At 34.6% G+C, this 144,179-nt stretch overlaps 3 long non-coding RNA genes across 3 annotated transcripts, besides 1 other annotated feature; all 3 read left to right on the forward strand.

Annotated features, from left to right (window-relative positions):
* Positions 1-7,568: 7,568 nt before the first annotated feature.
* LOC105375472 (uncharacterized) lies at positions 7,569-32,648 on the forward strand. Its single transcript, XR_001745344.2, has 4 exons — positions 7,569-26,941; positions 27,829-27,936; positions 28,982-29,051; positions 32,360-32,648. It is a non-coding gene; the product is annotated as an uncharacterized LOC105375472 (long non-coding RNA).
* Positions 42,814-43,014: a silencer, noted in NCBI's record as "peak6699 fragment used in MPRA reporter construct". NCBI's record gives its function as "represses an SCP1 promoter by STARR-seq MPRAs in K562 erythroleukemia cells {active_cell/tissue: K562}" and the evidence as "EXISTENCE:reporter gene assay evidence [ECO:0000049][PMID:32103011]".
* LOC107986747 (uncharacterized) lies at positions 45,657-53,910 on the forward strand. The gene is made up of 3 exons (XR_001745029.2): positions 45,657-45,700; positions 47,952-48,088; positions 53,508-53,910. It is a non-coding gene; the product is annotated as an uncharacterized LOC107986747 (long non-coding RNA).
* A 981-nt stretch (positions 53,911-54,891) lies between these two features.
* LOC105375473 (uncharacterized) lies at positions 54,892-121,118 on the forward strand. Its single transcript, XR_927909.2, has 10 exons — positions 54,892-55,035; positions 56,474-56,593; positions 57,521-57,577; positions 64,125-64,179; positions 65,690-65,739; positions 82,941-83,040; positions 84,091-84,311; positions 85,008-85,093; positions 97,515-97,598; positions 121,063-121,118. It is a non-coding gene; the product is annotated as an uncharacterized LOC105375473 (long non-coding RNA).
* Positions 121,119-144,179: the final 23,061 nt, after the last annotated feature.

Below are 144,179 nucleotides of genomic sequence, written 5' to 3' on the forward strand. Positions count from 1 at the left end.
CATCTTATTCCAGTAAAATCTGTTTTGTCTACAATGAAAATCTGTTTTCTGAAGCCACCTTCATCAATGATCTAAGCTTGATCATCTGGATAACATGCTGCTCCTTCTACATTAGCACTTGCTGCTTCACCTTGTACTTTTATGCTGTGGAGATAACTTCTCTCCTTAAATCTCATGAATCACCTCTGCTAGCTTCTATCTTTTCTTTTGGAGCTTCCTCATCCCTCTCAGCCTTCATAGAACTGAAAAGAGTTAGGGCCTTTCTATGGATTAGATTTTGGCTTAAGGAAATGTGGCTGGTTTGATCTTCTACCCGGACTTACTGAAATTTTCTTCCTATCATCAATAAGGCTGTTTTGACTTCTTATCATTATATGTTCACAGGAGTAGCACTTTAAATTTTCTTCAATAAGTTTTTATTTTCATTGATGTCTTGGCTATTTAGCGCAAGAGGCCTAACTCTCAGCCTGTCTTGGCTTTCAACATGCTTTCCTGACCAAGCTTTATCATTTACAGCTTTTGATTTAAATTGAGAAACGTGCAACTTCTCCTTTCACTTGAACACTCAGAAGCCATGATAGAGTTATTCATTGGCCTAATTCTGATATTGTTGTCCCTAAGAGAATAGGGAGGCTCTGGGAGAGGGAGAGAGATGGGGAATGGCCAGTCAATTGAGCAGTCAGAACCACACAACATTTATTGATTTTGTTCTCTGTCTTATATGGGTGTAGTTTGTGGTGTCCAAAACAACTAAAATAGTACCATCAAAGATCACTGATTACAGGTCACCATAACAGATATAATAAAACTGAAAAAGTTGGAAATACTGCACGTATTACCGAAATGTGAGCCAGAGACATGAAGTGAGCACGTGCTGTTGGAAAAATTGCTCCAAAGACTTGCTTTACACAAGGTTCCCACAAATGTTCAATTTGTAAAAAGTGCAGTATCATGAATCACAACAGAGAGTGATAAAGTGAGGTATGCCTGTATTTTCATTTACATTTTAAATTTATATAATTTACTTATAATTAACTTTCTGATGCTTTTTATTTCTTTATCCCTTTTCATAGATTCATAATTCCACATAGTATCATTTACCTTCTGCCTGACAAAATTACTTAAGGACATGAACTCATCCTTTTTTATGGCTGCATAGTATTCCATGGTGTATATGTGCCACATTTTCTTAATCCAGTCTATCATTGATGGACATTTGGGTTGGTTCCAAGTCTTTGCTATTGTGAATAGTGCCACAGTAAAAATTACCATCCTCTTAAATAACAGAAATTTTCTCCCTTATTCAGATGTCTGAAATCAGTATCGCTGGGGTCTGGGGCCAAAATAGAGGTGTTGGCGGGGCCCCACTCCCTCTAGAGACTTCAGGAGATAATTAATTCCTTGACTATTTCTATTTCTTTTAGATTTTTGGTGGCCGAGAGGAGGGCAGGGTCTTGCTTTGCCAACCAGGCTGGAGTGCAGATCACAGCTCATTGCAGCCGTGACTTACTGGGCTGAAGTGATCTTCCCACCTCAGCCTCTGTAGTAACCGTAAAAACTGGAGTGAACATGTGTTTCATTTCTGTTATTGGTAATTTCCTTTCTCTTTTTCCATGATTTGTCTGACTAGAAGTTTATCGCTTTTATTGATATACTCAAATAACTAGATTTGGTTCCACTGATTTTTTTCTATTCATTTTCTGTTTTCTATTTCATCAATTTGTATTTTAATGTTTATTATTCTACATCTTCTGTTTAATTTGGGTCCACTTTGCTCTTTCTTTTTATTTCTCCTTCTTTTTTTAAATGCCTAAATGTGTCATGGAAGCTGAACTTTTCTTTTTAATACAGCTGTTTATTACATTTTATTCCCCAAATGTACTTTAGCCACATCATCAAAATTTTGAGTTCTTTTGCTTTCATTTTCATTCACCTGAAAACACTTTGATTTCCCTTTTGATTTCTTCTTTGACCCATGGGTTATTTAAAAACTTATACTTTTGTTTATAAATATTTGAAAAATGTATTAGTTTCCTAGAGTTGCCATAAAAATATACCACAAACTGGTCAGTTTAAAACCAAAGAAATTTATTTTCTTACTGTTATGAAGGCTAGAAGTCTGAAATCAAAGTGTCAGCAGAACTTTGCTCTCTCTTTAAGACTTTGAAAAAGAATGATTTCTTGCCGACATCTGGCTTCTAATGGTGGCTAGCAGGTCTTGGAATTCCTTGGTTAAATCACTCCGATCTCTCTGCCATCACATGCTGTTCTGTGGGTGTGTCTATGTGTCTTTTCTCCTCTTATGAGGACACAAGTCATAAAGAATTAAGGGCCCACCCTACTCCAATATGACCTCATCTTTACTTAACTAGTTATATCTGCAAAAACCCTGTTTCCAAATAAGGTCAAATTTTGAGGTTCTGGGAAGGATGGGAATTTTAGTTGACACTATTCAACCCATTATAGGGAAAATTCCACATTTTTTTTTGTTTCTAATTTTCTAATCTTTCTGGTTTCTAATTAACTTCCGTTGTGGTCAGATTACTTACGTATTATGTGAGACTTGTTTTGTGGAGCATATTATGCTATCTTGGCAAATGTCTACATCGATTGGAAAATAATGTATATTCTAGTGTTTCTGTATGGAGTTTCTAATGACTATCATTTTGGTCAAGTTGGTTGATAGTTTTATTCAAGGTCTCTGTATACTTATTAATTTTCTATTTTTTCTATTTCCTACTGAAAGAGAAACTTAGAAAAATCTAAAAATAAAGTCATCAACTTGTTTATTTCTTCTTCAAGTCCTATCAATTTTCCTTCAAATATATTTAGGTTCTGCTGTTAAGTTCATAAACATTTAAAATTGTTACATCTTCTGGATGAGATAACTTTTTGTTATTATAAAATGACCTGTCTTTGTACCTGGTAATATTTTCTGCTTTTAAATCTGCTTTATACAAAACTAATTCCCGATTTTTGGGGATCAGTGAAAGGAAATGGTGATTCAAAATGAAATTGACAGTAGTAAGATGTAAAATACAAACTGTCATTAAAACAATCAAGAAAAATTTAATTTTAATGAATTTCGGCCTTTTTATTCACTTCCAATTTAATTATTTTGGGGAATACTAATATTTATTAGAACTTTAAGGATATCATAATACAGTATCTCTTATGTCCACAAGTGTTTTAATTAATTTGTAAATGAATATAACTAATAAACCATTATTTGTACAAATTTGTAAAAAGTACCTTATGTATACGTAAGAAAGGTTCTGATTGAATTAGAATCAACCTCAATACAGATTGTTGATTTTTATACAGTGTGCAATTCAATTCAAATTTACTACACACACACACACACACACACACTCAACTTTATTTGTATCCCAAAATGTGTGAAAGTATAATCTATGGCTGCTTTTTTACTGCAACGAAAGAATTGAGTGCTTCTACTTGGGCTGGTATGGGGTTACAGGCATGAGCCACCGTGCCTGGCCTCATTTCCCCTTTTATATGAGCCCAACTTTGAGTTTATAGAAGAGTCTCTTATAGAGGGGTAGGTTCCAGTGTCTCACATTCTGTGTCCCCCCACCTTTTTTTAAATCTATTTTTATTTAGTAGGCCAGGAAACTATTATTTCCTCTAGGGTGAGAAAACTAGTTATGACTGATAACTATGGCTGTTGCAAACTGATGGGCAACCTTCAATATCCATTTCCCCCTTCCTTTATTAGGAAATTTTTAAAATTTTAATTGGGAAACTTGCCACTATGAAAAAAATGCCAATTATATTTCTTAGCCTCCTTCGAAGTTAGATATGGCCATGTTACCAAGTTATGACCAAATATATATACGTGCATGTGATATTAACAACTTATAGGTTATGACATTAAATGCAATGGCTTGCCCTTAATAAAGTATAATTTTCAGAAAGATAAAATATTATGGCACTGAAGCAAATAGAAAAAGAGTATGTGTCAAAGATATTATTTAACATAATAATTAACAAGGGAATAAGCAAGATGTTATGACAGGTTAAAAGACCATCTGAAAATCAAGAATATTATAGGCAATTTGACAAAAAAATATCTAAATAAGATGATTGAGTTACATATAAAACAGGATAGTGGCTAACAGGGTCATAACATTAACAAATTAGCAAGCATCTTCACTAAGACTGAGACTGTTAATTAATAACAGTGAGGTTAACTAAGTACATTATCCAGTGCTTGTGTGGACTTTGCTTCCCTAAGACATTGAAAAGATTTACCATCCATTTTTTTCTTTGTTCCTAAGGTTTAGGTAATTTTTCTGTCACATTCCAGGTTTTTTTTTTCATGGAATGTTAATTATTGCCAGGAGCTGAAGTAAACATCCTAATTCTAAAAATGGTCTTATAAATGAAAGGGAAACATGTTTAGGAGGGTCATGGGTACCTAAGAGCAACAAAGACATTGACTTTTCTTGAGAAGACTCTGGATTTTATGTAGATAGGGCAGCTTTCTTGATAAAATGTTCTGGGTTCTTTATAGCTAAGTCTTTATCCTAACTAACATAATTTTCTCCCAAAAGTTGGTCACTAAAATAAAAACTAATTTTTTTTAACAGTTGACTGGAATGCACTGAGGAAGCATATATTGTGTACTAGGAAATTTGCGAATCCTGTTAATCCATAGCTAGGTATAACTGCTGCTTGCGATATATCGGAATCCAGGCCACAAGCTGACTGAATTTACAAGTGCTTTCAGAATTAATATTGGTTTGTGTCAGTTTCTTCTCTCACCAAAGACCTATAGGTGGGAGAAGAAATCAAGCCGTACTTGCATATGTTGAAAGCAGAGAAGGAAGAGAGTACAGCTTTGCTAAGGGAGACTCTTGATGCCTGTAGCCTGCCCTCTAGATTGAGGGATAAAACCATAATTGGAAGCCTGTCAGAGGTCAAAACAATGAGTGATTCTGTACCTTCAAATTAAACCAGTGACATCAGGAAGCTCTGAAAGAGTGAAGACTGATTATGTCCAAGCCTCTGTACTCGACTAGACCACAACCTCAGATTATTATATGAGAATGGCATACATTTTTGCCTTGTTTATACCACTGTGTTTTGGGGTATATTTTTAAGAGATAATCCTAAACCTGCTTAAATAATACAAGTATTGTTTCAAATATAGTGTGCATTCCTCTAGTCCTTCAGGTTCTTAGCTTTTTATATTCAAAAGTTTGGACTCCCCCAAATCAAAAACTTTGATGTCCTAGATAAAAAAATTCTTTAGTTTTGCTGTCTTCCTCAGGCAATGAATGCTGCCGATTCTTTGAAGAAAGGGCAAAGAGTGTTAGGAAACTGTGTTCATATATGCATGTCTGCATCAACAAATAGCCCCAGATATTATTCTGCCATAGAAAAAACTCTTTTCATCTTGTTTACTTCAATCCTGAGAGAAATGTACATTATTGTTTCATCTCTCTCCCTCAAGATTGCTATATCACAAATGGAATATTACTTTTAACTGCTTTATTTGCTTTTAAGATATCCCAAGCATACCCCTCGTTGGCTCAGTTACTCTCAAATTTTATTACATTGCTCTGTAATTTCAAATTCTCATTCTTTGCAAACTATTTCAAATCTTTTTCAATGTCTTTAAAAATCCCAAACACTCCCTCTTTTTTCATGTGTACCTCATGGAGAACATTTAAGTATATTAGCTACAACACTATTAAATCCTTAATATCACATTTATAATCCAACCATCTTTGACACATCTTTAACATCAGCCATTCTTTTTAGATTGGTTTCATCAGTGACGGTATGGCTCCCCTTAACTAAAGCAAAATAATCTCCCGTGCTTTAAATACTTTTTAAAGTGGGAGTTTCCTCGCACTTTTTTTCTGAGCATTATCAGTTATTCCTTCTTTCTTCTCTATAACCACTAGTTGTTTTTAACTGGATTAATTGTATGACTATTATAAACATGACTGAAAAAAAATTCCTCCCTTAACACCATGTATTCCTCCACCACTTGACTTACCTCTTGTCTTCCATCCACAGCCCAGCTTCTCAAAACATATTTTTTTATAACCACAGGATTAATTTGTTCACTTGGCACACACTTGTCATCCCCATATTTCTCAAAACAGGGGTTCCATGTTGTCAAAGCTCATGTGTATTTTCAGTCCTCATCTTCCTTCTTTATTCCTAAAACACTCTCATTGGCTTGTGTGATTATGCTTTCTGTTGTTATTTTCCCCTGGGCATTGCTCCTTCTCATTCTCCTTTCCTGGTTTCTCTTCATTTCCATGTACAAGGAATAGGGGGTTTCCTTAAAGTGCTGATACCCTCTCTCTACTGACTCCCAGGGCATTATATATCACCATAGTCTAAATTCTGCTATTGAGCATTAATTGATTGCCCAGACCTCTCCTGTGAGCTTGTGTCTAACTGCCTTCCTAAGACAGCAACTAGGAGGCCTTATGGACAACTGAAATTTGACATGTTTAAGATTAAACATATGATGTTTCCCAACAATACCTCTTGCCATGTCCTATCAACTTTAACTTAAATATCTTTCAAATATTTCAGCTTCTTTCCATCTGCACTGCCACCACTTTAAGCTACAATCATACCCCACCTAATCTAGAGCAGTAGACCCTCGGTAACTTTTCCCTCAGACATGTTGGAGACCCCTGGAATTTGCATTCTGCGGTAAAGGCATATTTTAAAAAGCAGACATCTACTTATGTTTCCTGGCATAAACATTTAGATGACTTACCTTTACACATGGGATACAGACTTAACTATAAGCATGTCCTATAGTCTGGCATGAAGGGGTCCCAACACTTTTCCATGGGCCTATGCTACCCTTTGATGTCTGTTCTGTTATCCTCAACTTCTTTTATTTCTTCAACTGTGCCATGCTTTTTTTCTACCACACAGTCTTTGCATATGTTCCTTTTCTCTAGGTTTTTCTCCAACTCTTTGCACAGGAACCCCCTACACATTTTTCCATGATACTTCCCAGGGTTTTTTGTATATCTATGAGCGATATTTACTCATTCAAGTCTAGTTTAGGTATTATAGTATAGATAAACTTGCATATGATGTGGTTCCTTCTCACTAGAGTTTACATTCTGCTTCAGACAGATGAAGTAAAATACCAATACACAAAATGACAACATAGTATCCATATATCAATGCAATTATATTTAAAAAGAACACATGCATTTAACATCTTCTGTGTATGAAGGATTGTAAGAGGTCTTGTCATGTGTTTTGTACTACAGAAGCTCTCAGTTTATCATAGTTAACAGGCCGGGTGTCAGGGCTCACACCTCTAATCCTCATACCTATAATACCAGCCCTTTAGGCAGCCAAGGTGGGAGGCTCGCTTGAGCTCAGGCGTTTGAGCCCAGCTGGAGCAGTATAATGAGACCCCATCTCTACAAAAAATAAAAAATTAGTCTGGTGTGGTGATGCAGGCCTGTAGTCCCAGCTACTTGAAAGGCTAAGGTGAGAGAATTACTTGAGCCCGGGAGGTTGAGGTTGCAGTGAGCTGTTATCATGACACTGTACTCCAGCCTTGTTAACAGAGGAAGCCACTGTCTCAAACAAACAAACAAAGTATTATAGTTAACAGCTTATTATAGAAACTGTATAAAAAGAAGCTTATTTTGATAGAAAGATGATGCAAAAGATTATAATAGTTTATGTATTATAATGAGGGATATAGCAGTGTTACACAAGAGAAATAAAAGAGAATACATATTATGAGTTCAGTTGTGGGCAAAAATAATATAAAGAACTTTAATGGAAAAAGACTTTAACTGGGGCTTTACCATTTAAGAATGGTGGGTAGAATTTGGATATATAAAGATGTTTCTACCATGAACAAATAATATTTATAGAGAGACAAAGATAAAAAAGGTCCAGTCTTTTTTAGGATGCAAAAGGTGATCATTTTGATTATTGCAAAGGAATCATGTAAATAAGATAGACGGTAAGAATAAACAGTTAAATTTGGGTCATATTTTTGAATTTCCTAGTAAAATATTAAAGAGATGGTAGTTCTAGCTTCTCTCACAAATACAAAATATGTGTCTGTAAAAAAAAATTCTATTTTAATGACCTTTTCAGGTTAAAATCATACAAAAGAGACAATGTGGGAGATGGAGCAGATTTACCTAAATAAATTATGTTATTATGACATTCTGTATCCTTATCATGTTACATGTATTACATTAGACTACCTGTTTTAATGGCTTAAGTCATGGTTTATTTTCCCAGACTGTCATATATCAAACACTTAGAAAATGTTTAATTAATAAATAAATATTTCTGGCTTTGGAATATAAAGTTGATTACAATATGGGTTTTGAATCTTATAAGTAAGCTTACATTAAAACAAATTATCAGTGTTAACTGGAACTTTGTTTTGGGAGTATCAAACAAGTTTTTAAAATCATTTATCTGGGATGATAATATGGTTTAGCTGTGTCCCCACCCAAATCTCATCTTGAATTGTAACTCCCATGTGTTGTGGAAAGGACCTAGTGGGAGGTGATTGAACTATGGGGACAGGCCTTTCTTGAGCTGTTCTTGTGATAGTGAATGAGTCTCATGAGATCTGATGGTTTTAAAAATGGGAGTTTCCCTGCACAAGCTCTCTCTTTGCCTGCCGCCATCCATGTTAAGAGGTGACTTGCTCTGCCTTACCTTCCACTGTGATTGTGAGGCCTCCCCAACCATGTGGAACTGTAAGTCGATTAAACCTCTTTGTTTTGTAAATTGCCCAGTCTTGGATATGTCTTTATCAGCAGCATGAAAACAGACTAGTACAGATGAATAGCATTATCTTAAAGAAAAATGTTTAAAAAATGATAAAACCCATCCCATAAATCTATTAAATTCTAGGAGTTTCTGAAGGTAGCTTGGCAAGCCTGTGAGGCAATATCTATGTTCATATCTGTCTGCATCATCAAGTGTCCAGCTAAGTTATTTTTTAATTTAAATGTTTTTTTTCATGGAAATACAAAACAATATGTGCTTCTTTCACAACTGGGGTTTGGAAACAGCCAAATGATCCGGACTGAAGGTCAGGCCTGGTTATCTATGCAGGTATTCAGGGTTAAATGCAGGTGTGCCTACGGAAGGAGTAAAAGCAGTGACAGATAGCCTGGATGTCGGTGATCTAGGAGAGGAATGTAATTCCAGAAAAGAATGAACCTAACAGAAAAGCAATTAAACAGGGATGGAATAATAATTAAAATGCAGTTATCATAAACCATAATGGTAGTATAATACCAACGTATCAGTATAGACAGGAGAAAGGCAGGTAAGCCTTTAGAAGTTAATGCGTCAGAAAATGTCAGATTAGTGGCATCTGAAATTATGCCAACAGGTTTGAGAAAACCCTCGAGGTGTGACCATAGTCCAAATACTGGGTTAGAGAATTACTCAGGTTGAGTATCTTTCATTGATCTTAACTGTGGTGAGTATTGGTCCCATAACATGGGTTGAGTGAGCTTCCAGGATGGCCTAACGTTGATTGATCTAATGAAACAGTCAAAGAGGGATAATAATATACTGAATCTACCTTGACGTGCCTTCTCAAAGTCACCATTGTAAACATCAGTTATTCTACTTTGCTGTATGTGATGTTCAGTAATTACTTTGTGACGTGTTAGTGTCCCATGCCCTTCAGTCTGGAGAACAGAGCCCATACTATGTAGTAAAATGGAGAGCATGTAAATCTCAGAACTAGTTAGCCTGTAGGAAGAACTAAAAAGCCACACAGGGGCCATGAAGCAATCCAAAGAATAGCAACAGGAAGATGTTACTATCTTCCCTTGGGCTATAAGGATCAAAGAAAGATACTTTTACCAGGGCTCACAGCCATGAAGGCAGATGCTGTCCAGGGAGATGTAGAGACATGGAAAAGACATAGCTAAGAACACAAATGGTATTCCACACCAGTAGTACCCAATGAGCTATAAGGGACATCCCTGCTCTGAGCTTGATCTCTTATTAAAATACATTTATTAAAGTATGAAATTTAAACTATATATTTTTTAGTTTCTTTGAGGTACTATGCTTATACCTTCTAAAATATAATGGGTATGAAGTGCAAAATCGTAATTATTTTTTGTTGTGAAAACAAGACTCCAAGTATACAATGGATAAATTACTCCATTTAAATTTAACATTGACTAAACATGTTAGTCAATTATATCTATCTGTGTCAGAATAAAAAATCAGTCAGTTTGTCATTATGTTTATCAAAACCAATAATTTGTTTAAAATGTGAACTTGTGGAAGGTCATCAAGACAAGGTAAATTAAACAGAAAAACATAATATCTTTTTCTCTTTAGCCTTTGAAACTTCTTGCCCAATACGTTTTAAGCAATTTACCATTTGACAGATTTCAGGTTTGATGGATTTTATTTATAATTTTACTGGACAGGGTGAGAAAAGAAACTGCTTTTAAAAAAAGGCCAGAATATAGAGAAATTTATTTGTCCCACTGTTAAAGAGCTTTACAAGGGAAATTTTTCATTTCAGTGTTTGAAAATCTTATTGGGTTTCTTACTTTAGATAATTACTTCTTCAAATAAATTTTGCCCACTAATTTCCTCTGGGACTTAACTTGCCCACTTGTCATTCAGTATATTCCTAGAGAGTAACTTGTTTTGTGTTTTCTGAAATCCATTCCAATTGTTAATTCTGATGTGAAATCAAGATAGCTCTCCTTTGAGATTTCAATTTATTTAAATTTCTTTTACTAAAATTTTCTCTCTTTATATAGGCTGGCCACATTTTTCAAATATTTGTCTTCTAAATTACTGTATTAACTTTCTACCTTTTAAAATCTATTATAAAAACAGTATCTTTTGTATTTTTCCAGGAAGAAATTATTATTTTTTAATACATTTTACTTCATTTCTCAATGGCTTTTTTTCTCCAGCATGTCTTAGAGAGTTTTAGGCTATTTCTCCATGTGTAGCTGAAGAATACTTACCTTATTTTAAAGATTCAGAAACAACACTAGACTCTATAATAAAAGAAATGATTTATCACTCCCTGTCCAGGAAACATCATTATTTTATTTTTCTGGCTTTTGTATCTTGTGAAAAGATAACAACTTTAAGTTGGTTTGGTAATGATGCATATATCGTATTTTTTTTCTCCCTATGACACATTAGACTGAAGATGATATGACTTTGACACTCATTCAGCTGAATTTCATCTGAAATGCTTTCCACAACTGAACAATATCAAGCATTTGGCTCATTTCCTGATATCATTAAACAGCAAACTCATTGCCGACTACATTTAACTCATTTTGTTGATTTTCTTTTGTAAAGACATATAGATTCAGGTTATTTTAAGCTGGATTTCCTTTCTTGTGTATTTTTCTTTCCAGAGGTACTGAATTTTGCTCACTTGAGAAACACATGCATCTGTGTGTTCATGTGCGTGCACATAAACACACAGACACATACAAACAAGTAAGCCCTGATATCTCATACAATTTTGAGACGTAGAATTCTTTTCAATTGAATTCCATTTTAGTGGCCAGCTAATTAAATGCTACTATCTGCTATTTCAGGTTTAAGAGCTTTTAAAAAAAATCAGAAGAATCATATTTTTCAAACGATATCTGATACAGAAGTTTGATGTAAGGAATGAGAATATTTTGATTTAAAAGTGAGTGTAGGGCCAAAACTCCACATTGTTGTACTTTCCATTCTATGCAGAAGCCTCTGAAGATTGTATAATACAAGGAAGTATTTTTCCTGGCAGTCCTTTCTAAGTGAAACAATTCTGAGTGTGATTGGTGGGAATACATTCTACATGTTTAGAATTCACCTATAATAGGAAATGAGGAACTTCTCATGGGTTATCAGTGTTACATTAGCTTATTTTGGCATTTTTCATTTATCAGCTCTGTCAGGAATGTTTCCTATCTATTTCTCTGTTCTTAATTTTCCCTTAGACCTTACCCACTAGCTCAACCAGAAAACTGATCCACAGAGCTAGACACCCTATGAGTGGAGTCACTGCTTCCCCTTTGTCCATTCTCTGTCATATGAAGTAGGCTTCATACAGACAAACATACAGGGTTGTTTTATCCACTAGGTAGAAAAGAGTCAGGGATCAATAATCCCAGATTAGAAAGGTGAGGATAGGAATGACCCAGCCTATCCTTATTTTAGGGATTCAGACAGGGATATCCAGATGTATTGTCATGGTGTCATATTTATGAATGGATTCTTCTTCTAGAAAACATAATGCAGGCTTGCTCTCAGCACTATAATATTTGACAGAGGAAAATAAAAATTGGAGGAAGTAGGCATGATATTTATGTAAATTATATAAATTCTTGTGTTACCTCCTATCCTTATTTCCTGCCTTCCCACAGCCCAGAATATTTCAGCAAGATGTCTAATGGTGACTGACATTTATTTCCATACGTATTAAATTTTAATACAAGTTCACTTAATCATGCAAACTATGTCTTCAGTCTCTTATTATCCCTCTTGTTTTACTGAATCGCCAGTAAAATGGATTGCTTGATCAGCTGAAAAGCAGGGGGTACAAAATAAAATAACATTTTATTTTATAGGCCTCTAACAGAGTTTGAGGCATTTGTCTCACTTGCCAGCTATGCAAATCCATGTTGAGAATAAGCATTCGTTCTGGTCAAGATCCACCAGTATCTACTTGAAGCTATGGTTAATGGGCCTAAAATATATATTTAATAGCTGTGTGCTGGCCTTAATTCTCTTGGTCCACAGCCCATAGTTACCTTTAATCTCTGATGCTCTGTTAAAAAACAGAAACATTTGATAGTCACATTTCAAGGTTCTAAATGGAATAATAAGATAAGGCTCATATCACTATTCCTGCTAAAACCATGTAACTGCATAAAAATAAGAAAAAATTTTACAAATTCAAATTGAGGACGTTTTACAAAATAGCTGGCCAGTGACCTTCAAAAGTGTCAAGGTCCTTGTAATGGACTGAAAATTTGTGTCCTTCCCCTCCAAATTTATATATCGAAGCCCTCCCCACCAGTGTAAGTTATTGGGAGATGGGGCCTTTGTGAGGAAATTAGGTTTAGATGAGGTCATGAGGGCATAATCCCCGAATGGAGTTAGTGTCCTTCATTTTTTTTTTTTTTTTTTGAGATGGAGTCTCACTCTGTCGCCTCGGCTGGAGTGCAGTGGAGCAATTTCGGTTCACTGCAACCTCCGCCTCCTGAGTTCAAGCGATTCTCCTGCCTCATCCTCCTGAGTAGTTGGGACTACAGGTGCGTGCCACCACGCCCAGCTAGTTTTTGTATTTTTAGTAGAGACAGGGTTTCACCATGTTGGCCACGATAGTCTCAATCTCTTGACCTCATGATCTGCACTCCTTGGCCTCCCAAAGTGCGAGATTACAGGTGTGAGCCACTATGCCTGGCCTAGTGTCCTTCTAAGAAGAGGAAAAGAGATTACAGCTCTCCCTCTTCACCATGTAATGACACAGTGAGGAGACAGGCAGCGGCAAGCCAGAAGGAGAGCTCTTACTAGGAACCAAATTGCCTGGCACCTTGATCTTGGACTTCCTAGCCTCCAGAACTGAGAGGTAAGTGTCAATTGGTTAAGCTATCCAGTCTATGGTATTTTGTTTTATCAGCCTGAGCAGACTTCACACAGCCCTGAAAGCAAAAGAAGACTGAAGAACTGTCAAATATTAGAAAAGACAAAGGAGACAGGACAACTAAATTCAACAGGGGTTTGGAGAGTCAATCCTGTCTGAGGAGGAACAGTCATATGCAGGCCAAGTGCAAGATGTTGAATGATGTCATCAATGAGTTAATATTACTGTATTGATGCTATTTTCCTTGTTTACAAAAATTGTTTTATGTTTGCCTAAAATAGGAAACAGCTAAAAAGGAGAGGAGAATATACTGGAATGTACTGTGGAAACTCACAGAACTAAAAGTATTAGGGAAGTTGAGGATGGGTTATGAAAACTCTCTTTAATGTATCTATAATTTTTCTGTAAAAAATTATCTCAAAGTAACAGGCTGAAACAAAGAATGAATGGGTAAGACTTCCACATTTAAATAGGAAAAAAATTAATTTTAAATGAAAAAACTTCTGCTGGCATCATTACCATTTAACATTATTTCAAAAGCTGTAAATAATGCAATTTAGACAGAAAAACGAAGAGGCCTAACTATTAGCACAAAAAAAACTTACAAATTTTACAAGTGATATAGTCACATATTTTGCATGCTTTAAAAAGTCAACTGAAAACTGCTAAAATTATATGTATCATATAAGCAATAATATACCTAGTTATAGGAGGAACACACTCATGTAGGCTCAAGTAGAGCATGCAACAAATACATTAGAGTAGTATTCTCATATAGTTTGTATTAGGTTGGTGCAAAAGCAATTGCTGTTTTTGCCATTACATTTAAATTGCAAAAACCTCAATTACATTTGCACCAACCTAATAGATTGGCACTTTTTGTTGTAACAAGCCATAAGTGCTGGCATGTGACCGTGACCCTGGCTTAATGAAACTAAGGGTTCTGTTCCTAATATATGGCAAACACACACACACACACACACACACACACACACACACACACACACACAGAGAGAGAGAGAGAGAGAGAGAGAGAGAGAGAGAGAACAACATAAACCAGATAAGGATCAGAGCTTGAAATGAAGCCAGTTCTATGAATCCCAAGTCTTTTTATCTAGGGCTTTAAAGAGAATATAAACTTTTCCTCCTCCAAAATTGCATAGATTACACAATAGGTGCTTGAATATGGTAGTCGTAGTGGCAGGGGATGGAGCCTATGCCTGGAGTCACAACTACAGGCTCCCATTTACCAAGATTAATCTAACTACTGTTACTGCCAAATATCTAACCTGACATCAATAGAAATCAATGATAAGTTGCTGATATAACATTATTAACAAGAGAAACAAACCACATAGTAGCAAATTGGTACTATATCCTTTCTACTCTACACAAGGTAGTAATTAATTCATTCTGACAATAACCAACTCTTTTCACTGCATGTCTTTGCATTTCCTGTGCATAGGGCACATGCACATGAACTCACAAAATGTTCGATCCACCAACACAGCACAATATATTAAAATACACCACATCTTAATAGCACAGAAGTTGCAGAAATTAATGCATGAGAATGGGATGTGTTGGTCCTATCATATACCATATATGGAATCACCCAGAAATTAGCAGCATACAGCAATAAAGCAGTGGAAGAACAGCCTGACGAAGTTGCAGTGCAGGTGCCAGTTTTGAGATGATGCCCATGAAGATGAGTTGTCATCTGACATGAAACCACTCTAAATTAATAACCATTATACAGTCTGCAAGCTCATTGTATAAAATATAGCAAGGGTTAGAAACAGATATGGCTCCCATTACCCTCACCCAATGACCCCCATGGGGAATTTTTCCCTCAACTTGAGTCTCTGTTGATTTAATGGTTCTCTTTCCAGAAAAGAGAACACTTCTACCAGAGGAAACAAAAGTCAGTAAACTTTAAGCTAAATCTGCTGCCCAGGAACTTTTGTTTTCTCTCTACAAAAAGTCATCAGGTAAAAAGTAGACTACCTATTCTAGCAAGGGCAATTGGACCTGATCTGCAGGTTGAGATAGAACGGCTGTTATGTAATGAGATAAGCAGGTATTTGTTTGGTACTCAGATGTGTCACCTGTCCAACTCTTAGATTTTTCTTGTACAGTTTTAAGTAATTTTTGTTGAATTGTGTTGAATTTATAGACCAAATTGGGGAGAATTGATATGGTATACATCTCTGTCTACGGAGGTCTTTGATTTCTTTCATCAGAATTTGTAACATTCAGCATAAATATCATGCACATATTTTGTTTAGGTTTATACCTAAATGCCCCATTTTGGGGGGGTGTTATAAGTAGTATTTGTGTTTGATTTCAAATTTCACTGTGAGCATTTCTCATATATAGGAATATAATTGACTTACTGTGTATTGGTCTTGAATACTCTGACCTTGGTAAATTATTTATTACGTTCATCCTGTTTGGTGTCCTCTCACATTATTGGATTTGGGGTTTAGCGTCTGCCACTAATTTTGAAAAAAATAATGTTTGCTTTCGTGATCATTTATTCAAGTATTTCTTCTTCCACTTTCTCCCTTTATTTTCCTGCTGAATTACAATTTTGATTATGTTATGTCATTCCATATTGTCTACAGGCAATTCTTGGAAGTGTGATTACTGTGTTTGTACTTTTTTTTCTATTTACCACTACTTTTCTCAGCATTCTTCATTTCTGTTATAATGTTTTTGACTTCTAGCATTTTCATTAATTCTTTTTTATAATTTTCATCTCTCTCCTGAAATTATCTTTCTGATCTTGTGTGCTGTGAATGTTTTCCAATAGAAACTTTAACATGTCATTCATAGTTATGTGAAACTTCTTGTGGATAATTCATATGCCTGGGTCACATCCAAATTGAGTTCTAGTAATTTCTTTGTTCTTTTCAGACTCTGTTGTTTACTTACCTTTCAGTATGCCTAATAAATGCTTGTTAAAAGCCAGATGTGTTGTATAGGACAATAGATTTAAGTAATTTTTATTCTTAAAGATTAGCATAACTTCTCTTGTCCTAGGTGTTAATATTTTAAATATTTTTAATACTACATCTATCTATCTATCTATCTATCTATCTATCTATCTATCTATCTATCTATCTATCTATCACATTTATTAACTGATCAGTACCTGTTTGCCCTGTACTGTCCTTGGGAATAAGTTAGGATTATTGAACATATCCCCTGAATATAAAAGAAGTTACACACACAAGATCTTACTCAAGGAGCTCCCATTCTGTTTAGAGAAACAGACCTGAATGAAATAATTTCAGAATATTTACAAAATGTTCTTCCACTATCTTTATGTAAATAACAAATTCTGAAGAGAAAACCATATAAGTGAGCTGGAATAGTGAGAAATGTCCTCACCTTTAGAATACATAGCCACCAGAATCAGGGGATAGGTTTCTATTAGGTGGGGAGATCTAGAACTTCAAGCCTGTATTTCTGCTTTGTGAATTTTAGGCTGTTGGGATTGTCAGACTCACAGATCTCATTCATATTAGGGCACTAGAGCCTAGAATGTGTTTCTAAAAACCACATTTCTTAAACATCACTCAGTTTATAAAAATTATTTTTAAGGTTCCATATGCTAACTGCTGAATCCTTTGACATGGACTTTGAATACTCCCTATAAAGAAATTTGCCACATTCAAAAGTGGATATGTAATTAAGATATTTCAAATGCTAACTACTTGTGCAGTTAAAATTAATTTTGTTATAAAAATTATCAAAAATTTGAAAATTTCAGCTAAAGGTGAATGGCACGTTCTTTCAATGTCATATATGTATGAAGGCCATCCAAGTATTTATCAAGGGCAGAAGCTGACAAATATTTTCTGTAAAGAGCCAAATAGCAAGTTCCTTTCCCAATAAAACTTTATTTGTTATAGTAAAACAGAAATCAGGCTGGTTTCAGCCTGAAGCTTGTATTTACTCACTCTTGATCCAGGCATGGGCACTTTTGTGTCTTACTATTTAACATTGATTAAATTTCCCAGAATTTTGATGTTACATGTTAACTTTTAGAGGTTGTCTGGTATAGATGAAAATAATTTATTTCCAGTATAAATAATAACTCCCCAAAATACAATTTATTACACTGCAGGAAATTAACCAGTTGTGTATATAATACAATATATACCAAGCTTCCCAAATATATTATTATCCAACAATTTATATGGAATATTTCAAAATAACCACAGACAAAACAAATAGCATGCAAATTAAAAGAGTGTGATACTCTAAATCAAGGAATTATTGATATCTGGTTTACTATTCCCTAGCAGCCAAAATAAAACATTTATTTCATCTTGATTTCTCTTCCAAGGTTAATTGTATTACTGACTTGTGCTTTGATTTTGATGAAGGAAGTTTGATATGCACCTCTCCAAAACTGTTCAAACAATCCATGTATCAGATAGAAAAGCAACTGAGAGTTGAGTGTTGTTGTAGGGAATAGTGGAAAACCTTTCATAATCAAAGACAGAAATTTATCTCTGTCTCTGTCTCTTTCATACACACACACACACACACACACAGAGAAATATACACAAAAATCACATAGAAAAATGTGCATTTTATCAATAGTTTACTAATGTGAACTTTTCCTCCAACTCTCACGATTTAAATATGAATAGAAGCCAACACTTGAATAATATCAACTACCCATGGCATCACTAAATGCTGCTAAAATGTTATTTCTTTGATTGCTAAAGAAATTAATGACCACCTTGAGTTGTATTTTAATAGCTGGCATGTATTTAATAGCCTAAGAAATAATACTATAACTGACACTAATTTCTATTGTTACATTTATTGCAAGGCTAAAAATAATGTTGCTAAGCAACAATTTAAAATAAAAGAAACTAAAATGTATTTTCCATTCTAAAAACATGAACAACTTGGCTATACTAAAAACTTTTCATTAATTTAATTGACCAGTTTTGTAACTGATAACTGGAAGTCATGATAGATTTCATTCAAATCCAAGATTACCTGGACTGTTTTCAAATCATTTTTATAGAAAAAACAATAGTACAATAGTTTAAATATATATAATTGTATTTGTTTATTCATTACTCCTCTGAGTGAACATTAGTATTCTACAGAGCTCTGGAGCAATATTGAGTAGTGGTCATGGAGATATTTCAGCTCTACTTTCTTCTTTAAAGACTATGCCTTTGTGCACAGCTCCCTTTCCTGAGGGACAAGGTGATGTTGGCAGAGCAGCAGACATGGAAATCATGTTGCAGTAACACAGAAAATGAAGGAGTTCTTTGGGGAGAGACTGAAAGAAAACGTTGGGCTTAATTACAGTTGAGTTAGATACAACAAGGGAGAGGAAGGTTAAAATAAATATTTGGTATTGATTCATGGGTCATTATGAACATTTCAATACCTTTCAATGATACAAAATTATAGTTTTACATAAAGAACATTGCACATAAGAAATTAGTGTCCACAAAGCAATCCAGACAGAAATCAATATGTTTAAAGGTATGTTGAAAATAGAATACTTATACCCATGAAAACAAAACAAAACAAAAACAAAAACAAAATAATCAGACTCTTGTATTTTGTATAAAGATTTCAAAACATGGGAGAAATAGATTGTTATTACTGCAAATAGCAAACCTTATATTACATTTCTATGTAGGTAAGTTAAATGTTTAGAAAAATGCTCATGGAATTGATTATGTTAATAAGGGAACATCTTAAGACTAATTCAAAAAATTTGGGAATGCACAGGAAATTGAACACACGACAGTGCTGAGAAAAGAGCCCAGAATAGAAAGTAGTATGACCTTAGGAAGTCATGTGAGCACTATGCTCCTTAGTTTGGTTCTCTGAAAAACAAAGAAGTTGATTAAAGTAGTCATTGGTATGTTTTTTTTTTTTTCCATCTTCCACCCTTTACTCCATGCCAATCACTATCGCTTAAATCAGTCTTAAAATAGGCTGTCATACACTGCCATAGTTGCTTTAATGATTTAATTTTAATTTAATAATTTAATTTTTGCAGTTAAAAAATATATTGTATTATATCTGTCTGATGATACCGCAACATATTGCATTGTATCTCTCTCTTCCTGTATGTCTTAAAAAATTTTGTTAAACATAAGAAAAGTTAAACCTAAGAAGAAATATCCTCTCCATAAGTAATATTTTGTTTCCTGTTCTAAAAGCAAAGTAAAATACAATTTTAATGAAAAATTTCCAGCACCAACAATTAGAGAAAATATCTGTTTCCAACATTCATAATAGCAAACCTTAAGATATTTCCTTCAGATCAAAATGTTTAAAGATGAATTCCAGTTTAAAGCCCTTAACCTATGAACCTACTATTTCCCACCCTGTGAGGCATCTTTCATTAGAGAAAGCCATTATCCCAAAATTGGAGTGTATCCTCTGCCTCTATGCTTGTTACTCTCCTATGCTGAGTTTTAACACAAATTTTATTATGGGCTTTTTGAATTATTTTAAAACTTAATGTAACTGTCATTATGCTATATCATTCTTCAACTTGATACTTTTAAGTCACATTTTTGCAATGAATCTATGGTAAAACATATAACTTCTAAAATGACCATATAGTTCATTACAATTTCTTATGTAAATATAATATGTTATACTTCCTTGTGTAAATATAGTACATTATATTTCCTTGTCTAAATATAGCACACTTTTCCCATTTGTTACCTATTGTTTCCATTTCATTTAGCATTGATGACATTCATGAACAATTGTTTTCAGAAATTATGAACCAATGTAAAACCATGTATATTTATAGAATTCGCTACACTAATAACATAATAATCAAAGGACCATGTCTTTCCTCAGTTCTTCTAGGTATCGATAAATTGCTTTCCAAAACTGCTGGACTAATGAACACTTCCCACATTTGTGTATGAAACTCTCTGTTTCTCTACAATATACTAACCATTTAGTATTGATTTTTCACTGATTTCATTAAGTGTCACTAAATGTCAATAGATGTGCAATAGTATGATTTGTTCTTAATTTGTATTTACCTGGTTACTAGAGAGTTTGAGCTTCATCCTTAAATATTTCATGAGGTCCACCAAACAATTCTTAAAGATGAAATACTATCAATATTTCCATTCAAGTTAGCAATAAAAAGAAATGCAAATGCTCCTTTACTTATGAGTGGATTGCATTCTGATAAACTCATTGTAAGCTGAAAATATTTTGAACTGAAAATGCATTTAATACATCTAACTTCCCAAACATCATAACCTAGCTCATCTTAAACATCTTCAGAATACTTACATTAGTCTCCAGTCAAGCAAAAATCATCCAATACAAAGCCTATTATATGAGAAATTGCTGAATATTTCATGTAATTTATTGAATAGTGTACTAAAAATAAAAAACAGAATGGTTCTATGGGTACTTGAAGTAACAGTAACAAAGTAACAGATTTAATATTGCTTAGTAATAGATAAAATTGCTATGTGATTTTATACCTAGAAAATTCAACAAATATGAGTATTGTTGCTTATAATATGTAAAAACACATTTTAAAGATATGGTGACTAAAAGGTATTTTTAGTGAAAGCATAGCCAGATAATTATAGACCTATGATGATAGCAGACTTTAGTGTGTATACATTTGACATTTAAAATCATTGAAATATGATTCACTATTCACAAAATAATAATGAACCAATTTGCTCATCCAACTGAAAAACAAAAATAAAACTATAATTTTCTTTCACTACAAAAAAACCGCATTCATTAAATTTCCAAGTAAAAATTTACACACAGACAAAAAACTGAATTAAAACACAGTTATGATTTATATTATTTTTTAAACAATAAAAAATAAAATTCAGAGAGCTTGAAACAAATGTTTTCAGGTCATCTCTAAATATTTTAACAATGTACAGGAAAAAACTAAGAGAAATGTTTGAAACATATCATTATAAAATGATTAATGTACACAGAAAAAAGAACTACCACAAGCAAGACAATAGATTATTAAGTAGAGGAATTGCACAAGCAATTCACAGAAGAAGTAACTCAAATGGCCTATGAGCATATGAACAATGCCAAATACCTTTAGTAATCAGTAAAATGAAATTAAAATAACCAAAATATCTAATAGTTTGCCCACCATGTTATCACTCTTCATTTGTTAATATTACATTTAACAGTATGTGGGGAAAATTATACTTTCATAAAGTTCTATTAATATGTTGTGGAGGACAATTTGAGAGCCCTCAGAACTTAAATGTAAATATTCAAAATTCAACAGTTTGATTTCCTATGGAAATATATTTACATTTAGACAAAAAGATATGTAGAAATGTTTAATTGCATCTTTTACTGTAATAATAAACTATTGGATATTAATGTAATTTTATTAATAGAAAAATGGTTAAGTGATTTATGGCACATCCAATTCAAGCAGATGTTAAATGTGATATAGCTGTTAAGCATATTAATCTTTATTGTAGTGACCAAAAAATATGTTGAAAACACTCGTACTGAATAAAACAAATATAATGAGTAACAGTGGCTTTTTCTGAGAAAAGGACTGGAATTATGAATAATGCTTGGTGAGAGAGATTTTGAACATTCTACTCTGTACACTCAATTTTTAGAATAACTTTTAATCTACCTTTGTATTACAATACATGTACATTAAAATAGTCAGTTTCAAAAGATATATCTGAAACTATTCATGAACATTTAGATAAAGTTAATATTATCTTGCAACTCTGATCTTGTGTATATTATCTGATAATATTATTCATGCAACCTGTAGGAATCAAAAATTCAACCCTGATAACTTTTGACTCATTAATTTTAACTTTTTATTTTGAGATATTGTAGATACATAAGCAGTTATAAGAAATAATACAGATAGAACTCATATGTCCTTCACCCCCAATGGTAATATTTGCTTAGCAATTGACTCATTAAATTTTATATGAAAAAAATGCTTAGTGCATTTCTTTACAGGAAAAATACATTTTCAATTACTTTCTCAACTTATAAAATGACTTTGGATTAAAAATAGAGGTACATAGATTTATGTCTTAGCTTTTGGTAAGGATTTTTATATGTATTCAAATATTGCAGGAAGATATTATATGAAACCAATTTTCTTTAATTCAATAGTTACCAAAATTTCAATTGTGCACCACTATTAATAAAAAATATATAAAATGCATATATGTGCTAGAGTACTAACAATAGTTAAATTACAGACATAAAATAGAAAAATGAGATGAAAAATACATTAACATATTTGGCAAATACTGTTTATTGTACCTAAATATGATATGAATTTTATTAAAAGTATTATTTTACGCTTTTTTAATATGCTTAATTATATTTGAAAATCTTGTTTTATTCTTTTGAAATAAAGCAGTTCAAACATGCATACCTGTTAGAATTGGAAAAGGAAAAAGTGTCTCCACAAAACAAAAGCACCTTATTTCTGTGTTTTTGAATGTGTGTACATGTGAGTACTTAATTATCATCACAAAAAGATGGAGGTTGAAGACAAAAAAAAAGAAGAGCAAATTGATAGAATGAAGTCCCAGAGGATGTAGAAGAAAGAAGGGTTCTGATGCATGATTCTTGGCTAGGAGGAGCACTGCTTCACCTGAAAGAGAAGAAAGGGGATTTTGAAAGACAGGTAGATGTAGATGTTGTGACTACTTCACTTTAGACAAAGTTTCTCATCTTACTTGAGAAAAAAACAAATGCTGGCTTTCATCAGATTTAAGCAGAAAAAGGGGAGTCCACTGAATCTATAGTTTATCCATTTTTTGCAACAGAAATTTAATTTATAAAGTTTTAATAGGCCAGATGTTTATGGCTTATTGTATTATAATTGTTTATTGGTTCCAGCTCTTGTAAGCACGGTTACTTGATGAGACCGAGATCTTCATAATCTATATTCTAACGAACTATGTGCTAACAACACTGATGTCTAAACAGAACTGGAAGTTTAACATTACAAGATGAAGATTTCACATATTCTTTTTTTTCTTTTTTTTTGGTCTGCTTATATACTCCTGTTTGCTTCATTCGTCACAAGTTAGATTCTTTGAAGGCACGTGTTGAAAGATGTTTATTATGAACCAAAACCTGTGAAGGGAAGAGGAGGAAGCAGGATTGTGCAGAGAAAGAAGTTCAAGAGTTGTGCAGGCTCAGCAAACCTCAATCAACTTAGTGGGAAGCTCAAAAGTGAGATTTCTCATCCCAGAGTCCTGGTTTGGTTGGGATGGCCAGGCCTTTATATCCCTGCTTCATTTAGTCACTCCATGTAAGCTGCCCTGGGAAGGACGTGACTTCTGCCAATGCTGTAGCTGAGGAAGCCCTTAAGGAAGTAGCTACAGAGCTCTGTGATTCTATCTTTAGAGCATAGACAGAGCATATCCACCAATTGTTGACCTATGAAGTGTTATATATATATTGAATATGCCTAGTCAGGCTACATCAATTACATTCCCTAGCTAAATATTAGAACTTTATTTTGCTATCGTTTGCACATCGTGTCCTCCTCACCACCCCGTCTCCTACCTTTCAGTGCCAAAACCAAAATATGCCAAATTATTCCCTAAATCACATCAGGGCATTTGACTCTCAAAATTCAAGAAAAGGACATACAGTCTTCTCTTTACATCTGAGATTGCCGCATCCATGGATTCTGCCAATTGCTGATCAAAAATATTTTGGAAAAAAATTTTACAAAATTCCAAAAAACAGAACTTGAATTTGCTGTGTGCTGAGTATGACATTGAATTCATGTGATGAAGCAATGTTGGGCATTGCATTAGCAGTTATAAGTAACCTAGTGATGATCTGAAGTATTCAGGAGGATGTGTATAGGTCATATGCAAGCACGACACCATTTTATAAAAGGGACTTGAGCATCCAGAAATGTTGGTATCTGCAGGGGTTCTGGAACGAATCTCTCATGGATACTGAGAGACAACTGTATTCTCATGACACAGAGGTAACTTTGGACTCAGCGATTAAGTGATGAGTCAGACATATTAACAAACCTGGACAGAAAACATAAAAGCAGGACACCATATGGACCTATAGAATCAGGCACTCTTAGGGTCAACAGGGCAGATGTGTGTCAAAACATACAAACAAAAAGTTCCTCAGTTTGATTGGAATGACTAAGAAACCCCTATTCCATAATAAGCTGTATATAAGTTATGAAGAAGTAAGTTCTGAAAGTGTAATTAAGCATGGAGATTTGGGACAGCTGATAAAACAGAACAACCTGATGGAGGTTAGTACAGTTGCCTTGACCTCTTTCCTGGTGGCACTTTTGGAAGGAGATGATTTTGCCTCCCATATGCCATAAAAAAGCGCATATAGCATAAAAATATAATATAGAAGTGAGAGTAATATGTACAAAGGAATCCAATCTGTGCCAGACATGAAGTAACTTGACCAGGAAAATGTCAGAAACAAGACTGGGATGTAAAAGGTGAGTAAAGCTCTCAGGATAAGGATTTGTATCTATGCTCACCTTGGTTCTCTCTTGCACATATCAGGGCATCAATAAATATTTATGAGAAGGAGTTACAAGGAAGTAGAACAGGTAACTAAGTTCATGAAGAAGTGGAGGTAGCACTGACTGCAGGTACGTGGCAGCACCCATCTGCTGTACCGATGCCTGATGGTGGATTGGACAGAAAACGTGGGAGGCAAAAGTCATCTCCTTCCAAAAGTGCCTCCGGGAAAGAGGCCAAGGCAACTTTGCCAGGACTACTCCTAACCTCCATCAGCAGGCTCACCAGCACATTGAGTTTCCTAGTTTAACAAGAAAGCATCTGCAAATGTGTAGCGAGATGATTGAACTACATTTTATGATTTAAAATAAACATTGAATATTTCTAATAAAAAATGAATTTATATAATGTCTGTTATGCAACCTTGGCCAATTGTGTTTACTACACGTTTCCTTAAACATGCCAGAACAGAAATATTTTCTGTAAACACTTAATTACAGAATATTTTTGAATTGACCCGAATTTTCAGTAAATTAAATGTGAGTAATCTATGCAATTTTTAAGATTCAAATGTTTTATTTAGCTCTAATTATTTAGGCAGAATAAACTTGAAAGTAACAATTTAATACATTAATTTTCTATTTCAGATTATAAATTCCTTGCTTACTCATAGCAAAAAATTTGAAACATAATTATGTAATAATTGCCTTAAATTTGTTCTTTATTTTTCCTGTGTCATCAGAGACTTGATGTTATTATGGCATTCTGTAACTAAAGTTAAATATTTTACTTTAACAGAAAACTCATGTTAATCCTCTTTTCCCAAAACATCTTTCCATAAACACAAATTTTCTTCCCTTCCTCTTGTTTTGTCCTTTTCTTCTCTCAGATTCTGTTTTTCTCTCTCTCTTATACAAACACACACAGCTCACACACACACAAAGTCATTTTGTTACTATATAGTAGATGGAGTACTCATTTTAATTCCAGGGCATAGCCTATTGTATTAGTCAGGGTTTTCTAAAGGTGCAGAAGTAATAGGATAGATGTGTATATGAAGGGGAGTTTATAAAGGAGTGCTGACTCACACAATCCAAGGTGAAGTCCCACAATAGACCACCTGCAAGCTGAGGAGCAAGAAAGCCAGTCCAAGTCCAAAAAACTCAAAAGTAGGGAAGCCAACAGTGCAGCCTTCAGTTTGTGGCTGAAGGCTTGAAAGCTCCTGGCAAACCACTGGTGTAAGTCCAAGAATCCAAAAGCTGAAGAACCTGGAGTCTGATGTTTGAGGGCGGGAAGCATCCAGCATGGGAGAAAGGTAAAAGCCTGAAGACTCAGAAACTCAAGTCCTTCCACATTCTTCTGCCTGCTTTATTCTAGCCACACTGGCAGCTGATTAGATGGTGCCCACCCAGATTGAAGGTGGGTCTGCCTCTCCTAGTCCACTGACTCAAATGTTAATCTCCTTTGGCAACACCCTCATAGACACACCCAGGAACAATATTTTGCATCCTTCAATCCAATCAAGTTGACAACTCAATATTAACCATCACACCTATTAATAACACTGGGTGCATGTATCAGGCAGCACCATGTTAACTAAAGGCTTTGCTTTAATCCCATAAAGTCCTCACAGTAATTCCAGGAGCAAACATTATTGTTCTTTTTTCACAGATGAGGAAAATAAAGCCCAGAGTGTTCCAGTGATGGGCCTCGATTCACTCAGCTTCAAGTCGGCCAGACTCCAATGCGCAGGCTCAATCAGGTGCATGTACTGTTTTCTTGTCTATGAAATACTGAATATTTTTAGAAGAAGGGAGGAAATAGAGACAATACTTCTGCCTTGTGGCCTGGTGGTGTACACACCTACCTCTCCATTGTAGAGTCTGCTCAATTCTGCCTAATACCCAACAGTGCATAAGAAATGACCAGGGATGAACTCAACAAACATCAAAGTTTTCAGGTAGTGACACCTAGTCAATACAACATGACATTTTGGGGAGAATTCATTGTAAGATGAGATGGGATAAGGTAAAAACATAAAATTAAGGTAAAAACATAAAAGTTAACAAAATTATAAAAGAAAACGGGACATTTTATTTAAAAAAGAAAATGCTAAAAATATTGATTTCTGTCTTACCTTTGCTAAAATGTCTATAAATTGTTTATCTTGAATATAAGAATGAAGGATTCTGAACTAAGGCAAGATTATTAACATGATTTTTCATACCAGAAAATAAAGCATTTTCTTAAATCAAGAAGAATACTATATTTTAGAAATATAAATAACACTTGCCAAAGGATATTCATATTCTGCGCTTTTTTTAACAGTCTGAATTTAGTTAGTTGAATCTCTCTAGCCTTATCTATAAAATGGGGATAATAGTTAGAGTCTTACTAAGGGTAGGGGCAAATTAAATGAGATAATATATGAAAGAACTCAGCACTACACAAGTCACTGGTACCATTTATTGGTATATACTATAAATGATATATAGTATTTGTAGAATTTATTATAAATTACAGAATTAAGTTTTGGGTTTAGTTCTAATTACATATAGATGTAACCCTAAATTACATTCCAGATTTCTGCCAACATAAATGTACAAAACTGTTGCAATTATTTTGATATATAATCTATTTCTACCCTAGTCAGACTTGGTATTTGTCTTTCTGGATCATGCTGGGGTATGATTCTCATTGCGGACAGAATAACAACAAGAAGACCTTGAGAATAAGCATCAATTTGTGAGCCCCAAGGTGAGGTTATAGTATAGGATCTTCCAGTAGGGAAAGACTGGTCTCAGAAACAAAAGAGGAGACTACTTCCACTGGCAAGGGAGGTTCGGGGTGACTTGGGGTTGAAGATTCTCAGCTTCATTTGTATCCAATCCAATGAAATCTTTTCAATTATGAGGATCCCATTCTTTCCCAAACAATATCCTAACGTTTACATGAGAGAATTGATGAGGCTGCAAATTTGACTTCTGTTATACTTTTGCAACCCACTCAATTAAAATTTATGTCTGATTTTAATTAAGACCAGGCCTGTAGCTATAAAGAATAAGGGTTTATTTTAGGACTGTTATAGAATTTCTACAGTTATCTGACTCTAATTTGAGCTGTGACAGGGCTGAGCTTGTTTTGTTTCTGTAAATAACCCAGTGCACCCCTTGGAGTCATCCTGACTACAGTTAACAGTTGAGAGAAGCAGTCGCTTGGTGCCCCAAGGAACTTGATTCATCAACATAAAACAGAGGCAGTAATGAGATTAATCATGATGGCACTACATGTTGTGGATTAGCTCCATCCATTTGCCACTTGTAAGGAGCTCAGTACTGTGTTCTCTACTAGAGACATAACCAAGCCAATTTCAAACTTCCGTCTTTGAAGGTTTCTATTTTTGAGTCCTCGCTCCTGGTACCAATATCTTTTTCAGCCAGGGAGGTCCAATAAGGAGATATACACCACATCAGTTATTTTAACAGAAAGAATTTAACATAAAGAATTGTTAACTACAGCTTGAAAAAATAAAAAAGGCTAAAGCAACCACCAAAGTAACACATAGGTAATAACAGCAAGAAGTATTCGACAACCTTAGGGCTTAGTGACAAAAGGAAGAGTTTAAAATTATTAAAACTTAGAAGCATGAATGAGTCTCTCCATCTATGAAATTCATGTATCTGAGGAAGAGATACTGGCTGGGTTTAGCTGGGGTCTCTGAGGGAATGTCATGAGCCTTATTTTAGGAGTATTAGAAAAACTGCAAACCACTATCAAATGCTGCCACTGAAACTATTTCCAGGGCGAAGAAGCTTTCCTGAAGCAACAACAGGAACAGGAAGCAAAAAGGATTTGAAATGAAATAGCAAGGGGTATGTATCTTTTTGATTCTTCCAGCCTTTTGGTCTCTTTTTAAATATTCCTTGTTGTCAGAATCTAATAGGGAGCTAATTGGCAAAGCAAGAGTATGGTTTGCCAAGTCCTAGCCCTAGTATCGCAGAACAGATGATGAGTTTGGATCTAGGAAAATAACTGGTAAAGGGAATTTGAATTTCAGTGTAAAAAATGAGATATATATTTTATATACAAGAAAGAATGAATATATCTTTCGCTTCTGATTTGTTAAATTAGTTGTATGGTTTACAAAGTTTTAGAACATTGTAATTTGAGTTCTGAAAGAGAAATTATTATTTGTAAAACAGGTAATTTATTTCACAATGTGGGAAATTGTATATGGAAAGCTTCAGCATAAATATATAACCATGGCAGTGGGTTACAATATGAACTCCCTTTCTGAGACAATATGAGAAGAGGGTATAATACTTTAAGAAGAGTATTCTCACACAGAGTAAAGATTAAACAAGAATGCATAAGAAGTCTCCTTATGTCTTCTCTCTACTTCACACATTCATTCTACATGGTATTTTTATTTTTCAAATCTTCCTAAAACATTTTAATTTTCCTCTGTTGTGGGGGGAGTCATATGTTTTCTTTTTCTTCTTGTATCAAGTAAAATCTTCTCTAGTTTACTTATAAGGAAATGAATGATTTAACCCTTCCATATCTATTTCAGACACTTCCACTCTTAGCTCTGCTTTCCTTCTAATAGAATAAAAACTACGATGGAGTCATTATTCTCACTGCCCTTGTTTTCATTTCCTTTTGTTTCTTTTAGATTCCTGATGCATGGAATAACACCTTCTATTACTAGTCTTATGCAGATATTATGTACTTTTGAAGGCCCAGCCCGAATTTTTTTTGGGTGACCTGATTATCCATTATGTATTTGATAGTCATACATAGCAGAGTGTAATATTGGGATAATAAATTGTTTTTGTTTTCAATATGTTACCTTTGCCCCAATTCAAACTTTTTCTAGTTTCTTAGTATTTGCTGGCCCCAGATAAAATATTAGATGACACTATCTCTCCAGGCTCTTGCTAAAAGCCTGAACTCATTGTGGGTTACCGAAGGGTGGGCTGGATGAGCTGGATGAGCCGATTGATAGGACTCTGAGGAGAGAGCAAGACTTAGAGGAGGAGGGTAAATGAGAGCACTACAGAAGCTAAACCACAGGACAAGAGTGCCTCATATTTTCATGTGTCCTGTGCTTGGGGGGATGGCACCGAAGCAGCAAAGCCATTTGCTGAGAGATTACTTCACACAGTCCTGGTGATAGAACCTGGGCTTTGTGGATAAAGCAAGGGAGTCAAGCCAAGCTTTCCTTGTAACAAGTGACAGGGAAAGAAGAACAAGGTATAACACACACGCTTCTGATGTATTCTTCTCTTTAGTATTAGGAACTGGATTGAATAAGTGAATTGATACTTCAGACATCTTCCACTCCTTAAATTGAGACACTGGAATACTATTTATATACCATTTTTGTTTCTTTAAATTTTTTTATTTATTTATAGATGTCATACAATGAGAGAAATGTTTATAGGTTATGTTTGGCTATATTTTCGGGTGCATGATGCAATAATAATCTCCTTAGGTCCTAATTTCTGATGCTTCTCTAATATTTTGTTAAACTTTGTGGGAGGATATGGGAGGATGGATAATTTGCTATGTATTTAGTGTGAACATAATAATTGTAATTGGAGAAAATTCATTTTATTGCTATCATTTTTGATTTGATTCTGGAAAATAGCATTTTGCTTTTTATTTGGCAAATAAAATCTTTTATGAATTTTTAATGAGATACATATGGAAGTAGTTCATCAAAGGTTTATTTCTCTATGGCCATATTTGATGTAAAATACAAATGCCAAAATGTCATTTACAGAGCTTTTGTTCAAGAACAGGAATAAACTGACAGACTTTCAGCCACACAAACGAAGTGCATTTTTATTGGCTGCATTTCAGATAATGGCAAGGTTATAACACTGTTGACAGAGATTTTTCACCCATCTGTTAAAACTGCTTCATGCTGCTGAGTATTAATAAGCAAGTCTTTTAACGTAACAACACCAAACATTAAAACATTTCACCTTGTGCTTCATTTTTGCCATTATTCTTATATGAACATAATTTTTACATGTAAAATCATTACTCCTTTACTGTTTGATAGGCTTTACCCCGAAATTGAGTAATTATCAACTACAATCATTAGAATTCATATAGAAATATTTAATCATTTAGATCTACTTACAGGAAGGTTTTTCTTTCCCATGATAAAGTTTACATAGTACAATCAAGATGCTAATGGCTTTGTTTTAAAAACAAAATAAAATCATGGTTACAAGGAAAATAAAATATAAACTAAAAATGTTAGGTATTAAGAGATAACACTTCCCATAAATATAGTAAAAGAACAAGGTATACAACAGGAAACAAACAATTTAAAACTTTAAAAATAGGTTATTATTTGTGTTTCACTTTTACTATTTCTAGAGCTCACAATTTCTTTGTGTAGATTCAAATTTCTGTCTGCATTCATATTCCTTCTGCCTGAAGATCTCCCTTTAGCATTTCTTGTATTGTGTTCCTACTGGCAATGAATTTTCTCAGTTTTTGTCAGAAAAAGTGTTTGTGTTAATTTCATTTTGTAAAGCTATTTCTACTTGTTAGAGAATTCTGGGTTGACAGGTTTTTTTTTTCCATTCGGTACTTTAAACAAGTCAATTCATTGGCTTCTGAATGCATATTTCCTGAAGAAATATGCGTTATATATGCAATGTAGGTCTATAATTCTCTCTCCCATTTTTCTCCTTTCTTTCTTTTTTTCTTTCTCTTTCTTTCTTTCTTTCTTTTCTTTTTTTTTGACAAAGTCTTGCTCTGTCACCCAGGTTGGAGTGCAGTGGCATGGTCATGACTCACTGCAGCCTTAACCTCCTAGGCTCAAGGGATTCTTCCACCTCAGGCTCCTGAGTAGCTGGGACCACAGGCATACACCATCACACCTGCATAATTTATTTAAATTTTTTTCACTTTTGATAGGGACAGGGTCTCTACAGACAGTTTGCTCAAACTGGTCTCAAACTCCGGGGCTTACTTGATCCTCCTGCCTCAGCCTCTCCAAATGCTTGGATTACGAATGTGAGCCATCATGTCCAGCTATATTTTTTATCTTTGTTTTTCTGTATGTAATGTGTCTGTCTTAGTTTGTTTTGTGCTGCTATAACAGAATGCCACAGACTGAATAATTTATAAAGAATGGAGATTTGTTTTCTCATAGTTGTGGAGGCTTGGAAGTCTAGGATCAATGTGCCAGCAACTGGCATCTGGTGAGGCCCTTCTTGTTGCATCCTCACATGACAGAAGAAAGAAGGGCAAACGAGATGAACTCTGTGTCTTCATATGGCAGGAGAGCAGAAGACAACAAATCCACTCCTGTAAGCCCTTTTTATTAAAGGCTTTTATCTATTTATAGTGGTGGAAACTACATAATTTAAACACCTTCCATTAAGCCTCACCTTCCAACACTGTTGCATTGGGAATTAGGTTTTCAACACATGAATTTTAGAGAGGACAAAAACATTCATGCCATGAATTCATACCAATGTCCTTTTTCTTCTCTGGCTACCTTTAAAATTTGGATTTTTTTGGTGGGGGAGGGGGGTTAGCAATTTAAAAATATGTCTGTTTGTGAATGTGTGTGTTATTCATCTTACTTATGGTCTTTGGGCTTCTTGTAGCCTTGATTTGATATATTTCACTATTTTGGGCATTTTGAGCCATACATTTTTTCTTTTTCATGTATTTTTTGCCCTTTTATTTCTAACTTATCCTTCAGTTACTCCAATTAAATCTATGTCAGAATATGTGACATATATATAAATATATATAAATATAGATATATAAATACAAAAAATATACATAAATACATATATAAATACATATATATATAAATATATATATAAATAATGTAAATATATATAAATATATATATCCATTGGTCTTGGGCAGCCTCTCCCCTGTGGCTTTGCAGGGTACAGCCCACCTCCTGGCTGCTTTTACGGGCTGGAGTTAAGTGTCTGTGGCTTTTCCAGGGACACAGTACAAGCTATTGGTGGATTTAGCATTCTTGGGTCTGGAGAATGGTGGCCTTCTTCTCACAGCTCCACTTGACAGTTCCACAGTGGGGACTCTGTGTGGGGGTTCCTGCCCCACATTTCCTTTCCATACTGCCCTAGCAGAGGTTCTCCATGAGGGCTCCACCCCTGCAGCACACCTCTGCCTGGACATCCAGGAGTTTCCATTCCTCCTCTGAAATCTAGGGGGAGATACCCAAACTTCAATTCTTGACTTTTGTGCACCCTCAGGCCCAACACTCTGTGTAAGCTGTGTAAGCTGCCAAGGCTTGGGGTTTGCAATGCCCTGAGCTCTATGTTGACTCCTTTTGGCCAAGGCTGGGCATCAATGCGGGGCGCTAAGTCTGAGACTACACAAAGAAGAAAGGCCCTGTGGCTGGCCCATGAAACCAGTTTTTTCTCATAGGCCTCCCAGCTAGTGATGGGGGGCTGCCATGAAGGTCCCTGACATGCCCTGGAGACATTTTCCCCATTGTCTTGGCAATTAACATTTGGCTGCTGGTTACTTATGGACATTTCTGTAGCTGGCTTGACTTTCTCCTCAGAAAATTGTTTTTTCTTTTCTGTTGAATCATCAGGCTGCAAACTTTCCAAAATTTATTACTTCCCTTTTAAATATAAGTTCTAATTCCCAACCATATCTTTGTGAATACATAAAACTGATTTTTTTTTTCGAGACATAGTCTCTCACTATCACCCAGGCTGGAGTGCAGTGTCATGATCTCAGCTCACTGCAACCTCTGCCTCCTGGGTTCAAGTGATTCTCCTGCCTCAGCCTCCCAAGTAGCTGGGACTACAGGCACATGCCAGCATGCCCAGCTACTTTTTGTATTTTTGGTAGATACAGGGTTTCACAATGTTGGCCAGGATGGTCTCGATCTCTTGACCTCATGATCCACCCACCTCGGCCTCCCAAAGTGCTGGGATTACAGTCATGAGCCACCGGTGCCTGGCAAAACAGAATGTTTCTAAGAGCACCCAAGTCACTTGTTGAATGCTTTGTTGCTTAGAAATTTCTTCCACCAGATATCCTAAATCATCTCTCTCAAATTCAAAGCTTCACTGATCTCTAGGGCAGGAGAAAAATGCTGCCAGTCTCTTTGGTAAAGCATAGCAAGAATCATCTTTGCTCCAGTTCCCAATAAGTTCCTTATCTCTATCTGAGATCACCTCAGCCTGGACTTTTTGGTCAAAACCATTCAACAAGTCTCTAGGAAGTTCCAAACTTTCCCACGTCTTCCTGTCTTCTGAGCCCTCCAAGTCTATAAGAAGTTCCAAACTTTCCTACATTTTCTTGTCTCCTTCTGTGTCCTCCAAACTGTTCCAACCTCTGTCTGTTACCCATTTTTGGGTATCTTCCACATTTTTGGGTATCTTAATAGCAGTGCCCCACTCTACTGGTGTCAATTTACTGTATTAGTCCATTTTCATACTGCTATGAAGAAATACTCAAGACTGGGTAATTTATAAAGAAAAAGAGGTTAAATGGACTCACAGTTCCACATGGCTGAGGAGGCCTCAGAATCATGGCATAAGGCAAAATAGAAGCAAAGGCACATCTTACATGGTGGCAGGCAAGAGAGCATGTGCAGGGGAACTGTCCTTTATATAACCACCAGATCTCAATAGACATATTCACTATCACAAGAACAGCATAGGAAAACCTGCCCCCATGATTCAGTTACCTCCCACAACAACATGTGGGGATTATGGGAGCTACAATTCAAGATGAGATTTGGGTGGGGACACAGCCAAACCATATCACAGAGTGTATGTATGTACTTATATAAATTTAGATAGTATAGCCTATTACATACCTAGCATTTAAGGTATAGCCTATTGCTCCTAGGCGACAAACCTGTACAGATGTTACTGTACTGAATACTATAGACAGTTGTAACATGGTAATGGTATTTGTGTATTTAAACTTATCTAAACATAGGAAAGATACAGTAAACCTATGGTATTATAATCTTATGGGACCACTGTCATATATGTGATCTGCTGTTGACCGAAATTTTATTATGTTGTAGTAGCTTTTAATACTGAAGATAGTTTCTGCCAGACACTGGAAAAGCATTGAAATATCTGGGATCTGCAGAAAGTCATAGTTTCTACAACATTCATGGAGATCTGAGCCTGTTTGAGAGGAACTCCTTGGAGAAGCAGAACATCATATGAAATGTCCATATGGATGGCTATTAAAACTAGACTATGGACATGTTGTATTAACATTTCAGTCAACAACAGGTCATATGTACGACAGTGGTCTCATAAGATTGTAATACCATATGTTTACTGTATCTTTCCTATGTTTAGACATGTTTAAATACACAAATACCATTACTGTGTTACAACTGCCTATAGTATTCAACTACAGTAATATCTGTACAGGTTTGTAGACTAGGAGCAATAGGCTATACCATAGATCCTAGGTGGGTAGTATGCTATACTATCTAGGTCTATATAAGTACACACACACTGTGATATTCACACAACAAAATTGTCTAATGATGCATCTCTATTGCCAAGAGATATGCTGAGCTCTGCCTCATATCCTAAGCATATATAGTTAAACTTCCCTTTTGAGATTTGTATATAGTCTATCTATATCCATCTTTTAGGCTAAAATGTTATAATAAAATTACATTGTACTTTAAAAAATCCCTATGTTTTTCATAAATTCTTCAAGAGCTCCTTAAATTTTATGCTAAATTTACTTATGAAAGTGGATACCAACATATTAAGTAACAATGAAAAATTTTGGACATGAGGAAGACAGACAATTTCTTTTATTTTTCTCTTTTTTTCTGTTCTATGCCTCAGTTTATATCCCTTCAAGGAAGTTAGCTTCTCTTGTCAATGAAGTGTGTGTGTGTGTGTGTGTGTGTGTGTGTGTTTAATAAGTCAATGTGAGGGTGAATTAAGCTCCATAAGGGTCCTCAGTCATCATGGAAAAAAATTGTTCTAAGACTAGGCAAGTCTTAGAACTCAACACTCTTTTTTTTTTTTTTATTATACTTTAAGTTTTAGGGTACATGTGCACATTGTGCAGGTTAGTTACATATGTATACATGTGCCATGCTGGTGCGCTGTACCCACTAACTCGTCATCTAGCATTAGGTATATCTCCCAATGCTATCCCTCCCCACTCCCCCCACCCCACAACAGTCCCCAGAGTGTGATATTCCCCTTCCTGTGTCCATGTGATCTCACTGTTCAGTTCCCACCTATGAGTGAGAATATGCGGTGTTTGGTTTTTTGTTCTTGCGATAGTTTACTGAGAATGATGATTTCCAATTGCATCCATGTCCCTACAAAGGACATGAACTCATCATTTTTATGGCTGCATAGTATTCCATGGTGTACTTAAGTAGAAATGTATGAAGAATATTTAGAATGATAATAAAAATAACTAAGAAATATTGAAGACTTATTATATGTCAAGACCGTTATATAAATTATTTCTCTGGATACTCTGACAACCTCTTTGGGAGGTGCTATTAATTATCACATGATAGCTATCTCTGCTGTTGGCTCCATTTTCTCCATGTCAAGTTTAGCATGACATTTTCCCTCAGTCACCCATAGCTAAGATGCCCATTGTCTAGTTCTCATAGGCATCAACATGGACATTTCATATGATGTTCTGCTTCTCCAAGGAGTTCCTCTCAGACTCCGATCTCCATGAATGTTGTAGAAACTCTGACTTTCTATCAGTTCTCAGATATTTATCTGCTTTTCAAGTGTATGGCTGAGACCATCTTCAGTACCATTATACAACACATTTGTATTTTCTATCTTGAAAAATCAGACATAAAATTACCCAGGATCTTAACAGTGAGGTAGTATACTCCACTTACCAAATTTATTTTTTCTCATAGAAACAGGCAATATGCTATCGATTACCCCCATGTATAAGAACTGTCTAGATTACTGAAACACAAAGTCCTGATAATTCACCAGGATTGGCATGGAGACAGGTACAGGGAGAGCAGCTTTTTCATTTTTTTGCATGAAAAGTGACCTTAGAGAAAACAGCACTCCTTTATACTCTAAGAAATAAATTTATAACTAATATTTTGGGATGAAGTGGGGTGAGATGAAAATCAAGACACGTTCGAGTGTACACTGAATTCAATGCCTCACATGAAAACAAAACACTGTCTTATTTTCCTTGTAGATGTTTCCTAATAGATAGGTTTTTGCAGTGGGCTTCAAGCAAAGAAGTGGCCACAGCTCATGTAACAGAGCTAGCGGGATGTCAAGAGTCCTTCGCAGTCTAGTAACTTTATAATTTAGTTGTTTGTAAGTTAGAAAGTATCATTTCCAAAAATTAGAATATATTAGATTCATTCCAAAAATTGTCTCTTTGTAGAAATATATCATATGAACTCAGCCCTGTGCTGCTTATGAAGATTAATGCTTATCCTCAAACTGACAGCCAATATTCCTATCATTTTCCTCTAAGTCTATCTCTCAGGGCAAATCATAAGTAAATAAATGTCAAACTTCTCTTTCACCCACAGATAACAACTATTCTGAAAATAGCATTTTGAATACTTATAATGATTTTATAAGTAAGCTTTTAAAATTTAGTAGTGAGAAACATAAAAGGCAAATCTAGTGTGTATGAGTTAGAAACAAAAGATCAGATTTTTATTTTATAGCATGCTTATACATGTAGAACATGTGCATCAGACATTAAGTTTATATTTGAGACACTTTTACTTGTACCTTTGTGATAAGAAATTTGTTTAGGAGGAGACAACACACATTGTATATTACAATGAGAAAACATCTCATCTCAAGCGATTGATTTATAAAAAGATCTTGAGCTTTGTGAAGCATCAACAAACTATACAGTATCAATCAGCTAAGAATTCTAGCCTTAGAAATAGTTCAGTTCTTCAGGGTGTAGGATAAAAATTATTGCTTATATTTTTCCTGAAGACATTTTTAAAAGATATTAACATGCATTTTATTGAGATAATACTTGAGTAAATGACAATAAGATTTTAAAATTTGAGGTTCTATTTCTGTTAAGCTGTTGGTCAATAAAATCATAGACTGAATTTTAAAGATTTATCATTCTTGACTTTGGAGTAATAAAAATTAATAAATTATGTATAAAAGAAATGTACCTTAACATTCTATAGGAAAACCATTATAAGAAAGAAGTCATTTCAATTCTACCTATGTAAGTTTTCTCTTAATACTTAATCTTTAGATAATTTTTTTGATTTTGATTAATATATATGCACAAAGGTATGATTGATGTTAAGCCAGAAATATCCAAAGTTTTCATATTCTTTTTATTTACCTAACATCTTTTTTCTATTCTGCAAATTATTTTATATTTAGTTAAAAGTCTACATTTTTTGAAAATTAATTAACAGAAGAGCAATATATCATTGATATGGCAGAAATTCTTATCTGCTTAGAATCACTGTTTATCCTTCAGATAAAACAAAAATAAAAAGCAAAAAATACCAAAGTGACAAGAAAAATATTAATTTAGGCAAAAATCTATTTACATACAATAAATGAGCATTACTTGTTTAAGCTTATGAAAGAATAAGTACTGTTTAGTGATTAGATTTAAATTTGAGGATTCTCATGTGATCCTCACGTATAGAGAACATATGCAGTCTCCTCCATACACACTTAAATAGATACACACAAATATGCATATATACATACACATTATATGCTTCATGGTCCCATCTTTGCTCTATGTCAAATTAGAAACATGAATATCTGTCTTCCAAAAACAATTGCAAATCTCCTGCAAGTTATTTTTATAGTCTCTCAAAAAAATGAAAGTGGCAAATTTTGCTCAAAATGTACTTCAAAAAATTTTCCTCTTTGCTCTTTCTCTTTCCAGTTTTTCCTCTTCTTTCAAACGACCAAGAAAGACCATAATCAAAAAATTAAAAAAAGATAGATGTTGGTGTGGATGCATTGAACAGTGAACACTTCTACACTGCTGTTGGGAATGTAAACTAGTACAACCACTATGGAAAACAGTGTGGAGATTCCTCAGAGAACTAAAAGTAGATCTACCATTGATCCAGCAATTACACTACTGGATATATATCTAGAGGAAAAGAAGTCATTATGCAAAAAAAAAAATACTTGCACACACATGTTTATAGCAGCACAATTCACATTTGCAAAAATGTGGAACCAAACCAAATGCCCATCAATCAACAAGTGGTTAAAGAAACTGTGATACAGACACACACACACACACACACACACACACACACACACACACAATGGAATACTACTCAGCCATAAAAGGAATAAATTAATGGCATTTTCAATGACCTGAATGAGATTGGAGACTATTATTCTAAGTGAAGTAACTCAGGAATGGAAAACCAAACATCGGATGTTCTCATAAGTGGGAACTAAGCTAGGGGATGCGAAGGCATAAGAATAACACAGTGGACTTTGGGGACTCAGAGGGAAAGGGTGGGAAGGGGCTGAGGGATTCAAGACTACAAATAGGGTGCAGTGTACACTGCTCAGTTGATGGGTGCACCAAAATCTCACAAATCACCACTAAAGAACTTACCTATCTAACCAAACACCATCTGTTCCCCAATAATCTATGGAAATAAGTTAAACAACAACAACAACAAAATCAAATGACCATGAGTAAAATGGGGACATAATAGGACTTATGTCATAATGTCATGAAGATTTTGGAAAAGAATAAACATCAAGTGTTTGTAACAAAGCTTGACACATGGTAAACACCTAAAACTGTTAGCAATTGATATTATTTTATGGATCAATTAAAATTTAATCCTGACTATAACAGCATGGCCTAATTTTTTTATTATGATTAAAAACAATCTGTGATTTCACAGAAAGCACTGTGGTAAGAAAATTATTCTCTTACATAGAGATAAAATTTTTTTGAAGGCTGTCCATTTTGCTATATTTTGTATGTGCTGGGGCTGAATACATTAATTACTTTATATGTCTTGTTTGGTGAAGTCTCAGCTTAATTAATGTTGCATTACCAAGGTTCAGATAGGTTCATTGAATTTTCCCTTTGCTCTTAGAAGATGAGTAATAAAGTACTTTATACAGGTAGCTCTTAACAAGAGCAAAAGGGAAAGAAGAAAAATGTAAAAATGAAGGGAGAAAAGCTGTCCCTGCACCTTGGTCTGAAGGCCTCAAGAGAGAACCATGATCTGGATTGACTCTGGGACAACACAGATTGCAGGTGGTGGCCAGTGTGGGCTCACCTCTCACTGTAGTAGCTGTTTAGCTGCTTTACCATGAAATGTGCTCCAAAACCATGGCATTCAGAAAGACTGTTACTATTACATTAGTTCGGACCTGGATAGATTTGATTATGTTCTTTCAATATTCATAAAGTAAAAGCCTTGGGCCACAGGGTAGCAAGCAAACACATTTATCAGCAACTACTTATAAACATCCGCTGTCCCCAAGTCTTCATCTTTTCAGGGATGTTGTGCAGTGAGTGTAAAGGAGTGAGGGGGCATTGAGTATTAAATATGGATGACCTTGTTTTCCTGTTTGGATGTTCACACACTTTCTTCCCGTGCAATGGAAACACATTATTATCAAATATTTAAAAACTTATATTGAAGCAACATTTATTCAGTAGCTATGCTTTTACACGTTTACCCTTTTAATTCTGATGCATTCAGTCGTCATTACTAGCAGGAAGGCATTGTTATTATCATTTAAGTGGTGTTGAAATTGAAGTTCAGGGAGGTGAAGCAACTTGCCTAAACAATCTGAGGACACTGGTCCACACTGCCCTTCAGCCTGCAAAAGAGAATCAGCACATAGAAGGTGATTACTTTATCAATAGGTTCAGTGGGCACAGAAGACATGAATAGTCTGTTTAGTAGAATCTCTTGTGTAGACTTAAGGGCTTAACTTATGATTGCTAAATAATAACTTTTGCATAATTTCAATAGAATATATGCTTCAATTCCTAAAACTTCCTTATATATTTGACTTTTTATTTATTGGAATTACTTTAGGAAAGCTCAATATTTTAAAATGACAAATGGTACTAAAATATTTAAAGTCTCCTAGAATTTGTATTTAGAAATCACTTTTTCAAGTTCTTAAAATGCTGCTTTACATTATTTATTTTAAAATAAAAGCAATACAAAATAATTTTATAAGGTTAAAAAAAACAAATAATTTGTGTGATGAACAATAAAAATTATCTTCTATTACCTCCTCCCAAATGACCCCAAATATTGCAAATGTTAGCATTTTGTTATGCATGCTTAGCAGAGTAAGAGCCAGCAGGTGGGATTTTGCTACATATTTCCTATTCTCAAGCATGCTTATTCCTCCCGATAATATTTCTAAAGAGTTGTCCATAAAAATAGCCTCCATTTATTTTATTGATTAATTATATTTAAATTTTAATTGTAGATTACACTAAAAAAATCAAGCTGATATTTATTTTTGATATTTGCAGTTTTTTGTCAATACATTAAATGCAATGATGAAAAACAGATGAGAAGACTCTTTGGAAAGTCTGGGTGAATATGTATCAGGAGAAGTGCTGGGCAAAGTATATATGCTGTTAAAATTTACAGAGCTAATGTCAAATTGCCCTCTAGAAAACCATAAAAAATGTATACTACAATCAGAAAAACATAAAAGCATCTGTTTCCAATCTACTCTGCCTTAGTCTGTTTTGCTGTTGGTATAACAGGATACCACAGACTGAGTAATTTATAAACAACAGAAACATTTGGCTCATGGTTCTGGAGGCTGGAAAGTCCAAGGCTAGGGCTTCACTTAGTGAGGGTCTTCTTGTGGTATCATCCCATGGTGAAAGGCAGAAGGGCACAAGAGTATCCACAAGAGAGCAAGAGGGGTTTGAATTTGCTTTTATAACAAACCCATTCTTCAGATAACTAATGCACTCCCCTGATAATGACATTAATCCACTCACAAGGGCAGAATCATCATAATCTAGTTATCTCTTAAAGGTCTCACCTCTCAAAACTGTTGCATTGGGGATGAAATTTTCAACACAAGATCTTTGGGAGACCTATTCAAGCCATAGCACCCTCCAACAACAAAATGTTAATAAACACTACATACACACACATATATTTTTCAACTGGAGAATTGAAAAAAAAAGATATCTGACTTTTATTTTACATTGCTTCAATTATGCAGTGGGACATTCAGATCCTTGATGGTCATTTGCTGTTGTTACTGTTTTCTCAAACTATCTTACGTTTTGTAAATTGTCTACTAATATTGTCTATTTCTTTATTGTGTATGTTTTTGTTTAATTAATAAAATTATCTTATTTTCTGCCATAGTTGCGAATTTTTCCCCAGACTTGTTCTTTGCTTGATTTATTTTTTTCATTCAGAATAATTTTTATTATTGCTTTTAAGCTTTCAATTAAAAAATAATTTTGGTTTCTAGAGTATTGATCAAACTTAGAAAAGTTTTCCTCACTTAAAGATTTTTAAAAGTGTAGTTAACGCATACTATGTTTTGATACTTTATGTGATTTTAGTGTGCTTTCTGTCTTGAAATTGGTAGCAGGTGTTCCCACGTGAAGCATGTTCAGTGATGTTTGCTAACTATTGACAGCTAGGCCACTATGCTGATGCCACAGGGTCACCTGAAGCATCTGCTGGTGTCATCTCAATATGCCCAGCAGACATATTCTTCTTATCTTTTCCCCCTTCTGCCTTTCTCACGTCTTTTTGCCCTGACTGTTTTAATGAACATCTCCAAACAAAGGCAGTGAAAGACAATATTTAGTCCCTCTAAATTCCCTATTGATTAAGAAATTGATGACACTCTTCTAAATGCCAATGATTCTCAGGACTGCTGGTTGCTATTTTTACTACTGATCGTTACTTTTTTATATCCTACTTTTAAAAAAACTTCTTGGAGAATAATGTGACTAGATAATTTACTCTCAAAATTTACTTATCAGGATGAAAGGGAGTAATAATATAATTAAAAAGCATTGACTGATCACCAGGATAAACTGGGTTTATGATCAGCCTACCATGTGTAGTTTTAACCATTGTAATTTGATCATAATGCTGGAAGCAAGAAATGAGTTAATATCTTACATTCTAACCTAGCATGGAAAGAAGACTCAAAGTAAAAGTATTATTTCTCTTTATTTTTCCTTCTGTCCCAAACTATAGTTCACTTATCTTTTCATCTTCCTTTATCTCCACATATTGGAATTCATATACTTCAGTTCCAAATACTGAGCTTACTGATTCAGCTATGGTATTTGTTTGTTGTTAAATAATACTTTGAAATTGGACTCAGCAACTCTATATTTGAAGTACTAAAGAGCCAATGGTGACCAGCTATTATACCATGAGGAAAAGCAACATGTTGAGCTAAGCTTTGTACTAGAATTAATTCAATTTTGGATTTGAAAGAGTCCAAGATTATCTTTAAGACCATTTTTTTTACATTAATGATTAAACAAACAAAACCTGAAACCAAGAGAAATATAAATGAGTTGCTAAAGATGACCTATTCAGTTATTTGCAAATTTGTATGATATTAAAAACACATAAAATGCATATAGAATCCAGGGAACAGTAACCTTCCACACATCTAGTAAAAGGATTTTGCTAAGTAGCACTAATTAATTGATGCTTTCCTCCTGTTTTCTCTATTCTCTAGTTTTGGAGCTTCTATAATTCAATTTTTGGTTCTCTAATTTCTATATTTCCCTTGTCTTTTTTTTTCTTCCTTTCCCTTCCTTTCCCCCTTGCCATTTTCCCCAAATCTCTACCATCCAGTAGATTTCCTTGACTTTACTTCCTATTTTTATTTATTTTACTAGTTTTAAGTTTTTATTTCCAAGGACTTCTTTTTTATTGTTTGAATGATTATAAATAAAAATGTTTTTTAATGTGTCATATTTTCTAAGAATATGAAAAGTTTTATTTCCAAGTTTTCTTCTTCCTCTTTTTTCTTCCATGGCATTCTGTCTTTCATTTATGAGACTTTCCTCAGATGTCTGGAAACTTTTGCTTGTGTAAGGGCAAATTCAAATTAAAACAAGAGACTTAATTCTCCCTGTTAAAAATAAGTAAAAAGACACCTCCACTCCGTTTGTATGTATTTTATAAAACTTGTAATTATAAGTTCTGTCTCTTTGAAATGTATGCAAATATTTTTAAAAGCTAAATAAGCCTCTTGCCACCTTTCTGCCTCTCTTCCAACTGTAATCATCAAGAAAGGCATCCCTATTTCCATTGGAGCTGAATTTGGGCAGACGTCCTGCTCCAAATGGCAACACTACTTCCTGTCTTGAAGACACGAGAAGCTTATTTTTCCTTTGAATAAATCATTTAGCTAACACAGATGGTCACCACAATTACCAAGTGAATTTAGGATAAACTATGTGTGACAAATGGTGCTGTCAAGTCCTCTTACTTCATGGCCAGTCATTGTTTATCCTGAGAATATGTATGCGCTGGGTCGTCTCCGATTGCCTATCTGAAAGGGTGACTATATAAAATCTATGAGCAGATTGCCACTGATGCACATCACATTCTGACTTTATTATTCAATAATAAACTTCTTTTTTCCCCCTCTCTTTTATCTTTGTGGAGAAGTTATCTGGGCTAGAAAAATATTTTGTTTTTAATTCTTTTTCCCCAACACTTCTGTGCTCCTGTGTAGGAGTGTTGGAACAGGTTACAAGCACAAGCTCTGAGTGCCTGGTGAGGCTGGAGCGTTCTGAGCTTCCTTATTTATTTATATATTTCATGGTGAGCTGCCTGTTGAGAAACAGTTGATGCCTTTTAAAAATATATTTTCTTTAAAGCATATTGTGGAAAATTTAGAATATTTCAAATTTAGGATTTGAGAATATAACTATGGGCAACACTGAAAGCTAGAAGATTCTATTAAAGATACTGTAAGCAAAACTTTTAAAAGTATGGAGGAAACTGATTTCCAACTGGAATTTTTTTGCCAGCCAAGTGAAAGTGAAAAAGGAAGATGCTTTCAGAGATTATTAAATGTCAAAAATTTACTTCCTACGTGCTCTTTCTCCCTAAACTGTTGGAGTATATGTTTTACTCAAACAAGAGTACAAACCAGAAAATGAAAAAAGGGGAGGCAAACACATGAGAGAAAGGGAGGGAATCCAAATGGTAATGATGGAGAATAATTGCTGTGCTCCAGGGCAGCTGGTCTAGATCAGATGGTTTAAGGTATCACATCAGAAACCCTTCTTCTCTCCTGAATGAATGCATGGGCAGGGAGAACACTGATGATTCTGATGGGGTGTGCAGTGAAGGTTGAGTGTGGCTGAGAAATAATTTCTTCTTTCTTTCTTAGTCTCACACTGTAGCTCAGGCTGGAGTGCAGTGGAGCGATCTCAACTTAGTGCCAGCTCCGCCTCCCGGGTTCAAGAGAGTCTTCTGCCTCAGCCTCAGTAGTAGCTGGGATTACAGGTGGGTGCCACCACGTCTGGCTAATTTTTGTATTTTCAGTAGAAATGGGGGTTTCCCCATATTGGCCAGGCTGGTCTCAAACTCCTGATCTCAAGTAATCCACTTGCCTTGGCCTCCCAAAATGCTGGGATTACCGGCGTGAGCCACTGCGCCCCGCCGAGAAACAATGTCTTTAATAAAAAATTATGTTTCTAAAACAAATGGTTTGTTATAATAAAACAAAAAAAAAGTTTCTAAAACAAATGGTTTAAATTAATCTTAGAGAAAAGGAATATGGTCGACATTTACTTTTTACTCTTTTCCTTTTTAAATTTTCCTTTAAATTCTGTACCATGTGCTTTTACTACTTATGTAAAAATGAATAATATGCAAATATTTTCCAAAAAGGTTACTGTAAATTGTTGGGATGCCTAGATACCTACTTGCATTCAAATAAAAATCATAGGCAGATTAACAGCCACTTTTGCTTCTCACATATCATTATCAGTTTGCTATGAATTTGGCATACTTATTCAATTTTACAGATGGGCAGTTAAGGCTTAGAGATATTTAGATAACTTATTCTGGTTCAAGACTTGAATCCATGTCCTCTAACAATGGGCAATTGAACTAAATGATCACTAAGACTTTCTCCAATACATTTCAACAATATTTAAATATTCCATAAATATGTATTAGTTATTTCATCTAAAGTTCTTTCATTTAAAGTTATGGGGCTTCATTTCCTAATCTGAAAAATAATGTCAATGTACCCAATACTTCGTGCAAAGTACAAAAAAAAAACATGGATGAGACCCCTTACACAAATCATTTAATTAATTCAGTTTATGAATATTAGCACATTATTAATTGTGCTGCTGTTCTTCCTATTTGGTGATATGAAGTCAAGTTTAATGGCTTTCTTGATCAAAAAATAGCTACAGACATAAGACAATGAATTCTTTCTGGAGCAGGTACTTAGGCTTTCAGATCCAAGATTGTGCAGGTGCTCCATATGTTATTTTTTAAAATATTAATATAATTTACAGGATTTGAAGCCAGCATTAATTAAAACAGCAGTGAGAATGAGTATGGGTCCTCAAATGTTCAATAAAAAGTAATTGTTTTGACCATGAAGTTGTATGACACCAAAAGCAGTTCCATAGATATTTGAGATTCTGACGTGAGTAAGGGTATCCTTGATTAGAATCTACCTACTCACTTTGGTGTCAGTGTTAAGAATTGATTATAATTTAGAAAAATTAAAATCTAGCATATATGTGGCTGCAAAAGTCATGAGACTAAAACAAAATTGTGAAATAACTATTCAAAAACTAGATATGGCATCTCTGACAGTGTTTAAAAATACTAGATTGAGGACTGATTCATCTTAGCAGGGGGTGTGATGGGTTGCATTAGACATCAATAACTTTGTCATTTTTATTTACTTGAAATGCTTGCTTTTACTTTTATTCTCAAGTTGCTATAGCTTCTACTACTTTAAAAAAGACTTTTTTTTTAAATTGACATGTTTAAAATATTAAAGGCTGAATGCTATGGTGCATTTTAACCAAGTTATATGGAACTTAACTTATTGTTTCTTCAAATAAAACCTTCCATTTACCTATATTAGATTGTAATTATTTTTTAAATGATTCTGAGTTTCTACATTTACTTATGCACATTGCTTTAACAACCAAAAAGTTAAAATGTCTTAATTTACAATAAAGTAAAACTAAAATAAACTAATCAGTTATTTAATTCTTCATGGTATGTACCTACCTAATATTTACATATTAATTAGGTCATAGGTGGGTGGCATTAACCATAAAGATTACATTTTATTTAAAAGAAGTTACTATAATATTGAATTGGAATAAAAAGAGATAGATAGGTAGATATTACATCCATATAAATGATGTGGATAAAGTCTGTTTGGATTTATAGTAAAAAATATCATTACTTTAAATTTCTCTTTGGTCAGCATGTGCAGGTTAAAATGGAGTCTATTCAATTTTTCAATAAAATAAAACAGTAACCAGCAGAAACCTGAGTTTAAATATTTCAATTTGTCACTCATAGAAAGATGCTTATGTGAGTGATATAGAAAACATATATAATCAGCATCTTCCTGTAAAAATGCTGTGATTATACTTTAATGCTTAATATAAATATGTTGGCACATGCATCATAAAGTACATTATGTCATTTTAAAAACAGATTGTAACTATTTTAAAAATAATAAATCTTCTTGCCCCTCTCTCTTTTCCAGATAGAGTACCAAAGATATAATTTGAAGAGAGGAAACACAGTAACACTGCATTTTTATATAAAATATGATACCTTTTGATTGGAAAAATAACCAGCCAAAAATAAAAAGAAAACAATTCATGTATCTCAAAAATAAAAGTAAGTTTATTGGAGTTAAAGAAAAGTTCCTGTGGGTAAAATTTTCCATTGAGTAATGTAAAAAAAAATCTGGCCTTATATCCCTACATCCTGTTATATCTTTATCCTGACATTTCACTATTTAAATTGCCTTTGCATTCAGAAATATTGAGCAAACATTGCTGACACTGCAGAGTTTATCTGTGTATGGCATTCATTATAGCAGCCCAATTTGTTCCCTTGCTTCAATAATGAAGTTTGCTGTGGTCAGTGGAATCAGACTGATTGGTTTACTGGAGAGACAACTATGTTTGGCAAGTTGTACATGTAGCTGGACAATGTTACTGAGAAATTGGTCAGCACCAGATAGGAATGTACCAGTTTAAATTACTAAGACACACATATGATTTCTTAAGAAAAAATTAAGATTATAGTGAAGGATTTTGGAGATGATTTGTTCTCAGCCCAAAGAAGAAGAGAAGAAAATAAGAAGGCAAAGGAAAAGGAGCAGGAGGGGGAAAAAAAACAGTAACAAAATAACTATGGAATTTACCATTGACTGCCTGAATACAAATTATATACTGATAACAATTAAATCTGTATTCATCACTCTGCAAAACATGCTCAGCTATTCCGGTAAGCAATGATAACTTTCCTCTTCTGAATTCTTCTAGGGTAGTGGTTCTCAAAGTGTAGTCCTTAGATTAGCACATTAACATCATCTGGGAAATTATTAAAAATGGAAAGTGTTGGGCTCTGCCTTAGACTTACTTCCAGATACTCTGGGGTGGGCGTCATAATCTGTGTTCTGTCAAGCATGCTCAAGTTTAAAGATCACTGCTGTAGGACAATGTACCTACAGATAAATGAAGCACATAATTATATGCTTGTTACTGTTTTAAATTTAAATTTTTTTAATACCTGAATTTTTATACATTAGTCTTATACCAGTATCCAGATAAAAACATCCTGAAGGTAGGGATATTATATATATATATTTATATATATTTTGTTGTTGTTGTTGTTGTTGTTAAAAGACTTATTAAGATTTTTTTTTGCAGGAAACTTTGTTTCCTAAACAAATCAAATCCAAATATTTAATAATTGACTAAAAATAGAAGCACATTTACCCTAATGTACTAAATAAGTCATCTCTATTTTTTTACTAACAATAATGAGACAACCATATCCTCCTCATAATCTACACTTTTTCTTCAAAATAACTAATGTGGCTGTCCTGGATATTAACAATTTCCACAAGACAGCTACAATGTTCTAATAGTTTTCAGCCCCAAAGATGCTTTTTTCCCCTTGGCCTTTTTCAGGCAGGTAAAAAGTAATTTATCCTTTCAGTGCCTGAGCCCCTTTCACAATCTGACCAGATCTATCAAGGTAACTGACCTATGACCAGCCTTTTTGTCTGTTTCTCTTTATGATTTTGATAAATAGAATTTTTGCCATGTCTGCAAGTTCTATAAAGCTTCAGTTTCACAGTGGAAAGACATTCTAACATTCTATTTATATTCCTGGTCACAATTTTTCAATGTTCTTAACTCTGTTCATAAATTTGACTTGCCCACCAGATCTTCTTAAGCCTACAGTTTCTTTAGAATAGTAAAGATAAAAAAGGTATTAAAGTATGAATTTTATTTTCTAATTTATGTTCAAACACAAATTTTCAATGTCTCAATTTAAATATTTTATTGATATGATTCAGAAATCCCTTTCACTTGCAGGATATTGAGAAAGGTAACTTTATAACATCCCATTTTCCCTTTTTTACAGATTCCATTTAAACTGAACAGAACAAAGAGCTCTCTTCAAAAAATGCACTTGTGATTATATTCACTAACGTACAAGTTCCTCTTACTTCGCCCACACTCACTAAGGCTAAGGCAGTCCAATCCAATAAAGTTATTACACTTCCTTTCCTGCTTCAGCCTAGCATCTTTTGGTTTTGTCTTAATGTCATCAGGGCCATGTAGAATGAAGGTTTATGTAATAACTAACTATGCTGTCAAGTATTTTTGCCCCTGACAGTTTTGTCTGTTTGTTTGTTTTGTTTTTGTTTTTTTGAGATGAAGTTTCACTTTTGTTGCCCAGGCTGGAGTGCAATGGTACAATCTCAGCTCACTGTGACCTCCACCTCTCAGGTTCAAGAGATTCTCCTGCCTCAGCCTCCCAAGGAGCTGGGATTACAGGCATCCACCATCAAGCCCAACTAATTTTTTGTATTTTTAGTAGAAACTAAAAATTTCACCACGTTGGCTAGGCTGGTCTCAAACTACTGACGTCAGCTGATCCACAAGCCTCGGCCTCCCAAAGTGCTGGGATTACAGGCTTGAGCCACCGCGCCTGCCCCCTGAAAGTTTTTAATTTTAATTTAGAGTTTCCTTTTGGTTGTTTCTCCATCCATAATTTTCACTCTTGCTCTGATGTGATGTCACCTTTTACTTTGTTTTTGAAAAATTTCAGGTAGTTTTTATCTTCATTCCTTGACCTCAAGTATCAAGACTTTTAAAATATGATCTGTCAATTATCTCTTTAGGAATCACCATGTTCTTTAATGCTGTCCTGTCCTTAGTTTAACATGCATTGCTTGAGATACCATTCAGGTACTTCCTGTTTCAACCTTGACGATAATGATACAAAAAGATAACAACTATTTTCACTGCGAACAACAATATACTTTGTTTTTATATCATTGCATGTTTTAGGTTCCCAAGAGGTTGCTTTGTCAGAATGTATCCCTTCATTGGAAATTAAAATTTACATTTTTTTAAATGTTTTAAGAGACAGGGTCTTGCTCTGCCATCCAGGCTGAAGTGCAGTGGCACAATCATGGCTCATTGCAGCCTTGAACTCCTTGGCTCCAGTAATCCTTGGTAGCCTTGACCTCTCAAAGTGCCAGAATTCCAGGTGTGAGTCACCACGCCCAGCCTACCTTTAATAAATAAACTTTAATTTCTTATTTTACAATAATGTTAGGTTTTATATTTTCAGCCCATTGGAAACTACCCAGTGCTTTGAAAAATACTTATCATTTACTCAGAATATGTCTCTTAATAGAATATTAAAAAATACATTTCCTAAAAATCTCACATTTATTTTTTAGAAAATGTTCACCCTGTATCAAAACGGTTACAAAATACAAAGTAAGGGGTTACCAGTGCTTAGTGGGACATTGTAACATCACATCTGTGTGTTGTACTTGTGTATGTGCCTGTGTGTTACTTTTTCTAAGCATGCATAGATTTTTTATAGGACTGTTAATATTTAGCATTTCTCACACTTATGAAATTCTGTACAAGGATTATATCAGGATTGATCTTTTACTAGATTAGAGGAACTGTGTGTGTTTATTAAAAGTACTTTCTTCTCTCAGCAGTGGTGGGCCTTATACTATCAGCTTGTGTAACTCTGAATTCATGAAAATATTTCAAAGCATATTGCAGGACAAAGGTGATAATTCCAGGAATGGCTTTTGATTTAAAGTTTCAGAAAAACATCCCTTTTCTAACAGAAATATAGAGTGCTACTGCTAAGCAAAACAAAGCAGTATTCTTTATTGAGTTGCATCGACTTTAAATACTTCACAATTTACTTTAAAGAAACATTTATAAGATAATTGTAGATTCACATGCAACCTAAGAAATAATATAGATTCCATATGCCCTTAAATTAGTTCTACAGTGGTATCATCAGTATTACATAATTATAATATAAAATAACAACCAGAAAATTAATATTGATACATATCTTCAACCTTATTTAGGTTTTTCAAGTTTTACATGCACTCAAGTGCGTGTGTGTGTATGTACATATTTAGTTATATACAAATTTATCATGTGTGGGTTTGTGACAACCAATACAGTCAAGATACAAATGATCCCATCACCAGAATCCCTCTTACTACCCTTTTATAACCACACCCACCTCCCTCCTGTCCACACCTCCATAAACACTGAAAATGACTAATTTGTCCTCTTTTCTAGAATTTTGTCATTTCAAAATTATTATATAATTGGAATCCTACATTATGTAATGTTTGGGACTGGCTTTTAATTTTACTCAGCATAACTCCCTTGAGATCCACCCATGTTGTATGTATTAATAGTGTTCCTTTTTTATTACTGAGTTGTATTCCATGGCATGGATGTACCACATTTTGTTTAACAAGTCACCTTTTGAAGGGCATTGGGTTGTTTCCAGTTTGGAGTTTATTACAAATAAAGCTGTGACAAACATTCGTGCACAGGATTTTGTGTAAAAAGTTTTCATTTTGCTGAAATAAATGGAGCTTTTTTTTCATTCCAGTAGTACAATTTCTGGGATATGTGGTAAGAGCATGTTTAGTAGCATAAGAAGCTTTTAGAGTAGCTGTGCTATTTTATGTTCCCACCTGCAATGTATGAGTGATCCTCTGCATCCTCGCCAGGATTTGGTGTTTCTATTTTCTATTTTAGCTATTCTCATAAGTGTGTATATCTGATTTGCATTCTGTATGGCTAACGATGTTGAATACCTTTTTATGTACTTATTTCCCATCTTATATCCTCTGTGATGAAGCATATGATGCATCTTTTGCCCATTTTCTAATTGGATTGTTTGTTGTTGCATTTATTGTTGACTTTTGAGAGTTAAGCCTCCCACCAACTTATTCTACTTCTTTGATTGCTGGATGGAGGTAAAAGCTCAGCTCCCTTTTGGGTCTGAGTGACTCTTGGGGGTAGGCACAGAATACCATCCTGTTCCATCTCAAACTGCCTCATTACATCTATTTGTTTCCAGTTGGTGGAAAAGGCTCACCTTCTCATTGGGCCCCATTTTCAGGGGTGGGTTGTAGGAACTAGAGTACTGACTAGCCTTGCTTTGCATTACTCCATTCAATGGGTTTGCTGCTGGGTGTGTGGAAGATCAGCTTCCCACTGGGTCCTGCTTACACCAGGATGTGAAATGCTGACTAGCCCAAGGTAATTGTCACTACTTGATTCATTATCCTTGATGCTGGGTGAGGGTGGAGACTAATCTTCCCACTGGATCCTGCTGACACTGTCCTGATTGAGTAGTAATACCACTGTATGATTCCAGCAGTTGTGGGGAGATTAGCTCCCTGCTCAGCCTCTCTGATACAACTGGGCAGCTAGTTTTTGCTTCTGCAACAAGACATAGGTTTATGATGAGCTTCCTGTTCATCTCTGCTGAAACTAGGGAAAGGTGAGGGTGAGAAGGTGAAGGAAGACAGGAACTGGGAGTATCAATTTATTTTGGTGATGGCTAGAGTTGGGGGAGTTGAATACCTTTATATTTATTTATTTTCCATCTTGGGAATGGGCAAGAAGATTTTCCCTTGTTAGGTCACCGTTTTTCCTTAGCTAGAGGAAGCAGACTTTCTTAGGTGCTTCTTTTTTTAAATTATTTTTAAATCTGTGTCTGTTAGTGGTTCTAGGTTGGAGGCGTTAGCAGCATTTTGGCTGGGGTATATGGGAGGCAATATGGAAACCATCAAACTTGTTCTCACGTCATTCTGCAAGTCCTGGTGTCCTGAGGTAGGCTGACTTCTTCTTTCCACCATCCAGAGTCTTTCTGTCTTTGCTTGTTGTGTTTTGTCCAGGATATTTTAATTGTAAGAAGGAGTAGCTGGGAGGAATGAGCCTATGCCATGTTGGCTGGAACTAAAAGTTCGTAGTAATTTACTTTTCACACATGGCAATTTTCAAGAAAATAATAAGTGGAAAGATTCCCATCTTATGCACAGGTGATATTTCATAAGGAAGTTAAAATTTTTCCTGTGATATTCTTGACAAAATATTCCTCTTGAAAAAATGTTGACTTTATTTCAACTTCTTTGTATCTTAATTGAGCGTGTATGTCTCTTGCTCAAGATAATGTAATACGGTTCAATGTTCCATCCTGACAATTCTAATGTATATTGATGCTATAGATCTGGTTTAAGTTGGCTGTTTTTACCATTTATTAAGGAAGTTTCCACTCGTGGACACTAGTTTAGCTCCTCTTCCATTATACTTATAAATATGCATTGCATGAATATTTAAATGAGCAATGATATTATAAGCACTTTTTATTCAAAACTTACACAAAATAGTTTATCTTGTATGGAGCATCACTAAAGGTGTAAAAGTAAAGTACTGAGTGGAAATGTGACTGACATGGGTCAGGATGCTCATGGCTGGCAGAGTCCAATGAAAAAGAGCAAGATCTGGTAGAAAGAAAGTGTTTTTATTAACCAAAACTAGAAATGGGGAAGTGGCCAATTTCCTACCCAAAGCAACCGCTTCGATTTCTGGTGGGAAGGCAAGAGTTTAAGAAGAGAAAATTTGATAAGGAAGGCACTAATAAATGTGCTGAGTAATGTCTGTGTGTCTTTTTCCCGTGGCTATCTTGGGTCCCAGCCCACCTGGACTGCAGGCTGGCATTGTCTCAGGTATGGCTGGGTTGTGACTTTGAAGTAGTCTCCAGAATTTTGCAGCTGGGTCCCCAGGATTGATCTGTCTGTCTCAAGATTAGCCCCTGGAATTTCTAAGAAGGCATGTAAATAGATACTAGAATACAATTAAATAGATGTGAAGGGAGTATACATGGTGAGAAAGGCAGGGATGTGCAGTCTCTTTCAAGGATAAGGGAAAAGACTTCTGCAGTTTCAAGGTTTTACTTGAAAATCAATAGAAAGGGAAAAAAAGGTTTAATAATGTATTTTGAAGTTAAGCTGCCTGATAACAGAACTGTAAGCTCTGAGGAATGTTTTAATTAATCCATTTAAATATTTTAGAGTATAAACTATCTGGAGTCCAATGTAGGTTATAAAGAATTTTAAATGTTCTTTTTCTTTCCTCAGAAGTTCAAGCATTTCATTTTAAATAAATATATTGGCACCATGTGCTCTCTGTAATACTAAATGATGTACTAGGCACTGATGGATTCCAGATGGAGTAAGGACATGAAATTAAGTAAGTCACAGTTTTTAATCTCAGGGAATGAAGATTTCATTGTTAAATACAGCTATGTAAACAAAAATAAAATATAATCACAGTAGAATTTCATAGTAACTAAAACAAAAAACAACAACAACAAAAAACCCACTACTTAAAAATCTGATGGGAGTAAAATTAAAGGTGTCTCTGTGCTTAGCGAATTTATAAAGCTTGAGAGAGAAAATGGAGTTCACAAGGTAGAAAATAGGGAATGAGCATTCTTACCTGGGTGATGTAAGAAAAATGGGCTAAAGCATATGTGGCTGGACCAAACTTTTCCAGGGAAGTTGATGAAATTGGGCTGGAAATGTGGTTTGAACTAGGTCATTATGGCCTTATACACAGTTCTGAGTAAAGGAGAAATAAAGTCCTGTAAACCATCATTAAACAGTAAATGTTCACTGCCAAGTGATATCAGCACTAGAGATACCTGAAATTCATAGCCCTAATGAATAGCAGAATATATTTTCAAAATGATAGTTATTTCAAGACTTTTGAATCTTATAGAATATGTTATTCCTCAGACATTTTGGAGAAGGAGAGATACATACTTTGAATAAAAATCTCAGTGGCTAAGACAGTATAAAACCACTAATCTAATTAAGTAACAGTTCACAGAAGAAGACATCAAGCTTAAACTCATACCAATAATTAGGAGGAAGCCCTGTTCTCCTGTTTCCTCATGATAACTCATTAATAAAGAGATAATCAAAGAAATGTCTCAGTGCAATTTTGAAATGGTACAGACTAGTTGAGAGGGGTATTTTAGGGAAGTGAGAATAGAGAGAAGAATCAAGGGGTAATAGTAAATAAAACCATCCTTTAAAAACAAATTAAAAAATCAAAACCTGCTATAATGAATGTAGTTCCTAAAACTTTTTTTGGCATTATGAAACATGATTATATGCAGAAATATAAAATAAGACATTGCCTTAGATGAAGGTGAAAATCCTCCAAAACAATAAAATGTGGTTTTGTTTTTTAATAAATAAAAAATGAAAATATGGCTCTGTCTGGAAAGAGGTTTGTTTAAATTTTAGAATAACTTTAAATTATGGAAAAAAATTTGAAGATAGTATAGGAAGTCCCCTAGCTCTTTCACATAGATTCTTTTAAGATTGACATCTCACATATCCATGGTACCTTTATCAAAATGAAAAATTAACTTTACCACAATGCTTTATACTACAAACTATTTTGATTTCCTGTTTTTCCACTAATGAGCTTTGTCCTGGATGTAATCTAGGAGACTATGTGGCTTCTGGTTATGGTGTCTCCTTAGTCTGCTCTGATCTGTAACAGTTTCTTGGTTGGTCCCTTGTTTTTTATAACCTTGCACTTTTTAAAAGTATTGGCCATGCATTTTGTAGGATGTCCCTCAATTTTTGGTTTGCTGATGTTTTCTGATTTTTAGACTGGGGCAATGAGTTTGGATGAAGAACAGAACAGAGGTAAAGGGCCCTGTCATCACATCACATGAGAAAGTCCATGTTATCAACATGACATCACTGGTGGTGCTAGCCATGATCACTGGGTAAGGTGGTGTCCGCCAGGTTTCACCAGAATAAAGTTACCACTTTTCCCTTTCCTTACTTGGCTTGCTAGAAGAGAGTTACTAAGTCCAGTCTAAACCCAAAGGGGAGGGGGTTACTCTTCACTTGCTCGAGAGAGGAGTATCAAAGGGTATGTGGGCACAAGTTGACACCACTAGAGTAATTAACAAATATATTGGAGAAAATAATTTATTTAGATCTACCTAACCATTATGTTTCTTTTTACAGTTTCATGGTTCAGTGGATCTTTACTGAAGCAATTATTGCTGTGGTGTTCTAAGGATGAATTTTTATTTCACTCATTCCCTTTTACATTTATTTGAAATCCTTTCATAAGGAAGATTTGTTCCTTCTTTCACATTTACTTATTCTATCATTTATACCACCATAGACTCAATGTATTTATTTTATTCTTTGGGCTATAAACCAATACTATCATTATTTATTTTTTTCACATTGTTTTATCTTTGGTCAATGGAACCTACTTTAGGGTGGCTCCTGGTTCCTTTTGCAGCATTATGTATATATATACACACAGAATATACTACATGGATATCATATATATACTATATACTACGTGTGTGTGTGTGTGTGTGTGTGTGTGTGTGTGTGTGTGTGTATGTGTGTCCTTACTTTCTGACAATACAAGTTACTCCAGGCTTATCTTGGTATTTTTCCTGCACTGGCTCTAAAATTTATCCAGAGAGTTCTGGTTTCATTTATTAGAGAATGATACTTAGTAAGTATGGTTATAGTCCTAGTTGTGCTCATTGCTACCTGGGTGTTACTGCTTTTAGAACCTTTCAGCAGACAAAGCTAGGAAATATACATATGTATACTGACCCATGTATACACTATAACAATTTGTATTTACCTGTATATATTTTTGTCTCTCTCTATATATATAGAAGAATATATATGTAGAGGAAATACATCACACAGATATTTGGAGAAGACTATTTCAGGTAATGGAAGAACAGGTCCTGTGCTCTCAGATGAGAGCCTGTTTCATGTTTTCAAAGAACAGCAAGAAGATTGAGGTACATGGAGTTCAGTTAAAAAATAAATAAATAAACAGGAAGAGTGATAGGAGATAAATATTGAGAGATATAAAAAGAGAAATCTCAGATCAGATCATTTATGTCCTAATAGCTTTTTAAAGTAATTTGGCTTTTACTGTGAGAGACACTCAAATACATTGGAGGCATTTCAACAGATGGGTGACATGATGTGAGTTATTTCTTTTAAATGAACCTCACCATCTGCCATGTTGAGAAGAGAGAGTAGGGGTACAGGAGGCTGTTACTAAGATTACTGCCTAGTAATCCACATAAGAAATGGTGGATCCTTGACTGGAAAGGCCAAGAATAACCAATGACTGAGGCAAAACTAGATAGAATGGATAGAGAACTAAAAAGTTTTGGAGTTGTCAATACAGAATAAGAACATGATGTGGAAGGATTTGAAGGGGAGAAATAAGAACAAAATAACATAAGGAATATAAACCCAGAAGTCAGCATGAAAACTCAATGCTTGCACATAGATAAGTTGTGAAAAGGAAGAACTGAGAGGCAAAAACTAGGGCAAATTTTGCTATATAGAAGACTAAAATTAGGTAGGAAAAACTTCAGCATGACTACCATTTCAGAAAACCTGCAAACTTTAATTAAAATTGATGGACATTCTTGCCCACTAACATGGCTGCAGTCAGACCCATCTGTCAGGGTGGTGTGACTGCCATCAGGAAGAATTATGCCAGATTCACGGGCCATGGGTGCCAATCCAAAATAGTTTTGAAGATTGGTTTGATGAGGTAGAAATATACCAGAAATAGTACAGCTGAACCTGAAACATTCCACAGTGAGTTTTGTCAAACTTTACAATTCTAAGAAAAATTTTAAACCATTTAGATTCTGAACTGTTCAAAATCTTCCAGGACCTGTAGGCATGGCTAAAAAATCTTAGCTGTTTCCACTAAAAAAAAAATTTCATTTCAAGAAATACTAATTTTTCACATCATTATATAATGTGGAATACACAAATATTTCTATTTTATATTTCTTTTCTAATTTTTCTCTGTATAGTTTCTACATTATCCAAGCCTTCTGGCTTTCACCAGGTGGAAATAAGGAAGTCAAGAATCTCTGTCTCTTTCCTACCACGAAGTGTATTTTTTCCTATTAATTCAGAATCAATTAATATTTTGTTTTATAGAATTCTCTAATGGCAATTAAAAGCTAGTTGTAGGCATTATACAGTGTTTTTGGCCAATTTGATGGTTTAAGATAAGTGGGCTGGTTCTGGTTATATAATATATTATAATGTTATATAAACCATATTTCTATCCCTATTACTTTTCTAGCATATTTGGAAAAAATGGAATGCCTCCTGTTCCTTCCTGAATTACCTACTTGGTAGCTGCGTCCCCTGGCCTTATCTTCTGTTATTACACTTTTCTTGAGCCATTTTTCAAACCACTGCTGTTACCGCCAATGTTTTCCTGTTATGATGTTGCTGAAAATACTCAGAACTCAAAGCCAGAATTAATTCCCTTTTCTTAAATTCATGTTTTAATTCCCCTATGCATTGTGAACAGGAAGATATATATACACAGTAGTTTTTTACTGAAGATCTGAGATTAAATGGATGGCTAAAAGTGTAGGAGATAACACTTAAAACTGAATGTTAAGAGCTCACAGGGAGGGGAGGGAGAGCATTAGGACAAATACCTAATGCATGCGGTGCTTAAAACCTAGATGATGGGTTGATAGGTGCAGCAAACCACCATGGTACATGTATACTTATGTAACAAACCTGCACATTCTGCATGCACATGTATCCCGGAAACTTAAAGTATTTTTTTTTTTTTTAAAAAAAGGGAGAAATGGGGGAAGAAAAATAGAGGAGAGAGAGAGAAGTTATCCATCTCTCCCCCAATGTGGTTATCATTTTGCACAGATTCCTGTGGGTATAACCCAGTTTCTAGTCTTGTCTTGCTTCTCTTTCTCCAAGTTGGCCTGCCTGTTTTCATCCAGCACTACTTGGGTGACCACTTAGGTCTTCCATCAGGGAAATCTACGAGATATGAGAGGCCCTCAGCAGAGAACTTACTATATTTGACCTTTCCAATTAGAAATTAATATCATGACAATGTCCAAGTTGGGCTTTTACTAGTCATGTCCAGCAGAACAGGCCAAGTTGTAATCTGACATCTCAGGTCTGTTATCCTTAATGATTTTTCCCATTGGAAATAAAAAGATGACTTCTTCATTGCTTCTGTAATACTATTTACTTTGGTGAGTTATTTTTGGAACATACACACACCCACACAACACAAAGGACTCAAGGAGAAATAAAAATTTCTTAGAGGCAATACAGTCTAAATTCATATTGAAGAGGCAAAGTTGCATGTTTTTTTTCTACATGCAAATACACTCCCCCCAAAATTTTATTTTACATTATTTTTTAGAGAAGTTTCCAGATAAATTTATTGCAAAGATATGCTGAATTATAGTACCATTGACTACTAGTGGCAACCTTTATTCACATAAAGATACAGCCCAAATTTGAAATTTAAGGTTTGTTTAACTTGGGCCAGGTCAAATTTGGGGTTAGAGTGTTTGGTCTCTCAATTATTTGTAAAAAGGTGAAATGGCAGAAATAGTTATAACCTCAAGTAATATGAAATTTGCAGTGTTTGTGTAGGGTGGGATGGAGATGCCTCTTGCATTATCAACTTTGTTTCAGAGTACTTAATATAGAAATATCTGGCTGACTATTCAAGGTAGTTCTACAAGGTGCATTTAGAGATACTTATCAGCTGTTACTTATACTCTTAGACAATGAACTTCATGTTCTGTCACATTTTTATCATCTAACTCGGTAAATTTCATCAGTGGAATATGAAATATATGCCCTTTTTTCACGAATACATTTCATGAGATAATTTATCAAAAAACAAGACATCACAGATTAATAGAAAAATTTTATCTAACAACATTTGACTATTTTACTGAATATTTTCCCACTCTTCTATTTATTTTAAGAAAAAAAGAAATTTTGAAGTCTTTTAGTGCAGTATTTCAGAAACAGTTAATATGTGTCTTTATGATGGCATTGCAATTATTTGGATAATACAGATGATTTTGTATTAATCTCATTAAAAACACATCAATTTGGGATTTTTCAAAGAATTGTGCTTAAGTATAGTACTATCCATATGTATGGTCATAGAAAATATATGTATTATTGTGTTGTGAATATATATTCACAGCATATGTATGCACATATCCAAATACGTGTATCTACACACACAAACACATAGGTGTATGGAAGCTTATCACACCCTATGTTTTTATGTTTTTCTCTCTGACTGCTTTCCCTTTCAATAATATTTCTTGACAGTATAGACACATTAGTTCATATTGATCTCATACTTTTAATTGCCACATAATATTTAATTGTATGAATATATGTTTGGTTAGCCTTTCCCTTATCAAAAACATTAGGTACTTGCAAATTTCTCACTGTTCTATTTTCTTACATCTCATTTTGTGCTGTTTCCCTAGAAATGAAATTGATGAATTATATGAGCATATAATATTTAAAAAATATATTCCAGATTACCCTGAATGCTTGTTCTAAATTTAAAGCTCTATCAGTTGTTTCTCAGTATCTTCACTGATCTTTAGTATTATCAGACTTTTAGAGTTTTTTCAATCTATACGAAAATGATACCTGATGCATTGATTTTATTCCACCAAAGTAGTTATCTTTGGCTTCTTTTTGTTTATTAGACATTTATGTTTAATATTTGTGAATTTGTTGGTCTTTGCTATATTTTCTGTTGGATCTTTTTGTCTTTTTTATTAATATGTATGAATTATGGATAGTTTGATATTTGTTTTATGATACAAATGCATTCTCTGATTTTGCTGGCTGTCTTAAATTTGGGTTATTTTATACAAGTGTTGACTATGGATGTATTCAAATGTATAAAATCATTCTTGACTTTGTTTTTTAGATCTTGTTTAAGAAAACCTCTACTATTCTGATGGTGTAATTTTTTAATGAAAAGTCCCTCTTTATCTCACTGATTGTAAATAATTTTGCAAGCTAATAAGTGGTTGTTACAGCATTCTTACACAATCTAATGTGTTGTAAAAGACCATTATTAACACTTTCAAGAACATATACTCTGGTGGATAAGTGAAGACCTGTAAGACCAATTTAGAGGATACTGAAATGTGCAAATGAGAGATGATGATGGTTTTAATAAGCTGGTGATGGTATAAACATTGAAAATGATCTAGTCTTTGAAATATTTTAAAAGCAGATATGAAAATATTTACTGATAGATTTAATGTGAACTGTGGGAGAAAGATTAAGTGTTAAGAATATAACCCAAAAACTTATTTTTTATGTTTACCTTTCCTATAATCCTGAAAGTCAGTTTCAGAAAAGGAAAATTGTCAGAGGAGCCAGGTGTGAGAAGGATAGAGTGTGGTAAAGGGAATATAGTCTAGACAAACTTAATTTTGAAAGTGTTCATTAGGCCTTTGAATGAAGATGTTGAATATACTGCTGGAAAACTGAGTATGTGGGCAAATTAGGGATGTGTGGTTCAAACACCTTAGAGATTCTATGGACGCAGATCTCAAGATAAATAACATAAGAATGTCACAATTGTAGCATTCACTTATACTGGTGGTTCTATAAATTGGTATTTTTTAAAATGTGTAATACTCAAGTGACAATGCTAATGATTTCGATGAAGCAATTCAAAAATTTATTATAACAAATTATTTAAAACAATTTAAAAAATAAGGTGCAGGCACACACCTTTCGCTTGTATTATTACCTATCTTACTAAGTCATGCACCAATAACATTAAGAGAAAGTAAATAAAGCTGGCCAAATGAAGAGTGTTATACAAGTTAATTGCCAGTGAGTGTTATACAAGTTATTGCCAATGAGTAATCAGCATATAGATAACCACCTGCTCAAATATAATCTATTGGCCAATCTCTCTTTATAGCACCAGCATCATCCCCTTTTTATTTTGATCATCTTATCAGCATACATGTGTGCTGTACTATCTCTCATACATACATATATGTATATATATGTATATATATTTACACACATGTATGTGAATATATACGTATATATATATATATATACACATACGTGTGTATATATATATACATATATATATTTGGTTTTCTTTTTTTGAGATGGAGTCTCACTGTATCTCTCAGGCTGGAGTGCACTGGCACAATCTCGGCTCACTGTAGCCTCCGCCTCCTGGGTTCAAGTGATCATCTTGCCTCAGCCTCCCGAGTAGCTGGGATTACAGACACGCACCACCCTGCCTGGCTAATTTTTCTATATTTAGTACACACTGGGTTTTACCATGTTGGCCAGGATGGTGTTGATCTCCTGACCTAGTAATCCACCCACTTCAGCCTCCCAATGTGCTGAGATTACAGGCATGAGCCACCATGCCTGGCACTATCTTTCATATTTTAAAAATCTTTTTACCCCATATCATCCTTCAGCTACCATCCTATTTCTATGCTCTCCTTTATGGCAAACCTCTTTGAAAGAGCTCTTTGTTCCCGTTGTCTTTTCCCTTTCTCCCCGAGACAGCCCTTGGATGTAATCATGAGTCATGTGAAGTGACACTGCAGCAATATTGACAGTCCTTTAAATTGTGCATATAGATATTTACTTTTTCCATAAGATTCTTTATTCTTATCATCTTGATTAATGCTTTTATCTGCAGTGAATTTGTTAGCAAGTTAATGTACTCTTGTCAATAAAATGGAAGATCACATGAACTTTTCCCTCCCCATTAATTGTTTCCCATCATTACAGACGTTGGGTAAAATTAGAAGTATTTATACTATTTAAATAATGCCTAAACTATTATTTTTAAGTGTTACAGATAAACTGCTTATAGTCCACAACTGTTATGATTATCTTAATGAATGAATCATGGGCTCTGAAACATGGGAATAACTTATAATTGAGAAATAATATTGATCATACCACTGCACTCCAGCCTGGGTGACAGAGCAAGATTCCATCTCAAAAAAAATTATAATATTAATGTTCAAGGAGCTCAAATTCTATTGGCAAAATTCAGGATAGAAATCCTCACTAGAGATAAAAATTTTTGAGTAATCATCATATGAATAGTCCATTGTTCAAAGATTGTTTGTTGACTTGTCTCTCCTTGTATATTGGTTGGAAATAAAATCAGTCCCTTGCATACATCAGTCTCTCTCTGAGACTTTTCTAGTCCGTTGGGAAAAAATGTGAATTCCTCTATTAATAACACATTGTTTAAAGGCAAACAGTTTTGATATTTCCTGATAAATGGAGGAACAAATAAAGAAACAGTAGGTTATAAAATTACTATTGTTATATTATCATCTATATATTAATAGTTTTTCTTTGTTTATATATGTGGACCTTTGAAATCATGTAACTCTTGTTTTCATATAGGTGTGCTGAAGCCCTATCCCCAAGATGACTATATTTGGAGACAGGATTTTTGGAGGTAATTAAGGTCCTAATAGTAGGGTCCTGGTTCTATAGAATTGGTAGCCTTATAAGAAGAAGAGAAAGAGCAATATTTCTCTCTCCATGTGCATGAACTGAGGAAAGGCCATGTGAGCCACACAGTGAGGAGAATGGCACTCTGCAAGCCAGAAAATGAGCCCTCACCAGAATCCAGGCATCCTGGAACCCTGATCTTTAACTTCTAGCCATTGGAACCAACAGAAAATAAATTTCTGTTGTTTAAACCACATACTCGGCTGGGAGCAGTGGCTCACACTTGTAATCCCAGCACTTTGGGAGGATGAGGTGGGCAGATCACTTGAGGACAGGAGTTCGAGACCAGCCTGGTCAACAGGCGAATCCCATCTCTACTAAAAACACAAAAATTAGCTGAGTGTGGAGGTGCATACCTGTAGTCCTAGCTACTCAGGGGGCTGAGGCTGGAGAATCACTTGAGCCCGGGAGGCTGCAGTTGCAGTGAGCCAAGATCATGACACGATACTCCAGCCTGGGTGACAGAGCGAGACTCTGTCTAGAAAACAAAACCAAACCAAACACCTACTCTATGGTATTTTCTATGTCAGCATAAGACAAGGTGTGAAAATGGGATATAACTTTATTTTTTTCCAAATTGATGAACCGTCATATCAGTATTAATTATTGATTTATTTGGCTCTTTGTTTTTCTTTTACAAAATTGCCTCACATACTAAACAATATTTATTATACTGTTTTAACCTTAAAATGAGCTTGCTATTTAGGCAAGTTCTTTTTGGGGTTTTGATTGAATTTATTTAGAATGATGTGAGAATAATTGAAATTTTTATAATGTATAGATTCTTCCCATGTGTGGATCTTCTATCTCTCTCTATTAGTTTACTAAACATCTTTCAAATATTTTGTTATATTTGTTCCACGAAATAGATAACTTAGGGAGCTATTATGAATAGAATCTGTCTTTTTTTTTTTTTTTTAGAATCTCACTCTGTCACTTGGGCGAGTCTTGCTCTGTCTTCCAGGCTGGAGTGTAGTGGTGCAATCTCGGCTCACTGCAAGCTACACCTCCCAGGTTCAAGCAATTCTCCTGCCTCAGCCTCCCATGTAGCTGGGACTACAGGTGCATGCCACTATGCCCTGCTAATTTTTGTATTTTTAGTAGAGACGGGGTTTCACCATGTTAGCTAGGCTGGTCTCAAACTCCTGGCCTTAATTTATCTGCCTGCCTTGGCTGGCTGGGATTACAGGCCTGAGCCACAGTGCCCAGCCTTATAGTGATTTTAATTTAGTATATACTATGTATCCATATTTATCCTTGTTTCCTCTCCATCAATATGTTTCTATATAGAAAGAACCTGTTTTAACTTTGAATGTTCAGTATCAAGTATTAATATAATTATTTTAACTTTGATTTTATTGCATTTATCCTGGTATATTTTTATGTATTTTTAATATTTAATACTTTGTTCTTGTAAATAGCAAATACATGGATTGTCTTTATTTTTTCATTAGGAATATTTCATCTTTTGGTTTAGAAATTCAAAGCATTCAAGTTTATTAAGGTAAATAATACATTTTTAACGTTACCTTCATTGTATTTTTTCTCAAGTGATGTGTTAAATTTAAATGATAAATTTGTCTTTCTAGAAATATATTTTGTTCTGGGTTATTATGGAATTTCCATTATAGTATCGTTCTTCAAATAAATTTATAACTATTACTCTTACTCAAATTTTAGTTATAATTATCCACCATAAACATTTCAAACTAATAACTCACCATTTATTTCTATGAAGTCTCCTTTCTTCTGTCTTTAATGTCTGGTCTCATTTTTCATTGAAATGTAGCATGTACCCAAATATTTTCATCTGCTAGGACATAAAGATTAAATACCCTCTGACTCCTTGAATGAAAATAATATATAGGGCAACTCACACGTTACCATTTTGGACCAAGGTAATGACTAGCCACATACAAAAAGTAAACAATACGAAATAAAACAAGCAGGAAATTACTAATCAATAGGCATAAAGTTTCTGTCAAGCAAGATAAATAAGCTCTAGATATCTGCTGTACAACATGGTATCTGTAGTCAACAATAATGTAATGTATACTTAAAAATTTAAGAGGGTAGATCAGTATTTTTACTACAATTAAATTTAAAATATGAAATGAAATAAAACAATAAAAATTAACAGGAATATGCAAAGATAAAACAGCAATATCGATTTCCTTAAAAATTATGATTTTTGTATTGCATTGTAATCTTGCTTGACTAATTTTTTTTGCCAGTTTTGATGGATCCATTGCATTCTCTTAAAATGTAGTAGAAGCTTATATTTTTCCTAACTTTTAAAATACATAAGGTTAGAAAAGTTTTCTTTAAAAATTTTTAGAAACAAAGGAATGAAACTCTAAATTCAACTCTACTAACCAATTCATACCATCTTATTACACCCAAATTCTTTCTTTTCTATTTCACCTAGTTAAGCCTGAGAATTATTGACAGAGACTTCTTAGTAGTTCAAGTAACTTAACTAACCAAATCATTTAGAACACAAATTAATTCTTTAAGTGTACTGGAAATAACTTGGCTGTTTTCTTAGCATGATACACTGTTGTAACAGGCCATATGGATCAGACTTCTTAACATTAGCTTGACATATAAACAGAGAAGATACTGTCTATATAAAGTAGACACAGTTTTTGATTTTGATATACAAAATGTCATCATATTTTAAGTGTGTCCTTGTATTTACCATGACATGTTCATTTAATACTGTAAGATGCAACAGTATTTTGTATACTGTATCAGATTTTAAAAATGCTAGGAATTAAAGTATAGCAATGCTTTCTGTTTTTACAATTTTTATTTTATCAATTTTGAAAGATAACTTTTAGACTATGCATAATTTTAATGTATATTATTATTGTTAATACATACAATGGAAGATAATAGCAATTGGTTATCCTTTGAATCCTGTTTAAATTTCGAGCTGGTAACATCTGTTATTCCCCCAAAATACTTTTCATGCCATTATGAGGGTTAGTTTTTAATACAAATTTTCTAAAGTAATCTATAAAAAAATGACAAAACCATTGTTGCTGGTTTTTAAACTGGCTTTGCAAGTCAGTGGAAGTATTCTACTTTGTACTGTTGCTTTGGGAATGTTAAATGGTCTGATGATTCCATCTCCCTATCAATATTGATAAAAATTTGGTTCCTAAAAGTTATTCTTCTCCAGAATTTCCTCCAGAGCACGGATATTTATTCTGAAAAAAAAATGACAGTAAAGCTTTTATTATTTGTATATGAACAAGCAATGACAACTCATTCAAGATTGCCACTAGGCCAACTTATATTTTAAGTTGCAATCACTTTTGAGTCAGATTCAGATTTTAGATATGTGTGATGGTTGTGTGTCAATTTGGCTAGGATGTGGTGCCCAGTTGTTTGGTCAAACGCTAGTCTAGATTTTGCTGTAACGGTATTTTGTAGATATGACTAACATTTATAATCAGTTGACTTTAAGTTAAAAAGATTACCTCCATAATGGGAGTAGGCCTCCTCTAATTATTTGAAGAGTTTCAAAGCAAAAACTGAGGTTTCCCAGAGAAGACAGAATGCTGCTGCAAAACTGCGATGTAGAAATACTGCCCACATTTCCAGTCTGCTCACCAGCCCTATAGGTTTATGACTCAGGACTACAACATCAACTTTTTACCTGAATTTTCAGCCTGCCGTATAGATTTCAAACTTGCCGGTTCCCATAATTGCATGATCTCATTCCCTAAAATAAATCTGTGTGTGTGTGTGTGTGTGTGTGTGTGTGTGTGTGTGAGTGTTTATGTATGTGTGTGTATAATTTCCATCCTGGTTGTTATTAAGTACAATATTGATTGCAAATTTATGACAGGATTTAGGTCCATGGAAAAAGCCTTATAAATTGCATTTTTATGTAATCACGATGATAGAATAACACTGCAAAAATTTATAAGATGGTAATTTCTGCAGCAAAACAACTTAAAGAACCTCATGTATCTTGCTAGTAGTTATACATTCTAACCATGTGATAATTTTATTTTATAATCGGTATTTTGTTGGCTCTGGACACAATGAATTGCTGTAAGATTTTACCTGCAAAGTTTCAGTTTCTGGGAATGTCTCACATAGGTTCAGTGTTAAATGTTAGATATTCTCTAACCTGAGCAGGCATTTGAGGTTGGAGTCTCTATTCTGTCACTACTGCTACTATCCACTGGGCCCAACAATGCCTCTGCTAAGGCTGCTGTAGATGCTTCCAAGCTTGCAGACTTACAAGGTGCTAATTTGCCATTCTGGTCTCTTGTTTCCTCAATGTGCTGAAGCCTTGAAGCCATTTTTGGTTTGTCAAGAAGTATACAAAATATTTCTTTTCCTCACTTGAGTTAACACTTTGCTACCTGGAAAAACATGTAGTACTCCTTGTACCCTCTTTTCTCACAGTTTCTAGTAGAAATGTCCCATTTAGCTTAGCCAGCAGCTCACTCTTACCATAAGGCTCAGAGAAGAAAGGATACATCTGAGACAAGTGTCATCATGCTGTTTTCTGTTCTGCATTCTCCCCACATTCCTTCTTTTTAAATGAAATTCTGGGTTTTAATATAAACACATTCAGGTTATCCTACTATCTGTATATAATATAGTTTTAGGGTATGTTAATTTCTGAAGTACATGTATTTTAAGAAAATATATTTAATAATTTCCAAATAAGTGCTTTTACTTTGAAGTATGTATGAAATACAGAAATTCATCATATATTATATAATGCTATTTGAAAGATATAAGATAACAACTTTATATAAATTAAAATCTGCTGATCATTGGAATTATCAAGAGGTAAAGAAGAAATTGGCAAGACTTTAAAAAAATTTTTGTTTGTCCAATGTAATCTAAAATGGCATAGATATTACAGAACTATCCACACTATAGTAGTCATGCAAAACTAGAATGTTATAAATGGACCACAAATATTGACATATTCCTGGAAAAAAATTCAAAAAACATCAGTTATAAGTGGAAGAGAACTAAAGCTAGAAAAATCACAGCTCAAGGCATTTACAGTAAGAGACTACTGGAACATTAGGACCATTCCAGAAATTCCTAAACATTGAAGCAGCAGATAAATGAAGCAGGAAATGCTTAGGATCACAAATAGAAGGTGGCATGGATATGGGAGTTCCTCTGCTGCCATGGCTCCTCCCACCTACCTTCTTGTTGAGCTGTGGGCAGTAATATTTTTACCAAACCAAATCATTGAGTGTGGGAACTGGGGCTTAAACACAGGCAATGTCTAGTGTAGAAACATATATTCACAAGTAATGGAAAGCCTCTATAAGCAGAAGACAAAATGCCTGCCGAGGACCCCAGGAATCTCTCATACGACCCCTTAACATGACCAGTGTAGCCTAAAGTGCCAAATCTGGGAAATAAGATATTTCAAATCTTAATGATACACAGACAATCAAGAATCACAAAACTTTTGAGAAAGACAAGCAGCATGAAGAGAAGCAACTGACTCAACTAAGAACACTAACATATAAGCAACAAAAAAAATTAAGCTGAACGCTCTCTGAAAAGTTGAGGAAAATATGGCATCTATGAAAATAAATAAAGAATTTTTAAAGTAACAATTTTATGATCATGGAAAATATCCCAATAAAATAACTGTATAACTTGATTGCCCAATCTTCAGTGACTTGGAAAATTGGAACAGAGGATTCTCCCTGAAATTACTGCAAAATTATAAGACTAGTAAATACAAAAGAGATAGTTTAAAAATTGAGTATTTACCCTAAAATTCCAGTATTTATTTGACAGAATAACAGAAGGAAAAATAAGAATGAGTAAAGGGGAAGAAAAGCAAATAGAAAAAGAACTGCTAATATTTAAGAAATATAAACTTTCAGATGAAAATGCTCACTAAATAACAGGAAGAATGAACAACTATTTATATCTAGATGGATTTTAGTGAATTTTCAACACCAATGATAAAATTAAAATTATTAAAGATGACAACAAATTCCAAAGAGACCTACAAACCAAAATCAGAAATGCTTCTACCTTTTTTTATTTGTAAGATCCAGTGCTTCTAGACAATAGAACAATGTTGAGAAAGGTTTAAAGGAAAAAAACAATTTGAATTTAGAATCTGTTGATAAAAAAACAAACTCTGTAAAATATTTAAAGAGGCTTATTTTAAGCCAAATATGAGTAACCATGACCTGGGGTATAATCTCAAGCAGTCCTGAGAACATGTGGCTGAGATGGTTGGGGTATGGTGTGGTTACGTATCTTAGAGAGAAAGAAGCTATAGGCAAAGACATAAATCAATACATGTAAAGTATAGATAGCCCAGAAAGGTGAGATACCTGGAAGCTGGAGGTGGGAGTGAGTTACAGGTCATAGGTGGATCCAAAGATTTTCTGATTGGCTATTTGGTTGAAAAGAGTTAAGCTTTGCCTAGAGTTGAAGTCAGCAGAAAGAAATGCTTGAGGAAGGAATAGTATTGAATCTGCATATTGCTTTGGACAGTGTGGCAATTTTAATGTTATTGATTCTTCTAGTCCATGAGCATGGAACGTTTTTCTATTTATTTTTGTTATTTGTGATTTCTTTAAAGGACACATGCACCTGTCTGTTCATCACAGTGCTATTCACAATAGCCAAAACATGGAAACAACCTAAGTGCCCATCAACAGTGGATTGGATAAAGAACATGTGATACATATACACAAAATCATGTCTTTTACAGCAACATGGATACAGCTGGAGGCCTTAACTAATTGAATTAATGCAGAAACAGAAAACCCAGATACTTTTGGTGTCACTTATAGGTTAGAGCTAACATGCAGTACACATAAACATAAAGATGAGACAATAGGCATGAGGAGTACTACAGCAGAGAGAGAGGGATGGGGCCAAGGGCTGAAGAACTACCTATTGGGTACTATGCTGAATACCAGGGAAACTGATTCAGTCATATCCAAAACCTCAGCACCATGCAATATACCTCTGTAATAATCCTTCACATGTAACCCCTGATTCTAAAATAAAAGTTGAAAAAACAAATAAAAAGAAACACTTGAGTTAAGATAAGGGGAGTTGTAGAAGCCAAGGTTCTTGTTAAGAGGATGAAGCCTCCAAGTAGCAGGCTGCAGAGAGAGTAGTTGGTAAATCTCTCTCTTCCGACCTTAAAAAGATCCAGAAAAGACCTACAAAGGGAAGGAGATTCTCTAGAGAATGCAAAATTCCTCCACACAAGACAATCTTGCAAAGTCATATCAAAATATGTCAAATGAATATATTTTGGAGTAAAATACTTTGATTTCTCTCAGGAACCACTGTCTGTCTTGTGGTACTATACCAGAATCAGGTTGGAATTAGTTATCTTATTGCAACAAAGAATCTGTTTTGTCCATCTTATGCACTCTATTTTAATGTTATTGCTGGTCAGTTGTGCCTAAACTCCAAAGGGAGGGGGTGTAAGGGCATGTCCAACCTCCCTTCCCATCATCACCTGAACTAGTTTTTCAGGTTTCTTTGGGATCCCCTTGGCCAAGGAAGTGGTCAGTTCAGATGGTTGGGAGGCTTAGAATTTTGTTTTTGGTTTATAAATCCTATTCAGAGCCACTCAGTGTGATAAAAAACAAAACTATTTTCAGATGTGCATAGAATCAGAAAGGTTATTACATCTGATATTCTCCTAAGAATAACTTAGGAGATGCTTTAAATGAAATAAAAAATGAATTAAAGAAAAATAAAGATTGAGAATCAAGAGAGCAGAGCAAAGAAAGAACCACATAAAATAAATTAATTCCAAATGAATGTTAATAATTCTTATTAAAAATAATAAGGGAGGTAATTGTATAATTATGTCTTCTGATTTATTAACATGGTAAAAAACATTGACAAATAGCTTTAATTATTAGTCTTTTTTCTTTTGAGTTTCTGTAATGTCAGTACTTAAGCACTGGATCTTCCACTGGTGTAGGGGAATTACAATTAAAAGCAAAATCTCTTCCCAACTCAGAAAAGCTTTCCACAATGGCATAAGAGAAATAAAATAATTTTATTATTGAATTAGCATTGAATTAGAGTGTGAGGTGCAGCACAGGTAATCTAAGAGGATTTCAGATATAATAAAATATCACCCTTTTATATAGATAAGCCGATAGAACCAATAACAGACATGTTCTCAAGAAAACAGCTAGTTTTGAAGTATGAGGACTGGACTGCACTATTGGCCATGCCCAGTTTATCCAGTTGTCACCTGGTAATTTGCATGGCTGTCGGTGTTAATTGGCTTTATCCAAAATAAAAATAAAAGGCTCAAATCTTTATGACTAAAAGTAGTTATGCACCAAGGTGTCTGCAAAAAATTTGGCTGTTGTTCTCCCCACAAAATGGAATAGTGTCCTTTTTGATGATTATATGTCAAAGAGATGGCTTTCTGGTTTTTGAGAAATCCATGCATGGGTTGTAAAGGTGGTAATTTTTATTTGTCCAATTATTTATTTAGCAGTTTAAAATATTTACATCATTTCAAGGGGACAAAGAAAGAACTGACACATTATTTAAAGTGAATGCTCTAAGACAAGGAAAGGGGGAAGGAGGAAGTCTCTTCTCTTATTTTCAATAGGGAAAATTAAGACTCTTATTTCTAATTTGTGTTTGCCCTTATAGGGCATATTTTAGCTAGACTTCATAGGTTCTAATACACATTTGTTTTAGTATCATCACTTTCTTAATTTTTATGGATACATAATACTTATACATATTCATGGGGTGCATGTGACATTTTGAGAAAAGCATGCAATGTGTAATAATCAAGTCTGAATAATTGGGATATCTATTATCTCAAACATTTATTTTTTTATTTGTAAACATTCCAAATCTACCTATCAAGCAATTTTGAGATACAATAAATTATTATTAACTATAGTCATCCTACTGTGCTACCAAACACTACATCTTATTTCTTCTATCTGACTGTATTTTTGTGCCCATTAATTAACAACTCTTACTCTCCTTCTCCCCACTTCCCTTCCCACACTCTAGTAACCATGATTTTATTTACTACCTTCATGAGATTAATTTTTTGTAGCTCCCATTTATATGTGAGAACATGTGACATTTTTCTTTCTATGCCTGGCTTATTTCACTTAACCTAATGTCCTCTGGTTCAGTCTGTGTTATTACAAATGACAGGATTTTATTCTTATGGTGGAATAATATTCCATCATGTATCTATAACACGTTTTCTTTATCTATGCATCCCTTGATGGGCATTTCCCACAGCTAGCATCATACTGAATGGAGAAAATCTGAGTCTTTCCTCTAAAATCTGGAACAAGACAAGGATGCCCACTTTTACCACTTTTATTCAATGTCGTACTGGAAATATTATCCAGAGCAATTAGACATGAGAAAGAAATAAAAGACATCTAAATAAGAAAGAAAGAAGTCAAAATGTCCTTGTTTTCAGACAATATGATCTTATATTTAGAAAAATCTAAAGATTAATGAATGATTGGCACTGATAAATGAATTAAGTAAAGCTACAGGATACAAAATCAACACACAAAACTTGGAAGAATTTCTATATGCAAACAGCGAACAATCTGAAAAAGAAATGAAGAAAGCAATGCACTTACAAAAAATAAGATAAAATGCCAAGGAATAAATATAACCAAAGAAGCAATAGATCTCTTCAATCAAAACTATAAAAAATTGATGAAAGAAATTGAAGAAGACATAAAAAATATGGAAAGAAACCCCATGTTCATAAATAGAAGAGCCAATATTGTTAAAATGTCCACACCACCCAAACTGATTTATAGATTCAATACAATTCCTATTAAAATACCAACAAAATTTCTCACAGAAATAGGAAAAATCTTAAAATTTATAAGAATCACAGAAGACTCAAAATAGCCAAAGTAACACTGAACAAAAAGTATAAAATTGGAAACATTACATTACCTGACTTCAAATTATACTACAAACCCAAAATAGAATGATTCTGGCATAAAAACAGACATGTAGACAAATGGAATAGAATATAGAACCCAGAAATAAATCTACACATTTATAATCAACACATTTTCAACAAAGGTGCCAAGAACATACACTCAGGAAAGGGTAGTCTTCAACAAATTGTTCTGGAAAAACTGGATATCCGTATGCAGAAGAATGAAACTAGACCCCTATATTTAACCATATATAAATATAAAATAAAATGGATTAAAGACTTAAATATAAGACCTGAAACAATAAAACTACTGGAAGAAAACATTGATAAATGCTTCAGGACGTTGTTCTGGGCAAAGATTTCTTGACTAAGACCTCAAAAGCACAAACGCCTGAATTAAAAATGGACAATTGGTATCACACCAAGCTAAAAAGCTTTTGCACAGCAAAGAAAACAATCAAGGTGAAGAGGCAATGTACAGGATGGAAGAAAATATCTGCAAAATATCTGGCAAGGGATTAATAACCAGAATGCATAAATAACTCAAAAAACTGAATAGTAGAAAAATAAATAATCTGATTTTTAAATGAACAAAATAAACTGAATAGTCATTTCTCAAAAGAAGACATATACATGGGTAATTGGCATATGAAAAAAATGCTCAACATCATTAATCACAAGTGAAATCCAAATCAAAATTACCTTGAGATATTATCCTACCCTGGTTAAAAATGGCTTTTATCCTAAAGATAGGCAATAACAAATGCTGGGGAGAGTGTGGAGAAAAGAAAACCCGGGTACAATGTTGGTAGGGACGTAAATTAATACAGCCACCATGGAAAACAGGAGGTTTCTCAAAACACTAAAAACAGAGCTACCATATGATCCAGGGATCCCACTTCTGGGTGAATATGTAAGCAAGAAATTTAGTATATCAGAGATATCTGCATTCTTGTGTTTATGGTTCATTGTTTTCTATATTCTTTCCATTTTTATTTTCCCTTCGAATTAAGCATTATTTCAGAAATAAGCTTGATTATTAACTAATATTATAGCATATATAAATATAACTTCTTTGTTTTTCTTTATTTGATTTGTTTAAGTTCCTTATAGATTCTGGATATTAGCCCTTTGTCAGATGCATAGTTTGCAAATGTTTTCTCCCATTCTGTAGGTTCCCTGTTTACTCTGTTGATAGTTTCTTTCACTGTGCAGCTCTTTAGTTTAATTAGGTCCCAATTGTCAATTTTTGTTTTTGTTCCATTAGCTTTTAAGGACTTAAAAATTCTTTGCCAAGATTGATGTCCCAAACAGTATTTCCTAGGTTTTCCTCCAGGACTTTTACAGTTTGGCATCTTACATTTAAAAGTCTTTAGTCCATCTTGAGTTAATTTTTATATATGGTGAGAGGTAAGGGCTCAGTTTCATTCTTTTGCATATGGCTAGCCAGTTTTCCCAGCGCTACTTATTAAGTAGGGTATTCTTTTCCCACTGTTTGTTTTTGTCAAATTTGTTGAAAATCTGTTGGTGGCAGATGTGTGGTTTTACTTCAGGGGTCTCTATTTTGTTACTTTGGTCTATGTATCTATTTTTGTATGACTAGCTTATTTTACTTAACATAATATCCTCTACGTTAATCCATGTTGTCACAAATGACAGGATTTTCTTCTTTCTTGAAGCTCAGTAGTATCCTTTTGTGTATATGTACCATATTTTCTTTATGCATTCATCCACTGATGGACAAAAGTCACAAGCAATATGACAAAATATTAATATTTGTTAATTATAGTTTTGGCATTGCACGTGTTCATAGTACATGAGTTACTATATTCTTGAAAGTTTAAAACTTCTACCACATTTAAAAAATAGTGGATGATGTAATAATGTAACTGGAGATATTTGGTTGTGATGGGCAGCAGAAAAAAATAAGTAGAGATTGAGGCGGGATGTGGAGTTAGAGGAAAAACACTATAGAATACTATTTCCTAGCGCATGTTTACATGACTATGGAAACACTCAATAAAAAGGAAGACAGTAATGACTGAGAAAGAGAGAAAGAAATGATGCAAATCTTAAAGAACCCAAAGAGTAAAGTCCTTGAGAGGGCAAGAGGGAAGAGATGATGTTAATATAGTAAGAACTCAGTAAATGTAGCTGAACGAATGAGTAAATGAACCAATAAATGACCTTCAGCATCCCTTTGGCTTCTTATATTTAATTACCTTTTCAACTCTCCAAAACAATTAAAAACTTGGATCACTTTCCTCATGTTTATAAGTTCCTTACATTATCTCTCTCTTTTTTTTTAAGCAGAAAATATCCTCTACTACTTGTAAAAGACAGTAAAGACCATAAAGTTTATTTTCTGCCATTGGTATATATATTTTACTAAGCACTCAGATTCCAGATGCTGTTTTAGGCAGTGCAGAAACTGCAGTAAGAAATGCAGACAAACAACTATACACTGTATTATTTGGTGATGAAAACTTATATCAAGAAAATCAGACAGGGTTAAGAGATAGGGAGTAATGAAACATTATTAAGAGTGTTTAAAAAAACATTCTTTAAAGGGTGACATTTGAACAATCTTGAATGAAATGACAGAGGGCATGCCATTTTTCTGGGACATTAAGTAATTTCTTCTTAAAAGCATGAAAGTCCATTTCAGTCTTTGTATGTCTGTGAAAGAATAAGGTTATTAGATCTCAGGGCTTTTACAAAATTTGTATTTTATTTTAGATCTGGTATATATGTGCAGGACATGCAGGTTTAATTACATAAGTAAACATGTGCCATGGGGTGGTTTGCTGCACCTATCAACTCATCACCTATGTATTAAGCCCAGCATGCATTAGCTCTTTTCCCTAATGCTCTCCCCACCTTGTTTGCTGCACCTATCAACCTGTCACCTAGGTATTAAACCCAGCATGCATTAGCTATTTTCCCTAATGCTGTCACCACATTGTCCTCCCCCAACAGCCCCCAGTGAGTGTTGTTACCCTCCCTGTGTCCATGTGTTCTCATTGTTCAGCTCCTGCTTATGAGTGAGAACATGTCATGTTTGATTTTCTGTTCCTGTGTTACTTTACTGAGGATAATGACTTCCAGCTTCATCCATGTCCCTGCAAAGGATATGATCTCATTCCTTTCTATAACTGCATAGTATTCCATGGTATTTATGTACCACATTTTCTTTATCTGTTTTATCATTGATGGGCATTTGGGTTGATTCCATGTTGTTGCTATTGTGAATAGTGCTGCAATAAAATAAAAACACATGCATGTATCTTTATATAATAGAATGATTTATATTCCTTTGGGTATATACCCAATAATGGGATTTCTGGGTCAAATGGTATTTCTTGTTCCAGGTCCTTGAGGAATCAACACACTGTCTTCCACAATGATTGAACTAATTTGCATTCCCCCCAACAGTGTAAAAGTGTTCCTGTTTCTTCACAGTCTCACCAGCATCTGTTGTTTCTTGACTTTTTAATAATTGCCATTCTGACTGGCATGAGATGGTATCTCATTGTGGTTTTAATTTGCATTTCTGTAATGATCAGTGATGTTGAGCTTTTTTTCATATATTAGTTGGCCTCATAAATGTCTTCTTTTGAGAAGTGTCTGTTCATGTCCTTTGCTCACTTTTTGATAGGGTTTTTTTTTTTTTTTTTGTAAATGTGTTTATGTTTCTTGTAGATTCTGGATGTTAGATCTTTGTCAGATGGTTAGATTGCAACTGTTTTCTCCCATTCCGTTGATTGCCTGTTCACTCTGATGATAGATTCTTTTGCTGTGCCAAAGCTCTTTAGTTCAATTAGGTTCCATTTGTCAACTTTTGCTTTTGTTTCAATTGCTTTTGATGTTTTGGTCATGAAATCTTTTCCCTTGCCTATATTCTGAATGGTATTGCCTAGGTTTTCTTCTAGAGTTGTTATATTTTGAGGCTTTACATTTAAGTCTTTAATCCCTCTTGAGTTAATTTTTGTGTAAGATGTAAGGAAGGGGTCCAGTTTCAATTTTCTGCATATGGCTAACCAGTTTTCACAGAGCCATTTATTGAGTAGAGAATCCTTTTCCTATTACTTGTTTTTGTCAGGTTTGTCAAAGATCGGATGGTTGTAGATGTGTGGTATTATTTCTGAGGTCTCTTTTCTGTTTCATTGGTCTGTGTCTGTTTTGGTACCAGTACCATGTTGTTTTGGTTACTGTAGCCTTGTAGTATAGTTTGAAGTTGGGTAGCATGATGCCTCAAGCTTTGTTATTTTTTGCTTAGGATTATCTTGGCAATGCAGGCTCTTTTTTGGTTCCATATAAAATTTAAAGTAGGTTTTTTCTAATTCTGCAAAAAAAGTCACTGGTAGCTTGATAGGAATAGCATTGAATGTATTAATTACTTTAGGCAGAATGGCCATTTTCACAATATTGATTCTTCATATCCATGAGCATGGAATGTTTTTCCATTTGTTTGTGTCCTCTCTTATTACTGTGAGCAGCAGTTTGTAGTTCTCCTTGAAGAGGTTCTTCACATCCCTTGTTAGCTGTATTCCTAGGTATTTTATTTTTTGTAGCAATTGTGAATGGGAGTTCTTAGAAACCTACAAAGTGGCTTAGATCACCACACACTAATAGTGAGAGAATTTAACACCCCATTGTCAATATTAGACAGATCATCAAGACAGAAAATTAATACAGTTAGTCAGGACTTGAGCTCAGCTCTGGATCAGGTGGACCTGATAGATATCTACAGAATTATCCACCCCTAAACAACAGAATATACAGTCTTTACAGTGCCATATGACACTTACTCTAAAATTGATCACATAATTGGAAGTAAAACACTCCTCAGAAAATGCAAAAGAACTGAAATAATAACAAACAGTCTCTCAGACCACAGTGCAATCAAACTGGAACTCAAGATTAAGAAACTCACTCAAAGCCACATAAATACATGGAAATTGAAAAACCTGCACCTGATTGACACCTGGGTAAATAATGGAATTAAGACAGAAATCAAGAAGTTATTTGAAACCAATGAGAACCAAGAGACAATGTACCAGAATCTCTGGAACAAAGCTAAAACAGTGTTAAGAGGGAAATTTATAGCACTAAATGCCCACATATGAAAGCTAGAAAGAGCTCAAACTGACACCCTAACATCACAGCTGAAAGAACTAGAGAAGCAAGAACCAACAAATCCAGAGCTAGCAGAAGACAGAAATAACGAAGATCAGAGTGGAACTGAAAGAGATAGAGACACAAAAAAACCTTCAAAAAATAAATGAATCCAGGACCTGTTTTTTTCCTGAAAAAATTAATTAAATAGATAGACTGCTATCTAGACTAATAAAGAAGAAAAAAGAATCAAATAGGCACAATAAAAATGATAAAGGGGATATCACCACAGACACTGCAGAAACACAAACAACAATCAGAGAATACTATAAATATCTCTATGCAGCTCTTAGTAATAGCATGATAGTCTTAGCTTCTTTGATTGCAAAATTCTTTAAATTGAGAAATATGTGTTTTTAAATACATAATATGTTTACTAAGAGCTACAAGTACAATTATCTGCAGTTTGGCTCCGTAGACAAAGTGAAAAATTTTGAATGAAATACTACATATTTCTTTAGCGTTTTAACATACAAATAAATTCAAATGACTCTTGGAAAAAAAATCTTTATGCAAATAATCTAGAAAACCTAGAAGAAATGGATAAATTCCTGGACACATACACCCTCCCAAGACTAAACCAGGAAGAAATTGAATCCCTGAATAGACCAATATCAAGTTCTGTAATTGAGGCAGTAATAAATAGCCTACCAATGAAAAAAAGCCCAGGACCAGATGAATTTACAGCCGAATTCTATCAGAGATACAAAGAGGAGCCAGTACCATTTCTTCTGAAACTATTCCAAACAATTGAAAAGTAGGGACTTTTCCCTACCTCATTTTATGAGGTCAACATTATCCTGATACTAAAACCTGGCAGAGATACAACAAAAAAAGAAAACTTATGGGTCAATAGGTGCAGCAAACCACCATGGCACACATAGACCTATGTAACAAATTTGCACGTTTTGCGCATGTGTCCTTTTCTTTTTAATTAAGAAGAAATAAAGAAAAGAAAAGAATACTTCATGCCAATATCCCTGATGAACATTGATGTGAAAATCCTGAATAAATACTGCAAACCAAATCCAGCAGCACATCAAAAAGCATATCCACCACAATCAAGTTAGCTTCATCCCTGGGATACAAGGCTGGTTCAACATATGCAAATCAATAAACATAATTCATCACATTACCTGTACTAATGACAAAAACCACATGATTATCTCAGTAGACACAGAGAAGGCCTTTGATAAAATTCAACATCCCTTCATGTTAAAAACTCTTGGTAAACCGGGTATTGATGGAACATATATCAAAACAATAAGAGCCATTTATGACAAACCCACAGCCAATATCATACTGAATGGGCAAAAGCTAGAAGCATTCCCTTTGAAAACCAGCACAGGACAAGGCTGCCGTCTCTCACCACTCCTGTTCAACATAGTAGTGGAAGTTCTGGCCAGGGCAATCAGGCAAGAGAAAGAAATAAAGGGCATTCAAATAGGAAGAGAGGAAGTAAAATTGTCTCTCTTCGCAGATGACATGATTGTATATCAAGGAAATCCCATCATCTGAGCCCAAAATCTGCTTAGGCTGATAAGCAACTTCAGCAAAGTCTTAGGATACTAGATCAATATACAAAAATCACAAGCATTCTTATACACCAACAATAGACAAGCAGAGAGCCAAATCATGAATGAGATCACAGTTATTTTTATCTCACAAACTGTACATGTTTTTTAGCCTTTCTTGTTCTCTGTATTGCAGATACAGTAGAAGGAAATAGTATACCTCTTTTATCTTTTTCAAGGCCTGAAATTGTATTTATTTTTCAATTTAAACACATTGCTGAAGTTGTTTCAAATAGATATTTATCTCTCATATTAAAGGTGCCCAACAAGCTAAGTCATTTTAGTCTGAAGTATTTATTTGGCTCAGGGAAGTGTTCTATTAAAATTTATTTGATTATCTCTTCTCTATTGGTCTTTATATATTAAAGACATCTTGTCTCCTGATCAACAATAAAATTGGCACTTGGGGCGAGGACTCAATTTCATTTAAGATCCTCAGGGGACTTTTCTACCATGAATTCTCTCTTTTTCTCCTTTCTCCAGCCTCTCTACTTGCACTTTGTAATCATTATATACATGTGCTTACAATTTATACAATCATAAATAACCTTTTAATGGTATTTTTATCATTTGCATATAAAAGTCAATAGGGTCAACTCTTCTGTATTTCTTTATCCAATCAATACACCTCATTCTGACTTCTAAAATAGCTTTCTTAAGTTTATCAATAAGTTGCTAGTTACAAACCCCAAATATTTTTAATCATTTTATCATTTGATACCCAGAATATTTGCGAGTTTTGGCCTCTCCTTTTCTCTTGAAACTTTTTTCTTTTACCTCCTGGGAAACCACTAACTTTTGCTTTGTTTCTCCTCCTTTTTTTGTGTTAGATTTGTTTAATTTCCTTTGCAGGGTTATCTTCCTTCACTTTACTCAAAGGTTGGTTTGCCCAGAGTTTCATTTTTGTTTGTTCTCTTTACTTTAAACTTTCCCTATGTAAATATATTTAATTCCATATTTTCAAGTGGAAAATGATTTCTAAATTTATAGCTAATGTAGGGTGACTCTGCTGAGTTTTACCAGCCTCTTAAAATAATTTTGTGTCTAGTTGAAAATAACAGGTAAAAATGGAAATGATTCTCTGCAGTCATTCCCTGCAACTAAACCTGCTTATCCCTTTTTTTCTAAATGTTGGTGACTGGTACTTTTTGGCACCTAGTTTTCTAGTAATCATCTAGGTTCATTCTAGATATTCCTATTTCAACAACCCCAAATCCAAATGATACTAAATTATCCTGAGTTTTACTCAGTTAATAGTATTTAAACCCTTCCATTCTTAATCACATTTCTAATGCCCTGTAGCATTCATGAGGTCAAATCACTGATGATCTGAACACTCCTCAAAGGCCCCTTCTCGCAATACTGGTACAAGGGGATTTTTAGGGAACAAATTCAGACTATAGATCCTTGATATATCTTACTCATTTTTTCCAATAAAGTGTGGAAACATCTTTTCCAAGAAGGCGTGCCTGATATCTAGCTGCTTCCATTTCACATAGTATGATTTGGGTTATCAATAATTACCTTGGGTTTCCGTGGTACCTTGGGGAAACCATTATCAGAGCTTTTGTGGCATGATATTCATTACTATTGATATTTTTTTCTTTGCATTTCTATCTGTGTGTTTCCCTACTAGGTGCTGAACTGTTTAATGAGATGAAAGTGTCTTTTTAAAACAACTTATCTTGAAATAATTTTAGGTTTATAAAAGAATTACAAAAATAGTTCACCCAACTTATTCTCTTCATGTTAACCTGTCTCATAACACAACGTATTTATCAAAACAAATAAGATTTTATTAAGATTTCCCCAGTTGTTTCCCTAATGGCTTTCCACTTTGGATCTCTTAATGGCAAATTAGCCCCCTATTTACTTATCAGATTGTAGCTTTTTCTGTCTGCTAAGACACATTTAAACTAACACACAGTCTTTCAAATATGCTTTCATATTTCCCCTTCAATGTTAATCTTCCTGTTCTGCGTTTCTTTCCTGATTTAGACAATTGTATTTCTGTAAAATATCTAATTTGGATTCCTTGATGGAGGACAAAATTGCCACATGTGACCAATGTATCATGGACAGCTAATACCCCAATTATGTAAGATATTATAAATTAAATATGAGGTTGGTTTGGTGATAAAACAGATAAAAATGGGCTAAGAGCTAACTTGTTACATTTGAGTGAGTTATTAAGAAACAAGAATCTGACAGGATCTGGGAAATGAGATTTTGTTTGTAAAGTTGATTGAAAAAAATTATAAATCACATTGGGAATCCATATGGATAAATCATCTATATATATAGCTCATATATATATCTATATCTATAATCTGCCCATCTATCATGAATCTATTACTAATGCCCCCTTGAAGTTGAGGACATAGAGGAAAGATAACTGAATCTGTTATTCATTTTCATATATAACAGTGAGTAGCAATATAGAAAGCCTTTCTTATTCTATCCCTCATTTGGTAATTATTTTTCTACAAGCAGTATTTAAATCATAAAAGAACAGAGAATAGAAACAGGGCAAGAGAAGCTGCTTTACAAGGGAACCAAAGTACAACAATTTACTGCAAGGGTTGGCAAACTTTTCCTATAGAAGCATAGAAAGTAAATACTTTAGGCTTTGCAGGTTATGTGTGTTATCTGTTGCAATTTTTCAGCCTTGCCATTATAACAGGAAAGCAGCCAGAAGTACCTAAACAGATGGGCATTACTGTGTTCAAATAAAACTTTATTTATAACAACAGGCAGAAGGCTAGATTTGGCCCAAGGTTGGTAGTTTTCTGACTCTTAATTTAGAAAGAACAGATTATATACAAGAAGAAATCATTTCCAAAGTGCACAATAATTTCAGGACAGCAGTCTGGATGCTAGAAGCACTTAAAGTCCAAGTGCTCTGTCACTTAATGCACTATTTGCCATACTCTCTTATAGAAATAAAAACAAACCAGTTATCAATAAGCCACAGACTTCCTGCAACAATTTAAGTGACATTGAGGGATCTTAAAAGCTATAAGGAATATATTTGATATAATGATCTTACTCTTTCAAGGAATGACTTCATCTTGTCCGTTTGTCAATGAGAATATAAAAATGACTAAAATTTGTCCCTATTTTTTCACGATTTATGTTTGTTATCCAGCACTTGACTAGGAAGAAAGGACCAAAGAGAGACAATGTTTTCTCTTATACACATTGTTTGCACATTGCTCGTTAACACCTCCAGGACAGAGCATCACCATGAAATTCTCTATTGAGCAGTAAAGAGAGACAGAGAGAGAGAGAGAGAGAAGAAAAAAGAAACAACAGCCTGGAAGTAGCTTTTGTCTTTCATCACTATTCACTACTGAGATGGTAACTATAGTAAGTGGTAGGTGGTGGCACTAGAGCACTCTAATTTGTGTATGGGATTTGGGACGGAGGAGGAGAAAATATTATATGATAGGGATAAAATTGGCCCTAAAGTCTTTCTTCATCCTGTAATGCATTGAAGATAATAGTACTGTCATAACAAGTTGGTCTTAGATGCTTTGAACAAAATACATAACATGGAAGAAGTAAGTGAACTAGCACTACCTTTAGGGGAAATTCTGCAATTGCCTAAGTATAAAACCATTTCTAAACACTTCTCTGACATTTCTTCTAGTACCAAGACTTTAGCTTATAAAAATAACTAAAAACGTTTGAAATCACACAATCATGTAATTGATGGAATTAATTGTTGATAAACATGAATTATTTCTCAAAATGATGAATCTGGTCATTAACCAATCTTGTATGTTATATTCTGAAGTTCACTCTTCAGTTTTCTATATATAGGATAGTTGTGAAAATTGAGTGGGAGCCTTGGCCACAGAAATGCAAACTGTGAATTGGGTCAAACACTTCAGTGAATGTAACAATATAGACACAATTAGTAACAAAATTTATTTGAAGTGAATATGGGGAAGCCTCTGAAAGAAAAAAATGGTGATAGTTTTTAATAAATTAGTCAAATACTTTAAAATAGGCATAGTTGAATTGAACAACATGTTTTTTTTTGTTTTGTTTTGTTTTGAGTTTTAATAGCTATAAAAGGAGAGAGAGATTGTCATGCTGCCATGAAATGGATATAAACAATTTTCAGCTGAGACTCTGACCAAAAAGTAAGTTTTCCATCAACAAGAATTTAAAACAGTCTTTGATTTATGGCATCCAGCAGAGAATGCAATCACAGATAGCACAGCCAGGAAAAGAACATTCATTATTTTAGAGAGACAAAGAATTGTGGAATTATGCAGCCATTTTCTCTAATAAACATTTTTATCACTTATGGGAGGAAGCTGCTCTCCTTAGTAATAGCAATGATGAGTACTTAAATTAAGGAGAGCTTTAAATTGGTTAAAACAAACACCTACCCTAAGAATAAAGAGTAAATAATAAAAGACTGAAGATAAAGACCACAGTCCATGGTAATCAGAAATGATCAATGAGCCACTTGGGACCTCCCAAAAGAGATCAGCAAATCTGAAATCCAAGTGGTGTTAGAATAAAGACCTTTTGATTGATCATATTTGATTAAAGCTTCCACCAGTTTCTTAGAGAAACATAAAAAATATAAATCAGGAAAACAGAAAAGCTATCAAATAATTATCTTACAAAAAATGAGAAAACAAGAAATATCAACAATAACAAAAAACCTCAGCACACCGAAATAGTTTCACAGAAAAATCCTACCAAAGCTTCAAAGATTAAGTAGATCCAATGTTACATTCTAAATTACAGAAAATGAAGAAAAGCTTTTAAGTAAATTCTATGAAAACAGTATAAAGTTGATCATTAAATAAGATAAGGAAGGCACCAAAAAATCCACCCAATGCATAGATTAATCTGACTGTAAATTAAAAAAAAATTCAGAAAAATTCAAAAGAAAATAACAGCAATCAGAATTCACTGTCCACATTAAGGAAAAAATGCATCTTGCTTAAATGGAATGGATGAGAACAAAATCCCCTGCCAATTGTTCATAAAAATGATTGCTGAAATAGGAATTATTAGATACTTTCATATGTGCACATACACATATATAGTTATTGAATGGCTAGAAAATGGTTTCAGTTTATAATAAAGAGACATGACAACTAAATAACAAGATAGGATACTGAAGTTTTCAGTAAAACTTCAACGACTGTAACTGAGACAATTGGAAAAACTTTGAATAAGGCCTTCATAATAGATGGTAATTTTCTATCAATATTATGTTTGTTGGGTGTGAAAGTTATGTTGGTCTCAGGCTTATGTAGAAAAATAGCATTGTTCTAAGGAGTATATACTGAAATATTTAGGAATAAGTTGTCATAATGATCCAGAAAAAGAAAAAGTCTCTCTCTCTTTATCTACCAATCATTGATTGACCTAGGTGATGATATATGAGCATTAATTGTACTATTCTTCTAGTTTTTTCTGTATGAGTTACATGTTTCCAAAAAAGAGTCTTGGAAAATTGATATATTAATATTTATTTGAATTTTTGTGCATTTCTCTTTGAGATGGGGGGTCTCTCTATGTTGTGTAGGCTGGTCTCGAACTCATGGCCTCAAGTGATTCTCCTGCCTTAGCATCCTGAATAAGCTGGGACTGCAGGCATGCATCACTACAATTGGATTTGTACATTTTAAAGCCATAAAAGGCAATATTCTAAGAAAATTTTAGAAATAACTCTGATAGATAAGCAGCCATAATAACTTTTCCGGGTTGCAGCATGTCTACTCATGCAAACGCTCATCTGTTTCTTAACTCACAGTCTCCAAGACAGCTCTAAGAAATGCTGCATCTTTGGACACTACTTAAAAATAACATTTCCATTCTGTTACACAGTTAAATATGGTAGTGAAACATGAGGTCTTTGTAGATATATTCTCTAGAAAATATTTTTCAAGTGTTAGCATTTGACACTTAAGGGAATGTACTACAAGTTTGGGAAAATAGTCACTTATAAATACCACTATTTATTTGGCATCTAATGTGTGACTAGTACCATCCTCATTAATGTGTGACTAGCACCATCCTCATTATTTTGCATGAATAGCCCATAAATCCAACAATAACCATATATATTTTAATTAAATTTTAAAATAAATTTGGTAGTAAATAACAGAGCCGGGATTCAACCAATATCTGTTTCTTTCAAAATGTTGTTCTTATCAATGCATACATACATATGAAGAAATTTGAAATTTTCCAACATATCGCGATGTAGGGTTATAGAATATAACTTATAATCTAACAAATATACTATACTAATAGGGGATATAATTAAGTTAGGTTATTTCCACTCTATCTAACAAATTTTAATATTCCTTAGGAAAGAACCTGTCTTCTGAGGTTATGCCTGTTGGCAAAAAATCATGACAGAAATGTTTGAATGAGAGGTTCAAGTAGTTTTATAAATGGTCTTCAGCACAGTTAATTTCCCCAAACTAAGATATCAAAACTGAATAGATTCCATTTTTTTTATTTTTCAATTTTCTCTCTCTCTCTCTCTGGGTTTTTTTTTTCTTTTTTCCTTGAGACAGAGTCGCACTGTATCACCCAGGCTGGAGTGCAGTGATGTGATCTCACTGACTGCAACCTCTGCCTCCAGGGTTCAAAAGATTCTCTTGCCTCAGCCTCCGTAGTAGCTGGGATTATAGGCACCTGCCACCTGGCCTGGCTAATTTATATTTTTAGTAGAGATGGGGTTTCACCATGTTGGCCAGGCTGGTCTCAAACTTTTGACCTCAAGTGATCCTCCTGCCTCAGCCTCCCAAAGTGCTTGGATTACAGGCATGAGCCACTGCGCCTGGCTTTTTCTTTTCAATTCTCATACTTTACTGTTATCTTCCAGATTATCACCACCCTCTAAATATTCCAAATTAAGATAGACAGGACAGAAAGTTTTACTGATTTTTGTTCATAAATAAAATTCACTAGACACCACAGTGAATTACATTGACAACACAAAAATATTCACAACTTCTACCCTTATTCTATTTAATATTTATTTAATCTACCACTTCAATAAGTAGGAATTGCAAAGAGTGAAATAACTCTTGTATCCTTTGCTCCCCCTCCCTCTCACACACACAACCTGGATTTCTAGCAAATATAAGCTTCAGTAAATAAATTTGGTAGTACACGACAGAGCCAGTATTAATATTTAGATTGCATTTAGTATTTCAGATTGTTGTTAATTGTATCTTTACTGCTGTTTAAATATTTAGTATTAGTATTTTAGTATTGCCCCTTAGTATTTTAGATTGTTGTTAATTGTATCTTTACTGCTGTTTAATTTGCTGAGAAGAATGAGCTTTTAAAATATATAAATTAGGCTGGTCAGGTTTGTTTTACACGTATTTTATCCAGAGCTAAAGATCATTTTGTTTTCCGCCCTTGCCAACTAAAAGTAGAAAAGTGGTTTCTAAACAACAAAAAAATGGGGGTAATATAACATTCCAAAGAAAGTATCCTTAAAGAGCCTGTGGAGCATCTGAAAAATATCGATCCTAGAAAGCAAATGAAACAGCACATTGATCTTGGAAGAAAAAAAAGGTGGTGAGAACCATGAAAACAGCCAGAGAAAAGTCTTAGCAATAAAGAAGAGCACACCTTACTGACAGACTTGAAGGAAGACTGAAAATGTGAAGGTACAGGAAAATTTTAAGGTGAAATAGAAAGATCATCTTAAAAGTATAAGTCAAGGTCATTAGTGAATAATAATGCATGTGGGTTTTAAGAAAAACACTTCAGTGGGGGAAAGTGATAAACAACAAATTTTAGTTCCAGCTAAGCCTCCAAATAGAGTGAATTTCAGAAATCACTAAATCCCAGGCACTCATCTTTTATACGTGTAAAAAAGAGCAGTGATAGCAACGTTCCAGTCACAGGATTGCTAAAATGACCCATTGGGGAATTTGTGAAGCATGTCTTTGAATTCTTTTCCCAAAGGGATTCTGTCTTAGGCAATATTAGGTTTGGCATCCATTAAACCAAACAATTGCTAAGGTACAAATAGCCAGCATACTTCCTAAAATATGCTGTGTAAGAAAATTAGAGAATCATGGAAAATCCCAAAACTGCACTGAGAACAACAGAATATGGTAAATTCTCTTAATAGAAAATAAAGAAAACTGAATTGAAATTCTCCTCTATATTTTGCATTTTATTCTGTATTTTATGGACTACTCCCTGACCACACACACACACCTCTTATTTAATTCATTAGTCCATAACATAGTCCCAAATCTTTCATGTCATCCCACCTTCACCCTTACCACCAAACAATAACCTAGATTCAGTGAGAAAGTTCTCCTAATTTTACCCATTTATCTCTGAGATTTTCCAGGTCCCAATCCACAAAGCTAATGTCTAGATCAAGCACTCACAATTTCTTGTCTGGACTAGTGTAATTATTCCCTACTTTTTTCCTCCAGCTAAATTCTATATCTCTAATCCATTTTCTGTATTACCAGAACAGTGTTCTTTGCAAACATCACAAACACTTGTTTAAAAACTTTCAGTAGCTCTCAACTTTCTACAGGGTTGTCTCCAGAGAAAAGTATTTATACTGTAGGAGTGACTGAATGATGTGTCAAAAAATCAATTTACTTAAAAACAACATTTTTTATGAAATAAAAGAAAATGGAATAGACCAAATGGAATAGAATAGAAAAGACCTGGGTACCCATTACCCAGTAAGATGTAATATTTTTGTGAGATTTTAATTTTTATGTGTTTAAATTTGAGTAATATAAAATATTTTACTATGACTTGTGTTTAAGAAAAAGCTTCAAGAACACTTCTGTAGATTATATAGATCCCCTCATAATCTTGCTTTTCCTGTATCTATAGCTTAACACCTCAAAGTTTCAGCCATACTTTAGTTGAATAAATAATCTGCACTCTTTCACATCTTGGGACAATCTATATAATTGTCCCCTGCTGAAATGTTTCCCCTTTCACCTCCCTGTCAACTTGGGAAATGCCTACTCAGTTTTCAATATGCAACTCAAATATCATCTGCTTTGTGAACCTTTCAGGAACCCTCCTCCTCATGGTCCCCAGTGCCCTATCTCCAGCTGGCTGTTTTGAATTGGTCTAAAATATTAAGAGTTTGGTGATGCAAAACTATTAGGTTCTTTTCGTTTGATCTCTAACAGCATGAGGTAGAAAACAGATAGATGCATATTTTTTAATAACCTGAAACTAGACTACAAGCAATCTCTCCAAAAACCCTCTCCTTCTGTTTTTTGGGGAGTACGCTGAAAAAAAATTTTAGAAGGTTACTTAAGACAAATATTGCAATATTCATGTTGCATATATGGGGCATCAGGACTCCTCTGAACTGGTTTGTTTGGAATCAAGCCTGGAGAGCAATGCTTCGGTGTATAGAACATGTACAAGACTGGCTAGAGTCTTAAGTCTATTAATACATGTTAGAATGGTGTCTCTAAATATCTTTTTTTCCAGACAATATATTTCCAGTATTATTAATTTCACTAGTGAACACCCCTTTCTAACAATCATTCACAAATAAGCCATTGTTTTACAAATGAAAACCAATTATAGTCATGCAAAATAGCAAAACCTCTGTTGTTAATCATGTTAAGGATAGCTGAGGCTTGTATTTCAGATGAAAATGTAGCTGCCTGCCCTGGACTATGAATTCTGGATTAGGACAATTCCTTAAATGGTAATTTAAACAATTTTTATCTGATATCACACTGTCAATAGCAGACATATTTTGAAGTAAATCACACACATTGTTAAACTAAAAATTATAATTAACACATCTTGGCTGTTGGAAGTTAAATTTAGTATGTTTTTATAATGAATTTACTTCACAGATACACAGGTAATGATGAGTATAAAAAATCCACAGTCCAACATTTTTGTATATTTAGGGGGAAGTCTGTTAATGAGAATATGGTTACAAGTGAAAAGAACATGGCTTAAAATTCATACACACAAAAAAGTTTATCCTTAATTTCCAAAGAATAATGTATATTTTACTATTCCACTTACTGTAATTGGAGCAGAATGTGTAAATAGAATGCTTCTTTCTCCACTTCTGAAAATATTTTCCACCCTATAAGTTTAAGAACACCAAAATGTCTATGAACTTCTCACTTCCATGTGCAGAATTAGAAAGGTTACAAGAAATTTATTCCTATTTCTTGGTAGATCCATAAGTCAGATGACAGTTGTAAAAAGAGGTCAAAGACAGTAAAATTAAGTGACTGATGAACACATTTCTTTAGAGAAAGTTGTTACCCTAAACACAGTTCTCACTCCTTCTTTTAGGAAAGGAAAGGAGGTGGTAGTCCACGGAAAATTCTGTTTAGGTGCCTAACTCATAATTGAGGTCAATAGACAGTGAACTACTGAATACTTCTAGAGGTAAAGGAAAAGTGAGTTGTTTCAGTGGTAGAGCCAGAGAGTGAAGGCTGCTGCACTGTGTTGAAGTGTGATTAAAAACAAAATCTCAGCCAGGCGTGGTAGCTCACACCTGTAATTCCAGCACCTTGGGAGGCTGAGGCAGGAGGATCATTAGAGGTCAGAAGTTAAAGACCAGCCTGGCCAACATGGTGAAACCTTGTCTCTACTAAAAACACAAAAGTTAGCTGGGAATGGTGACACGCACCTGTAATCCCAGCTACTCAGGAGGCTGAGGCAGGAGAAATGCTCAAACCCTGGAAGCAGAGGTTGCAGTGAGCCAAGATCTCGCCACTGCACTCCAGCCTGGGTGACAGAGCAAGACTCCATCTCAATAAATAAATAAATAAATTAAATAAATAATAAAAATCTCAACCCAGAAACCCTCTCTAAAACAATAAAAGATAAATAAAATAGTTTTATTGTAAAATATACATTAAACCAGAATACAAAGCATATCACAGGTAATCCACTAAAAACAGTAAATCTCGAAGGAGGTTGCAGAGACAGAAAAAATCTTACCTTTTTACATAGGCAAGCAGAAAGAATTCATTACATATGTGTTTGAAAGACAAACAATAACCAGTCTTCAAGTAATAGGACTTGACTGCATAGCAAACTCACTTGGTAATTAGGCTGACCGTCTGTGGTAGCTAATAGGCTTTATAAAAACAAAAACAAAAACAAAAAAAAACTTCTCGTATGTGTGACAGAAGACAGTTTTGCAATGTTGTGCTACATGGTCTACCAAGTTAGTAGGCTCCTATCCCGCCACTGGGATAGGGCTCTATTTTCCTTGATTCCATTTTAAACAGGTGCCTCCCAGGTCCTAAAGAATGATATTCCTAGGTTATAAAGCTGGAATTAGGTTAATTTAACTTTTAAAAAGATTTATATATCTATCTCAAGGGGGCAGGGAAAGAATATGCAAGTACATATTTTTAAAAGAAAGTGCTCTGAAACAAAAAAAGTAGAGGAATATGTCTTTCTACGTGAGGGGGAGTTATTATTTTTTTCTTCTTAGTTTACACCTTCTCCTTGCCATTCAAATTATCCTGCTTGCCTAAAGTCTGTCAGAACAAGGAATGGGTGAATATTTCCTGTTGACCAGATGTGACTGAGAGAGAGAAATCCATGTAGGGTATGTTTTATCCTTTAGGGTCATGTTGGAGAGGATGAGGGAAGACCTCAGAAGAAAGGCTTGAAAGTATCTTGATGCCCAATGGCTACAGAAGGAGCTCTGAGAGGCACCCAAATCAGAGGTGCTTTCTTCCCACCTGAAGAAAGTTCTTCAGAGAAGGCCCACAGTAACATTTTACTGATAGAGAAAGTTAGCTTCTCCCACCTAGTGTGGCCATCCGGGAAAGCTACTTTAAATATATTCAAGCACCAAGAGTGTGAAACCAGCCAGCCGCATAGGACCTGACTTATCCTCTTATTTTGCCTTCCTCTTGAGGTTTTAACATGGCTAGGAACACATCAACTGCTGATCAACGGAGATGAGGCCTAAGGAAAAGAGTAGAGAACGTGCCCTTCCTGACAGCCAACCCCAGGCTGAGCAAGGCCCAAAAAGATGGGGGTAGTCATTGCTGCTCATATTGATGGGAAATTCCTGCTAGCACAGATACTCTTCACATTTATGTTTATTTTGATTTTCTTATTATAAATTTAACCCATATTCATTAAATAAAATATAAAAAGAAGAGAGAGAAAAAAATGACAATAGAAATTACTGTGTATTCTCATAATAAATTATTTATCCTTTAAAATTAAATGTTGATTCCACTATCCCTATAATTATATATTATCCTATTCTTTATTAAAAATACAGAATAATAGTTACAAGTATATACTTAGGGTCTTCCAAACTGAGCTTAGCTATTTAATAGGTGTATGACATTGAGTAACATACTGATTTTCTCTTTTCCTCAATTTTCTAACATATAAAAGGAAGCTAGTAAAACCTACATAATAAGGTTGTTGTGAAGATTAGTATGAGATTAAAAGTGAATAATTTATCACAGAGCCTGATATATAATATTTGGTCTGAATTGAAAGCTGTTGTTATTCCCAGATTGCAAGAATTTTTCCACATACTTGAATACTTGAATATACACTATTCCACATAGTTGAATATGGACTATTAAAAAATGTGCTAACCACTCCACCACATCCTCAATTATAGATTTAGTATAAATTAGAAATTTTCTTTTTGTAAAAATTCTACTGTAATTTGTGTGCTTCTTAACATTATATATACATTTTCTGCTCATCTCTTATTCTCTTGGATTATTTACTGTAACTATGCCAAAGGATAATAAAAATTCTAAATTTTTTTTAAAAATAATATTTTTATCTCTTTTTTCCCACATAGAATTTAATATAGGGCCTGCCCCATATTAGCTACTGATCAAAGATTTAAGAATATAATAAACTAACACATGCTCCACAGCACATGGATCACTCTTAAAGATAGACCATATGTTAGATGACAAAACAAGTCCTAAAATTAAAAAAAATTGAAATCATATCAAGTACCTTGTCAGATAACAATGGAATAAAACTAGAAATCAATAATAAGAAGAACTTTGGAAACTATACAAACACGTGGAAATTAAAGAAAATGCACTGAATGACCAGTGGGTCAATGAAGAAATTAAGAAGGAAGTTTAAAAATTTATTGAAACAAATGAAAATGGAAATAAAAGATACAAAAACCCTATAAGGTACAACAAAAACAGTAGTAAGAGGAGAGTTCATTGCAATAAGTGACTACATCCAAAAAGTAGAAAACTTCAAATTAACAACCTAACAATGTATCTTAAAGAACTAGAAAAGCAAGAGCAAACCAAATCCAAATTAGTAGAAGAAAAAATAATAAACATCATAGCAGAAATAACTACTAAAAATACAAAAAGTCAAATGATAGTGTTTTGAAAAGATAAACAAAGTCAACAAACCTTTAGCAAAACTAAGAAAAAAGGAAGTAGATTCAAATAAATAAAAGCAGAGATGAAAAAATAGACATTATAACTGGCACTGCAGAAACTCAAAGGATCATTGGAGACTACTATGAGCAATTCTATGCCAATAAATTGGAAAACCTAGAAGAAATGGATAAATTCCTAGACACCTGCAACCTATCAAGATTGAACCATGAAGAAATAATAATAATAACAAGTAACAAGATGAAACCATAATAAAAAGTCTCCCAGCGAAGAAAAGCCCAGGACTTGATGGTTTCACTGATGAATTCTGACACACATTTAAAGAGAGCTAATACCAATCCTATCCAAAATGTTCCCCCAAAAAAGGAGAGAATGCTTCCAAAATCACCATATCAGGTCAGGATCGCCCTGATGCCAAAACCAGATAAATACACAACAGAAAAACAAAACTACAGGCCTGTATCTCTGATGAACAGTGACCCAAAAATCCTCAACAAAATAGTAACAAACTGAATTCAGTAATGTGTTATAAAGATTGTTTATCATGACCAAGAGGGATTCATCTCAAGGATGCAAAGATGGTTCAGCATTTGCAAATCAATCAACATGATACATCACATCAACAGAATAAAGGGTAACAATGATGTGATCATTTCAATTGATATTGAAAAAGCATTTGATAAAATTCAACATTCCTTCAGGATGAAAACCCTCAAAAACCTGGGTATAAAAGGAACATACATCAACACAGTTAAGAGCCATATGTGACAGACCCACAGCCAGTATGACACTGAATGGGAAAAATCTCTAAGATCTGGAAAAAGACAAAGATGCCCACTTTTACCACTTTTATTCAACATAGTACTGGAAGTTCTAACTAAAGCAATTAAACAAGATAAAGAAATAAAATGCATTCAGATTGTAAAGGAAGAAGTCAAATTATCCTTGTTTGCAGATGGTATAATCTTATAGTTGGAAAAACCTAAAGACTCAACAAAGAAAACGTTTAGAACTGACTAACAAATTCAGTACAATTTCAGGATACAAAATCAACATTCAAAAGTTAGTAGCATTTGTATATGCCAACAGCAAACAATCTACAAAAGAAATCAAGAAAGTAACCCCATTTACAATAGCTACCAGCAAAATAAAATACCTGGGAATAAACATAACTAAATAAGTGAAAGATCTCTACGATGAAAACTATAAGACATTGATGCAACAAAATAAATAAAGAAAAAAATAATAAAAGATATTTCTTGTTCATAGATTGTAAGAATGAATATTGAAGTGTCCATAGGACCCAAAGCAATCTATAGATTCAATGCAATTCCTATCAAAATACCAATGACATTCTTCACAGAAATAGAAATAACAATCCTAAAATTTATATGGAACCACAAAAGACCTTGAAGGGCCAAAGCCTTCCTGAGCAAAAATAACAAAACAAGAGGGATCACATTACTTGACTTCAAATTATACTACAGAGTTATAATAACCAAAACAACATAATACTAGTATGAAAAACAGACACATAGACTAGTTTAACAGAATAGGAAACCCAGAAGAAAACCTACACATCTACAGTGAACTCATTTTTGACAAAAGTGCCAAGAACATACATTGGAGAATAGACAATCTCTCAATTAATGGTGCGGGGAAAACTGAATATCCATCTGCAGAAGAATGAAACTAAGTCCATGTGTCTCACCGTATTCAAAAAGCAAATCAAAATGGATTAAAGACTTATATCTAAGACATGAAAATATGAAACTACTAAGGGATCACGTAGGGGAAAATCTCCAGGACATTGGTCAGGGTAAAGATTTCTTGGGCAATATCCCAAAAGCAGAGGCAACCAAAGCTAAAATGAATGAATGAGATCACATTTAGCTAAAAAACTTCTGCACAGCAAAGGAAACAATCTACCAAGTGAAGAGCCAACTCACAAAATGGTGGAAAATATTTGCAAATTACCCATCTAATAAGGAATTAATAACCAGGTTATATAAGGAACTCATACAACTCTATAGGAAATAAATTGAATAATCCAATTAAAAATTGGGCAAAAGATCTAAATAGACATTTCTCAAAAGAAGACACACAAATGGCAAACAGGAATATGAAACGGTGCTCTACATTAGTGATCATCAGAGAAATGCAAATCAAAGCTATAATGCGATATCATCTCACCCCAATTAACATGGCTTTTATCCGAAAGACTATAATGAATACTGACAAGGATGTGGAGGAAAGGCAATCCTACTCTGTTGATGGGAACGTAAATTAGAGAAACATACAGAGATTCCTAAAAAACCAAAAACTAAACTGCCACATGATCTGACAATTCTACTGCTAGGTATATACCCAAAAGAAAGAAAAACACTATATTGAAGAGATACCTGCCCTCTCATATTTACCACACCACTGTTCACAATAGCCAAGATTTGAGGGCAACCTAAGTGTCCTTCAGCAAAAAAAATGAATAAAGAATACGTGGTCAGGGGTGGTGGCTCATGCCTGTAATCCCAGCACTTTGGGAGGCTGAGTTGGGCGGAGCATTTGAGGACAGGAGTTCAAGACCAGCCTGGCCAACATGGTGAAACCCTGTGTCTACTAAAATTACAAAAATTAGCCAGTTGTGGTGGTGCTCACCTGTAATCCCAGCTACTCGGGAGGCTGAGGCAGGAGAATCTTTTGAACCCAGAGGAGTAATTTGCATTGAGTTGAAATTGTGCCACTGCACTCCAGCTGGCTCCAGCCTGGGCGACAGAGTGAGACTCTGTCTCAAATAAAAAAAAAAATGTAGTATCTATACACAATGGTATACTTTTCAGCAATAAAGAAGAATGAATGAGAGTCTGTCATACGCAACCATATGAATATAACTGGAGGAGATTATGTTAAGTGAAATAAGCCAGACACAGAAAGATAAACTTTGCATGTTGTTACTCATTTGTGGGAGCTAAAAATTAAAACAATTGATCTCATGGAGACTCATGGAGTTAGAGAGTAGAATGGTAGTTACCAGAGGCTGGGAAGTGTAGTGAGGTGGGGGGAATAGGAATGGTTAATGGGTACAGAAATACAGTTATATACAATGAATAAGATTTACTATTTGATAGCACAACAGGGTGATTACAACAATAATTTTGTTACATTTTAGAATTACTCAGGGAGTACAATTAGAACATTCACAACACAAAGGGATCATGAATGCTTGAGGTGACGTATCCCCTGCTACCCTCGGGTGAGTATTACACATTACATGCCTATATAAAATATTTTATGTTCCCCATAATTATATACACCCACTATGTGCCCATAAGAATTACAAAGAAAAAAAATTAAACAAAAAAATTCTACAATAAAAAGCTAATACATGAATAAATGAATGGGTAAATGAATAAATAAATGAAATATGTATGTAATTAAAGATTGCCTTTCTGAAGATACTTCTGTATATAGTTTTCCATTCTTAGATAGCCAGATCAAAAATAAATAGTTCTACAGAATTTGGATAGGATTTCATTTTCTACAAAATTTGCTAAAATTATTTATTGGACATAATACTAAATCAATGTTTGTATGATCACAAATATAAAGTTCCCTTTAGGGAATCTTTAATTTAGCACATTTACACATTAACCTTACTGTAAAGCTTTCTGGAATTGACTTGGTAATCCTATTTACAGACAGGAATAGAGATTTGGTTTTGTTTCATTACAGAATTAGGAGTTTTACTAATGACTGGGAAATTGTTCTTGCTGAAGACGAGGGCAAACATTTTAAAACAAGAATAATTGTTTAGTGCAGAAGTTCTCAAACTGCTTTGCACATTAACATCTCTTTGAGAATTTTAAAAAATTTCAAAACTCAGCTCCACTCCCTACCCCCATAGACCAGTGAAATAATAATCTCCACCCCAAATCAATTAGGTCATAATCTCTGGGGATGAGACAGAGACATTCACATGTTTCACATTTATTTTTATTGAAGCATTCCAGCTAATGGTAGGCAAGTTTGGGAACTACCAATGGCTTGGTATATGATTACGTTTCTGGCTTATATTAGCAGTAAGAGCAGGCACTCTGCATTAATTTTAACATTCCACGAAGCACTGTTAAAACTTTATTTGAAAGCGTACTAAATCTGCTGTGGAGAAAAATATATCTTTGGAAATCCCAATGTGCATATTTATTGTACTTTTACCATTGCCCTATCAAGTAGCAGAAGCATGTTTATCTGTCATAGGAATAACCACATCTGAATAGAAATTCATATAGCACATTTACAACCATTTAGCTCCATGTTATAATACTGTATAAATAAACCTCATGAATATAGTAAGTAGCCCAGCTTACAAGATTTCTTAATATATCAGAAGACTTTTTTAAATTTGAAACTTTTAAATCTCTTAAGACTTCAAATTTTGTTTTTAATAAAGAAGAAATTAAGCTGAATTTTATCATCATTCTAGTAATCCTAGTGCATATCAATTTCTCATCAAATCTTCAATTAAAAATATCCATCATCATTGTCAAAGGCTACAAAGTCTCAGGAGAAATAAGCATAATTTTTTTGGAGATAAATTGTACAGCATGCTGAATATAGCTAATAACTTAATACCCTACATTTCAATATCACAAAGAAAGTATATTTCTAATGTTCTCATCACAAAAATGTTAAATATTTGGGGTGATGGGTATGTTAATTAGCTTAACTTAATAATTCTACACTGTATTCAAAATTCATAACTTTTTATGTTTGTTGGTCGCTTGTCTGTCTTTTGAGAAATCTCTGTTCATGTCCTTTGTCCACTTTTTAATGGGATTATTTGTTTTTTTCTTGTTGAATTGTTAAAGCTCATTGGAGATTGTGAATATTATGACTTTGTCGAATGCATGGTTTGGAAATATTTTCTTCCATTCTGTAGGGTGATGTTTACTCTGTTGATAGTTTCTTTTGCTATACAGAAGCTCTTTAGTTTCATTGGATCCCACTTGTTAATTCTTGTTTTTGTAGCAATTACTTTTGAGGACTTAGTTATAAATTCCTTTCCAAAGCCAGTCAGTGTCTAGAAGGATATTTACTAGGTTTTCTTCAAGGATTTTTTATAGTTTTAGGTCTTACATTTAAGACTTTAATCCATCTTGTGTTAATTTTTGTTTATAGTGATTGGTAGGGGTCCAGTTTAATTCTTCTGCATATAGATAGCCAGTTATCTCAAAGTTGTTTAATGAGTAGAGAGTCCTTCCTCCATTGCTTATTTTTGTTGACTTTGTTAAGGATCAGATCATTGTAGATGTAGATGTGTGGCTTGATTTCTGGGTTCTCTATTCTGTTCTCTTGTTCTGTGTGTCTGTTTTTGTACCAGTACCGTGCTGTTTTGCTTACTGTAGCCTTGAAATAATAGAAGAAGAAATAATAAATGTTTGAGGTGATGTAGATCCCAATTACCCTGAGTTGACCATTACACACTGTATGCATGTATCAAAATATCACATGTAGCCAATGTGCATAGCCATTACGTAGCAATAAAAAATAAAAACCACATATTTAAAATACATACAAATAATCAATAACTGGAGCTACAAGCCCATTAAGACTTGACTGACGTCTGCTCTTGAGGCTAGGAAGAGAGATATATAATAAAAAGCTATGTGTATTGAAAAAGCAAAGAAGGGAGAATGTACAATATGTTAAGATAGTGGAGATGAAAGAATAGAAAATTCTTAAGAGAAGTTAAAAAGATAGAGAAAACATCAGGATGAAGATAATATTTGAATTGAAACTTAAAGAATCTATGTAATTTCATTGGTATAGTTCATCTCCCAATTGTTGGAAACACATTCTCACCTCCTGCTGTTCAATCATACAGTTTTTCATGGAGCCTATGTACTGTAATAGCTCCTAAAAAGTCTGAACAAATTTAATTAAAATGCCATTTCAAGATAGAATATCTCCTGGAATTACTTATCTTTAACCATTCTATTTAGAATATTTTATAATGGAGGTATAATTAGCATACATGGAAAGCAAAGAAATAAATCCTCATTGTTAGTAACTTATGTTGAAATCAGTAACTACAACATCATGTCATTAAAAAAAATTAGGTCTAATTTAACTGGCTACTTGCCATTTTGTGACACATATCTATTTGGCACTGCCTCCATGAAAGTTATATTTTCTGATTCGTTTAACATGCCACAATTGCATGTTTGTGTATTAATAATTAATTAAACTAAAAAATAATTTTGAGGTTTCCAAGCCAATAAATTTTTACATGTGTGAGCCTGTAACAACAACAATAGCTAATATTTACTGAGGGTTTACTCTCTAGGCCAGGCAGGATACTAAGGGATTTACATGCATGATCTCCTCGAACTTTTACATAAACCTAGGGAGCTAGTTATTATAATGATCTCCATTATATATATTAACAAATGGAGGCCCAGAAGTATTGTCATTTCCAAGGTCACAGCCAATAAATAGAGACCTTAGTTTCAGCCCAGGCAGAAGTTCATTACCACATCCTTAAGCATGACAACTTTCTTCTACCTCTTATTTTTAGCTATAGCACTGACACCCCCATTCAAACATTATCTAATTTAAATTGGACATCTGTATTCTATACATTCATTTGCATACCACTGTTGCTTATTATGGAATTAGATTTGGAAGAATTTTATAGTCTGTTTGTGAGAGACTATTTATTTATAATATCCTTCCGTAGAATATGTATTATTTGGTTAAAGAAAAAGTGTATTCATCTATACATGGTATATATAGGATATTTATTTATATATGACCTCCTCACATGAACCAAAAAGTGGAAACTTCATTTATTATAAGATCATTATTCAACTCAGTTAAGTACCCAAAATAATCATTTGCATGCACTAGAAATGTATAATGAATGTTGAAGTGATGAGTGCATGAATGAATGAATGAATGCTCTATCCTCTGTAAGTGTCAGTTAACAAAGCTAGTACATGCATTATGAGACTGTGTGTGTGTGTTGATATTTTGACAATTACAGCAAGGGGTCAATTTGTTTATAACCCCTTCTGCAATGTAAAGAAGTAATTCCACTTTAAAGGAAATGGATGTGGGCATAGTTCATCATTCTTTTTTTGGCATTCAGAGAATAAATTCCCCCCTGGCTAGGATGCTAGGATAAGAGCTGCCTCTAAAACAAGAAAATAACCATAATGTATACTAACATTAACATGAGTGAAAAAGTAAAAACAAAACAAACAAACAAACACAAGTCAGTTGAAGTAAGGTGTGGAGATGAGAAATTTCAGTGTCAAGTAGTGCTTCTCTCCACGGTGGTTAAAATGTTCCCAGTTTATGTGAAATGTATGATTGATTCTCTTTCACTTGGAAGAATTTTACTATACCCAAAGGGAGAACTGTAAGATTACCGCTATTACTAAAATCAAACATCAGGAATGAAAATCCTACCCTCTGGCAAAATACATGTTTTAATAATCAGCTAAATATCCATATCAGTGTTGCTGCTGTAAGTTGTCATTGATAACAGAGCTATTTCGAATTTTAATGTCAACACCGCTCATGGCTTAGCATTACAAATTAGACAACCAAGGATCCCTGTATCCTGCATCGTTAAAGACAAATCCAATTCCAGAAAGCAGATTGCCATTATTTTACTATTCTGAACATATTTTCATCAAGGCATGACATTATTGGGCATGGATTTTATACTTTTTTATCTCTCTTATATTCCCTTTAGAATAGAACATTTTGACAATGGCTACAAAGACTTATTGTGGTATATGTTTATAAATCATTAACAAAATTATTGTCACATTGGTGTGATGCTTCTACTAAGACATAAACTAGATTATTTATTTTTCTAGGGGCAAGAAAAATAAATAACTACAAAAATGAGATGAAGGAAGGAAGAATAAGAGTCTGTTGTTAGATCTAGAGAACTTGAAATGAGAGTGATCTATTAAAACATTTATTAGCAATCTCTCGAAGGCCACAATAAACATCTGCAAACCAATGCGCTTCACTGTTCTAGAGAAGCACAAGTTTAAGAAATGCCATATATATCATTCATCACCTGCTTGAATAAATACTTTTTTATTGTCTTCAGAAAAGCATCTGTCAGCTGCTATGTTACCAGAACAAGTCAAAGTCTATTAACATTTATTGATGCTAGTATTATGAAATGATGAAACTTTAAATTTTTGTGTGAAAACAGATGACTGGGGCAAAGACAAGGGATTCTCACCAAGAAATTATCCTAAACTGACTACATTATTTCAAATATGCTTTTCTGTTTGCTGAAGGTGTGAAATGAGCCATTGTGTGAAATGTGCAACCTTTACTCAAGACATTTCAGTAGCAAAGACACTAAAAATAAAAGCAGAAATGTGTATCCCTCTACTGGCATTGATAATGTTGAATATTTTCTGTACTTGAATGATGCAGTAAGAAGCTGGTCACCTAAATCTATTTGGGCTCTTTCTCCAATATGCTGATACTTAATTGAACCTGGCAAAATAAGTCATCCCAAATTCAAATGACCCTCTCCACATTGGAGGCACTCATAGATGGAATAGCAGCTTATGTTCATTTCTGGACTATAACTGGGCAAAACCATTCCAGTTAGACTTTGATGTAAGAAAATAAAATGAACTGTACATAAAGAGAAAGCAGGATTTAACATAAAGTGAGTGTCCATAGTGCTATAGGATCTTCTTACAAGTATGTAAGTGAAAGTATCTGGGCCTTTAAGGTAGCACCAGAAAAGATTTTAATGTCCAGATTTTATGTCGCAGACTGAAATATGTCAGATGGTAGCAATGGGGCTTCTACACCATTGAATCAGCTAAAATGTCATCAGCATTTTAAATGACCAAAAGCAAGATACAAAATAAATAAAATTGTGTAAGTATAAAGATTTTATTGAGGAGAGACAAACACTACTCAAGTAATGCTCTAAAATTATTTTCTTTTTTTTTTGAAAAAATAAGATTTTATTTAACATAATTTTTTTCTTTATTATTATTATACTTTAAGTTTTAGGGTACATGTGCACAATGTGCAGCTTAGTTACATATGTATACATGTGCCATGCTGGTGCGCTGCACCCATTAACTCGTCATTTAACATTAGGTATATCTCCTAATGCTATCCCTCCCCACTCCCCCCACCCCACAACAGTCCCCAGAGTGTGATGTTCCCCTTCCTGTGTCCATGTGTTCTCATTGTTCAGTTCCCACCTATGAGCGAGAACATGCCATGTTTGGTTTTTTGTCCTCACAATAGTTTACTGAGAATGATGATTTCCAATTTCATCCATGTCCCTACAAAGGACATGAACTCATTGTTTTTTATGGCTGCATAGTATTCCATGGTGTATATGTGCCACATTTTCTTAATCCAGTCTATCATTGTTGGACATTTGGGTTGGTTCCAAGTCTTTGCTATTGTGAATAGTGCCACAATAAACATACGTGTGCATGTGTCTTTATAGCAGCATGATTTAGAGTCCTTTGGGTATATACCCAGTAATGGGATGGCTGGGTCAAATGGTATTTCTAGTTCTAGATCCCTGAGGAATCGCCACACTGACCTCTACCATGGTTGAACTAGTTTACAGTCCCACCAACAGTGTAAAAGTGTTCCTATTTCTCCACATCCTCTCCAGCACCTGTTGTTTCCTGACTTTTTAATGATTGCCATTCTAACTGGTGTGAGATGGTATCTCATTGTGGTTTTGATTTGCATTTCTCTGATGGCCAGTGATGATGAGCATTTTTTCATGTGTCTTTTGGCTGCATAAATGTCTTCTTTTGAGAAGTGTCTGTTCATGTCCTTCACCCACTTTTTGATGGGGTTGTTTGTTTTTTTCTTGTAAATTTGTTTGAGTTCATTGTAGATTCTGGATATTAGCCCTTTGTCAGATGAGTAGGTTGCGAAAATTTTCTCCCATTTTGTAGGTTGCCTGTTCACTGTGATGGTAGTTTCTTTTGCTGTGCAGAAGCTCTTTAGTTTAATTAGATCCCATTTGTCAATTTTGGCTTTTGTTGCCATTGCTTTTGGTGTTTTAGACATGAAGTCCTTGCCCATGCCTATGTCCTAAATGGTAATGCCTAGGTTTTCTTCTAGGGTGTTTATGGTTTTAGGTCTAACATTTAAGTCTTTAATCCATCTTGAATTAATTTTTGTATAAGGTGTAAGGAAGGGATCCAGTTTCAGCTTTCTACATATGGCTAGCCAGCTTTCCCAGCGCCATTTATTAAATAGGGAATCCTTTCCCCATTGCTTGTTTTTCTCAGGTTTGTCAAAGATCAGATAGTTGTAGATATGCGGCGTTATTTCTGAGGGCTCTGTTCTGTTCCATTGATCTATATCTCTGTTTTGGTACCAGTACCATGCTGTTTTGGTTACTGTAGCCTTGTAGTATAGTTTGAAGTCGGGTAGTGTGATGCCTCCAGCTTTGTTCTTTTGGCTTAGGATTGACTTGGCGATGCCGGCTGTTTTTTCGTTCCGTATGAACTTTAAAGTAGTTTTTTCCAATTCTGTGAAGAAAGGCATTGGTAGCTTGATGGGGATGGCATTGAATCTGTAAATTACCTTGGGCAGTATGGCCATTTTCATGATATTGATTCTTCCTACCCATGAGCATGGAATGTTCTTCCATTTGTTTGTATCCTCTTTTATTTCCTTGAGCAGTGGTTTGTAGTTCTCCTTGAAGAGGTCCTTCACATCCCTTGTAAGTTGGATTCCTAGGTATTTTATTCTCTTTGAAGCAATTGTGAATGGGAGTTCACTCATGATTTGGCTCTTTCTTTGTCTGTTATTGGTGTATAAGAATGCTTGTGATTTTTGCACATTGATTTTGTATCCTGAGACTTTGCTGAAGTTGCTTATCAGCTTAAGGAGATTTTGGGCTGAGACGACGGGGTTGGAAGTTCTGGCCAGGGCAATTAGGCAGGAGAAGGAAATAAAGGGTATTCAATTAGGAAAAGAGGAAGTCAAATTGTCCCTGTTTGCAGATGACATGATTGTATATCTAAAATTATTTTCTATAATGGATTCTTTTCCAGCTTCAATAAGTAAACTGACATATGGTGGCTTGTATTTCAGATGGATCAGCAATGACACATAAATTCAGCAAACCTAGCCTATCTGGTGAGCCAACATTCTGATGTGTACAGGCATCTACCATTACTTACAAGAAGTAAAGAAATCTATATATAAACTATTAAATGATTGTCTTTGTAGTTGAAACAAAACAAAGATTCATTATTTTCAGTTTTTCATGTTAATTATTTTTAAATCCCTATCTCTGGCATTTGGAAAGAGTGAGTAATTTTACTATATCAAGAGCACAAAATAGCCTTATCTACTAATGAAATTGTGCAGGAGGAATGAAGAACAGATGACTGCAACTATCACTACTAATATTTGGCCTTTTTAATAATTCAGAGCTTCCTAAATGAAGCATATATTACATATTTACCTTTAACCACTAATGCTTCATCAAATCTCACTAACAAATATAGCATTAATTTGGCAATCTAAAATATTCAGACAAAAATATAAGATCAGGGAAGAACTTCTAAATAGTCAAACAGCCACTCTAAGTTTGCTTTATGTAGAACATTTTAACTCCTCATAAAAGTGTGACAACAGTATTTCCAAAGTCATGTAAATTAGTTCCACTCTTAAGAGAAAATTTCCTAATATCAACTTTTAAAAAAAAGATAACTTGCACTCTACCAAATAAGAAACGAGACACAGAAAGTCAAACCAATAATGAAATTAATTAATTAATTTAAAAAAGCCCTCTGTGGTACACCATTGTTCTGGTACCTACCTCATTAGCCTTTGAGAGTATGTTTATATAGTGAAGAGTATATTACATGTTCATGTTGGAGATTTATTACTGATGTACTCACTTATTGATTTAATGTTCTTTTCTTGAGAGGGCACTATATGCCAGGCACTGTGAAAACGGTAAGAACAATATACTGATTAAACCTCTGTAGACCTAATACATATTCTAGAGAAACCAATAGTTGAGTAAGAATGACAATGAATTTCTACCACCCTAAGAAAATGAAGTCAAAATTTCTCAGTTGGTGGTTTAGAAATTTAGAAAACTTCTCAGTCAGTGGTGATTAGTAGGGAGTTAAACAAGCAACCAAGGAAGCAAGAAAGCAAGCAAGCAAACAAACAAACAAATAAACAAACAGAAAAGTAGAATTTCAGGGTAGGAAAAGGCTCCAAGTCAGTGACTCCAATTCCATCTCTTAGATGTTATCTCTCTTTGTGTTTCTTACAGTTCTATTACTGCTAGCACTAACCTAAGACCCTAACAAAATATTTCCAGAATGCAGCTCTAAATTAAGTAGGTACAAAAGGCCCCTCACTTGGTCTCTCTTTATAGTTGAGACAAAATAGAGGTATTACAAAGTCCTTTCTAAATATGAGTGGAGAATTACTTAGAAATAAACATGATGAATTACACAAATATTTAGTTCAATTTCCTAAATTTAATATCCTATTCTAATATCCATCACATATTCCTAAGGAAGAACTTCTAGTTTGGTGGAGCTGGGCTCAGTGAATCCTCTTCCTCTCACCAAAAATGATAAAACTAAACAAAATTGTTAAAAATGACCATGATAGAAATCTTGAAATTCATCACAGGCCTACAAATAATTAAGAATCGTTTATTTTTAAAAAGATAATGAATCTCAGGTAAAACACAGTTAAATCTACTGCAATTTAGCCCATGACTACTCCTACCCACCACTCATTTCCTTCAGAGCAGTAGTTATACCAGGACAAGGCAGGCCAAGAAAATGAAGGATATTGATGTTACAGGGCACTGACTTGATTTGGAGAAGCCTTGAAAAACCTCATGCCCAGGATCTTTGTTAAAAAATATAAACTTGGATAGTGAAACAAACAATAACAGCAACAACAAAAATCCAAAACAAAATAGCTTCTATTGCTCTAATTTTATAACTATGATATAGACTTATCAAATCAGTTTTTAAGATTTCATTTTATATAATTTTATTTTAAATCACTTAAGAAAAGAGACAAATGTATTTATACTGTCATTTATATTTACCTTTGTGATTACCTTTACAGACAACCTTTATTTTTTATGTGGTTTGATATAAATATATGCATACTGATATGGTCAATATCATATATGCATATCAGTATATTTATGTATATATATGTAGTTTTCTATACATACACACACACACCAGAAAAAAAATTAAAATGGTACACTAGAAGATATCTATTTAATACAAATTACAAAAGTAAAGAAGGAAAAGAGGAACAAACAGATATGAGACACACAGAAGACAAATAGTACTTTTGCAAACATAGAGCAAATCATATCAAAAATTACACTGAATATAATTAATTAAAAGGGAGAGAATATGAGGCTGTACTTAAGCCAAAATAAGATCCATGTGCATACCATATTCAAGAGATACATTTTAGGTTGAAAGACAAAAACAGGTTGAAAGTAAAAGTCCATTCTTGTGTTGCTATAAATACCTGACTGGGTAATTTATAAAGAAAGGTTTTATTTGGCTCATGGCTCTGCAGGCTTTAAAGAAAACATGGTTCTGGCATCTGCTTCTGGTGAGGCCTCAGAGAGCTAACAACCACGGTGGAAGGCAAAGGGGAGCACCAAATTACATGGTGAGAGTGGGAACAAGAGAGGGAGAAGGGGGAGTTCTCAGACTCTTTTAAACAGCCAGACCTTGTGTCAAATAGCTGAGAGAAAATTCAGTTATCACCAACGGGATAGTGCTAAACTATTTATGAGGGATTCACCCACATTATCCAAACATCTCCCACCTTGTCCCACCTCCAACATTGGGAATCACATTTTGACATGAGATTTGGAAGAAACAAATATTCAAACCATATCAAAAAAGATGGACAAACATATATACTATGCAAACAGTAAACATACATGATCTGGGAGTGCATGCAAATATAATAAAATATAGACGTTAAGAAAAAGCTATTACTAGAGAAAGAGAAAAATATTTTATACTGATAAAAAGGTCAGTTAATTGGGCATTATATATATATACATATTTTAAAAACATACTCACTGAGCAATAGAGACTCTAAATACATAAAGCAAAAACTGACGTAATTAAAGGGAGAAATAGAGAATTCAACTCTAATAGTTGTAGATTTCAATAACCTATTTTTAATAATTAATAGAGAAACAAGACAAAAATTAGTAAGAATATAAGATACTTGAAAAATAGTATCAAACCAATTGATATAACTGATATTTATAGAACACTACACCTAAAAAATCATAATATATATTTATGTCAAGTACATGTGGAACATTTCTCAAGATAGAGCATACACTATACCATGAAACAGGTCTAAATATGTTGAAAAATTTGAAATCATGCAAAGCGTGTTCTCTGATTATATCACAATTAGAAAAAAACAACAAAACAACATCTGGGAAATCCACAAATATTTGAAAGTTAAGCAATACACTTGTTAACAGCATAAGGATAAAAGAATAAATAAAAAGAAAAAGTGGAAAATATTTTGAAGTGAATGAAATCAAATCACAGCATATCTCATTTTATAGGAAACCATTAAAACATTGCTAAAAAGGAACTTTATAGCTATAAACACATATAATAGAAAAAAAGAAAGATATTAAATAAGTAATCTAACTTTTTACCTCAAGAAATAAGGGAAGAATCTCCTTATTGAAGGGTGGAGAAAGAATCTCTGAAAATCCACTCCTCCATAAAAGCAACAAAAATGTTTGCAAAAAAAAAATCAAAATCATTGAGAATTCTGGAAATTAAAAAAGTCTTGCAACCATTTGAACATTATTTATTTGTGATAAAAATGCTGAATCTAGGTAAGAAGAGTATGTTTTGTGGTGGTTTAATTTGCCACATTCCCACCTTCTCTTGTCCACTTCATGTTAGCCTCAAAAACCAACAGTTTGCCTGGGCGCGGTGGCTCACGCCTGTAATCCCAGCACTTTGGGAGGCCTAGGCAGGTGGATCATGAGGTCAGGCGATCGAGACCACAGTGAATCCCTGTCTCTACTAAAAATACAAAAAAGTAGCTTGGTGCACTGCTGGGCACCTGTAGTCCCAGCTACTCGGGAGGCTGAGGCAGGAGAATGGTGTGAACCTGGAAGGCAGAGTTTGCAGTGAGCCAAGATTGCACCACTGCACTCCAGCCTGGGCGACAGAGCGAGACTCCATCTCAAAAAAAAAAAAAAAAAAAAAAAAAAACCCAACAGTTTGACTATCACAATAACCATGAAAAGAGGCAGTGAAGGAAAAGGTAAAGTTTAAATTGCCTAACCAAGCATTGGAGGTATGTCTCAACGTTAACATAGAGCCACTTAGCAAAGATTCATAGACTTACTTGTTCAAGGCATGTGAGAAAAACTCTGTTCAATTATTACATGACCATCAGGCAAACCAAGCAGAGATGTCAGAAGCCACATACAGAATATATAGTTAACAATAAGTTGTTGTATATTTCAAAATAATTGTAAAATGGAATTGAAATGTTTCTAACACAAAGAAATAATCAATACTTGAGGTGATGGATACCCCAATTACCCTGATTTATTTGATCATTACACATTGTATGCTTGTATCAAAATATCACATGTACTCCACAAATAAGTACAATAGTTGTGTTTACATAGCAATTAAAAGTTTTTTAAAAATTAAAAACATACAAATTTTGCAGAATTAGTCCAGAAGAGTAATCAAACAATTAAACAAACATCAAGTGGCAACAACAAATAGCAACAATGGCAACCCCTGGCTGGGTGGTCTAATACTGAGTTGTCAGATTAAGTTATAGAAAGTGTTCAGTTTCAAAGATTTTCAAGACATGCAAAGAAACCAGAATGTATACCCATGTAGTGTGTAGGAGGGAAGATTAACAGAAACTGTACCAGAGGAAGTATAGACATTAGATTTGCTAGACAAATACTTTAAATGAACTACTGTAAATATGTTCAAACAACTAAACAAAACCATGTGTAAAGAACTAAAGGATTGGCTGGGCATGATGACTCATACATATACTCCTACCACTTTGGGAAGCTGGGATGAGTGGATCACTTGAGCCCAGGGGTTTGAGACCAGCCTGGGAAATCATCACAAAACTCCATCTCTCCAAAAAAAAAAATAAAAATTATCTGGGCACGGTGGCACATGCCTGTAGTTCCAGCTACTTGGAAGGCTGTGGTGATCACCTAAGCCTGGTAAAGTTGAGGCTTCAGTGAGCTGTGATCACACCCCTGCACTCCAACCTGGGTGACACAACAAGACACGGTCTTAAATGAATAAATAAAATAAATAAATAAATAAATACATAAAGGATTGTATGAGAATGGTGTCTTATTACATAAACAATAGCAAAAAAGTTAAAAGTCATTCTAAACAAAGAACTACATTGAAATTTTGAAGTAAAAATGTTAAATAATTGAAATTAAAAATTTTACTTGAGTGATTCAAAAGTATATTTGAGCAGGCAGGAGGAAGAAACTATGATCTTAAGAACAGGCTAATCAAAATTATCCAGTCTGAGAAATGAAAATAATAATGAATGAACAAAAATGGAGAACCTCAGAGACCCACAAGGACATCATAACTGTGCTAACACATATATAATGTGACTCTCAGAAGGAGAGAAGAAAGATAAAATAAAAATAATATTTGAATAAATAATGACCAATGGCTTCCTAATGGAAGAAAAATATTAACCTACAAATAAAAGAAAACTTCAGGTACTATGGATTTAAGCAAGTCCAAATTTAAACATATTATAATCAAACTGTCAAATTCAAAAACAATAGATCTTAAAAGCAGCAAAAGAGAAACAACTCATCAGGGACAAAAGTCTTCAATAAGATGAACATTAACTTCTGATCAGAAGCTATGGAAACGAGAAGGCATTGGAATGACATACTAAAAATGTTAAAACCAAACTATTGTAAAAAAAGAATTATCTACATAACTATGTTTCATAAAAGAAGGAGAAATTAAGACATTTTCAGCTTCACAGAAACTTCATATGATAATCTCAAATGATGTGGAGAAAGCATTTGACAAAATCCATTATTTTTCATGATAATAACACTCAATAAACCAAGAAGGCAAATTCTCTAAATTGATAAGACATTTATAAAAAACATACAGCTAACACCGTACTGAATATTGAGACACTTAAAATTTTCTACTTCAGATCAGAAACAAGACAAGGATGTCTCTTCTTATCAATTGTATTCAACATTGTATTGGAGGTTCTAGCTAGAACAATTATGCCAGAACAATAAACAAAAAGCATCCAGATTTCAAGAAATAAAACAATCTCTATTCATAGAGACATGGTCTTGCATATAGAAAATCTTTGAAAATTCACTAAAAAAACCTATCAGAACTAATAAATGAGTTTATCAGGTTACAGGATGTAGGATCAATATACAAAAATAAATTTTATTTCCATATACGGGCAAGAAACAATCTGAGAGTAAATTAAGACTATAAATCCATTTATAGTAGCATCAAAAATAAAAGTTATTAATTTAACATAAGAAGAGCAAGACTTTCATCTGTGGACTACAAAACATCTTTAAGAAATTAATGAATTTCTAAATTAATAGAAACACATCTCGTGTTCATACATCAGAAGACTTAATATTATGTCAAGATGGCAATGCTCATCAACTTGATCTACATAATCAATGCAATTTTTATCAAAATCCCAGTTGGCTTTGTTACAGAAATTGACATACTGATATTAAAATTCATATGAAAATGCTATGATCCAGAAGAGTCAGATAATCTTGAAAAAGAAGAACAAATTTGAAGGGCTTATATTTTCTATTTCTAAACTGACTATAAAGCCATAATAAACAAGATCACATATTATTGGCATAGGAATATACATATAGATCAATGGAATAGAATTCAGAGTCCATGAATCAACCCTTGCTTTGACTCCATGGTAAACCATTTTTTGACAAGAATGTCAAGGTTCATCAGATGGGAAAGAATAATCATTTCAACAAATGGAGTTGTAACAATTGGTTATCTACCTGCAAAAAAGCAAGATTGTACTATGTCTTACATCATATATAAAAGTAAACTAAAAAAGTAACTCATATAAAATTGACTTAAATCATACACATACATGAAAGAAAAATATATAAAACTCTTAGAAGAAGTTATAGGAGTAAATCTTCCAGAATTTAGGTTATTGGGCAGTATTTTCTTACATATGATGACAAAAGCACAAGGTACAAAAAAAGTTGAATTGCACTTAATGACAATTAAAAACCTTTGTGCTTTAATGAATTCCATTGGACAAATGGCCATATGCAGAACAGGAGAAAATATTTACAAATTATATATATGATATGTGACTTGTATTCAGAATATACTAAGAACTCATACCTCATTAGGAATTAAATGTTTTCATCCCCTTAAAATTCATATTTTGAAGCCTTAACATGCAATGTGAATATACTTGGAGATAGGGCCTATACAGAATTAATGAGGGTTAGATTTGGCCATAAGAGTGAGACTCTCGTAATGTTATTCAATCACTTATAAGAAGAGATACCAGGGTGTTTGCTATTTCTGTTAACATGTGAGGATACAAAAAGAAGGTGGCTATTTACAAGCCAGAAACAGAGACTGCACCAAAACCTGGCCATGCTAGGACCAGGACCTTGGACTTTTCAATCTTTAGAACTGTAAGAAATAAATTTCTGTTGTGTAAGCCACCTTGTTTGCAGTATTTTGTTATAACAGACTGAGCTAAGACATGCCTCAGTAATAAAAAATACAAATAACCTAATTTTAAAAATGGGGGCCGGGCGTGGTGGCTCATGCCCATAATCCCAGCACTTTGGGAGGCCAAGGTGGGCAGATCACAAGGTCAGGAGATCGAGAGCCTCCTGGCTAACATGGTGAAACCCCGTCTCTACTAAAAATACAAAAAATTAGCCAGGCGTGGTGGCAGGTGCCTGTGGTCCCAGCTACTCGGGAGGCTGAGGCAGGAGAATGGCATGAACCTGGGAGGCGGAGCTTGCAGTGAGCCGAGATTGCGCCACTACAGTCTAGCCTGGGCGACAGAGCAAGACTCCATCTCAAAAAAAAAAAAAAAAAAAAAGTACACCTGTGTAGGCTACTTACTGTGAATGAAGCTTGCAGGAATGGAAGTGGCTCTGGGTGAGTCAGTGAGTGAGTAGTGAGTCAATGTGAAGGCCCAGGACATTACTGTACACTGCTGTAGATTTTATAAACACTTCAACTGTCTTGTAATAATACTTAGCTTAAAACACAAACACATTGTACAGCTGAAAAAAATTTTCTTTACATCTTTATTACATAAACATTTTTCTATTTTCAATGTTTTAACTTTTTAAAATTTTTTGTTAAAAATTAAGACACCAGCATACACATTAGCTTACGTCTACACAGGGTAAGGATCATCAATATCATGGTGAAACCCCGTCTGTACTAAAAATAGAAAAAATTAGCCAGGCATGGTGGCATGTGCCTGTAGTCCCAGCTACTCGGGAGGCTGAGGCAGGAGAATTGCTTGAACCTGGGAGGTGGAGGTTGCAGTGAGCGGAGATTGCACCACTGCACTCCAGCCTGGGCGATAGAGCAAGACTCTGTCTCAAAAAAAAAAGGGGGGAAAGGATTCAAATAGACATTTATCCAAAGAAATTCTAGAAATGACCAATAAGGGGATTAAAAGATGTTAAATATCATAAGTCATTATGAAAGTGCAAATCAGAACCACAGTGAGATGTCACTTCACATACACAAGGATGGCCATAATGAAAACAACATGGACAGTAATGAACGTCAGCAAGAATGTGGAGAAACTAGAATACTAATACACTGATAGTAAGAATGCAAAATGGTAAACTAAAACAGTTTGCCAATTCCTAAAAAATTTAAAGCCCGAATTACCATGTAATGCAGCAATTCTACTCCTGGGTAAATACCCAAGAAAATGGAAAACATATGTCCACACAAAAATGTGTACACAAATATGCATAGTAGTATTACTTATAATAAACAAGTAACTCAATTGCTTATCAACTGATGAATGAATAAACAGATATATGTAATGTTCTTCAGTCGTTGGTTTCCTGATGTATGTTACAACATGCAAAAACCTTGAAAATATTTTGCTAACTGAAAGAAGCCAGACAGAATTGGCCACATATTATGTGATTAAATTTATATGATATACCAAAAGAGGCAAACGAATGGAGACAGGAAGAAGATTAGTGGTTTCCAGGGGCTGAGGGGAGAGAAAGCGAGAAGTGACTGTTAATAGGCATGGGGTTTCTTCTTGGGGTGACAAAACTGTTCTGGAATTTGATAGTGATGATGGTTGCACAGCTCTGTGAATATGCCAAACAGCACTGAAATGTATGCTTTAATAGTATGTATATGATGGTATGTGAATTATATTTCAATAAAGCTCTTACACAATAAATAAAATGCAATGACTTTAAAAGAAAAAGATGTGCAGTTTGAAAAGAAAGTAAAATTGTCTTAATTTACAATCAATATGATCTTGTACATAGAAAGTATAAGAAATACAGAAAAAATACTACTAGGTCTAATATATACATTCAACAAATTTTCAAAACACAACATTCATATATAAAACTTATTTATATAATCATGGACCACATAATGATGTTTTTGGTCAGTGACAGATGACATATATGATGGTGGTCCCACAAAATTATAATGGAGCTGAAATTTCCTAACACACAGTGATATGGTTTGGCTCTGTGTCCCCACCCAAATCTCATCTTGTAGCTCCCATAATTCCCAAGTATTGTAGGAAGGAGGGTCCTGGGGGGAGATAATTGAATCATTCAGGTGGGTCTTTCCCATGCTGTTCTCATGATAGTGAATAAGTCTCGTGAGATCTGGTGGTTTTAATAATGGGAGTTTCCCTGCAGAAGCTCTCTCTCTCTCTTTGCCTGCTGCCATCCATGTAAGACGTGACTTGCTCCTCTGCCATGATTGTGAGGCCTCCCCAGCCATGTGGCACTATAAGTCTATTAAATCTCTTTCTTTTGTAAATTTTCAAGTCTTGGGTATGTCTTTATTAGTGGCATAAAACAGGCTAACACAGTGTTTACTATACTTTTTATCATTTAGAGTGAACATCTACTTATTAAAAAAAACTTAACTATAAGACAGCCTCAGGCAGGTCCTTTGGGAAGTATTCCTGAAGAAGGCATTGTTATTATAGGAGTTGACACCTCCATGCATGTTATTTCCCTTGAAGGCTTTCCAGTGGGACAAGGGGATGGTGATATTGATGATTCTTACCCTGTGTAGGCCTAAGCTAATGTGTATGCTGGTGTCTTAATTTTTAACAAAAATTTTTAAAAAGTTAAAACATTGAAAATGGAAAAATGTTTATGTAATAAAGATGTAAAGAAAATTTTTTTCAGCTGTACAATGTGTTTGTGTTTTAAGCTACGTATTATTACAAGACAGTTGAAGTGTTTATAAAATCTACAGCAGTGTACAGTAATGTCCTGGGCCTTCACATTGACTCACTACTCACTCACTGACTCACCCAGAGTCACTTCCATTCCTGCAAGCTTCATACACAGTAAGTAGCTTACACAGGTGTACCTTTTTTTTTTTTTTTTTGAGGTGGAGTCTCACTTTGTCCCTCAGGCTGGAGTGCAGTGGCGCGATCTCAGCTCACTGCAAGCTCTGCCTCCCAGGTTCACGCCATTTTCCTGCCTCAGCCTCCCGAGTAGCTGGGACTGCAGGTGCCCGCCACCATGCCCGGCTAATTTTTTGCATTTTTAGTAGAGATGGGGTTTCACCGTGTTAGCCAGGAGGGTCTCGATCTCCTGACATCGTGATCTGCCCACCTCGGCCTCCCAAAGTGCTGGGATTACAGGCGTGAGCCACTGCGCCCGGCCCAGGTGTACCATTCTTTTATACTTTATATTGCATTTTCACTGTACCTTTTCTATTTTTAGATATGTTTAGATACATACATACTTACTATTGTGTTATAATTGTTGACAGCATTCAGCACAATAGCAGCCTGTACAGGTTTGTAGTCCAGGAGCAATACACTATACTATATATCCTAGGTATGCAGTAGGCCAAATCATATAGATTCGTTTAAGTACACTCTGTGATGTTTGCACCACGATGAAATTGCCTAAAAACACATTTCTTAGAATATGTCTCTGTGGTTAAGCAATACATAACTGTCTGTTTATGTAGTGAAAATGAACATCTGTAAACAAGATTATGAAAACAATTTCATTTTCTATAGCATCAAAAAAAGAAATAAAAATATAAATGAAAAGCTTAATGAAAATGACAAAACCATTTCTGAGAAAAATAAATGAAAATGTAATTAACTGGAGAGACATTCTATATTCATGGATTAAAAGATCCAATATTATTAAGATGGCAGTTCTCTCAAAAATGATCTGATGCAACACTAATCAAAATCCCAATAGGCTTTTGTTTCCTTTTTCAGAAATAAACTGACTCTACATTTTATATGCAAATGAGAAAAACCCAGAATAACTAAAACAATTTTGAAAATAATAACAAAATTGAGAGACATTATACTTTAGTTTCAAAGCTTATTACAAGGGATGGTTATCAACACAGTGTGTACTGACACTAGATTATGCATATTTTACCGTTGGATAATGTAATGTACATATTATTAAATATACATGTTTATTCAGTGGCATATAACGCTTCTTTTTTTGAGAAGTGGTACTTTGCAGGATGTTTTACAACATCTTTGGTACTAGCCTTCACCCCCAAGTAATGACAATAAAAAAAATCTTCAGACATTGTGTTAGGCTATTTTCATGTTGCTATAAAGAAATACGTGAGACTGGGTAATTTATAAAGAAAAGAGGTTTAGCTTGGCTCCTGGCTTTGCAGGCCATACATGCAGAGTACCAGCATGTCATTGGCTCCTAGTGATGGCCTCAGGAGGCTTGCATTCATACTGGTAGGTTCAGGGGAGCCAGCATATCACATGGCAAGAGCAGGACCGAGAGAGAAGAAAGATGTCCCAGACTGTTTTAAACAACCAGATCTCACATGAAGTAACTGAGCAAGAATTCACTTATCATCAAGAGGATGAGGCTAAAGCATTCAGGAGGGACCCACTCTGATGATTCAATCACCTCCCACCAGGCCTCATGTCCAACAATGAGAATCACATTTCAAGATGATATTTGGAGGGGACAAACATCCAAACCATATCAGATATTGAGAAATATCCTTTGTGGAGAAAAGTAACTCCCAATGGAGAACCACTGATATAGGTCAATGAAAGAATTAAGCATCCTGAAAGAAACTCTCATATTTATGATGCATTCATTTTCAATCAATGATAGGCTTTTCAACAAATGGTGATGAAGTAATTGGATATCCATTGGCACAAAGCTGGATATAGCCTCTTACATGCTGTCATACATGAAATTAACCCAGAAAGAATCATAGTCTAAATGTAGGGGCTAAAACTATAAAATATTTAGAAGAAACAATAGCAGAAAATTATTGTAACCTTGGATTAGGCAAAGATATTTTAGCATCATCTATAACAAAAAATATCAATAAATTGGGCTTCATAAAATTTATAAACATTTGTACTTCAATAGTATACTTAAAAAATGAAAAGACCAGTTCCAAGGTGAGAGAAAATATTTTCAAATTATGCATCTTATAAGGGGATTTTATCCAGGATATTATATAAGGAATCTTTGCACCTCAATAATAAGATAAACAACCCAAATTAAAAATAGGCAAAGTATTTTTATAGAATTTTCACCAAAGAGATATAAGAATGACTAATGAGCACATGAAAAATGCTGAACATTAGTAAAAAGGGAAATATAAATTAAGACTCCTGTAAGATTCTACTTCACCCACTAAAATTGATATAATCAGTAAGACAAGTGTTGTTGAAGATATGGGGAAACAGGAAGTCTCACATTTTGCTGATAAAAATTTAAAATGTCCAGCTAGTTTGGAAAAAAATTTATTTGTTTCATGAAAGTTAAATATAAGCTTATCATACAACAAGCAATTCTACCCTTAGGAATCTACCCATAATTTCATGTATGAAATATTTCATGTATGAAATATTCTAAATATTCTAATAATTATACTATTATTATACATAATATTATACATAATAATGTATATTAGAATATTTTCATACAAAGACATATACATGAATGTTCAAAATAGCATTATTTATAATAGCCCCAAACTGGAAACAATTGAAACACCTAAACAGATAAATAAAATGTGATCTATCATACAATGGAGTACTATATAGCAATGACAAAAAGAATAAACTTCTGATACATGCTACAATATGAATGTGAAAACATTATGCTAGTGAAAGAAAGCAGAAACAGGAAACTACATATTTTTATAATTTCATTTATATGAAATGCCCAGAAAAGGCAAATCTATACAAAAAGAACAGATCAGAGGTTGCTTGGCACTTAGGATTGGAGCAGGAGTTGGCCACAGTTGGATACAATTCTGAAACTGGATTCTGGTAATGGTTGTATGACTGTTACTAAAATCATTAAACTGTACACTTAAAATGGTGATTCTTTCTGTTTGTTTGTTTGAGACAGGGTCTCACTCTCTCCCAGACTGGAGTGCAGTGTCACCATCATGGCTCACTGCAGCCTCTACCTCATGGGCTCAAGTGATCCTCCCACCTCATCCTCCTGAGTAGCTGGGACCATAGGTGTGAGCCACCATGCTTGGGTATTTTTAAAAATTTTTATAGAGTTAGGGTCTTACTGTGTTGCCCAGTCTGATCTTGAACTCCTAGGCTCAAGTGATCCTCTTGCCTCAGCCTCCCAAAGTTCTGGCATTATAGACAGAACCTACTGAACATGGACAAAGTGGGTATATATTTTATTGTATGTAGTTAATGCCCAAAAAAGCTGTTTAAAAAGGTATATACTTCTAATCTTACATAATTTTTTACTCTAAGCTTGAAAGTCCCATATTAATCCAATTACCGTTAGGGTTTGTTCTCTTCCACCCCTAACTATTTCAGGAGCTTTGTTGCTTTTCTTCTCAGCTCCTGTCCATTATCTGCATGGAAGTAACCACTACACAAGATCTCAGGCAGGGGCAATGTGCTAGACATCTTTGATTTGTAAAATGATTATCGAGAGAATGAGAGTTGTAGTTCTCTCTCCCAAGTTTACTTAGAGGTTTCCTTCTTAGTTTAGTTGTACACTATTTCTTCAATTGATGAATACCATGAATTATTCCACTTTCAGGGAAGACCCAAAACTCAATATGTAAGACTTGATTTTTTCCCTCAGTTCAACCTCAAATCACTAACAAAACCATGAATTATAACAGCTATAACTCAGTTATAAATGAGAAGAGTCATTTCATCCCACAAGGATATAGATAGGTAAATAAACAATTATCATCAAGTAAGCAGGAGGAAATGTTCTGAAATTTCCGAGGAGGGAGCTGAACAAGATTTTTCTAATACTGGAGTATGGGACTGGGTAATGAAAATCAAAAGGGAGTTCCCAGCCATTGACTGGTGGAAAAGATTATTCTAAACAAAAGAGAGAATATGTATAAATGATTAGTGGAATTGCTTTTTAAAAAAAAAAAAAAAAGATGTCCAATAAATATTTGTTATAATGAAATGCACTTGGTGAACTGAAGCATTTAATGAAGCTGGGATGTGAGGCATAATTGCAAGATTAATGGAAAATTCAAAATGATGTGTTGGAGTTAAGATACAAGAATTTTGAGAATCTTGTATATCTTATTAAGGAATGCAGACTTTAGTCAATGTTCAATTGACAACGTTTAATTTTTGTTTTATTTTAAACATAAATGGCAATCAGTTTTGTATTATAAAAAGATCACTTTAGGGGTTCTAAGGAAATTTTGGCATGGGAGAAAAACATGGCAAACTAAAGAGTTAGAAGGCTGTTGTATAGAGTTCTGTAAAGACGCTCCATATTTTTATGACACAAATTAAACAACTAGAATTAATAAGGAGGAGTACAGACAATGGACATTATTTTTTAAAAGTGCATTGCATTCAGAATGCATTATTTAAGAAATCAAAATTACCTATAATGTGTTTAAGATGTTTCCATAATATTCTAGCATGAATTTTTATAAAAGGAATGGCTATATTATAGTCCTAAAATTTTATACCCATTGCCAAATAGTTGATAATTCTTATTATTTCTTTGACATTCAAAATATAAAATTAAACATGGATTTACATGCACACATATATGTATACAAACATGGAATGATAGATAAATCTGAAAAATATAAAAATAAGAGTAAAGAAATGCACAATAGTTGTATAACTACAGTTAATAATAATAATGTATATTAGAAAATTGCTTAAAAATGTACACATAAATATTCTCACCACAAAATGTAAGTATGTGAGGTGATGTACATGTTAGTATACATTAAATATTCTCACACAGGTTGACTTTACAAGATATAGAATTTGTGTATTACTGAAGATTACACTTATCATTTAGTAATTATTATTTCTTGACATGTTTTGACTATTGCCTATCTGTCTTCCAGGAGCTTACAAAATATTCCTTGAGGTTAGGAAGAAAGACGTCCTTTGAAGATAAAAGGGCATCTCCATTTCCGAACTCACTTTCTAATTTCATGTAAGCCATGTTAACATTCAGTAATTGCTCAGGATGGACATTTCCTCTGGGTACATACACAGAAATAGAATTGATGAATCATATGGTAGTTCTATTTTTCATATTTTGAGAAATCTCTGTACTATTTTTCATGATGACTGCACCAATTTACATTCTCACCAATAGTGTACAAGGATTCCTTTTTTTCTACACCTTTGCCAACACTTGTTGTTTCTTGTCTTTTTAAAATATTTATTCTAACATGTATAAGGTGATATCTCATTGTGGTTTTAATTTGCAATTCACTGATGATTAGTGATGTTGAACACATTTTTAAGTGTCTACTGGGCATTTTTCTGATGGCTTTGGGAAAAATATCTATTCAAATCCCTTCTCTAAAATTGAGTAATTTATTTTTTTGCTGTTGAGTTGTGTGAGTTTTTATATATTTTGAATATTAACACCTTATGAAGATGTGTGGTTTGCAAATGTCTTCTCCCATTCCATAAATTGCTTTTTCATTTTGTCGATTTTTTTTTGTACAGAAGCTTTTTAGTTTGTTGTAGTCTCTTGTGTTTATTTTTGCTTTTCTTGTGTGTGTTTTTGGTGTCTTATGCAAAGAAACATTGCCAAGAACAAGGTCAAACAGCTTTCCTTCTATGTTTTCTTCTAGAAGTTTTAGAGTTTCAGGCCTTATGATTAGGTCTTTAATTCATTTTGAGTCAAGTTTTGTGTATGGCATAAATTAAGCATACAGTTTCATTCTTGTGTATGTGGATATTTACTTTTCTTAACACCATTCATTGAAAAGATTCTTATTTTCCCACTGTATATTCTTTGTGTCATTTTCAAAGATTAAGTGACTATATATGTGTGGGCTTGTTTCTGGGCTCTTTATCCTCTTGTATTGGCCTAGGTATCTGCTTCTATGTCAGTATCATACTGTTTTGGTTATTATAGATATGTAATATAATTTGAAATCAGGTAGCATTATGTCTCTAGCTTTGTTTTTTTAATTCAGAATTGCTTTGGCTATTTGGGGCATTTTGTGAGTCCATACAAATTTTTGTAATTTTTGTCTATTTTGGTGAAAAATACCATGGAATTTTGATAGGGATTGCATTGAATATGTAGAATGCTTTAGGCAGTATGGGCATTTTAACAGTATTAATACTTATAATACATGAACACAGAATATCTTTTCATTTATTTGTGTGCCCAAGTTTTTAAATAGCAGCTTTATTTTCAATAGCTAAGCTAGGGAAACAACCTAAGTGGTCCATCAAAGTGTCCGTAAGTAGATGAATGGATAAAGACAATGTAGTATATAATAAAATATTATTTAGGTATAAATAAGAAAGAAATCCTGCCATTTGTGACAACATGAGCAAAGCTGGAAGACATTATGCTAAATGAAATAAGCCAAATACAGAAAGACAATTACTGTATAACCTCACTTATATGTAGAATCCGAACTAGTCAAAATCATAGAAGCAGAGAATAGAATGGTGGCTGCCAGGGGCTGAGGGAAGAAGGGAAAGTGGGGAAGTGTGGGTCAAGGGTTATAAACTTTCATATATTAGTCCATTCTCATACTGCTATAAAGAAATACCTGAAACTGGGTAATTGATAAAGAAAAGAGGTTTAATTATCTCACTGTTCTGCAGGCTGTACAGGAAGCATAATGCTGGCATCTGCTCGGCTTCTGGGGAGGCCTCAGGAAACTTTTAATCACTGCAGAAGGCAAAGGGGAAACAGGCAAGACTTACTTGGCAGGAGGAGAAAGGGGTGAGGCGGTGGCACACACTTTTTTTGTTGTTTAATTTTTTAAATTTTATTTTCCATAAGTTATTGGGGTACAGGTGGTATTTGGTTACATGAGTAAGTTCTTTAGTAGTGACTTCTGAGATTTTGGTGCTTAAAAAAAAAGAAAAAAAAAGAAACTGATATATATATATATATATATATATATATATATATATATATATATATGATAGAATAATACTCAGTCATAAAAAGGAATGAACTAATAGCATTTGCAGTGAACTGGATGAGATTGGAGACTATTATTCTAAGTGAAGTAACTCAGGCACACATTTTCAAACACCCAGATCCCCTGAGAACTCTATCATGAGAACAGCACTAGGAGGTTTGTGCTAAGCCATTAGAAACCATCCACATGATCCAATCACCTCCCACCAAGTCCCATTCCAACACTGGGGACTACAATTCAACATGAGATTTGGGTGGGGACACAGATCCAAACCATATCATTTCAGTTATAAAATGAATACATTCTGTGCATCTCTGTACAGCATGATGACTACAGCTAATAATGTTGGATTGTATACATGAAATTTGCTAAGAGTAAATCTTGAGCATTCTCACTACACACACACACAAAAGTAAACTATGTGAGGTGGTAAATATGTTAATTAACTTCATTGTGGTAATCATTTCACAATGTGTATATGAAATCACCATGTTGTACCCCTTACATATATACAATTTTAATTTGTCAATTATTCCTCAGTAAAGCTGGAAAATGAAAGTAATTTTCCAAGGTGGCCAAAGACTGTTGCCTACCTCTGAATTTTTAGCATCTGACACTGCTTCTAAATTACATGATGGTTTGGAGTACTGCTTCCTGCAAGGTAAGCTAATTTTAGACCTCCATCTGTAAGAGACCTTTCCTTCTTTTCATGTGACTTTGTTTAGAAAGTACCAGAACATTAATATGGTTGAAGGTGAGGGTAGGGATATCATATATGCCTAAATATCATTTCTTCTATTGATCACAGAATATTCAACTTCTCTTGCCTTATCTCATCTTTTAACCATTGTTACAGTTTTGCCTGTCATCTCCCTAACAAAGCCACAACACTCGTAAAAATATGATAAGACCAGAGAAGATTGGTGATTGAATACATCTATCTAGTCCATGTTTTTGGAAAATATCAGATTACATATCTCCTGACATGTTCCTTGAGGCAAGAGTGGATGTCATTTCCCCACCTTAGCAGGCCCAGGATCTGGCACATGCATGGCATATAGAAAGCCTTCCCTGAAAGGATAAATGGTGATCCATCATATCATTTATATATGAAAGTATGCCATTTATTTTATGCAAACTAAATCAGTTCTTTATACACAATTGCAATGTATTATTTTGATGCTATCCCCACAAACATTTAAATGTAGCTTTGTAGTGCAATATATAGATAGAAAATAGGGACTAAAGGTCATGATTTCCTTTTGTTACCTGCCAATATTTTAGCTGAAGGCAAAGTTCTACAAATAAAAATGATTAATTTATAAGGTGAGTTAGTTTCTTAAAATCGGAAACAAAGTAGGCTTTTTTTCTGTAGAAGTGAAGTGCCCCAAAACATAAAATATTCCTTTTGATGTGGTGAGACTTTAATGATTTCCTTTGAATGAGATTTCTAAGTTTATGGCCGAATAGGTCATCAATAAGTTCTCTTACACACCTGAACTGTAGTGTAGTGTCATGAGTAGTTACTTTAGTAAAAGTTAACAACAAAGTATACTTTCTTTGTTTCTCACATCTCATTATGTGCTCTAAATTTCTCATTTTCATTTCAGCTTTCTTTCAGTTTCTTTTCTACTTTTTCCCCACATTTAAGTCTTAGTTTGTGTAAGAAATATGTATTAGACATGTTCTTGTCTGAGATGACATATGTCTTCATTCTGTTTGAAGTTCAAAGCAATGCTGGCTTCTGGATTTGGATTATGAGCAAATGAATTGTTCTTAGCTTCCAACAAAGATGTTCTGCAGCAGGGCTGCTCAGAACAAAACTGTGCTGACTGCATTGTGCCTTTGCTTTTTATTGACTATTTCATTATGTATGAGGACATGTTCCACCTTTGTTAACCAGTCTGCTTACTCTTGCTAAATATCACATTCTTAAAAGGCTTTTGGAATGGAAAACAACATAACACTCTGTTGAGATTTGTGACTGTCATCCTTCTAGTTAGAATTGCTCACAGATCGTGCAACAGTAGCAGTGACGCATCCGTAATAGCTGTCAGCCAGGATGGTCATTAAGCGCTGTCTGCAGTCGAGTCCTGTGCCAGATGGCACCTCAGGAACACAAGACAGAGCATTTGAGGCTGCCAAGATTCATTCTGTGCCCTTTTAACTTAGGGCTGGTGGAAAAATAAAATAAAGCAAAAATATTTCTGAGAGTAAAATTCTTACCAGTAGCTTTCTGGCCTTAGGCTTTTTTGTTTATATACAGAGACAAATCAGTCTTCATATTTAGAAATGAATATTTCCTATTAAGGTTATATCATATACAACATCGCTTAGTTTTCTAAAATGTATTGCTCATTATGATACTGTACTTAAAATGGTGATTTTTTTCCAGTGTTTTGTGGCATGTTTAGCAGATCCTTCAGCCAACATTTCTGATAATTTTTCAAAATATTTTTTCTCTTTTCTTTTATATCTGAAAATTGTTTCATGCATGAATTTGCAAACTATTTTTTACTAGTATGCAATTAATGATTTCAGGCCATTTATTGTATATCCAATTCTCATGTTTTTGAAATTCCATATGGATTACACTAAATTGTCTGATATATGACAATTTTTTTGGTCTATTAATTGTGATTCAAAGTATATGTTCTATTAATTCTGAGTCAAAGTATATGTTCTTTTTCACACTAGTGTCACACTGTTTTAATTCTTATTTTATTGAAATACATTTTAAATTAGGTAGTAACAACAATTCTTTCTTTTTCATAATAATAATTTTAGCTTTATCTACATATGAATTCCTACAAATAGAGTTTTGCATTATTTTGTCAAGTTCTTTAAGAACATATCCTGGTGGAATAGTGATAGACATTACAACAAATGTGCATGCTGATTTTGTGATAGTTGAAGAAAACAAAGAAACTTTTTAATTGGTAAATAATTATTTCACAATTTAGATTTTTGTCTCCCTGAAAACAAATTCTCTTTGTAAAGATGTAAATATATTTAATTTAATACGTGCAACAGGGCCAGGCGCAGTGGCTCATGCGTGTAACCCCAGCAATTTGGGAAGCTGAGGCGGGTGGATCACCTGATGTCAGGAGTTTGAGACCAGCCTGGCTAACATGGTGAAACCCAGTCTTTACTAAAAATACAAAAAATTATCCGGGCATGGTGGTGTGTGCCTGTAATCCCAGCTACTCGGGAGGCTGAGGCAGGAGAATTACTTGAATCCAGGAGGCAGAGCTTGCAGTGAGCTGAGATCCTGCCATTGCACTCCAGCCTGGGCAACAAGAATGAAACTCCATCTCAAAAAAAAAAAAATATATATATATATATATATATATGTATATATATATATATATATGTATATATATGTATATATATGTGTATATATGTATATATATGTATATATGTGTATATATATGTATATATGTATATATATGTATATATGTGTATATATATGTATATATATGTGTATATATGTGTGTTATGTGCAACAGTAGAATATATCTGTTGCCTAACAATTACACTAGCAAAAATATAGTAAAGGAAATCTAACCAAGAAGAGTTCACCTACTCCATGCTACTCTCAACCTTCCTTTTCTAATAAAAAGACATATACTATAAGATTAGGGCTGCAATGACTTTACAAAATAACTCACTGAGTCTTTGAGAGGATGCTACTTCGGGCTTAAAGATATTTTAGGATTTTCTATAAGGAATTTCAGAAGGTGGTGGTGGTTGGGGGTTGGAATCATTGAGTAATAATTTGGTTGGGGAGCTGTGATGATTTGAAGGGATGCTTAACAAAAATGGTTTTGGAGGGAGTGAACACCTGAGGGCAAAGAAAATGGATTGCATGTGGATCTCAAAGGTGACTGTTTCCTGGTAAAGAGTCTAAATGCCTGGTAGCAATTCCTTTGAGACTCAAAAGGAATTTCAAGATAATAAATAGTTTTTGGACAAATTAATAAATTAATTACTTTCACTTATCCTCCAATTTCTTTCTAAAATTACTGCAGATCCTCTTCACCTAGATTTTCCATGGTGGTAATCATGGAGTGAAGGGATAGCATAGTAAGGTGAAGGGACAATGGTCTCATCTTACTTATTACTTTCAGGGTTATGGAGTCTTACTCAAAGTTTCAGGTAGTGATTAAATGTAGGGAAAAGGAACCCAGAAGGGAACTAGCAGAGTTCCCAGGCTTTTCATAGAGAGTGGTATTTTATGTTTTTTTGTTTTGTTTTATTTTGTTTTGTTTTAATCACACAGCAAATACTTTTAGACTTGTTATGTGCCAAGTACTCTGAGTGCTAGGGATAGAGCCAAAAGGAAAATTTACAACAGTAGATGACCTCATGGAATTAATATACTAGAAGAGAGAGAACTAAAAATAGTCAAAATCAAGAGAAAAATACATAATGCATCACCTGAAAATTGATATGGGAAGAAATAAAACAGCAGCAAGGAATAAGAAATGCTGATAAAGTAAGAGAACATGAGGTCAGAGAGGGAGCAGGGTGCCAGATCACTTAGCAAATAACTATGGGTTTTATTCTGAGTGAGTCGTAAATTCACTGGGAAGTTTCAGGAAGGAAGGTGTCATGATCTGAATTTTGTTTCTAAAATGATTCCTCTAACTGCTTGGTTAAAAATATGCAGTAGAGGGCAAGGGAGGAATCAGGAAATTGATTAGGAAACAATTGCAGTAATCCAAGCAAGAGATGTTGAGGATGTCAGATCAGGCTGTACGCAGTGGAGGTGGTGAATAATCTCAGAATTTGAATGTTCTCAAAGCAGAGCAAACAGGCTTTAGTTAAATATCACATATGAGGGGTATACATGAAGCTATTTTTCTACAGCAATAGGATTTGAATTAACTGAGATAGCAGAAACCTAAAAAGCAACAGATTTGTTTGGACATAGTAGAATTCAGGACATTAGTTTTGCACAAATTATAGTTGAGCTGCCCATTAGGTAATTAAGTAGAGATTTTGTGCAGACAGTTTGGATATCTGAATCTGATTTAGTAGGAGAGATCTTGGATGGAAACATAAATCTGGGAGTTATTATATAGAAAGTATTTAAAGCCATGAAATGGGATGAAATCACCAAAGGAGTGACTGTAGATACAGGTAAGGGCTGAGGAATGAGCCAGTGATACTACAAATATGAGCTTTGAGGATGAAGTAGAATCCACAAAAAAAGCTGAGGAGGAACATCATTGGCTTAGGAGAAAGACCTACAGAGTGAGGCATCAAGGAAGCTAAGGGAAGCATCAGAATGGACAGTCTGTACCAAGTGGTGCTGATAGACAAGTGAGATGAGGGCTGAGAATTTGCATCAGTAGTAGCAGCATGGAGTGCACTAACACCCTGGCTGAGAACATTGTTAGTAGCATGGTGGGTATCAGAGATAATGGGAGGAGAACATTGAAAATCATTGTTATATACAACGGTTTTAAAGGGTTTTGCTATGGGGTAGTACCTGGAGAGGAAAGTGGGGCTAAAAAGAATGTTATGGCTTTATTTGTTCTTTTTTGTTTGCTTTTTATGGTAGGAGAAATAACATATTTTTATGCCGATCTGATGGTCCCATGTAGAAGAGAAAGTTGAAGATTTGCAGAGTAGGGTGGAGGGGGAATTGCCTGAGTCCTATGTAGGTTAGAAGAGATGAAACCTACTGCCAAAGTAGAATTTAGTAAACAATAGGAATTACAAGCTCATATATTTAAGCCACTATTTGAGCCCTGAAAAGGGAGAGAAGAAATTTAAATATATTAAATAGACTAGGATTTTATTTTGTAGCTTGGTTTTTAGTCACTGGAGACATTTTACTGCATTTCCTTTAATTCAGTGCAATTTTCATCAGATTTTATATCAGCACAATGCTCAATTCATAAGCTCAATTTACAATCTATCCAAATTTTTTGTTTGTTGTGGAGTTGTTTCCATATCATGGCAACAGGTGGAAAATAGATTCTATGTGGAAGAGGAGAAACCTTCATTTATCAGTAAAGTAGAAAGTAGAATTATCCCCTGAGAAATAGTGAGACCATGTGAAAAATTGAGATCCAAATCTCAATAACTACTCTGTGCTCTAAGTACCTAGATGCTATAAAGATGTCAGCCCAGCTCCACCATATGGAGATTTCCTTCTCACTCTTTATATGTTCATATAGTTCTGGACAATTAGAGGTGCAAAATGAGAGTCTACCTGGCCGCAGTCATAGTGATTAGACCAGAGGAAAACCTTCACCCAAGTTGAATCAATGTTGCTTTCTTGAGAATTAGAAAATTACACCCATTCCAGTATTGACTGATCTCTTAAATGACAAAAAACATGGAATAGCTGTGTTTTATGTTTACTGGACTGGCAAAAAATAAAAATGGCCCCCCAAAACATGGAATATTACAGAACTGTTTAGAAAAGCAAAAATGAAAATGTAGGGAGCACTGAGATTCTCATGGCTGCTCATTAGCATATTTAAGCACATTTCTCAATCCTGACCTAGTGTTCCACAAAATATTCCACATCCTCATGGGACTAAGAAGGGTGAAGATTACTGGAGCTAATGGGTCAACACGCTTATGTAGGGGGACACTGTACAATAACACTGACATGGGAGATGTCATGGGGTGTGTGGATAGGAAGTCAAGTTTCAATTATGCTCAAGTTTACAAAAGAACTTTCAGTCAAGAGGTTGAGAACATAAAGGGTTTTCAGAGAGCACAGCAAGGAGAGTCAAAAAACAGCTAACAGAGATTAATCAGAAAGGGGTAGCACAGCATAGGATTGGAGTTAGTTGCTGGATTAGACAGAGGGAATACAGGTTGGCATTTTGGGAACTGAATGATGTTAAGACTAGATGGACATGGAGTTACTAACTATACAGAGGAACTGTGATAATTTTGCACTACTCTAAGTATCTGACAAGACATTGTTATGATGTATAATATTGTCAAAACTTGTCTCCTTTGGTTGCCTAAAAAAAAGACCAGCCCTTTTAGCCTCATTCACACTCACTTTCTAATTTCTGAAGAAACTAGCCTTGAATGCAGGGACCAATCGATGTTTGTCTTGGTTTCAAAGGATGGAAGGGCTGAGCTCCAGGAATGAGATGCTCTCCTGTAATGTCTGTGACTCTTCTCTAAGGATTTTATTAAGAAGTCAGACTAAATGCCTGAAAATGAGTGCAGCTTTATTTAATCCACATTCTGAAAATCTTTCACCTATAAACAGGTAGAAGGTAGAAGAAACTGCAACTGGTATCATTGCTTTTGCAAGTAAATTTACTATAAGGAATAATTCTTTTTTCCAATTTTAGAGCTCGGTATTAAATATTAGGATGAACCATGGGAATGAACAAAGGAGAAACAAAGTAGACTTTCTGTAAATTAAGTTTGCCCCGTAAATCATCCTCAGTAATTACACTAGGACAATCAATTTAGCATTTAATTAATTATTCAATATTTTAATTTAAGCTCAGGTTTTGGACAATATGGTTTTGGAACAAAGAGAACTTGGTTTAACTTTGAACTCTGCCTCCTAGGCTATGGTAAATTACAGGAGCCATAGAGACTCTCAATGTCATCATTTGTTAAAGAAGGTCATTTTCTATTTCACAGATTTTTTTTTCCTGCAATTAATTATTCAGTACATATAATATACCTCACAAAAAAAGTCAGCCCAGAATAACCCTTGATTAAATACTTGGTCCCTGCCCTCATTTCTTAAGCAGCAGCCAGTGGCCATGGGCACCACGTAGCTACTTCATCGTGGGTGGGGCTGACTGCTGCCATGCTCATACTACTTAATAGTGGCCAATTAGTTTTAGAAACAACAAGTTCTTAAAGACCTGTTTATTTAAATTCTCTGTATTTATAATGTTTGAGAAACAGATAATAATACTAAAAAAAATCATTTTTTATCACAGTCAAAACTGTTTCCCAAAATTCAGTCATTGTTCTTCCCCATGAACATAATAGCAGGAGCATGCTATTATGTCTAGTCTTCTTAAAATATTCTGAAGCCTAGCATTTCTCTTTTGGTGGGCACAATTCAACCTGTTAATTATATACTTCTTGTTTTTGCCATTATTTAAAATATTTTTCTAACATGCTAGCATTCAAATATATCTCAGTTTTTTGAATTTGCTATGAAAAGAAAATAATTTGAGATTAGGGTCACAGATATTTATGAACAGGGAATTAAAAGGCATGACTAATATAATTGGCAAGAGATTTGCCTTACTTTTTCACAAGTGGAAAAAGCCATGGTTGCTGCTCTTAAATTAACTTAGTTCAATATTAAAATCAGGTAAAGTAACCAAGTCATGTTTCCCTCTCATTTTGCAATGCTCAGTGATGTTTTACAAAATTGAAAACTTTACCTTTTCATTCATTTGCTGTATGAATTAAACATTAACAAGATTCAAAGGAGCTTAAAGCCTAGGAAAAAGGTCAATATACTCTAGGGAAAACTGAAGGTTATTATTTTATGCTATTTTACTGCAGCACTGTAATTTACCACTCAAGCAATCCAGATGGAATATTGATACAGCTGGGTGAGACAAAGTCAACAGCAGGCCTACTTAATCTCTTAATAGGAACTTTCTCAATCCTAACCTTATTATTAGGATTTAGGCTTTTCCATAAAATTTTTGACAAAATATTCTTTAAGTTTTATATATTTTCTGAGCTTATTCCATTATTGAAAAATTCTGATCTATGGCTTATTCATTGATGAGATTTTTAACTAACCACAATTACCAATAACTAAGATTGTAACTTTATTTTTGCATTCATACATTACACTTAATTAACTGTTACATTTCTACAGCTAAGGTTTGAGAGATAAATATAAAATTACTAATCTTAGTAATGATGACTGAAATTGAGCTACCAAAACAGTAAAATAATTTGATTTCTATCTCAAAGAAAAATGTCTAGAGAAATCAATTAAGAAAAATTAACATTTAAAAAGTTCGTTATAAGGCTAATGACTTGTTTTATATTTGAATTTTAAAGCCAGTAGTATAAAGGATGACTCAGGTTGGAAAATGGTTTGTGCCATTTTCAACTCGAATTGGCACCAAAACAAAGCTGCTAAAATTGTTAAAATTTGGGGTTATTACCTCTTAAAAATCTTTGTAAAATTGATTCATAGAAGAGATACCTTCCTTGTTAGAACTACTTGGAAGCGTTTTTGCTATTAGATATTATAATATGTATGGATAATTATAACCAGGTTATTATTACATTTTGGGCTGATTACAAAATATTAGTAGCTGGTACTTTAATATTATCATGATTCATTGAAGTGTCATTCATAATGTAAAAATACGTTAAATAACCTATTGGCAAACTAAATAATATGATGAAAACTTTATAGTAACGTAGTAGATATGTTTACCACATAGGCATTGACAAGAAAATAAGCCTAGTAGTAATAGGATGATATGTATAATGACTCCAACAGAGCGGCTTTTTGAGAAGACAGTTGTCAAGCGCATCCGTTGAAGAGAGTCCACCAACAGGCTTTGTGTGAGCAACAAGGCTGTTAATTTCACTTGGGTGCAAGTGGGCTGAGTCTGAAAAGAGAGTCAGCAAAGGGAGATAGGGGTGGGGGAGTTTTATAGGACTGGGGGAAGCAGTGGAAAGTTACAGTTAAAGGTGGTTATCTGTGGTTAGCAGAGGAGGGGGTCACAAGGTGCATGGTGGGGAGATCATAAGACTCATTGTTCAGAAGAAGAATGTCAGAAGGTCGATCTATCAGTTGGGGCAGGACAGGAACCAGTCATAATGGAATGTCGTAAGGTTGGTCAATCAGTTAAGACAGGAGCTGGCTGCTTCACTTCTTTTGTAGTTTTAGGTTGCCCCAGACTTCTTGGCTCCTGCAGGCCATCTGGTCGTATATGTTCAGGTCACAAGGGTTACAATGGCTGAGCTTCAGCTAAGAGGCCTGACAACAATCACATTGGGAAAATATCTTAAAATGTACCAAGGAGACATTTGGTTGAGAGACAATAGGATTTATTCCATAGGATGGTAGGACATTGTGATTAAAAGGAGAAAAAAGTCTATAATATGAAATAATACCTAGGATTCCCAAAAGGCAGATATTATAGTTAATAGATTACAGTTTTCTGTGTTTCCAATGATATTACATTCAATGATGAAAAAAGAAAAAAAAATGGACCTGAAATCCTTTTTGTACTTACCAAATCGTTGATTTTAAGAGTAATTAGTATCGAGAAACTCTGCTCAATCTCTTGAAACTGAAGCTAAAAAGTAATAATTTAATCAGATTGTATTTTAAACTTTCAACTAGTAATAAAGGCATTTCTGAGGAAGGCAATTATACAAACTAAAATTAAATACAATTATATAAGTCAAAACATGAGATATGTATCACAAACGCTACAGATTTTATTTCCAGTTAAATCAGATATGCTATACAAGCAATGTATGCTTGTGTACTAAATATTGCACTTTGAAATCAACTGACTTATATAGAAAACAACCTTATGATGTTTAGTAGTCATGATTTTCAATAAAAAAAGATTAAAGTTAGAAATGTAAATAAATCTGTATGCAGCATGGTCCTGTGTATGAGAAAGAAATCATCCAGGGTAGGTCAAATTCTGGAATGTCTTTCCGACCTCTAATGCCTGCCTGCACTGTTAGGCATTTTCCTGCATCAGTTTTTCCTTTAAATAAAAGCCCCATGTGAGTATACCCTTGTAAGTTTAGTGAATACTTTCAAACATCTGAAGTAAGGAAAACAATCTAGCTGCACACTGGAAGAACTGGGAAACTTAAATTTTAACTCATGCTAGATATCACAACCAAGATTCTGATTTAATTGTTTTGGGGTGTGGCCTGGATTACAGGAAGTTTAGAAGCTTCAGAGGTAATTCTAATATGGTGCTTATAGTTGGGAACCACTGAACTGAACAAAGATTAGTTATGTCCACAGGTGAATATTCAGGGTAATTAGTAAAGCATGGTATTTAGTATAGCTGGGACATCGACTCTTTCCTATTTCAGCCTCTTTGAAAAGCAGAAAACCCTGAATCTCTGGGTCAGATCAGGAGACATCTCTAAGCTGTGTTTTCTTTTGTTTGTTTTGTGTGATTGTTACAGAATACACCATCTGAGACAAATCTGGCTCTTGGATATTACCAGTGGATAAATAACTGTCAGTGCTATAGAAAATAGTATTTGTAGAATTTGTTTCAGAGTTTTTGATCATGAACAATGTGTTTTTACATGGAAGAGGGAATCCACACTCTGGGAAGCTTCGTCAATGAAGTGCACAGCATCTCAAGACTGTTGAAGTGGATGTTATTAAAGAGATGGCTTATACCATTTTCTCATTCTAATCAATACCCCCAGTAAAGGGTTTCTTGCATAAAAAGCCTAAGAATCAATTTTGCCAAATTAGGTTGGTCTCACAAGGAAATGGAAGGGACCGAAAATTAGACTCAGTCCTAAGTAAGAGTACAGCAGTCCATAGGGGTATTTCTTTTTATGTCTCCTCTAAAGTTTTTTTTCCTTTTTCACATAAATTTAAATACAAATGTGCAATTAGATTGTGAAACATTTCTAATTTTTATCTGTTGTACAGATATTTAGACCACAAATTGTTTGGAACATATTTGCTAGTTTTTAAAATTTATAACTAACTGAAAACATAACTGTTTTCAATTATTTTTCATGTCATAAAATAATGGAAGATAGAGTTATCTGCTTTATATTCAGAGAAATTTCCACTTAATTATTTCTTTAAAAAATTATTTCACAGAGCATTACTATTTTTCCCTTTGGTACGCTGCATTCTTTTATATTAAAACCATTGTTTTGTCTCCCTTTACTGTATTTAACAAGGATATAGTTAAGTAAGCCCAGTTTGGAAAAGTAGGTTTTAGAGAGAAATAAAGGCAATAAAACTGTACAGGCAATCATGTCTATTTCTTCTAGACTTTAATTATTTTTACCTTAAAACCTTATATTTTAATGGAGTAAGAAAGCAAAACCAAAAATGGTTTTAAATATAAAATTTTATCTTTGATTTCTGAGGTAGCAATATTCAATAAACAAATAGGTTTCATTGGGAGAAAAAATATACTTTTCAAGAATAGAAAATCTTATTTAATTTAATTTATTATTATTATTTACCATGCAGTGCTATCTAGGTTGAGACAAAACTTCACTATGAACAGCTCTAGCCTAATTTTCAAGGGTAAACATACGGGAAGAACATTTAGTAATATACTTACTTGTAAAAGAAAAGCCATATGCATTACATGGGTACATTTTGGTGTCTATAGCCTACAGCAAGCTCTTGGTCTAGATCCATAATGAACAATGAAGTCAGGAATTGATTTCTGCCACTGCCTCTTGGATGACATTTATAATTTGCTACTGCTTGTTGTTACATTACATCTCAGTTTTCTAATTAGACTTTACAATCCTTAAGAACATGAAATGTTGTTCACTTTTCACTTTCCATAAATACCTAGAGCACTGTCTAAGTCTGCCAATCTAATTATTCCTGTAGTCTGAAGCTGCCCTAAAGTAGTTGAAATCTAGCCAAAAGGTCACAGATGTTTAGTCTTGGAAAAGACCTTGAGAGACACTCCGGTTCATATGCCTGATTTGGCACACTGAATAATTTTTTTGTTTTCAGGCAGATGGCATCTGGACTTACATGTATTTCTACTCTAAAAAGCAATGAATGAATATTCCCTGTTTTCATCTGAAGACTCATAGGATTTCCTGTCTTGCCAGGCAATATAACCCTAGTTAGACCATATCCTCTGCCTTCCATACTTTGTTGCATTCCATCTCCCATAAACTTCTATTCTAAATTTACTTCTGTTCTCAAGATATACACCATCCATGACCATTTTCTTGGTGGTCAGGATGAATCAATAAAATAAATATAGAAGGGTATCACTTAAAATATTTAATAACAATTATGGTACAGGCCCAATCTTATCAGAGTGGGGCAATAAAAAAATCAATGCCAGCTACATTTAACTCTATGGCCATATTGGTGCACACCAACTCAATATCAGCCTTAAAAATATACAATCTCATAGAAAACATGAGAATTAAAGAGAATCAATTCTGAAGACTGTATTTGTTTCCTAGGGCTGCTGTAACAAATTATCACATACTTGACAACAAAAACAAACAGAAATGTATTTCTCCAGTTTTGGAGGCCAGAAGTCCTTAATCAAGGTGTTGGCAGGAATTAATTCCCTCTGGAGACTCTACGGGAGAATCTATTCCACACTTTTATTTTAACTTCTGCCAGCAACTCTTAATGATCCTTGGTTAAGGGATTCATACTTTCAATGTCGGCCACAAAATTTACATAGACTTTTCTGTGTGTGTCCAATTTCCCTCTTTTATTTTTCCCTTAAAAGGTCACCAGTAAAAGCCTATCCTAAATTGAAGATAATCTCAAATTGAGATTCTTAACTTAATTACATCTGTAAACTCTCTAATTTAAAATGAGGTCACATTCATGGATATTGGGGTTTAGAACTTGGACATTTTATTTTGTGGGACACTATTCAACCCACTACAAAGAACATATATCCTGGGTGTTTTACATACAGCCAAATCTTAAATCTTAATTTTATCTGATAAGGCAAATATTATTTACTCTGTTTTTCATATGAGAACACTAAAGCTTAAAGAAATGGAGTGCCCATTGTGTTAGACTGCATTGCCATAAAAGAATACCTGAGCCTGGGTAATTTATAAAGAGAGAAGATTTATTTTGACTCACAGTTCTGCAGGCTGCACAGGAAGTATGGCACCAGCATCTGTTCCTTGTGAGGGTACAGGAAGCTTACAATTATGGCAGAAGATGAAGGGGAGCAGGCACATCACGTAGTGAGAGCAGGAGTGAGAGAAGTGGGAGAGGAAGTGACACACTCCTTTATATAACCAGATCTCATGTTAATTCAGTGCAAGAATGTACTCACTTTAACAAGGAGGGCACCAAGCCATTCATGAGGGATCTGCCCCAATGATCCAAACACTTCCTACCAGGCCCAACATACAAAACTGGAGATTACATTTCAACATGAGATTTATAGGGGACAAACATCCAAACTACATCATTCCATCCTTGGCCCTCGAAATCTCACATCTTTCTTACAAAGCAAAATGCAATCATGCCTTCCCAACAGTCTCCAAATGTCTTAAATCATTCCAGCATTAACTTAAAGTCCAAAGTCTTATTTGAGGTGCAAAGTAAGTTTCTTCCATTTATGAGCCTGTAAAATAAAAAATAAGATATTTACTTCCAAGATACAATAATGATATAAGAATTGGATAAACATTCTGATATGGTTTGGCTGTTTCTCCATCCAAATCTCATCTTAAATTGTAGCTCCCATAATTCCCACATGTTATGGGAGGGACCTGGTAGGAGATAATTAAATCATGGGGGAAGTTTCCCCCATACTGTTCTTGTGGTGGTGAATAAGTCTCACAAGATCTGATGGTTTTATAAGGAGAAATTCATTTCATTTGATTTTCATTCTCTCTCTTGCCACTACCATGTAAGAAGTGCCTTTCACTTTCACCTTCTCATATGATTATGAGGCCTCCCTAACCACATGGAACTTAAAGTTCATTAAACTTCTTTCTTTTGTAAATGGACCAGTCTCTGGGGTTTTTTTTTTATTAGCAGCATGAAAACAGACTAATACAGTAAACTGGTGCCAATAGAGTGAACTACTGAACACTACTAAAAGGATAACCAAAAATGTGGAACAACTTTGGAACTGAGTAACAGGCAGAGGTTGAAACAGTTTGGAGAGCTTAGAAGATGACAGGAAAATGAAGGAAAGTTTGCAGCACCCTAGAGACTTGTTGAATGGCTTTGATCAAAATACTGATAATGATATGAACAATGAAATCCAGGCTGAGGTGGTCTCAAATAGAGATGAGGAACTTTTTGGAAACTAGAACAAAGGTGACTCTTGTTATGTTTTAGCAAAGAGACTGGTGGCATTTGCCCCTACCCTAGAGATCTGTGGAACTTTGCACTTGAGGGAGATGATTTAGGGTATATGGCAGAAGAAATGTCTAAGCAGCAAAGCATTCAAGAGATAACTTCCATGCTGTTAAAAGCATTCTGTTTTAAAGGGAAGCAGAGGATAAAAGTTTGGAAAATTTGCAGCCTGATGATGCAATAGAAAAGAAAAACCCATTTTCTGAGAAATTCAATCTGGCTTCAGAAATTTGCATAAGTAATGGGGAGTCAAATGTTAATTGCACAATGGGAAAAATGTCTCCAAGATGTGTCAGAGACCTTTGTGGCAGCCCCTCCCATCACAAGCCCAGCGACCTAGCAGGAAAAAATGGTCTCATGGACAGGCCTAGGGTCCTCCTGCTGAGTACAGCCTAGGGACTTGGTATCCTGTGTCCCAGCTGCTCTAGCCACAGCCAAAAGGGGCCATGCTGCAGCTCAGGTCATGGCTTCAGAGGGTGCAAAGCCCAAGCCTTGGCAGCTTCCACATGATGTTGAGTCTGCAAGTGCACAGAAGTCAAGAATTGGGGTTTGGGAACCTCTAGATTTCAGAGGATGTATAGAAATGCCTAGATGTCCAGGCAGAAGTTTGCTGCAGGGGTGGAGCTCTCATGGATAACCTCTGCTAGAGCAGTGAGAAAGGGAAATGTGGGGTTGAAGACCCCACACAGAGTCCCCACAGGAACACTGCCTAGTGGAGCTGTGAGAAGAGGACTACTATCATCCAGACCCCAGAATGGTAGATCCACTGACAGCTTGCACAGTGCACTTGGAAAAGCTGCAGACACTCAATGCCAGCCTTTGAAAGCAGCCAGGATGAATGCTGTGCTTTGCAAAACCATGGGGGCAGAACTGCTCAAGACTATAGGAACACACCCCTTGCATCAGTGTTCCCTGGATGTGAGATGTAGAGTCAAAAGAGATCATTTTGGAGCTTTAACATTTGACTGCCCTGCTGAATTTCAGACTTGCGTGGAACCTGTAGCCCCTTTGTTTTGGCCAATTTTTCCTTCTGGGAAAGGGTATATTTGCCCAATGCCTGTTTCCCCATTGTATCTTGATTTTACAGGCTCATAGGCAGAAAGGACTTGCCTTGTCTCAGATGAGACATTGGACTGTGGACTTTTGAGTTAATGCTGAAATGAGTTAAGACTTTGAGGGATAGATGGGAAGGCATGATTGCTTTTGAAATGTGAGGACATGAGATTTGGGAGGAACTTTGGTGTAATGACATGGTTCGGCTGTTTCCCCACCCAAATCTCATCATACATTATAGCTCCCATAATTTCCACATGTTATGGGGGGGACCTGGTGGAGATATTTGAATCATGGGAGGTAGTTCTCCCATTCTTTTCTTGTGGTAGTGAATAAGTCTCAAGAGATCTGGTGGCTTTATAAGGGGAACCCCTTTCACTTGGTTCTTATTCTGTCTCTTGCCGCCATGTAAGAAGTGACTTTCACCTTCTATCATGATTGTGAGGGAGGCCTTCCTCGCCCCATGGAACTGTAAGTCCACTAAACCTCTTTCTTTCTTAAATTTCTCAGTCTCAGGTATGTCTTTATTAGCAGTGTGAAAACAGACTAATACACGTTCTCATCTCAAAAGGGAGAAATTGGCCAAAAGAAAGGGGCATCAAGCCACATACAATTCTCTGAAACCCAGAAGGGCAGGCATTAAATTTTAAAGAAAGCACCAAAATAATCCTTGCCTCTGTGTCCTGCATCCAGAGCACACTGGGATAAGGGGTGAGCTCCTGAGGCCTTGGGCCGCTCTGCCCCTCTGTCTTTGTAGGGGGAACCCCTGTGGCTGTTTTCATGGTTTGGAGGTGAATGCTTGCAGCTTTTCTAGGCTGAGGTTGCAGGCTGCTTTGGCTTTACCATGGAGTCTGGAGGGTGGCAGACCCATTTAGACAGCTCCTTTAGGCAGTGCCATGCTGAAAACTCTGTGTGGGGCTCCACCTCCACATTTCCCCTCAGCACTGCCCTAGCAGAGACTCTCTGTGAGAGCTCTTCCCCTGAAGCATGCTTTTGCCTGGGCACCCAGGCTTTCGGATACAACCTCTGAAATCTAGGTGGAAGCGCCAAACTTCCTTCAGTCTTGCATTCTGCATGCCAGCAGGCTTAACATCATGTGGAATCACCAAGGCCTGTGGCTTGTGCTTTCTGGAGTGGCAACCCAAGCTTCACCTGAAATCCTTTGAGCCACAGCTGAAGCTGGAGCAGCCAGGATGCCGGCAGCAGTGTCTCAAGGATAAGCAGGACAACGGAGCCCTTGACTTGGCCCATGAAACCTTTCTTTCCTCTTAGGCCTTGGTTTGGAAGGGGGATTGTGATGGCAGAGCCTGACTCCAAGATCTCTGAGATGCCCTGAAGTCTTTTTCCCATTGTCTTCTATATTAGAACTTGGCTCCCTTTTAGTCATGCTAATCTCTCCAGCAAGTAGTTTCTCCACAGTCCACTTGAATTTCCCTCTTGAAAATGATCTTTTCTTCTCTATCACATGGCCAGATTGTGAGTTTTCCATTTTTTTTCACTCCACCTTCCTTTTAAATATAAGTTACAACTTCAAGTCATTTATTTGGTCCTACATTTGATTTAGGATGTTAGAGACAGGAAGGCCACACCTCGAATGATCAGAAATTTCTTTTGCCAGACAACCAATTCATTACCCTTAATTTCAAAGTTCACAGATATTAAGATATGGACACAATGCAGCCAAATGCTTTGCTAGAGTGTAACATGGGTGACTTTTGCTCCAGTTCCTAATAAAATCCTTACTTTCATCTGAGATCTCATCAGCCTGACCATCACTGTCTACATTTCTATCACCATTTTAATCACAATCATTTAATAAGTTCCTAAGAAGTTACAAAGTTTCTCCTGTCTTTCTGTCTTCTTTTGAGCCCTTCAAACTCTTCCAACCTCTGCCTGTTACCCATTTCTAAAGCTGCCTCCACATTTTTAGGTAACTTAATAGCAAAACTTCTTTCCTGGGTACCAATTTTCTGCATTAGTCCATTTGCATTGCTATAAAATAATACCTGAGATGGAACAATTTATAAAGATAAGAGGTTTATTTTGACTTATGATTATGCAGGCTATACAGTGAGCATTGTGCTGGCATGTGTTCCTGGTGAGGACCTCAGGAAACTGGCAATCATAGCAGAAGATGAGGGGGGAGTGGGTTCATCATATGGTGAAAGTGGGAGCAAAGATGGGGGGAAGTGTCACATGTTTTTAAACAACCGGATCTTGTGTGAACTTATTACCAGGAGCAGGGCACCAAGTCATTCATGGAAGATCCGCTCCATGATCCAAACACCTCCTACGAGGCCTCGCCTCCAACATTGGGGATTATATTTTAACATGAGATTTGGAGGGGACACACATCCAAAATATATCACCCATCAAAAGAGTAACTTAAAAATCTAGAATGAGAATTTAAGCTTTCTCTTTTATAGCAAGCACAGCAACTGAGCAAGAGATAAAATCAGACTCATCTCATGATAAGCAGATAAAAGACAAATATTTTATTTTTTCTCTACTATGGTTTGATTTCAAAGATATATTAAATCTGATTATAAATTTATAAAATGTGTTACAAGCAGGGGTATTCATTACTTTTTATTATTATTCATGCAGTGGAGAGTGTTAAAAGAAAAGATGGATGTTATTGAACACAATCATAGACAACTAGACAACTGAGTGGAGAGGATGATCAACATGAAGCCTGGCTGAGGAGAGTGAAGAGATGTGTGATGACAGAGAATAGGCCAGGCTTAGTGTGACAATTCTAGGTCGGCAGAACTAATATGGCCTGACTTAGTGTCCCCAACTAAATCTCATCTTGAATTGTAATTCCCAAGTGTTGGGGGAGGGACCTTGTGGGAGGAGATTAGATCATGAGGGCGGTCCCCCCATGCTATTTTCCTGATAGTGAGTAAGTTCTCATAAGATCTGATGGTTTTATAAGGGGCTTCCCCCTTCAATCTCTCTCATTCTTCTCTCTCCTGCCACCTTGTGGAGAAGGACATGTTTGCTACCCCTTCCACCATGTTTGAGTTTCCTGAGGCTTCCACAGCCCTGGGGAACTGTGAGTCAGTTAAACCTATTTTCTTTATAAATTACCTAGTCTCAGGTATGTCTTTATTAACAGCATGAGAACGGACTAATATAGTAAATTGGTACTAGAAGTTGGGTGCTGCTCTAAAGATACCCCAAAATGTGCAAGTGACTTTGGAACTGGGTAAGAAGAAGAGTTTGGAGCAAATTGGAGGGCTCAGAAGACGACTGGAAAATGTGGGAAAGTTTGGAATTCCTAGAGACTTAGAGGGCTCAGAAGACAGGAAGACATGGGAAAGTTTGGAACTTCATAGAGATTTGTTGAATGGCTTTGATCAAAATGCCGAGAGTGATATGGACAATGAAGTCCTGGCTGAGGTGGTCTCAGATGGAGATGAGGAACTTTTTGGGAACTGGAGTAAAGGTCACTCTTGTTATGTAAAGAGACTGGTGGCATTTTGCCCCTACCCTAGAGGTCTGTGGAACTTTGAACTTGAGAGAGATGATTTAGGGTATCTGGTGAAAGAAATTTCTAAGCGGCAAAGCATTCAAGAGGAAGCAGAGCATGAAAGTTTGGAAAATTTGCAGCCTGATGACATGTTAGAAAAAAACCATTTTTCTGAGGAGAAATTCAAGCTCCCTGAAGAAATTTGCATAAGTAATGAGGAGCCAAATGATAATCACCAAGAAAATGGGGAAAATGTCTCCAGGGCATGTTACAGACCTTCATAGTAGCCCCTCCTATCACAGGCCAGGAGGTGTAAAAGGGAAAACTGGTTTCCCCCTGCTCTATGCAGCCTTGGGACATGGTGCCTTGCATCCCAGCTACTTCAGCTTCAGCCATGACTAAAAGCAGCCAATGTACAGCTCAGGCCATTGCTTCAGAGGGTGCAAGCCCCAAGCCTTAGCAGCTTACAAGTGGCATTGATCCTATGGATGAACAGAAGTCAAAAATTGAGGTTTGGGAACTTTCGCCTACATTTCAGAGGATGTATGGAAATGATATCTAAACAGAAGTTTGCAAGGGTAGAGTCCTCATGGAAAATCTCTGCTAGGTAGTGCAAGAGGGGAATGCAAGGTTGGAGCTCCCACACAGTGTCCCACAACTGGCCACCATCCTCCAGTTCCCAGAATGGTAGATCCACCCACAGCTTGCACAGTGCACCTGGAAAAGTCACAGACACTAAATGTCAACTGTGAAAGCAGCTAGGGTCGGGGGCTTTACCCTGCAAAACCACAGGGGCGGAGCTGCCCAACACTATGGGAGCCCAACACTTGCATCAGTGTGACCTGGATGTGAGACATGGAGTCAAAGGAGATCATTTTGGAACTTTAAGGTGTAATAACTGCTGTAGTGCATTTCAGAATTTTATGGGGCTATAGCCCCTTTGTTTTGGCCATTTTCTACCTTTTGGAATGGGTGTATTTACCCAATGCCTATATCCCTATTGTGTCTTGGATGTACCTAACTTGCTTTTGATTTTACAGACTCATAGGTGAATAGGACTTGCCTTGTCTCAGATGAGACGATGGACTTTGACTTTTGGGTTAATGCTGAAATGAATAAAGACTTTGGGGAACTATTGAGAAGGCATAATTTTGTTTTGAAATGTGAGAAAGATGAGATTCGGGAGGGGCTATGGGCAGAATGTTATGGTCTGGCTTTGTGTCCCCTCCCATATCTCATCTGGCATTGTAATCTGAATTGTAATCCACATGTGTTGGGGGAGGGACCTCATGGGAGGTAATTAGATGATGGAGTCGGTCCCCACATGCTATTCTCATGATAGTGAGTAAGTTCTCATGAGGTGTGATGGTTTTACAAGGGGCTTCCTTCTTCACTCTCTCATCCTTCTCTCTCGATGCCTTGTGAAGGATATATTTGCTTCCCCTTCCATCATGATTGTAAGTTTCCTGAGGC

Source organism: Homo sapiens, chromosome 7 (assembly GCF_000001405.40).
Source record: "Homo sapiens chromosome 7, GRCh38.p14 Primary Assembly".
Classification (NCBI taxonomy): Eukaryota; Metazoa; Chordata; class Mammalia; order Primates; family Hominidae; genus Homo; species Homo sapiens.